Source organism: Gambusia affinis, linkage group LG05 (genome assembly GCF_019740435.1).
Source record: "Gambusia affinis linkage group LG05, SWU_Gaff_1.0, whole genome shotgun sequence".
Lineage (NCBI taxonomy): Eukaryota > Metazoa > Chordata > Actinopteri > Cyprinodontiformes > Poeciliidae > Gambusia > Gambusia affinis.
Window position 1 is genome coordinate 11,179,171 of NC_057872.1, and position 144,179 is coordinate 11,323,349.

The 144,179-nt window shown below is 37.0% G+C and overlaps 5 protein-coding genes across 5 annotated transcripts in view; 4 read left to right on the forward strand and 1 right to left on the reverse strand.

The window, feature by feature from the left end:
• Nucleotides 1-5,491, forward strand: part of irx4a (iroquois homeobox 4a) — a 6,209-nt gene extending 718 nt beyond the window's left edge. The window contains exons 2-5 of the mRNA XM_044117226.1: nucleotides 509-760; nucleotides 1,730-1,836; nucleotides 3,312-3,622; nucleotides 4,560-5,491. Coding sequence (XP_043973161.1) covers nucleotides 509-760; nucleotides 1,730-1,836; nucleotides 3,312-3,622; nucleotides 4,560-5,269 — 1,380 coding nt within the window. The 3' untranslated portion in view covers nucleotides 5,270-5,491. The remainder of the gene's footprint in view (nucleotides 1-508; nucleotides 761-1,729; nucleotides 1,837-3,311; nucleotides 3,623-4,559) is intronic.
• Nucleotides 5,492-54,210: 48,719 nt separating this feature from the next.
• Nucleotides 54,211-74,917, forward strand: LOC122831141 (lysophosphatidylcholine acyltransferase 1). Its single transcript, XM_044117094.1, has 14 exons — nucleotides 54,211-54,697; nucleotides 61,052-61,191; nucleotides 61,922-62,136; nucleotides 65,364-65,476; nucleotides 65,822-65,882; nucleotides 66,607-66,665; nucleotides 66,834-66,868; nucleotides 67,321-67,375; nucleotides 67,561-67,643; nucleotides 67,911-68,036; nucleotides 68,532-68,685; nucleotides 69,571-69,669; nucleotides 70,025-70,166; nucleotides 70,320-74,917. The coding sequence occupies exons 1-14, from the start codon at nucleotides 54,575-54,577 to the stop codon at nucleotides 70,550-70,552; spliced, it is 1,638 nt and encodes a 545-aa protein (XP_043973029.1). The 5' UTR covers nucleotides 54,211-54,574; the 3' UTR covers nucleotides 70,553-74,917.
• Nucleotides 74,918-78,494: 3,577 nt separating this feature from the next.
• On the forward strand, nucleotides 78,495-95,199 carry slc6a3 (solute carrier family 6 member 3). The gene is made up of 16 exons (XM_044117075.1): nucleotides 78,495-78,806; nucleotides 79,549-79,666; nucleotides 80,123-80,327; nucleotides 81,704-81,835; nucleotides 84,430-84,646; nucleotides 85,867-86,005; nucleotides 86,200-86,334; nucleotides 88,171-88,274; nucleotides 88,992-89,116; nucleotides 89,734-89,846; nucleotides 90,573-90,701; nucleotides 90,911-91,010; nucleotides 93,187-93,287; nucleotides 93,496-93,663; nucleotides 93,800-93,871; nucleotides 94,037-95,199. Exons 2-16 carry the CDS (start codon nucleotides 79,610-79,612, stop codon nucleotides 94,058-94,060), a joined length of 1,821 nt encoding a protein of 606 aa, XP_043973010.1. The 5' UTR covers nucleotides 78,495-78,806; nucleotides 79,549-79,609; the 3' UTR covers nucleotides 94,061-95,199.
• A 4,018-nt stretch (nucleotides 95,200-99,217) lies between these two features.
• LOC122831124 (doublecortin domain-containing protein 2-like) lies at nucleotides 99,218-117,853 on the forward strand. The gene is made up of 9 exons (XM_044117076.1): nucleotides 99,218-100,335; nucleotides 102,234-102,288; nucleotides 105,516-105,592; nucleotides 105,702-105,836; nucleotides 106,009-106,158; nucleotides 107,003-107,057; nucleotides 107,243-107,426; nucleotides 116,244-116,314; nucleotides 116,528-117,853. Exons 1-9 carry the CDS (start codon nucleotides 100,049-100,051, stop codon nucleotides 117,320-117,322), a joined length of 1,809 nt encoding a protein of 602 aa, XP_043973011.1. The 5' UTR covers nucleotides 99,218-100,048; the 3' UTR covers nucleotides 117,323-117,853.
• Nucleotides 117,854-120,338: 2,485 nt separating this feature from the next.
• nrsn1 (neurensin 1) lies at nucleotides 120,339-126,758 on the reverse strand. The gene is made up of 6 exons (XM_044117077.1): nucleotides 126,636-126,758; nucleotides 124,361-124,472; nucleotides 124,106-124,198; nucleotides 123,868-123,986; nucleotides 122,573-122,760; nucleotides 120,339-122,485 (listed from the first exon to the last, which is right to left on the reverse strand). Exons 2-6 carry the CDS (start codon nucleotides 124,457-124,459, stop codon nucleotides 122,382-122,384), a joined length of 603 nt encoding a protein of 200 aa, XP_043973012.1. The 5' UTR covers nucleotides 124,460-124,472; nucleotides 126,636-126,758; the 3' UTR covers nucleotides 120,339-122,381.
• Between the last annotated feature and the right edge of the window lie 17,421 nt (nucleotides 126,759-144,179).

The following is a 144,179-nucleotide window of genomic DNA, read 5'->3' on the forward strand; positions in this document are numbered from 1 at the left end:
CGCATGCCAACTTGTTCGGCACACGCCACACCACAAGCCAGCTGCTGTTTGCCTTTGGCTCAGAGCCATAAAAATCATTTTGCTATTACTTTTTTTTTTTTTTTTTTTTTTTTTTTTTTTGTACTACGGAACGGTGATTGGAAAAAAAAAAATAAAAACATGATGTGTTTGCTAAGCACGTGTTTTATTTGAATCAAGGCGAACAATTTTGCTCCTTTAGGGCACTTTTACGCGAAGATTTTCGCCCCAATTTCCTGTGTTGTGTTGCTTATTGTCTGATATGCATAAATTATGAGTTATGTAATCATTTCTAAAGAAGCAATGTGCCTAAATGAACGAAAAACACGTTTATTGTAAGAAAGCTGAAGCATGTAATGCTGAGTTTTATATAAAAAAAAAATCAGTTCATACTAACTTCAAGCTCAGTTTTGTAAAAGAGTGTTCAGACCTGACAAACATGTATTTTTGTTTGTTTGTTCTTTTTTATTTCCTTTTTGTTCCCTCGTAGTTCCTGATGACAACCAACTCTCTTACCACTTGCTGCGAGTCCACGGGTAGATCCATAGCGGACTCCGGGGTAGCGGCGTCTGGACAGACACCTGTCTACTGTCCCGTGTATGAGAGCCGGCTGCTGGCCACGGCAAGGCATGAACTGAGCTCCGCGGCCGCGCTAGGGGTGTACGGCAGCCCCTACACCGGCGGTCAGGGCTATGGAAATTATGTTACATACGGGACAGACGCGTCGGCTTTCTACTCGCTGGTAAACCTTTCTTCTGTTTCCCTCTTGGCATTGATTAATGGAGCCACGGGGTGCTGAGAGACTTAAATAAGGCTCTCTCTTCCCTTCGTTAATGACCTGCACCCACAAAATGTCACTACGATTGCCCTCTTAAGACTTTCCTCCAAGTAATTAAAACCAGACATGTTAATAACTTTGCATGTCTCGCCAGTTTGTTTCTTCAGCGTTTTCTTTTAGGCAGAGAAAACAGTTTAATTGTAAGTCACATGAAGAACTGGAGATGAGAAGAGCAGAAAAATCTGAGTGATTTTATTTAAATTGTCAAACTTATTCTTAAGTGAAGTAAAATACAGATAAAGTGCATGGATCTAAAATATAAACAAAATGATTTAGATTAGGATTTTTTTTTTTTTTTTGAGTAAGGAACTAACAGTTTAAGTATTCTTGCAGGAACAAAAGAAAAGACAGACAGGTTTTCTGAGAAATAATGAACTGTTGCAAAGTAGAAAGCAAATACTTTAAAGTGCTCTGCCTTTCTGTTTTGTTTGTCAGAAAATGTTTCTAAAAGTTTACGTCTAAGCAGTTAAAAGGAAAACTTTTTTCGATTTGGATTTGAACCTTTATTATTTTGTTTTTCTGTGTCTCAAGGTCCAAAATGCAGCCACAGTATGTCCAAAAGTAAAAACTAAGTGTAAATTCATAAAGTTCAGATTGTCCTGAAAAAAAATCATACCACATAAGGCAATATTTTACATAATATAATGGTTTCTATTAGGGTAAAATCAAAATTGGTCAAAAACAACCATATGTACCTGGACATATGTTAATCATAATGCTGAATTGTATTTGTTTCTCTAGTTTTGTCCACCTGCAATCAGTGGTCACAGTCTTGATCAGATGCTTTAAAGTAGCATAACGTTCTCAATCATTTGAGCCTTCTTAATGTTGAACTGAGATACTATACTCATTGAATCACACGTATGTTCACAGGGTACTTTTGATACTAAAGATGCTGCAGCTTCTGCGCATGCGGGAATCACACAGACAACTGCTTACTACCCTTATGATCCTACCTTGGGACAGTACCAATATGACAGGTATGTCATTTGTTTTACTATTTATTTGTTTATTTTTTTTAAGTTTGCATCGTGATGAGCAATACCATGTTTCCATAGAGAGTAGTGCGGTCCTGTGACATTTATGTCAGGGCCATAAATGGCAAACTCCTGATTTTAATAAAACAAAACAAAACAAAAAAAAAACTGATTGCAAGTGAGGCTTAGAGAAAAGCCAACTCTCAATGTGTTACCTAAGAAGCGAGGTTGAGTGCTTAAGACACTAAATTAAATCTGAGCTTCTTTTTGTTTTCTGATCAGAAATTTTACTGGAAAGTAACAAATACTCCTTACAGCATGGAAGAGTGAGTCACCTTGAAAAGGTTTTACCAAAACACGGCTGACATGCAAACTCAAGTCATTCACTAGTTCGCTTTGAGAATTACCATTGAAGCTGAAGAAAGTGAAGCATGAACAGAACTTCACGTTGCAGGCAACCGTTTTTAATATTGTGTGCTGCTTAATGAGAAAGGACCATTTAATGCTACAGTGAGTTCTTAGAGTTCTGCAGAAGAATTACACTCGACTTTAGCAAAAAACATCTCGACACGCAGCTTCTTTGAATCATTCTTATTGGAAGGGGGACCAAAAAAAAGAAAATAAAAACATCTGCATGAATCTTTATAGATCTGCATGCAAGAAATAAAGCCCATACAATCTGTGTATAGCACAGGGAGAGACAAGCAGGCCTACAGGAGTAGCACAATGTCTGCACCCGCCTTTTACCTGAGGGCTCATCATTACACTCAATAAAGCAATTTTTACAGTCTATTTTATCTGAGAGGGTACAACATGGGATTGGGGAAGGTGAACGCTTGCCCTCTTTTCCTGATTCCCTCAGCAGTGCTTGACCTGCACTAAGCCAGACGGAGCAATAAATGCCTCATAAAAAGGTTCCCATGAGGGGAGTTTTTACAGCTCGCTGCTGACTGAAAATCAACACCATGCATTTTAAATGGAGGTTCGCATGAGGTTTGCATTTGTGGACGAGGTGAAATTAGGAAAAAAAAAGGTCCACACGCGCCCCTTAGTGTGGCTTCAAGGGGAAATACCGTGAAGGATGTGGCGATTGAGTGAGGCAGCCTTCAGATGGCAACGTTAATTGAACAGTTGAGCCACACTTTAGTGCTGATGTTTTTAAATAAGTTCTGTTGAAAATCTTTGTCTTTACATGTTTGGCTTAGCAATGTAAAGTTCAAGTGATTGTAGCAGACAGATTTAAAAAATAAACAAATTCAGTTACATTTGCAATACTGGAAAGCTATTTTATGAGGGAAAAAAAAGGGCTTGCATTACTCTGTTTACATTTTGGCTCTATTTCCCTTTGTATCAAATGTGAGACAACATAGTTCATTGGGATGAGCGTCGGTCCTCCAAGTAGTGCCCACTTTCTGAAAAACTGAAGTCACATCCACCCCCCTTAATCCAAGTTTGCTTTTTATTCCTCTTATTCTCAGATATGGTTCTATGGATGGGGGGACAAGGCGAAAGAACGCTACCCGTGAGACCACCAGCACCCTGAAGGCCTGGCTGCAAGAACACAGGAAGAACCCGTACCCGACCAAAGGGGAGAAGATCATGTTGGCCATCATCACCAAGATGACCCTGACACAGGTCTCCACCTGGTTCGCGAATGCCCGCAGGAGGCTGAAGAAGGAGAACAAGATGACGTGGCCGCCCAGAAACAAGGGCTCAGAGGAGAAGAGATATGATGAGGATGAGGAGGGGTCTCAGGAGGGGCAGATAAAAAGCGAGAATACTGATGATGGTTAGTGTCAAGATGTCTTGCTGCTTGGCAGAATGTAAAATAAAAGACGGATGATTTAGGAAAAGCATGTGAAAATGCGTTTCCTTTTAGCGTCAGCAGAAGTATGCAGTGAAGCTCAAATGATAAAGCTTAATTATCTAAGCAGGAAGAAAAAGATCAAATTAAGCTTTTTGTCACGAGGATGTGATTTTTGTTGTTGATGTCGCTTTATTTTGTTAAACTACACATTCAGTGTACTAACCATTACAATAACATATATTATTTCTAATGTTTGCCACTTCACCAAGGTGATTAGAACATATACAAGGAAATTGTAAAAACTGTTTATTTCTTTTTCATTATTAAGCAGGACAGCCATAACTTTTTAAAGAGCTCCAGACATAACTTCTGTTGAAGGACAATTTTTATCTTTCTCAATTCAACTTCCATTAGAAAGGACATTTTTGTTCATAGTGATGGTGTTCTGTTTTGGTAAAACTCACTAAAACAGTGTTACGGTAACACAGTAAACTAAGTTACAGGGTTTCATCATTGTTCATATTAATAAAGTTCTAAAAATAAAAAGTCTGTGACACTTTTAATGCTCATTTCCAAAAGTTGTCATCCAAAAAATTATTTTAAAAAGTTGGCTAAAATTGTTATTAGCATATAATATGCAGTAGAGTTTTGGTACATAGACTTTTGCAAGCAGTTTGTATACAGGGACACGTCTTGATACCATCTTGGTAAGGATTTTTATTTTTGTTTTCTTTTGTTATAGACTTTTAAAATTATTTTTAAGTTATAGGCTCAGTGAATGTGGTAGGTTCAAATAATGATTGTGTGAAATCAAACATTCTCGGGTTCGTTGTTGTGCTCCTTTCCCGACGTGCATTTAACCCTTTTTTTTTTTTTTTTTTTTTTTTTTAAATAACTCCTTTCCTCCCTTTCCTCGCAGACACCAGAAGTCGAGCCGACAAGGAACTGCAGCTGAGCGACCTGGACGATTTTGACACGCTCGAGTCTGAAAGCTCTGAGTGTGAGATGAAGCATCGGTACCACATGAACACGCACATGTCGACGACAAGCGACTGCTCCGCCGAGCACCTCATTAAGAACGCGTCTCTGAAGATCTCCGTTCCGGTGCCTCTCGGCGGGGAGCAGGACTTGGGTAAAACCTGCATCAAAACGAGTCCGGAGGACTTCCAGCCGGACAGCATGCAGCATCAGGCAAAGTCGTGCTACACTCAGCAGCAGCAGGGTCACCAATTATTAGACGGGAAGCCTCGAATCTGGTCTTTGGCACAGACAGCAACGTCCCTGAACCAGACTGAATATCCGTCCTGCATGCTGAGGTGCCAGGCGCCTCCCTCCTCACTCACCCAGTCCCCCGCCGCCACTTCCCCCGTAACCGTCCTGGACAACCGGCAGGACTCGCCGGTCACCACGCTGAGGAACTGGGTGGACGGGGTTTTCCACGACCCCCTGTTCAGGCACAGCACTTTGAGCCAGGCTCTGACCAACACGACCGTCTCCTGGACCACGAACACCAAAGGCAGCGTGCTGGAGGCGGAGAGGAGTGCGGCGGCCTTGCAGCAGCACCAAGACCCGCCCAAAGACAGTGCCATGAGTTTCCCAAAAACTATCAACAAACTTTTTTGCTCCTAACGTAACTAACTCACAGATAAAGACTTCTTTTGGGACAAAAAAAAAAGAAAAAAAAAACCCGAGGTGGATAAACCTGTTAAGTCTCCACGATTCCTTTATGTTTTATTATTTTTTTTACCTGTATTCATAAACTGTTACAGTCGTAAAACATCCGGATCAGTTTGATTCATTTTAATCAACGCACGCACAGAATTAAATAATAATTTATAAAAAAATTTTAAAAAAATGTATAAATAACAGTTTACAACTCGAAGGGGAAACAAAAATGTAGGCCTGCGATTTTTATAATTATTTATTTATTTATTTATTTATTTATTTATTTATTTATTTATTTATTTATTTATTTATTATTCCAAGATTTCTTTTACTATGAGCATGCAAATGTTATTAATTAAGCATAATTTAAATCTCAGCAGATGAGAATCACTATTAAAATTAAGAAGAAGAAGACAATGTCTCACATATGCACTGCTCTCTCTGAAGAAGTGAATGAGAGTGTTTCGACTTTGTTCACTGAAAATAAAAGCAGTCGCTTTCTGAAGAAGAGCTTGTCATGTCGGGTTAATGCTAAGAGTTGCTGTCCAGGGTGCTGAAGACGCCCTTTACTGTAGAAAACTACTTCTTCTAAATGCGTGTCGCTTAAAAATACATTTTACAAGCCATTCAATTTCTAATCATTTCAATTCAGACGCCTTTCTTTTACTGTCACTTTTAAGGAAAACATCAATTTCTATTTAATGACAGCTTGTAAATAAAGCAGCTCAAAGCACAAGACAGGTCAATGTCTGTATCTAAGATCTGCTTCATTAATTCGCTCTAAACAGCCTGTAATTGGGATGTTTGCAGTCATATTTCATGTCAAGCTATTGATTTCCTCCCTCACCTCTCTTCCCTCTCTGATAATATTATCGAAACAGTTCAGCATATCATCCACCGCGGGGCTGTCAAAAGGATGAGGTCTTCTACCAACAGCTTCAAACGGAAGAGGAAATCATTTTAAGAGATGAATTTTTGTTCAGGTTCTGAAGAGTCTGTATGGGGCCCTAAACACAATTTGATTTGATTTCTCCAACTACAACCACTCTCCACAATCAAGTAATAACCCCTGATTGGATTTTTTTTTTTTTCCAAGTACATCTTATTCATCAAATTATAGCTAACTTTGTGATTATTTCCTGGCAAGGCCGGAGAAACCGTGTGGACTGTGTCAGAGCTTAACTCGATTATTCCAAACCGAACAGAATAATAAAAAAAAAACATATACATATATACATCAGAGTCGTGGTTTGTGTGTTTTGGTCGTTAGGGGAGATCAGAAGATTGGTTCCCAGGGCATCGTTTGTGCAACAACCGCCACTGTCATACTTTGAGCTGAACACTTTGACCTCACTAATTTCCACATGAACATTTTAAACAACATGAGCATGTCCACATCAAACATCGGAGGGAAAAAAATAATACATTTGTTAACATTATTCATGCAACAATTTTAGTGCCTGTAATGCCATCCCTGATGGTTTTGGAGCCTTTAAGCAGGTTTTTCTTTGGCTTTGAGATGAGGTTCTGTCATGTCCGCACTTCCATTTATCAAAAGAAAGGACCCCATAAAGAAAAACAAACAAACAAAAAAAAATAAAAATAAGAATAAAATAAAAATGAAAACTGGATGCTGACTCCCCTTCTGAGTAAAAGGATTTTTTCCTCTCTTTTTTTTTTTTTATGTGAGAGGCTCTCACGTCGTCTAAAAGTGAAAAGGGCAAAGGAACTCAAATTAGTTGTTGTAGATAAAAGGGCAAAAAGAAAAGGAGTCAAGGGTACTTGACAGTAATGGCAAAAGCGGAGCTCTCGGGGGACTCTGTCTGTCCTGTGAGAGAAAGAGGAGGAGGGCTTTAGTGATGAATTTTAATAGGAAAAGAGCCAACAACTGAGATCTGCTTTTTTTTTTCTTTTTTTGGAGGGTGAAATAAACATTTATACATAATATCCTTTATTAGGATTCTATTATTTCTCTCTCTCTCTTCTCTTAACACTATTTGTCTTGCACATGAAGTCGCTCATGATGGAAATTAGCAAAAAATAAACCACCGCCTTCTAATAAATTCAGCATGAAGATCAGGCCTCGAAACCAAACGGCCTTTCCGACCAGAGAAAGAGAAATAAGGAAACTCGAGAGGAGGGAGAGGAAGGGACAAATCCTGTGTGCAGAAAGGCAGGGCTGGTATAACCAAATCAGTCAGCCGTGGCAAATATGAACGCACAGAGGGAGCATGATGGTAAATTAACAGGAGCTTTTTACATAGAGGCCAAATAAAACTGCAATCAGTGACGCGTTACTTTTCATTAAGCCGCTTTGACAGCAGCATATTCTGCCACTCCGACACAGGGAGCAGGGGGCCCAGGTTAGAAATAAACTGCTCTCGAACCGAGAGTCATAAGATAATTCCTTAAGCTCCATTAACAACTCTTAGCCGCAGGAAATGGGCTCCCCCTGAAAACATCTCCAAATCTAAAAGCTTTATCGACCTGGCAAACCTCAGCTGATGGCTTCTCTCTCTTTTTTTTTCTAACCCCCCCATCTCTCCTCCGCCCCCCATTCACCCCATCTTACCTCTCACTCTCTACACCCTCACACTCACCCCCTCCCTTTTTCTTTTTTTTTTTCTTTTTTCAACTTAAGGGACAGAAACGTCCAACTGAGGTAATAGACTTTGACACAACACATTAAATGGGAAATGAGAAAAGGGAGAGGAAAGGGCACTCTTAAACGCCTTTTAAACGTTACCAATTAGAGGTTTTAAACTTGAATAAGATGTAGGCCTTTGGCACATGCCAGGGTGATGGGACATTTAGCTGATGGGCCAGGCCAACTTGATAAAACCAACACCTATCTAAGGGCATCAGTCCTCCTGTGACGGAAGAATCATATGATTGTAAACTTGGTTTCACTTCTATAGGAAAACAAAAAAGCAAAACATGGACATTTGCCATCTAAAAAAAATCTTAATATCATAAAAGCAACACAACCTGTTTCTAGTATTTCGTAAATAATCTTTTGGTTCGTTTATTAAAGGCCCACAAACAAGAGCGACCAAAGATGCCAAACAATCACCAGTGTGGCGTTTTGCCCCAGAGGGAAAGGCAGCCTGGGTCAGGTTAATACCTCTGTGACCCTGAGCCATAAATATATTTACACATCATTACACATCAACAGACACACACTTGAACTCTCTCTGCCTCCCACGCGCACACGCACGCAGACAGTAGCCGCACCATAAAATGCGATGTCACAGTTGTATGCATGAGGCCCTAATTCAATATTTAATCTGTCCGGCTAATATTAATATCATGAGAATGCCGCTAATGTGATCAAGTCTTAAATGAAATGGTGTAAAGCATGATCACACACAAAAGGCAGTGTGTAAAAAGTGCACATCAAGACAAACAGACACACACACACGCACACACATGCATACACACACAAAAAATAATGTTCTCACGGCCCCTTTTAGAATCAATGACATGAATGCTTTTCCCAATTAAAATGAAGAGGATTCATCTTTTAGAAAGTATTTGCTCTACTAAAACTTTCTACAATGTTGTTACATAAAAATAACACTAAATTTTATTTAATTTTTTTTGGATTCTATGTAATCGACCAATGAAATGTGGCATATAACTGGTAAGTCTGTGGGAAATAATACATAACTTTTACATGATTTTTACATATAAATGTCTGAAGATACTATTTACCACCCTCTAACCCTGATGTCCCTTTATAATATGTACTGCGATCACTTGCCTTCAGACATCACCGTATTCATAAACATAGGCCAGATTTATATAATTTGAATATGAATATCAACACTCCCGTCCTGTCAAGGCTTCAGAGGTTAATTTAAAAAAAATACTATTGAACAAACAGCATCATGAGGCCAGGGTTTGGAAAGGCAGAGTTAGCATTATTATAAATAATATATAGCATTATATTAGTATTCTTTGTACATCTTACAAAGTATAGTTTAACCCATCTTTTAAAAATCGAAAGAGTTTGGCATAACTTCCCACTTAGCAATACATTGGAGAATTAGCCAAGATGTCCATGGTAACTTTTAGCTTATACTTTTGCTAAAAGTATTGGCAAAAGTCTTTGCTTTTTGATGTGCTATGTTGAGAGAAACATAAAATAGAACACTTCGCCTGAAATTGCTGCAAAAGATGGTTCTACAAAATATTTACTCAAGATTGGCTCCATAGATCTGCATGCCAAACTTTTGAGATTTATTTTATAAAAAAATGTTCAAAGCTATGTCTCCTTTGCCTTACAATTGTGCATTTTTGTGACCGTCTATCAGAAAATGTCAATAAAATTCAGAAAATCTGGTGACGTTATTGATCATTGTTGCAAAGCAGCTACAACAGACAGGACTTGATTTTCTAAAACATAAATCATATAACACCAAGATATGGTCATTTCTGCAAATTAAACAGAACCGCTTAGCTTAGAGAGGACGAGCGTGTTGTTTCGGGTTGTTTGTGCTTGAAATCACTCACCATTCCCACGACATTTCGCTTTGTGGTGAACAGCAGATTTAGCTGCTGTCGTCGTTCTGCTGCCACACTGAGGTGTGGACATTTTATCCCGCTGCTTTAAGATCTGAAGTGCCTCCTGTTATCCTTCCTCCAGTGTTTGGAGATAGGGTCTGTGTGCTTGTGTGGACTGGTGTTTGTGTGTGATCACTTGCATTTTTGTGGCCAGAGCTCTGCTGCCGAAAGAACATGTCCAGGATGCACCTTCAGCCCCTTGCGACTGGCCTTTATCAGCCCCCTGCTGCCGTCACCTCCCTGCAGTCTTTCCGCAGGTCAAGAAGTGTCAGTCTGCGGTGCAGTTGCTTTTCATCATCCCCGTCACCTTAAGCTGATCGGACAAATCCTTGATCCTTCTCCAAATTCTGAATCACGAACATTGAGAGTAAAGAAAGTAAATAAAACAACAACAACAAAAACAATTATTTGCAAATGCATTGCTTTTTGCTAATGCTAATTTCTAGTCAGACTTGGCTATCTTAATGTGCTCACCAATAGTTCAAGCACCCTAAATAAAGTCTGGCATTGCAATCTGCAGCTGGGTTTGAGCTCGTTGGAAGGGTCAAGAGGATGTAATCACGGGTCATGATGACACATTTCAACTTTGGCACTTGGTTAAGCCCCTCACCAGATAACTTAGGCAGCTCAATCCCCCCAACTGTCTGTTTAAAATTAGCCTAAACCTTTTTCAGCCTGGTTTAGTAAAACAAATATTTTCCAACACACAAGACTACAGCCACAGCAATGTAAATGTATGTAAATTATTGGAAGTTTACTAAAGGCTCAAGAATGTGCTTGATCAAATAAAAAAAATTTTGTAAAACACGGTTATATTTGAGCTCTTGTTGAATAATAGACGTCATCATACCTTGCGCTCGCTGTCCTTTTACAGGGAATAGAGGACTCTGTTGAATAAAACCAAAGTTTGTAAAACTGAACCTTGGTGTTGTCATATAACCTCAAAAAGAATCAACAGAAGAAAGTAAGTCTGGTATTTTTTTTTCCCTTCTCTGCAGAAACAATAAAGCCATGTAAAAGTAATTGCTAAAGGTCAAAAGAGACTGTGTTTTACCAAGACATTTGTGTTTATCATTCAGGACAGATCAATACAGTACTGTTGTTTTAAAGAACAAAAGCCAGGGAGACTTAACACTGACCTTTGTTTCCATTTTCCATTGTGTTTAGGAGGTTCAACGAATCATACAAATAAGGCCCTCAGGTTAGTTGGGGATTCAAAAAACAATTTTCAAAGTTTGAAGTGAATGTTTAACCCTGTAAATACTGGGATGTACTTCTTATATAACTAAACTCATATTTGAACATAAATAAACATAATGACATCAATTCCGTTTTTAGAACATATCTGTTTTTCAGTCAAAATAAACTCTATGTATACATCTAATGAAAAGTTTAAATGTTTTAATGTTTCTGTGTACCAAAGTTTAAACTCATTACATTTTGTTTGAACTATATATATATATATATATATATATATATATATATATATATATATATATATATATAGATATATATATATATATATATATATATATATATATATATATATAGTTTAAACTGAACAATAACCTTAAGCATAAAAAAGTGTAAACATCCTTGTATAACCCATTCACTATTAGCATTTCCTGTTGTATTTTCCTAAAACATATAGCTTATCGATTTTATTTGACAACACCTATACAGTACTTCATAGACCCTTTATGTGTCCAAATATAAATCTTACATCCATCTTGCATTAATAAGCGCATTAAATACATATGTTGTTTGTCACTGGTTTCTCAGCCCTCCGTTCTGTTGTTGTTTTTTTCTCTCTTTGTGCATGTGCAGAAGCAATATCTACTTCTTACATCCTCTCTCTTCCTTCGTTTCATTTTTAAATCCTTTTTGGTTCTTAAGGAATTCTGAACAGGTTCTTCAAGTTAATATTCATGACGGATCGGGATATCAAACCGGACTTGCTGTGCATATCAGTGACAACAGTCTGTACGACATTAAAAGGTGCTAATTTACTTTCAGCTTTCTTTGTTGGATTTAACCGCAAACCTTGAATTTTAAAACATTTGTGGAACATTTTCACTGTTTTGCAGCAAAGAAAATGAAAGCAGAAAGACTCCAAAATAGCACCTCTAACAAGTCCCGCTGAGAGAGAGAGAGAGAAAAAGAGACACCTTTGCAGGCCCATTGCTCCTGGGCTACAACATGTTGTGTGACGACTCAGTAACTCCAACAGGTCCACTTTAGACTATTTGGAGAGTTTTGAAAGACAGCCCGGCCAACTGTGAGTGTGTGGTCTGACTCGCTGTATGATTCTCCGCCTGCCATGCGTCTCAATCAAGCCAAACGTCTGTTTCCTAGCTGCTCTGTCTTTACTTCGCCCTCCTTTCTCTCTCTCTGTCTCTTTTTCTTTTTTTTTATCTTGTCTTCTCCCGCCAAGCTCTACTTCGGAGCAAGAAGTGGGACTTTACATTCTCGAATCAAATTATGATGAGTCAGCCAAGCGATGTGTTTTCCATCTTTCTCCGAAATAACAACCTGAATCTGTACTTTCTCCTGACAATCCAGAGGGAGAAGAGCAAGACAGTGTCTTTGTTCACAAGCTTGTAACTGTGCTGGGCCGGTTGCGACCGAGTTTATCAGATCCACTGGCTGCAGGGTTAACTGGGATTTCACAGTGGTCAGACCTCTTAGTTTGCCTTTCAGCAAAGCATTTTACAAGATTTCCCAATTTCTGCTTTTGTGACCTACTTGACAGGTGATATTTTCTAACTTTAAATTCACTTCTACCCAACAATGCAGGTAAATCTACCTTAAATAAAAGTTTTTTTTATGTGAAGAACTGCTGACTTCTGCAAACACTGAAGGAGAACGAAATTGATTCATGCTGTATTATTATTATTATTATTATTATTATTATTATTATTATTATTATTATTATTATTATTATTATTATTATTATTATGTACATATATTTAATATAAATATGTGACAATCATATGTTTTAGACCCCTATACCGTAATTGCATCAAATTTGGACTTAACTGTTAGATGCTCAAGTCAGCTACTTATGCGGTTTTGAAGAAATCTTTGTAAAAGTTTAACAAGATGTCATTGGAGACACAAAACAGTTGAAGTCTCCTGGTGTGATGACCACGCCGATGAATCTGTGAGCAGACTTTTGCCACATTTGTTTTCCAACCGACATCACTATTTATGCAAACTCCAAGATATATTTGTATGAATCCACCAGCATAATGTTGGGACCATGTATGGCCACAGGAGTCCATTCACCAACTAACCTGGGGTCCATAATCACCTCCTTTGTCTTTTTGTTTTGTTAATGTGCAGTAGTTGAGCATCAAACCAAACCACAAATTTGTCCCCAGTGGCTATATGCCTGCATAAAATAGAGCAGGTTATCAGCAAGCTAAGAACTACAGTGTCTGTCATCTGCAAAGTGTAATCACAAAGACTCATGACTATTTCAATCAATGTAAACAACTTATAGATCCCTGAGGTGCTCCGGAAAATGTCTGCCTAATTGAAAGAAACAAACGGTACTATTTGATCCAAAAGGGATTCACATTCAAGTGGAATAGTTGTGTTAAATTAATAAGTACAAAGAGTGGGGCTTTGTTTTCAAACAGTTTTATAAGATCTTCAAACTTTTAGAACTTTCAGGTCAGTAATTTATCACAAAGATTAAAAAAAAAACAAGAGTAAAGGTGTTTTTCAGACATCAGAAGACAGTTTTCTCTCCTCCCTTCTGGTCAGTGGTGCTGAGGTCCGTCCCTGCATAAGCAGTGTGCAGGACTAGTACAGTGGCTGCGGCTGACTGATCTCCCGGCTCATTAAGGCACTGGCGAGCCCATTTGGCCCGGTCCTGTAATGGGAGCCTGTACTGTGTCAGAAACACTTATTTGCTCCACAGCCATCACAGGACATTAACATTCACGACAGCCTATCACACGAGAGGAGGTGAGAGGAGGTCATTGGGGCATCTCAGAGGGCTTACTCACCCCCCTAGCCCATTTGAGTGTGAGCGCACACACACACGCACACACACAGTAGACTCCCATTTCTTATGTAAACATAAAGACAAATAGAATATACGCTAAACATTGGTCTCAGTCTGAAACTCTTAAGCCCCTGCATGTCCCCTGTATACATGGACTGCTTTTGTTCATGCATCTGAAAAAAGCATGCCGTGATATAGTTTCAATTTCCTAACACACTTTTTTGTTGATTGCATGCACACACACTCGCAAACCTTGCGATCTCTTACACACTCAAGGAAACATGCAATCAGCCCTCTAAGTAAAGGTCACATTTGCAATGCAGGTGACTCGAGCAGAAGGCACAAGGTAATTGGCTGACGGGACGGGGAGTGCTAATACCTTGTCTCCAAAAGATTATGTGATGGATGAGAATAGCTTGGCATTGGGGTAATTAGATGTGTTTTGAGAAGACGGGACTGGGCCAAGCCCTTCTCTTATAGTGAGTGGAAGTAAATTGGTAAAATGGAAGAAAGTCACTGAAGGGGAGGCATCTTAAGAGCTTGGGGTCACATAAGGCCTTACTTCAAATTTCTAGATCAGTAGAAGGCTATTTCAATCAATGAAATCAAAACGAACACCAACTTAAAGGTGAATCCTACTAAAACGTCAATATTATGGATTGTTGGGAAACTAGAAAGCAGATAAACAGAGGTAGCATTTATCTAGTACTATTTCTTAGTACAATAAAAAGTGATTACTGTCAGAATTCTACAATCAGATGAATACAAAATATATAATTAGCATTTCAGTGAGGCTCGTTTGTCAGATTAAAAGTGCATTTTGAATTTAATAAAATTTCAAATAATTTTATTTATATTCCACCAATTCACATTAAATGACATCTTTATTCACTTTACAAACAAGTAATTTAAATAGGGGAAATTATGTGCACTAAATGTTTTTAAAGTTAGCAAAGCACTAAAACAAATAAAAAAAAAAAACACAGCTTCAATCTTGATGAATTATCAGAAATGAGTCCATCACTGGATCTTAGGTACCAAAGAATGCATTAAATTTTGTTCATTATTCAAATTCGAGTAAAGTTTGCGTGTGGACATACCTGCCCAATGCAGTCTACTGTTTGATCCAGTCTGCTAGATCAAACAGCTGTCTATTTGGGAGGGGCTGTCTATGTGGTGTGCTGATGTATTTGCCTTCTGTCAATTGCATCCTCTTTCTCCCATCAGTTTGTCTAAAAATGTATCATCAATACCAAGAGTTTTGTATTGGGTTTCCATGTAACGTGCATCCTCCCGGATGAGCACACAACCCATATAAAGATGCACTAGTCCTCGACACAGCCTTCACAACTTGACTCCCATCCCGTTGACTTTTGCTGCTTGTCTTCCCCCTCTATCACAGCCAGCTTTACTGTCTGACCACTGTCAAATAAAGGCTACGAGCCAGGAAAAAAAGACTTTAAAAAACAAGTATAAAGTTAAAAGAAGAAAAAGAACGTTGATTTGTTGGCAATAATATCTTAGCTGATGCCTCCCTCCAGGAAGGGACCACAGCCAAACAGAACACCAGATGTAGCTCCTATGGAGAGGAAAAACAAAATGAGAGAACATAAAGTTAACAATTAAAATAGCAGCAAATGTTGCAACCTGGAGAGCAGCAGAAGAATAAAGCATCAGAGTGAGGAAATGTGGTAAGTTTGTCCTCCAGCAGCCTAAGCCTATAACTTCATAACTACAGAAATCGCTCAGGATAACCGAAACTCTTAAAATGAGGCACGAGAGAGACAAAGCAACGGAAAACCGTCTTTCCAGGCGGTACTCCCCTCATCGAGTCGGGCTGTAGAAACTTTGAGGTTTTAAACGTACTATTCATTAAGCCAACAATTCAGAAGTAAAAATCTTTTTTTTTTCATACTCTTATGTAATATTCTACTTCTACATGTCATATTTTCATCGACTGCAAGCAGAAAATTATCAACATTAAAAGAAACAAAAGCTTGTGTTTTATGAAAGTTCAGTAATATTCTAATTTATTGTATTCGTCTGTAAACAGTGCAAGCAAAAATAATAATAAAAAAAATAACAAAATGTTGAGTAGTCACTATAGGGATTAAAATTCCCCATAAATTAAGGCAGTTAAATTTGATTTTTTTTTTTCTTTCATTGGAGGATCATACAAAAAAAACTTTTTTGAAAGTTGGAATAAAGTGGCAAAGTTTGGATTCATAATGCCTTTTGTCTATTTCAAACAAAGCTAAAATAGTGCATAGATGCTCAAATATTTTGATAAGGAATCAAGACTTATATTTACGTGAAACTCCATGTTACAAATATATTCCTTTTCCATAGCTAAGTTGCACTTTTATTGAGTTTCTATACCTTGTATGTAACAAATTCAATAAGAAAAATTTGAGGAGAAAGAAGTGGCAATTGAATGTGATTGTTCTGTAAAAAAAAATGCATAAGAATTGCACAATGCAAGGCTTCTACAGAAAATGACTTGTATTGTCATTTAAATTTACCACATGAACTAAAAAAATGATGGAAAATGTAGGACACATTGAAGAAGCAGACATGAGAAAAGAGAGTGAAGGTGGGTGCAAAGCACTCTAATTGAAGTGGGCCAGTTGCAGTGGGGTGAAACCCTTTAAGACACATGCATTATTTACATAGTGTATGTGCGTTTGTGTGTGTGTGGATTCTGTGTGACACCCTGTCTGCATTGCACCTCCTTTGGAGAATGAATATATGCTATCATTGGGCATTCATGTGGAAACAAAGACTCTGCAGTTCTCCATATAGTGTGCTCAAAATGGAAATATTGTCACCAACGCATTACTTAACTGCCACTGTCGAGAAAGGAATCTCAAGTGTTCTTCCGATGTAAATGTAGTTTGCAATAGATAAAAGGTGAACTTAGTGGTTGAATCACTATTCCAACATAGCATAAAAATCAACTAAAGGCAGAGTCTGGTCAACGTGGGATATGAACAGTTTACGTCAAAATATATATCTAGTACTTTAGCTAATTTTGTAGAAGTGGACACATGAATGCCTTCAATAAAGATGGGAGATCCTATGTGAATATGTAGAGGATATGTGTTACTTATTGCAAAAAAATTGGATTGTTGAACAAATCAAGAAGTAATTTTATGTTGCAACTTATATATTACTCAGTCACTGATTCATGTAAATTCAACTTTGGCTTTAGTCAGAAATCTTCAGTCCGATTGAATAAATCAGAATATGCATTTAAATTCCAGCAAATAAGATCTGAGACTTGAGCAGCAGTAAAAATAAAGCAATAAAGCATCTACTGAGATCATTAGATGCTTTGTTGAACAACCTTTTCCTGCAGAGTCACAAGAGCATGTTCATCATTCATGTTCAGTTCACTAGCAAATAGAGAATATCATCTGATGTTGCTTTAAAAAGATTTTCTTACCCCAAGCCCCAACTATAATCCTTACTACACTTAACTAATTGTAATATTTGAGAAATAGCTGCAGTTGTATATTTTACTTTTATGTCTCTCTCTCTCTCATAAACACGTTGGGAAATCCCATGACAGTAACATGGTCAACTGACACACCTGAAAATGAATTTTGCGGCGATACTTCCAACACAATGCTTTTTGACATCATGAAAAAATAAATAGAAGTCAGGAAAGACATGAATAAAAAAAATTGTGGACCTTCACAGATCTGGTTCATCATTGCCCACAACTTTCCGGTGTCTGAAGGTGCCATGCTCATCAGTTCAAACTAATATGCACAATTTAAAACAAAAAGGGAATGTCCAGCCGTCATGCTTTTCAGGAAGTCGACACAATCTGTCTTTCAGTGATAAAAGTGGTTTGGTGCAAACAAAAAGAAGAAAAAAGACACCTTTGTGAAGATGCTGACTGAAGCTGGTAAGATTGTTAATATTATTATCTTTAGTAAAACAAGCCCTGTGCTGAAGGAAACTCAACAAGGAAGAAACCATTACTCCAAAATCATGATTACAAAAGCCAGATTGCAGGTAGCAGACACAGAGTGGGATTTCTTGAGACAACTATTGGCACTAAAATTGAAGCGTTTGACCATAACCTTGACTATTACATTAGGAGGAAAAATGGGGAACCTGCAGGTTTGCAAGACTCACAACTCCAACCCAGCTGGGAAGTATGGGGAGTGGGAACATCTTGTGTGGGGGATTTGCTGCAGGATGGACTGGTCAAATTCACAAAATGGCACAACGAGAAAACACGGAATGTGGAAGGAAAAGAGGAGAAAATAAAACAGGAAATGTTCCATGTTACATATTTGGTTTTAATAGTATCCCTCTACCTAAAGTCAAAACAAACACTTGCTGACCTAAAATACCCATGAAAACAAGGCAATGACTGCTTCGTGGAGGGCTGCATATTGCATGAAGCGAAATTCAGCTGTAACGTTAAGCAACGTCACTTTTTAATCCGTACCAGAGTCAAAATGAGAGTATGGGAAATGTCACATGAGAATTTATAATGACTCTTGCCCACCAGGTTATTGTTGTTGTGTGCAAATAAGATTAGCAGCTTGTATTTTCTCAGGTCTGTGCTTTGAAACAGTAAGCCTGGCTGTGTATATAATTAGAGAGAGATTATGGCGAGGCCACTGCCAGCGACCACAGCCAACTGACATACTGCATGTGCATGTGTGTGTCGACGTGAGCTGGCTGCGGATGTTTTGCTGTTAGCCTCTCTATAATCTCTGTGTGTGGATGCATATGAGGTTACAAGACCACAGGTGATGTTTGTAGTGCAAAAAAAAAAAAAAAAAAGAGAGAGAGAGAGGGGAAAAAAAAACTCCCAGGTCATCAGACGAAACTGAAAAATATATTTTAATAAACTACAGTGTGGTAAGAAAAATGCATACACGTGTCAGACAGGGCTACTACAAATCTCATTCCATGAAAGACTAACGTTAATTTGATTGTCAGTGGTTGCCCTTTGTTACTCCAGGCTTCAGACTCAATCTGAGAGTAAACATGCCACACTGTGAACTTGGCAGACGTCTGCAGCTGCTATCTATCCTGCTGATGCTCCTGAGTGTTTAATTGTGGGGCCATCAATATCCTGTTTATTCAGTCTGCATAGGAATAATCACTTCAGTAAACGTGGGATATTTTGACAGGACATTTAGGGGTTTGTAGGTCAGAAACCTTTCCACATATAACCCAGGAAGGAAGTTTTGAAAATGAATTCAAACCTTTATTCTTTTTTTTTTCAAACAAACTCAAAAATATCCCAATATGCATCAAGAAAACCAAATTTTGGTTTTTAATAAGTATACCAATGTCCACTTATGATTAAAAGCCTTCTCTAGAACTTTTGTACATTTATGATTAAAAGCCTTCTCTAGAACTTTTGTACATGTATTTATTGCAAACGGAATTACAGCTCTTAATAAACAAAACGCTTCCTTTTATACCTCAGCATCGTCCGTCGTACCAACTATACAATGCCTCTCCTTCCGTTACATTACCGTCAATTTCCCATCACTCCATGTAGCCTGAAAGTTACTAAATAATAGAAGAATTATGGGTATTTTATTCAGCCACTTTTCACGCGCAGTTTCACACAAATTTGCGCTCAGAGCGTTTTTCTAACTGACTGCAGAATCACAGTGGTTTACTGCAGCCTCTACTAATAGACATCTCCCCCCTTGCAATTAGTTTTCATTGAATGCTATTGATTTTTAACCCCTTTCAATTACATACACAAAAAGTCAGCCACCTAGATGTTTGTAGTCATTAGGTGCAACTCTTTTGTGTCTTTCTCGATACTAATTATGTGTGGCTGTTGGTGGCAGCATCTTCCCTTCTTGGAAGAAGCAGAGAGAGAAAGAGAGAGAGAGAAAAAAAACAGTACATGCACCAGTGAAGATCTGGGGTCCTGTCGCATATGTGTGTGCATGGGTGTATGTGATCGAGTGTCTGAGCGCATGGCTATCCTTCCACCGTGAAACCTATGGAGAATACACCTAATAAAATAAATATGACTTGGATAAAGGGGAAAAGAATAACGTGGAAAGTGTTTGTCCCATGGCACGTCTTTCACTGAGTCGGTAATGTATTGCATTGTCTGTGTGGCCTGGTATTTCTCCTGCATTGTTAAAGGAATGCTCTCAGAAATGTCCTTGCTGTACTTAAGTCTAAATAAATCCTGACATTAAACTTTTGTATCCTTTGAACAGGATTTGAAGATTTATATTAAAATGCTTTAGGGATTGAAAGGACTGCTAGAAAAACAAAGGAAACGATAAAAGGAAGAAAACAGATTTATAGATACGAGTCTTTGAACAGACAAATACTTTCCCGCGAAGGTATACATTACATAATCCAAAAAAAAAATGTTTATATCATTATGATTAAAAATTACGATTTTAAGTCATGAAGAGAAAAAAAGCTATCATAGCCAAAAATTAAACACTGTTGATCTTACTTGAGGTCAGTGTCCCCAGTTCAGCCATAGGAAAGAAACTGGGCAAAAAACAACAAGAGTGCCAAGGTAAATAAAACACACACAAAAAACAAACAAAAGAAACCCTCAATGCTAACCAAGAAGAACATTAAGGTACATCTAGATGTTCCTAAAACATTTGAAAAAATATTCAATGAGCCATCAAGAAAAAAATTTAACTTTTTTGTGACCAATTGTGACATTGGTGTAAAACTACAAAACAATTTCAGAAAAAAACCCTATCAAATATTATGGCAGTGGTATGATAATATGTGTCCATTTTTTTGATTAATTAAGAAAGTAAAAAAACGGGCATGTCCCACGATTTGATTTTGAATGTCAGCTCAAGCAGGGGCATGCCACATGTCTATGATCCAAAGCACACTAGCCAATCAACCTCCAAATAGCTAAAAAAGAAACAAAAATGTGGTGCTCTGGATATAAACTTGATCTAAATCCCTTGACGTGACTTTAAAAATATCAACAATTCAGTTTTGCTGCAAACAAACAGAAAAGTTTTGGCTAGGTTGGTCTGGATACCTACTTTTTCCTTAATTTATGAAATAATTACTTGCGGACTGTATTTAGTACTTACTCAAATTTTCTTTCTCTGAAATTAATCTCAACCATCTACGTGAGGCAAAAGAACAAAAACAAAAACAGAAATAATCTGTATGTAATTTGGATTTCTATGTCTCTGCTTACTTTAAATACTGCAGATAAGCTTAAAAAGTAGCACAGGTCTGTGTTTGTGCCAGCGTCACACATATTTGCTCACCCTCTAAACAAGGATGCCATGCATATGTACAGAACAGATTTGGCTACCTCCTCAGAGTTGAATCATTCAACCTATTCCTGCTGCATGGCAACAATTCAATGACTATGAGAGGACATGTATATATGGTAATACAATAAAGCAGGAACTGACTTGTGCTATTATTTTAGATGTTTGATCTCAGAAACAAACATTACTTCACACTAATATGAAAAGTGACTAAGTGGCAGAGATTTGTAATAAATTGATATTAGATAAATATTAAAATATTACAGATACAACAGATATTCCACATTACAAAACCAACCATCAGTTGTTGTAGAGCCAAAGCTGATGTGCTCAGTATGTTCAGCTCATTTTTCATACATTTCAAAAAGAATATTCACACCGACAATGTAAATTAGTTTGCTCTTACTGAAGATAAGAATATTTTACGGAGGATCAAAACTAACAAAAATAAAATAAAAAATATATAAATGGCCTTTAAATAAATAAATAAGCATAAAATGCTCCATTGGGTGTGTTCTCATTGATCTTTGCTCTCACTGAAGAAAGGATCTCATGGGGTGAAGGCGAGATCCGAAGCAATGTCAGTACAGAAAGTCATAAAGTCTCGGTCATAATGGTTTGAGGTCGACAGGTAGTTATGAATAGCGGCTTAATAATGGTTACATTTGATTTATTTTCTTCCAGAGGATGTGCTTAAGGAAAGGGGGCGTGTTGGGAGGTAGACAGGTACAGGTAAGGGAATGTTACGTTGCGGGTGCGATCCAGACAGACAATCACAGAAGGGCAGTCAGAGGAGCAGTGATGAGATCCTTGAGAGGATCAAAGGGAAAGAGGAAGCACAGCGCTGGACTGTAGGAATGCAGGAGCAGTTCCTGTACAAAAGGAGCGCAGCGCCTATCAGCATCAGAACTTGAAGAAAGAACCAATGCAAAAGGTAGGTGTGATTACCATGGTGGTGAGCTAAACAATTTGGCTTCTGCCTCAGGGGATCTGCTCTTCTTTAAGCTCCTCCTGATTGGTCTTGATGAGCTGCAGCTGCGGGAGGACGCCTGTCCATCACATCCTATACACGAAGAAGGAGGTAAGGAGAGAAAAATACACACACCAACTTACACACAGCTCTTTGGATATGACATGCATGTGTGTGTCTGATTGCTTCAGCATGACTGTAAGAATAACAGACAGACTATCAGGGTGTTACAGAGTTTGTGTGAGTGAACAGTTCTTTAAAAAATCTTTAATCGTCCTCTATCTGTTTTCTAAACCCCTTACGTCTTTACAAACCTAGAGTGCTGGTCCTTATAGCCTGCTCCTAATTGGAGAAAGATACACCCTGAACAAGTCAGGAGTTAATCACAAAGCAACATGGAGCAAGCATCTATGCCTGCAGACACTCACATCTGAAGGGAATTTAGAGAAACAAATTAATACAAAATATGTAAAGTGTTTCTGGACTCTTCTTGATGCAAGCAGAATGTGAACAGAACATCCAACCAACACAGAAGGCCCAAGCTGGGATTAGATCCCAGGGCTTTCTTGTCACAGTGCCCAACACATTGCAATCTGTAAGGCAAGGCAAGGGAAGTCAGTTTCTACAGCACCATTCAGACACAAGGAAATTCAAATTGCTTCATAGAACATCAAATGAAAGACCGCTCCCGGTCAGAAACAACCAATCACAGCCAGGAGGAATGTCTTAGCACTGCCAATCACACTTGTGTATGTGCTGTGCTACAGCTCCTCTTCCACAGCAGAGCCTATCATAAATCCACAGGTTAGTAAGCGTGGCCACCAATGATGGCAGACAAATAGTTAGCCTGTTTCTCCTTCCTATTAGCACAGCTGCAGCAAACCAACAATCTTGCATGTTTTGTACTTCAGAGGGTTTAAGCAGTGAGTACACTAGCTTAATTGACAGTGAAACGTCATTCCTCCTGTCTGTGATTGGTTGTTTCTGACGCAGAGCTTTGATATTTTCACAGATTATCTGTGAAAACTATGTTGTCAGGACACAGTGACAGTTTAACAAATATTCAAAAATATATTGTTATAAGTTACCTAGTGTGGTTTTAAAGTAATAAAAAAAGTCATTTTTTTTAATCAAAATTTGCCATAAACAAAAAGGTTTCCAGTTTTGATTTACAAGAAACTAAAAGTTTCTGCAAATTTCAAGTTTTCAGGAAGTTTTTTTTCTAGACCTGAGGTGATGTAGGTAATAATCACAATAGAAGAAATTTAAAAACTTTTTGTTGGGTTGAGTACATGGTATAACCTATCTGTAAACTATTATTTGTTCCACATTAACATCACTTAAAGGGGTACACACATATTGTAGATAACACCAAATTCACACAGCATGTCTGCGAATCTGAATTGTTTACATAGCAGATATAACCATTGAAATAAAACAGAAAGGTTCTTCACTTATTGACTCAGAGATCCCATTTTCTTTTCAACTCCTTGCTTGTGATTGAGCTGATAAACATGGTAATAGACAGCAACTCTGATATGTTTAAATTAATGCTTGCATTTGTATAAAGAGCACCTTGACATCACGAAGAATCACATTTTTTCCAGATACTTTGACATCAGCGTTCTATTATTTGTTCACCAAAGGTCAACGTTCAGTTTTTACTCCCCCCCCCTCCCCTTTGGCACCTAATTAAAATTGTTTGTTTGACAGCTTCACAGGGATGTCTTGACTATTCTCATGTCTCGTGTTTCAACAGTTTAAAGGGTTTTTAAGGAAAGTTTTTAGCCCTTGGATCAAAGTCAGAAAGATCCTCTCTAATTATGACGAGGCTCAGACTGGGTGTCTCACTCTCTCTTTCCCACCTGCTCTCCTGATCTCTCTGTCATTGACTTGGCTATCTATCACAAAGTGTTCCTTTGATAATTACATGCCAAAATGACTTAAAACCCCTCCACTAGGTGTAAGGGTTTCAGCCTGAATGACGTGCCAACTCACCCTGAGGACTTTTAAACAAGGTAAGTCAGGGGAACGGCATGCACCTCCTCCTCCCCCTTTTCCCATAACTGTTCAGCAAGAGCTAATTACAGTCTTTCATAATACTCTGACTCGTTATTTTTGACTAAACAAGATCACTGTGAGTCTTCCCTTTCGTGCACGCGTCTGCGGGATCGAGAGAGGAACAAGTTGGCAGAAGATGAGGTGAAGACAGGCTGCAATTCAGCAAAACAGATAATTAACTAGTGTTTGGCGGAGTGGAGGCTTCTTTGTTTATTTTAACAGGTTCACCAAGCGACTCCTCTGAGTTTTCCAGGCGATGGAAATGAGACTTCAGGAAAGAGGGGCAGCAAAAAAAATAGAATGTTGATGGGCAAAATGCCAAGCCACAGAGTCTCTGGTGGGTTCTTCCATGACACAACTGTGTATGTGTGTTTGCATGTGGGCTTGCACAGGTGTGTATGGAGGAGCAAAACCCCATAACAAGCCAGCAGAGCCTGAACACTTGGCACTTGCAGTTCATGTGTTAAATGTGGGCATGGTTGTCAGCGTGTAAGGAGGTGTGTTGAACTTGCTTAGCATGTCTGTTGGACACTTGCACACTTTGTATACTTTTACACACCATGGCAGAGTCATGGAGCCACAGAGGTGCGCTTGAGTGTCTGGTTGCTTCAGTGTGACTGTAAGTGTAACAGACTAACCTGCAGCTGAGTTTGTGTGAGAGAGACAAAAAAGAAGTATTTTATCATCCTGAAGTAGATTTTTATAGCATTACATATTTGTCTTTGCGTTTTCCGTTCTTTGTAATTATATGGACAAATCTTCTCTGAGAATAAGGTGAAGATGTGCTATAAGTTAGTGCGCATGCAAAAACATGAAGTCAACTGTTTCTTGGAAAATATTAGATTAGACACGAGTTACCTCTTTTTAAAAGTAGAAAACATTTTTTTATTGAAAGAGATGTGGGTGCCTCGGGTTTGTATGTTATTTTTTTATTAAGTCAAAAGGTTTGCTGTGTTTATACACTGCTTAAAAATTTATAAAAGTCATTGAACTTTTTCACAGTTTACCATATTCCACAAACTCCTGTGTATTTTATCGAAAGTGTATGCAAAAGACCAAGAGTAGTGTACATTTGTGAATTTGAATGTAAAGGATGTTGTTTTTTTTTATGACATAAAATCAGATGAATGCAAAGGGCATTTATCATTTTGCTGCCCTGAGTTAAAATGTTGTGGAACTGCCTTTTCCTTCAAAGAAGCTGCTAATCTGAGGGAGTATGTCTCTAGTAGCTTTGCACATCAAGAGACAGATTTTTCTTTAAATAGCTGAAGTTCATAAAATTTATATGTGGAGAAAATTTTAAATATACCTCTATTTATTTTTTATTTTATTCACTTTGTGCCTTTCCAACATATGACGATACCGGGATCTAAACCTTTTAGACCATCCTAAAGCAGTTTTTCATCAGGCATTGACCAGTTTGTAGCTCAGTTGAACATCCTATTAAACTTGACCTTCTTTCCTATCTCTGATGAAGAAAACCCTTGCCTTTCCTTTCACTGTTCTTTTTATATTTCACAAGAGGGATTGTGTTTCCACAAGGTGGATGTGCAGGGCTAGTTTTTTTCCAAACACAGGGGTTTGCATGTGTGCAAAAAAAAAAAAGAAAAAATCAATGTTTTGTTCTAATTTTTGCAAAGCATGTATACTCTTTCTCACTTGGTTTGTGGCAATCTGGATTATTTTGGCTTTTTGGTCAACAGCTTTTTTTCACCTGTGGTTTGAATTTCTGCAGCTCAACCAGAGTTTATTGGGCCTTTTGGCCACTTCTCTGGTAAATTCTCTCCCTGCAGGCCTGTTGGCATCAGTGGAAGGCCATGTCTTGGAGAGTTAGCTGTTGCATCATGCTCTTAATTTTTAGATGATGAACTTGTGAGATGTTTAACAACTGGGATATTGCTCCATATGGCACTGCTTTAAACTTTTTTTCCATACCTGTATTGATATTTATCAGCAACCTATTTGTAGACAAAATTTATGTTGTTTTCCATCATAATTTATAAAGTCATTGAACTTTTCCATCATATATTCCACAAACTCCTGTGTATTTTATCGAAAAGTGTATGTAAAGACCAAGAGTAGTGTACATTTGTGAATTTGAATGTAAAGGATGTTGTTTTTTTGCTTAAAAAAAAGAAAATACTCTCCAACTGTAATTACAGAAGTTCAGGACTTGTCAAAGTCTATTTAGTTTGGAGGTTTGAAAGGCCAGTTTCAGTTTTTAATACTCGATGCAGGTTTGAGGTTGATTCTGTGAGCAGTCTACTTGTTTTGCCTTTTTAATTATGAGACTCTCCTGTAGCCAGCAGCCAGAGTCAAAACCCAAAACACACTGTACACTTGCGGCAGAACAAAGATGGGGTTTACATTGTGCCCCGCTCAGTTTAGGCAGTATCTAAAGCAACAGTGACCTCTGTGGTTTAAAATTAGAACTGCAAAAGAAAAGGAGCATCAAGTTGGACATGTTGAATACATGATCTCAGAGTTTGCATTGAAATTTGCTTTGTACCCTATTAATTGTAATTTTATCAGCCTGCTCTGATGACTTCATCTCTATTTCTACCGATTAAGAAGACAATGAGGTTCAAGATTAATATAGCTGAAATACTACCACGGGGACATAATTCCTGTTAAATGATATGAATTGAAACATGAATGAAGACTGAATTAAAGATCGGCGACATGCATCTAATTAAAACCGGTTTCTCTTTAGCTGTGAAGAACGTGTCTCTTTGTCTGTCAATCTTGTTTGTCCATCTCTGTGCAAGTCACTACGCCTTTGTGTGTGTGCATGTCTGTGTGAGAGAGGGAAGAACCTGACTGTCAGACTGTCTGTCTATCACCACTGATACTAGCAGTTTGCTGGAGGGGAAACATCTAGATATTTCTGCTTGACCGTACAGCTGCCCAGCCTGAGACGGCCTCTCTCCCTGTGTTGGCCCCTCTGCGGACAGCTGTGCCGGGCGTGGATGTGTCTGTGCCTGTCTTGGTGTGTGTGCCTGTGTGTTTATGCACATCAGACAACTCGAGACAATGTGGGGGCCAGTTGGACAGTGATTTTGGAATCTGTTTCACCCTCAGGTGACTGTCAAGCTGTCAGAAAAGCAGGTTTGTTCCAGCTCAAGATGTATCTCACCATGTTTATATTTGCAGCTATTTTCCCCTTTGAGTGCTAACATCTTGTTGACAATGCTGTACACAGAGAGCCCGGACAGGTAAATAAGTCACACGGTGCTCCTGGCCTGTCGATGCAGCTGTATCTCGGGAAGCAGGACTTGGAAGATAAAGAAACTGCAGACTAATATTTTTAAATCTTAACAATTTTTTTTTAGCCTAATATAAAGGTTTATGTTTATCTGTAATACAATTTCAAGTGATTGTGATGCTGTAAGTTAGAGTTAAAATGTACAAAGGTTTAAGCAATTATCCTCCTGCATGTGTTAATGAGGCATTACATAGATAAGTTAAAAATGTCAAGCTACAGTGTTTATTTAGGTCCTAGTCATGTTTTAAAATAACTCTTTTTCTCTAAGGGAGACCTGACCAAGAGCATAACATGAGCTACGACTGGAAAACTTATATCATTAAAAGTGACAAAAAAATGAACAAAATATGATGAAAAAATGAAATCAGCCTCAAATACTCATGATTTGGATTTAAATCCACTCAATAAAAAGTTCTGTCATTTTCAAGTCAATCAGTTGCTTGTAAGGACCAAACAATTTCTGTTTTGATTTAGCATGTTGAAGACATACTGAAATTAAGACAAATGTTTTCTTCTGATAGCCCAGCTGGTTGTGATTTAAAATGTATTGCTAATTTAAAGACGTTGTGATGACATGTAGTTTAGCTAAACCCGCCATCTTTAGTCAGTGAAAGACTGATAGTACCCGGCTTTTCAACAGGACTTATGGAGAATGTTTTTGAGTTTTTACAGTTTTTCCCCTTCATTCTGGATTGATTAAAGTGGTCTTCATTCAAGCCTTGTCATAATGGCTGAAATAAATGGCCATTTGAGTCATTTCACATCCAAATCCCAACAGAAAGAGAGCCGATGGGTAACACTTTAGACACTTTTAGAAAATGTTGTCAACTTAAAAAGCTAAACAAAAATTAAAAATGCTTCAGGTAGTTATATTAAAATGAATGTTACAAATCATTGTGCCACCAATGAATTTATTATAAAACTCTTAACATAGATTGTTTTCCTCCTCAATGAATAAAACTACAGGCTGCATTTTATTTTCTAAAATCCCTGAGCAATGAATAAAGACGTCAATAAGAGTCCATGTTGGGGGTTTTTTTGGATTTGCATCGGAAAAGCCTTACTTAAGACTGTTGTTAAATATAGTTAATTTGATTACAATCGGAAAACATTGTTTCTCTGAAAACTATCTGAACTTCATGTTTTGTTCCTCCTTAATCCCGTCAGCATGAGAATTTAGACTGAAACAAAACTGGAGAAGTATAAGCGTTATATCTGCTGCATCCATGTGCTTTATCACTTGGCAGATAATAACGAGCCTCTTAGTTTATCGTCGAACACAAGGCAGTCTACTCTGTTCATCGTCTGCTGTCCCTGGGTAAGCGTGCCCTAAGCGTTCCCTTGATCCCTGCAGTATTGAGAAAACAAAGTGAGAAAAGGCCTATTTATTATAACACCTATTACCTTTTGTACGGCAACAACCGTACATTAGGATTTATTTTTTATATTTAACAAAGCAGCACACAATAATTGAACCCCCCTTTGGACATGAACAATAGAAGGAGGTTGGCTGCCATATATCCAAAAACAAAGATTTTTTTATTTTTTTTTTTTCCCCCGCAATTCAGGATGATAATAAATGCATAAATGCAAGCATTAGTGATTACTGTTGGATTTCTGTTCAAGCCTGTTATCAAAGAGTAACAATGGTTGAGACAGATAGCACTGGCTTTCATGAAACTAAAACTTTTTCTTTTTTTCCTGTCAAAGCCATCATGCACTGAGGGAAATAATCTCCCATATATGAGTCCATTGTATGAGGGCCAATATAACCATCAGCAGGCTGATGTGTCTGTTGTTTGTGATTGCATGCTTGCATCACTTCCCAGAAGATAGGTGATCAAATACAAAGACAGCAGGATGCCAAACACATGTCGCAGCAAATGCGAGGATTTACACGGACCTCTGACGGGCCCTAAAGGACAGGACGGAAATCCTTGTTTCTGGTTGCACTGTATGTTGCTGCTTCAAACAAATTTCTTTTATTATATTTTCTTCAAGAAACACCGATGGGAACATCAACCGAAGAGGAAATTCCGACGTGTTTACGAAAAACAAAACCAAATTATGATTTCAACATCCTTTGTGTTCGACTGAAACGAACGCAGAGCGGCCTACAGACGATTCAGCATAAGCTCACATGCAAACAACTGCACAAACACACAAGATGCAGCGATGTGCAAATATGCTGTCGCAGAGCACGGAAGGGGATTACAATATTTCCCCCCTTTATCCAGATTAGACAAGATCAAATTATTTCCCTTCCCCGATGCCAGTTTTCTGCTGTCTAATGCCGGCTTTTCAAACAACACAAGGTTTATTGTGAGCGGCGCATAAAGCAGCAGATTTCAAATTCCTGTCAAATGTGCTGTGACAGAATGCTGCAGCTACGCTCGCATTCAGTGGAAAGAGGCCCGTGCAGGCCACTTACACTGGGTGCAGCTAAGCTGTTTATGTCCCCCATTCATCAGTTACACAGGCCGGCGAGTGTAAACACAACAGTATCTTTTTAATTGTGCTGTTTCGAGCCTTGCTTCTCGGCCGAATTAGAGAGCAGACCACTCTCTGTTTCTCCCAGAGTTTAGCAGATTAGCAGCCTTCCTGTAAGGGTGGCTCGGTTTTGAGTTGTCACCGAATCAGCTTAAACTTCCCTCAGTGAGCGTGGAGCGGAGCGATAACAACCCTACGGTACGTTTGTAGGGCAGAGTTGCTGCGGGACCTGGAGGGGTGGCTGGACGAGAGCGCGTGTTTGCATGTGTTTGTGTGTCAAGCAGGCTTTTTGGTTTGTTGTCCCTTCATTTGTTAGTTGGTCAAAGATAATACGAAACAAGACTTCGATATTGTGATGCCCGTGTCTACTTATTCTTGCGTCAGGGTTTGATAGAAAGGAAATGGGAGAAATACAACTGAGAAATTGGATGAACGCAGATGCTGCCTTTAACGCTGAGGGTATTTAAGGCCAAAGATGAAGGCGGATAAACAGTTTTCCCTTCGTTTCTCCATCATTGGCACATTTAGAAGCATGTACACAATGTTGATTGACAGCACTAAGACACTGCTCCTGTCTCTGATTGGTAGTTTTTGACCAGGAGCGGTGCATTTCTTCAGACAGCAACAGTAGCATAGAGGGGAGCTTGACCTTTTCACAGATCATCTGTCTCATATTACACTACCACAACATAGTGACAGTTTTAACAAGTATGTACAAAAACATTTTTTTAAATAAAAGTTACATACTATGGCTTACTGCAGAATAAAAATGTAATAAAATATAAAATCTACCTTTAGAACACAAATTTGTAAATTTTTTTTTTATTCAATCCAAACCATTAAAAATCGCTTATACTGCATTTTTCATTACATTGTCTCCTTTTGTAGCTCAGATATTACTGTTTCTGACAATGACTTGTGACATTTAGGAAAAAATAAAGTGAGAAGAGTACAAAAAAGAATGACAATGAATCAGAAATTATGTTTAGTCCAGTTTTGTTTTATTTTACAGCTAATTAAAATCTCAGGTTAGACAAAATAATATGTCATAAAATAAGAATATTGTTTCCAATTTGACATTATTCTCATGTATTTGCCTTAAAAAACTTTACATGTTCAGCAGTCCAGATTGTCAATTATTTGGAAGGAAAGGCTTAGTAGAAGATGATTTATGAGCAGCCATTCTCCTGAATAAAATAGTAACGGATATATCTGTTGTATCTGATACATGAGGATAAGCTGGTGTGGATAAAACAAAAACTTTTCTGAATCACACACATGAAGATCTTAAGAGAACCCTTTGGTAGCTCTGTTGTTAAATCTCATAGATTCACTGTCAATTTGAAGGGATATTTTAAAAATACATATATTCAACAGACAATTGAATTTCTCGTAATCATTTCAAAGGCAAAGGGAGAAATTCTCAGGTCCAAGGAGCACTGAGGTGATGCCTATTAATGCCCTTCCATCCGACAGCAACGCTGAAAAGGTAGAAACGTGAAATGACAAGCCCCTAAAAAAAGTGAATGAGCACACTTGAACGATTTCAACTACAGCTCCCCTCAACCATGGCTGTGGTTTTGAAAAGGAGGCGAATATAGTGAATACTGTCTGAAGACTGATGCAAAGCCAAGTGGACAGGCAGGTAATGGGAGGCTGAAGCAGGGAGGGAAAGACAGCTATGGAGCAATCATGAAAATGAATGCAAATGGAAGCAAGAGCCATAGGAGGTCCGGGAGCATAAAGAAGGATGTACCTATTAGGAAATATATTCAAGTAGCACCAAAAGTCTACATGTTTCACATTAATGTATTGGACTTACCAGACTCCTTGGAAGATGCACTCTAATGTGCTAGCAGTTTAAAGTCATAAGTTGGCAACGTACACATGAAAATGCAGTTTATTCAGTGAATCTGGAGCTCTTTAAATAAGCAAATAGCATCTTTAAAGAATTACCCTGGCAGCTACGTTTAGCAAAGTCACTCCAAATTGTTAATGCTTAAAGTAAGAGTGGAAATTTAAGTTAAGTGTGTGTGTGTTTCCACTTTTTGTAGATTAGGTTGACGCCCATAGATGTTACCGTTATTCCATAATACACTCAATAATTGGAAGAAAATATACATCAGACCCGTGAAAGTTCAATCCCCTCAAATGTATGTTAATAAAAATGGTAGGTAAAAAAGAAAGATAATACTTGTGCTGTTGAAATGCAGCTACAAAAATATGATAAAAATAGGTTTAAATTTAAATTAAAAGCTGGTGCTTCCAATGGTCCAACAGGCTTGTGTTGACTATATATATAATCAATATATATAATCAATATATATATATATGTGTGTGTGTGCGTGCGTGTGTGTGTGTGTGTGTATTAAGGAAAGCTTGAATGAATTACCACCATTTATTTATCTATGGTTATGTCTTATGGAAAACCATTAACATTTAGAAATTGTTTCCTAACTTTTTTGTTATGTAAAGAAAGAAAAAGAGTCTTGTGACCTTCTAACTTTGTAAATAGCAATAATAGTGGCTCCTGATGAAGTGTTGGCCAGCAGTTCATAACTCTTCTCTCTCACTCTTCCTCTGTTTCTGCTTTTTATATGCCTTCCTTCCATGCACCACAGGTTCTTGACGTCCTGCAGTTTTGAACATCTCAGCTTGTGGTTACCAGATTAATAAAACAGGGAATTAATGAATTTTGGATGGAATACTCACAGCTGGGAGCAGGCTGTACTTCATTAGAGCCTGTATTATTAATCAGACTGAAGACCTCGTGTTCCTCTGGAGCTGAACTGTTAAAACCAGACACCAGCTCCCCTGTTCACTGCAAAGAATGCTAATTATGCGAAGGTAAAGAATTGATATGAAATTGGAAGCAATTTCCAGATGAATCATCATCACAGCTTGGCACTAAGAGGATTGACTCTAATATGCATCCGACACGTCACAAGCGGTTAAGCTGATAATATGAATAAGGGTGAGGAGGTTTACAAGTTAGACATATTTAAACCCTGTACTGCTCGGGACCTGCACGGTGGCACAGTTGGTAGAAGTATTGCCTTGCAGCAAGAAGCCCTGCGTTCATATCCCAGCCTCAGGTCTTTCAGCATAGAGTTTCCATGTTCTCATCATGTATGTGTGAATTCTCTCTGGGTACTCCAGCTTCTTCCCACATTCTAAAAACATGACCGTCAGGTTAATTGATCCAGCTAGGAGTGTGTGTTTGTACATGATTGTTTGTCCTCTTTATTTCTATGGTGACCTGTGATGGACTGGTGACCTGTCCTGGATGCCTCTTGCTCAATAACCTCTGGAGATATGCACCAGTACTGCTCTATATGGGTATATCTTTATGAGCAGTAAAACATATCTCGCTATGCAAAAGAATAACATTTTACAATAAAGAATAAAACACAGAAAAGTACAAATTAGCCTTCATAACTTTACAGTCAACATGAGCCCGCATTATGAGATAAACGCAGCTTAAAAGTCAGGGAAAATATTCATTCGGTTCTCATTTTTTGTGGAGATACTAGAATGTAAATGCATAAAGAAGTTTCAGTTTGTTTGTGCTTCGCTCCTCTTTAGTGACTATAGTTTGTGCTCTGGAGTAACTTGTCATAAAAATTTAACGGGATGCTAAGTGAATAATGCACTTTCTAGTTGTGCGCAGACACAATAAAAAATTAACACCAGAAATAATTAATCTTGATTGGTGCCTGCACTACTTAGGAACTGCTGTTGTGACCTTATGAGTAATTTATCTCTGATGCAAACTCTGCTCTTCACTTACGGAGAAAATAATGTCACTTCCATGTTACATGGATTCTGAAAGACTCCTAACTTATGTTCTACCGTGTCATAATTACAATGAGCACTTGAGCACCTCTGCTTGACTTTGAAATTTTATTTTGCTTTATTTTGAAACTCCTCCCACTCATTTAACATGCATTTAACCAGAGGTAAACATGCATCCTGAGCAAGATTTCAATTTGTAGCGATTAATTCTTACCTTTCTTCCCTGGCACGGCTCACTGCGAACAACTTTTGTTTTGTCTTGTTGTCTACCACTTGGCATTTTGCTACTAGCACTGCACACTCCTTGGATTTAACTGTCATTTAGCCTAATGTAGCATCCAGTTCTTCGTGTTTACATGATGTTAGCCCGACTACTACCACTGCGGATATGTTAGTTTGCCTGTTTTCTAAAGCGAGTCAACAAATATGTCCAGTGTTACATGAATACCTACAGGACCAGGGCGAGTCAGCGTCAACTTCTGGATCAGAATAGCAAAGTCCTTATTGTTTATTTACTTTGTCATTAAAACATGATTTTTCTATTGAGCTGTGGCCCTATGCTTAATGGCATATTTATCCACATTTTGTGCTTTTTACACTGCAGGTCACAAGATTGCTGTGTTTGATTCAACCAGTTTGATTTGTTACATATGCATTCCTTACCAAAAAGACCTGAAAAGAAATCACAAAAGTTTAGCTGCTAATAATTTGTTTGCATGTATATTTCAGCCAATTACAATGAAAAGTTCATGAATTTCTGTAGATTAATTTAAAAGGTAAAACTAATATTTTGTAGCTTTATTAAACACAGAAATAAATGTTTGAAATATGTCACTGTGTGTGATAAGTCTAAAGTATGGGCTTAATTTTGTGAACTCATTTCACAAAATAAAAGAACTCCTTCAGACATGTACAGCTAATTTCACTTGTGGACGCGCTGAAGGTTGGCGCAATATTTGTTGAGAATTTTTCCAGAGTACAGCCTAAAATTATACGTGTGCAGTCCCTTTATGAGTTTCAATTAGCACATTTAGATATACAATGTTCTCATTTATAGGATACAACTGATAAATGCATCCGCTTAAGTCCTGATTTAACCCAACCGATACTCTAAAACTCACAAGTAAAGTTCTAGCCACAAAACCAAGTGTGTAGTCTCGATCGGACACCTCCTCCCCCTCCACACAGACAGAGATTACTCTCAGCCCCTCGTGATCCTCTTGTTATTCCCGAACGGCATCTCGCTGAATGAGTGAATCCATCCTGACAACAAATGGGGTATAAGACACAGAATATGTTTCCCTTCACTTCTCTGTATTACTAATAGATAGACTGTTGGGTTGCATGGCATAAATACTTTAACTACGTCGCCTCCATTTGTAGTTGCGCGGCCCAAACAGATTCAAACAGGAATGTATGAAATATGAATTGGCATTTTATAATGGCTTATTGTGTGTGAGTAACCGTCTGCCTGAGTGCGTTGTGCATTATCGTCACGTTCTACGGGGACGGTCCAACCCATGTACAAAAAATAAATTGAGGAGGATGAGAACTCGAGCTTTTCGCTGGGGACTCAGCTTGCAATGGTGGGCAACATTGTATGGGAATCATCCTAAGACGTCTTAATAATATAAACACCCTGAAGCATCGTTTTCTTGTGGGGATTCTGTGTGAGTGATTCAAAAATATTGGTAATTTTTCGAGACAATACTGCTCGAATGTCTTTTTGGTACACATCTAACCATATGTGATACAAGTTAAGGAAAACAGCAGAACACAAATTCAGAATATGAATTTGACTGGTAAATAATAAAAAAAGAAACTTCCTGAGGAATCAGGGAATCAACATGTTGAATAGCAACGTGGCAGCAAAGAGAGTTGGGACGGGCACCAGCAGACTGGAGTGGATGCAGGCTTGACACTTGTCAGCACAGAGTTGTCATGTTAAGAACAAGGGTTTCTATTTTATACATGTCAAACTCTCACAAAATCGTCAAAGTAGTTTAGTTGCTTTCTTGCGGATGTGTATAATTTTTGGTGGATGATCTGAGTAGAGGACTTGGTATAGGCCAAGAGAAATCCTATTTACAAAAATCTTCACCTCCTTGGAAGTCTTAGCCTTTTTATTGCTTTCACAAATTAGTCATGGACAACAAAATTTAGATTTTTTTCTTAAAAAAAAAAAAGGACACTGCAGTTTTTCTTCATACTTCTTTGATTCTCTGTTGATTAGACTTAGATTAGTCTCATCCACTCCAGAACATCCACCTTGTTCTACTGGATGCTGCTTATATACTATATAGTTAACCAATTATATATATGTACTTAATAATAATAATAATCATCATCATCATCATCATCATCATCATCATTATTATTAGTAGTAATAGTAATGGTAGTTGTATTATTAAGTATGAAATTAAATACATTTTAGACCAAGAGATTAAGTCAAAAGAATACTTTCTCTCAGTGGCCGGTTTTATGTTTAACATGCTGAATGCTTACCACAAGAGAAAACATAGTTAGAAGAGCAAATGGACAGGGCATGTAGACAAGCTACACGGTTTCTTTGAGGTTGTACTACACTCTTGTTGGACATCATGTCAACCTAGGGCTGATCCATCACACTCAGCAACGCAAAATGCACTCTAGTTGTGGAGCTCCGACCACAGATCTGTCATTGTAAGGGCTGCAGAACATCTTGTCTGTCTTGAGCTCACACTACAGTTAAACTGTTGTACTACATATAAAATCAGAGGGCCCTCGTTTAACAGGGAAAGGAACATAAAGTCTGTCTTGTTAAAAGCCCAAGACTGCAAATAGAACCAATTATGACTTCAAAGATTCTGCACTATAAGGATACAGATAAAAGCATGTGGACAAAATAAATGTTCTTTAAATTACCACAATGCTCTTACAATAAAGACCAGTGAAAGCATCATCTTCACATTGGTTTTGCCCTTTTAGACAAATAAATACAAAAATATTATAACATCCTATTTCAAAATAGGTGGTTTTGTTTTGTTTTTTACTAAAAGAGCAATGTGAATTGCCCTTAGCAACCTCACACTTCAGAACTGGATACTTGTAAAATTCAGATAGATTTTCTCCTGTATTTAAAATTTTTATTTATTTATTTATTTATTTATTTATTTATTTATTTTATGAATGTACACAGCCCTTCAAGCATTGTGTTCCCTAGCTCTGAGCTGACTGAAAGAAAGAAAAAACACATGAAGTAAACATGAAGTTAGGGTTGTAAGGTGATTTGGAATTAGTGTTATCTGATCTATTTAAACCAAAGTCTGACCTTTTTCTCAGCACTGAAGTGAAATTTGACCATACAGCACACATTTAGAAACCTTGTCCTCAGTTTTCATTTTATATTAACAAAGACCACATCTTTACTTTAGTTAAGAAAATGAGCTGTGTCACATTTAGACATCTAAGGACCAGGCATATTGGTTGTCTTCATGTATTTCTATTCCATGGCTCCAGTGGAAGAGAGGCAGATTCTGCAGTCAGCTCTCCTAATGGTTTGTAAGACAAATGGACCATAAAAAGAGAAAGCTGCTTCACAGGAGTGTGTCCTCCAGAGATAATTACATGACAGATTATTTGTCTGTTTATTTTATCATATGTCATTTTATGAACTTGTCTGAAAGAAACATATTCAGCCACTAGTAAAGCAATGTATCACATTATGATAGGTTGAAATATTTGGTCATAAGTAGAGCCCCAAAAACTTTTCATCATTGTGACCAGATAGGGCCAGTGAGCATTTTTATATACATATGCTATATATTTCCTACGATTTATTTAGTTATTATTTATGCATTTATTTAATGGGATTTGCATTTATATCTTGATTAAAGATGACTGTATGGTTTCTTGACCTGAATATAATTTACTGGGAGGGGGCCTTTTGTGGGGTGGCCAGGAATTTTCCAGGATCTACATTAAAGAATCTTCTGAGTTTATTGAAAAGATCTGAACTTTCCCTGATCTGTCAGACGATGTCATTTTCCTTAGCCTTGATCCCCAGAGTTTGTCTGCAAATGTACACTCGAAACCAGATATTTACATACACAAAATAAAAAGACACAGGCACATTTGTGTCTTTTAAAATGTATGATTTGGGTCAAACCCTTTGAGCTTCTCACAATAGTTCAGTTTAAAGGACAGTTATCCTTGATACTGACCAAATATCTTAAAAACTTTTGAATTTGAGGAATGTTTTCTGGCATTTGTGGAAACAATTTGGGTAATTCTAACTGACCTAAAACAAGAGTGGTTTTGTCGCATTTCAGACAGTGGGAAAAAAATGTGTATGTCTTTTTATTTGGTAAATATCTGGTTTAAAATGTAACAATGTCCAAACATTTTGGCCTTGGCTTTATCTAAAACCGGCCAAATTCCATTGGAAAGTTGAAACATTAACAATAAAAGAAGCATCGGCAGCATTTTTTTTTTTTTTTAGGATGGGGGCACAAGGAAGAGAAAGAGAACTGAGTCAAAAGTTATTAATGACTCATCCATATGCATGTTCTGGACAATTATCCATTCACAGGTGAATGTAACCGATAGACCACTTGCCTTTTCTACAACAAATCAAATCAACCTTGATAACATCAATTGCATCCCTCTCTTTACTGCATCCATTCACTCTAGTCATCCATTCTAGTGCGTCCACTTGTCTGTGTGTGTGTCTCCTTGTTTTTGATAAACTATAAGGACCATTTTGCTAACGAATCCTACGTTGTGGGGACATACTGCTCTTTATGGGGCCCAAAGTGTGGGCCTCTAAAAAAAGGCACTGCTTATGGCTTAGGGGTAAGGTTTAGGACCATGGTGTGAATCGAGTTCATGTTAGGTTTAGGGTTCAGCATGTATTGGTAATCGTTAGATTATGCTATAGAAAAGAACAAAAAGGGAACGTAAGTCAATGTAAACTCCCTGTGAATATAGAAAGACATGCTGTATGTGTGATTTTGTAACACAGAGGATGTTGGGGTGCCTTTGGTTATCAAACTATTACCAAAATTTGCTTGTCCATCCACTGAGGGGACCAACAAAGAGAAAAAAAAAAGAGAAAGGAAAGGTCCTAATTACTTTAGCCTATTCCACTGTCAGGTCATTAATAAACCGAGTTATCTTCCTCTGATTCCCAGCTTGGAGCTGCCCTTACCCATATCTGCAGCTTATCTACAGTAAAATATTTGGAACATTTTTTTTCACTCAGAAAATAATTCAAGATTTTTGTCTTTTTGGGGGGGTATGAAGAGAAAAAAAATAAAGCATCGACTACACAAGAGATATTTATGGCATGATGTGAAAAGTCAACTAACTGCATGTGCTCATGTTAGTGTGATTCGATGTGCTTGTCTACATGCATGTGTGTGTTCTAGGCGGATAAATGTTGCAGACCAGGGCTAGCCACGGCTTCATAAACATTGATGGATCTCAGCAACCTGCAAATGCAGATAAGGGAGGTGGAAAAATCACCCGGGCAGTTTTCTTACTTCTCGGCCAATGTATATTTAAAAAGACTGTATATGTTGTAGGCTACATATGCATTGCTTACCTCTTCCCTCACATACATCAATGACAAGCAAGGAAAAATGAATAGTCAATAATAGCATGGCTGGGTTGTCCCACCAAGTCTAGTTGTGCATATTTTACACTCACCCCTATCAAAAAGAAATAGTAATGTGATATGGAGTTCATTTCCTGTAGAGTAACCTTTGGCCTATTTGCCTGGAAAGATAAAATGGTACAGAGTTGGTAATTTAGGCATGCTACAGCCTGCTATGAATTATCAAGCTACAAGCCATGAAAATCCAGATATTTTTTTTTTCTCAACTAGCATCCAGCTGTATTAAATCTCATAAAATGCTGACAGTATACACATTCATGAGGGAAGAAGTCTATATATGGATATTACACTTGGTCAAATCTTTCTATTTGTTTTATGCGACAGATGCAATGTGCATGACTTACGCTTAGCTAGAGGAGTACCTTATTTGGATGGGCTGTCTATTTATGTCTTAGAGTTCTGTTTTGGGAGTTCCATCACTTCCGTTTCTCTCTTGGCTGGAGATAGTTATCTTTGACTCCAACAGTGGTTCTGTCTGCCACAAGAAAGTCTAATGGCTTTGTCACCAATATCTTTCACCTTACTAAGCTATATTTGGACTTGGATTAACCCACTCCAACACATGAACCATGTTCTTCCGTTGTAGCTCTGGTTAATTGGCTTGTTGTCCTGCTGGAAGAAGCTTGGATCAAGCGTTGTCTATATCACAGCCTCTTCCAGCACTGCCTTGTATCTGGTTCAACTCTGAACAGCTCTCCTTAATCTGTTGAAAAAAGCCTATCCAAAGCATGACACTGAGTGGTAGCTCCAATGGGAAGCTACCACATGGGAGGCCAAGATAAAAGTCCAAAGATAGTGAATAAAGACAGTGTAGAATAAAAATAATAAAGACAAAATACCACTAGGTTCAGACTATATAAATATCAATTGTGCAGTAGTTTACATATGTTTTTGACTTTGCATTTTTATCTTGTAATTGTTAATATATTGAATTCTTTTAATGTTGAATATTGAGCAATATTTTTTTTTTCTAATGGAGATAGTAGTTTTGGTACATAGTCATCATATTATCAGAATGACCACTTAAACCACGGATTTATTATTAACACAAAAGGATACAGTCTGGTCAGGAAATTACTGAGTTCTTCTCAGATTTTTTATTTTTTATTTACTAACCTCTTGAAATGTTTCAAGAGGTTATTCCCAGTGAATCTTAATACAGACAACTTGAAAACTCGTTCTTTTTATCTTTATTTTTTCCATCAACTTTTGAGTTTATTGGAATGACAAAACAAAATCTTCCTCTAACTCAAATTTGCATTAGCACTAAGATATTGTTGTCAATGAAGTCAGACTCTCTACTGGTGATGTTGGTTGGTGATTCAATCACTCCACTACCCAGTTTTTTACGCAGCACACATACACACCCGCACATGCGAGTAACCCACCCCCTTCGATATTCAGGGTCAGCCATGCCCATCTCCTCTGCTCTACATTTAGGATTCATGAATAAGTAATGGCGTCTCTCATCACCTCAGAGCACTGACAGTCAAGCCAAGAGCTTCATCTGCTCCAGCCCATGTTCAATGTTAATGTTTTCTTTCCCTCCTGATCATATGACAGACAAGCAGCTGACCCGAAACCACCACAAACAGTGGCACTATGTAAGTGCACCGCTATGAGGAAATGGAAATCCGGTTAAATTATTTGATTTATTCAAAGGTTGTTATTATGGCACAGTCATGCTTAAGTTTGCAAACTTTTTTGAGGTTCTAGCACTATAACTTAAACTTACTAAAATGAATTAAAAGTTAACACAAAACACATTTTAAGGTGAAATTGATTAAATGTTTATGACTTTAAAGCACTAAAGTTGCTCAAAAGCGGTTTTTATGACCATCTTTGTAATAACATAAATCAATTTAGGATAGCCTTGCTTGTGAAGAACTTGCTTCTTTTGAACAGGATTCGTCAGCGAGAGTGGGATGCTGTGAAAATAAATGCAAACATTAATCAACCAGCTTAACAATGTGCCATCTCATAATAGTCATAAATTCTAACCAAATGGCATCACATATTACAGTGTTTTTGAAAATCTGTCTTTTGAGTCAAGCTTGTAAGACAACTTTGAAGAAAATGACAGAGACAGATCCTCTTCTATGTTGTAGATACTCTTCAATATTTCTAGCTAATTCAGATCGACTGAAAATTTATCAACTTGATTATTTACCTTCACATTAATAAATAGAGCACACTTGCTTTTACACCTTTCAAAAAAGAAGAGAAGATGTAGTAGATTATCCAGTTAGCTGAAGCAAATGTTTCTCTGACACCTCACCTGTAGTTTCTCTTATTACTTCAGATCTTTAGTATAGGAAAAATAGACTGAATTTTCCCAAACTACAAGCAGTCCGAATTAAATCTATCTTCTTTGCTGCTGACCCTGGACTTAGTACTAACCTCAACAAGTTTCAAGGCCTTCTACAAAACTTTGATAGAGAATTTCTCTCTGAATATATTTATGGTAATTTCTGTCAGGGTGTCTTACAGAAATGACTAATACAACCTAAAAAGTTGTTAATTTCTAAAGGTTCTTTCAATCTGGTGTGCACCTTTTCTAACTTGTTGAATATGAATCTAAAACTCCAATATCTCCAATACATCCTTAAACTTAGCTGGGAAATATTTTAATTTTGTGATGAAACAGGGAGTTGTTCTTTCAAAGTATTTAAAAACTTGCATTTATATTTCCAGCCACATATTAAAAAGCAACAGAAACTTAAAATGAAATCCAGAGAAAAGGTGCCACTGCTGCTGCACCTGAGTAGTTTAATCCTTAGGGACTTTGCTGATGTCAGAATGCTGACATCAGCAAAATCGATTTCAAATTTGCACCAATTACTGACTTTGCTGTGATTTTATTTAAAGATTAAAGTATAGTCTCTAGTATTTCTTTATGGGGAAAGAAAAATAAACCTGAGTTGTTAAAACTTGTATGCTTATCATCCTCCTGTATGACCCTAGAACAAAAGTCACTTTCCTACTGAATTTATTGTTAATTAAATTAAGTAGTGGTTACACAAGGTAGACAGGTTCACATCATTCGATGTATTAAAACTATAGAGAAAACTACATTAATGTTATGTTTCACATTAAGGAGAGGATTATGATGTAAAACACTGCAGGTAGCAGAGTAACTGAGGGAATTATGGATGTTATGCTCCTAGTTTGTCACTCTCTTCTTTGGAGAGGTATAGCCAGTTGTTGAACTTCGTTTTACATTTAACACTTGATTTTAACTTTGTTTCCATTGATAATCTTTGTTTATAGATGAGAGTTTGTGTTCTCTTCTGTTCAGATTTCTGTTCATTATCCATTTTCTGGCTCTTACTTTCATTTTGTCTTTGACACCTACTTTTGAGTATTCAGTTAATGCTAAGTTGATGGATTAAGTTATCCCTGGCTCCAAATCAATCGCGACATTTTTTTTTCCCTCCTCCTTGTTCCTTTACGCTGGACTGAGATGCGAAAGAAAGGGAGAGAGAATGCATTGAGCCACTGATAAGGCTCTCACCCATTATGTGTCATTTTAAACAAAGAAGCAAGGCAGCCTGTGGAGACTCCCTATCAGCTATTAAACAGAGACGTAGCACGCAGCCTGAGATTAATGATTAGCATTTTCTCCTGGTAGAATAAAGATGCTGGCTTGGACTGGCGATAACAAGCCGGAGCATAAAAAAAAAAAACACTTCCTATTCCACACTTCTCTCATTTCTTTCAGTATTCTTTTCTCTAGATATTTTCGACCTCATAAATATCTATATCCAAACATTATCGTCTCATACATTTTCCTCCCTTTTTTTTTTACTCTTTCATTTTTCTTTTGCCATTATTTTTCATTCTCGCTCCCTTCATAGAGGTAAATAAATGCACTGGCTGCGTCGCTGTCCTTTTGTCTTGCATCCTCGTGTAATCTGTTAGGAGTGGACAACTTGGAATCCCTTATGTCACAGTCAGAGACTTGTAAGTCCCGGCCAGATACAAGGCAGAAGGACACAGAATGAAAAGGGGGGATTTAAGTAAGGGTTTGATAGGAGCATGTAGGGCCATTGTTTTCTTTGCTGCAAGACCAATGTCAGCCATTGTGCTGAGACAGTTTCAACTGCATGTAAGGGGTTGGAAGATGGCTAGGTTTTAAATGTGCCAAAAGGATCTGCATGAAAAATGCTGTGATGCTTAGTTACTTTGCTATGGGTGCAGTTCAAATTATGTAGCATATTTTACATGAGCTCTAAATTACAGTGAAGATAACTTAACTTAGATTAATTGAACAAAAGTAATTAATAATGCTTTAATTAAAAAAATATGTAAATAAATTGAACAGTGAAGTCAAAGAGGAAGTCATTCTGACTGGGCTTGAGATGTATTACAGTTACAGTGAGTGTGACCAGCTGGTGAGATCATGCCATTCATTTACCATAGTTATGAGGGAGGCATCATTTTTACTAAAATCTTGGCTCAATTCATTTTCATTAGGCTTCAATCAATAAAAATAAATAAAACATGTGATTTTATGATTTTCCTTTTTCACTTTAGTCACCAAAAAAAAGAGGTAATTTTAAGTTCTGCAATTTGTTCAAATTTAAGTTCAAAAACTTCAGAAAGTGGAATCTTTAGAACAAAGATAAGTAAAAATATATACATTTGTTACAATTTCCTACTGAAAGAAAGGGGAAAAATCTACCGTTTATCACCAAATATGCAGTATATTCTGAATTGTCAAAATATAACTCATGAATGCAAAACTGTCACAGTGCTGCAAGTTTGTTTTCCTCTTTGACTTTATCATAGCTGAGGAACCAAACACTAAAAACCTTGGAAAACTGTTATTTTTGTAAAATAGATAAGGTGCTAAAAGTAAAAAATATATTTCGAAATAGCTTTTAAGATTTTTGATGACTGACAGAACCTAATGACTTTACGCTCTTAATTTGTCAAACAAAAAAAAAAGGACATTCCAATGGAGAAACAAACATCACACCTTTGACCACAGCACTATTCTCATAAATATGCTGATCTTGTGTTTTTCCACAAGAAGAGCTAGAAATAAATGCAACAAAAAACACCCAAAATTGAATCTTGTACAAAGGCGTGCTAATTTTTCAAGGATGGATATGAACACATGCTGCACATCTGGCACCATACAAACAAAAGGAAATTTACACAGAATGTAGCATGCATGCATGCATACACACTTGCAGATGTGAACAGTCACAGATGAAGACATGGTCCACACAAGCACTTTAGAGATGGTCAAAGGAACATCACAAGAGCTCCACCATTTGCTGGCAGCTAGTACTGCAACAAGCCACACACCATATCCTACATGTGAGATGCTTCTATATAAATCACACAGACACCTTTTTACCTGTTTAGTCATATAAAACTAATAACATGTTTTTCCACTGTGGTTTTATTGTATTGGCAGTCAAATTGCGAGGTTGTAAGCAAGTCCTCAGAAAAAGTCATATTTCCTGGGTCAAATACATATTAAACTAGTTAACAAACAAGCTCAGAGTCAGACCTCTTGGTTGTCATTACCACACAAAAGAACAAGAAATGATGGGGAAAGCCCAACAGTAAAAGAGTGTGAAATCAAAATCCTTTTGCTTTGATACAGTTGTCATCACCACAGGTGCTCAATTAGACTAAACACTATCACCCTTTCAAGGGGAAAAAAAAGGACAACAGAGGCAGCCAGAGGAAGAGGAAATAAGGTTGTATTTGTTGCAGTGTTAGCAGATGTGGAGACATGGAAGGACATTTCTTCAACAAAAGAATATAAACAAGTCGCAAGAAATGTGCCATCAACCCTGTTCTACTTTTAGGTTAGATTTATTTTTCTAAGCTTTCAGCCTGTTTTCCATTCCAGCATGTCTTGACCAATTACATCCATTAAAGTAAAGAATTTCTGGTTTTGTTTAATTTTTCCAGCCTGCTTGTCAAAACAAGAACTGACTCTCAAATCTTGACAATTTGCAGTGCAGTGAAAAAGTATTTGCCTCTACAAGATTTTGGGGGTTTTCGCTTTTGTTGTCACGGTTGATGTATCTGATGAAGAAAGAGACAACCTATGAAAATACCTGAAAGGATTCTTTCAGCTATTAACAATACAAAGTATAGACTACCCAAATCAGCCTTGTCCCCTTTTTATTAAGCATGAACTAACTGTGATTAACTGCAACTTTGGGGAAAAACAAAGTTCAAATTCACAAGTCACACACAAGCCTGGTTAACGTTCGGACATGTTCAGTCAAGAAATCACTTAAACATGTTTTATAACATAAAGAAGGCTAAAAAATCTCCAGAAGCAACACATTATGTCCCAATAGGTTGCTTTCATGTGATGTCACATAGCTGTATCGTCAGAGCATGGAAAACAGATGGAGGGTAGGTGGTGAAAAAGCTGAGAATATGCCATTTTAAAAATTCTTATGTTTTCTGCAGTTTACAGCTGCTCCAATTGTCCTAATAAACAAAAGGGGAAGCGTTATTACAGAGCACCAAAGGTTGTTGTTTATGAATGTAAAACATGTATAAAGCTCACCGAACAACGCTGTAAAAAGTGGATTTTGAATCTACGTAAGCTGTCAGAATGATTGGCGTTTGCTAATGCCATGGTCTGCATCAACCACTTCACTGGCAGTAGGTTAGCTGGCTCTTTTTAGGTTGTTTTTAAATAGTTGTTTACATAATATCAATTGTTAAGCTAGCATTAGTCTAATATGTACTTTATCTATACCTAGGCTACACAATCCCTTGATCAGCGGTGATCAGTGGACATTGAATGGTCGAGGTAGAAGGTGTAACCAACAGTATTCCTAAATATAACAAGTTATATTGCCTGAAACAAACAACTATCAGGCTATTGCCATGTTTGTTGCCATGACAGCTCTACTACTAGCTGCTAGCATGTTAAGTTGTAAACGAGTAAATACAATAGAACTCACCATGATGTAGACCAGGGGTGGACAACTCCAGGCCTCAAGGGTTGGTCTCCTGCAACATTTAGGTGTATCTCTACTTCAACACACCAGAGTCAAATAATGAGGTCATTAGCAGGACTCTGGAGAACCTGACTGCACTTAGGAGGTGATTCAGCTGTTGGATTCAAGTGTGTTGGACCAGGGAGACATCTGAGAATTGCAGAACACTGGCCCTTGAGGACCAGGACTGCCCACCCCTGACCAAACCATATTTATTGTGGAGCCATTTGGTACCAGGGTTCTGAACCCACTCACTGACAAAAAAGTTGCTGCTGTATGGGGTTGTGTGTTGTTTAAAGAACCAGGTAGTTTGCAATATCAACATCTTCTATTGCTGCAAATTCTTTAGGTTCTTTCCAACTCATGATGAGATATGGGTCATGTCCAACATATTTATTAATTTGCTTTTTTGTATCTTTGCATTGAAATTGCATGTAAAGCGCTACAATATGGAATCTGTACAACAGTTACCTACATTGACATTTTATTGACTGCCTTCCTTCCTGCCATGATCATGTGTCATGAAGATTGCGTGACTGAAACCTAGCTATTTGGAAATCTAAATGAGAAATTTAAGAACAGATGAGAAATAACGTTACTAATATCTATTAGTCTAAAAGGACATTGGTACCAAGTGGTTTTTGGAATTTCAGCAACTCACAGTGGGATGGAATATCCAAGAATGGAGAAAACACGAAAGTGGTGCACATTTTAGGCTGACCAACCAAAATTAGTCCAAGAAGCACTTGCAATTTTTCCAGGATGTAACAATAGAAAGGAGAATAGCATCTAAAGTGCTCTTGAAGTTACATGTTTCAGAGAAGACAAGAATATTTAATTTTGATTTTTATTTTTTTTCCCTGACACTTGCATTTAACTAGAAAGCCATACAATTAAAAAGATGTGTGTGCCCCTCAATATAATTCATATCAAATTATATGAATAATGAATTACGGCTTCTGAATTATGCAGTGAAACACCTGCCACTACATGTTTAGAGTGTAATCGCATGATTCAGAAGCCAGCTTGTTTTTAATCATAGTGCACTAAAAGCCTGATATGAACACACAGAAACAAAAAGTAATGGCCACGAACTTTGACCCTTGCCTTGACATCCATTGTAAAGTTCAAGAATTTCACAGGCATCTCATTGTCTAGAACAGACACTAATACCTACTCAGACATTAGTAACTCCTTAGTGGTTTTCAGCTGACACACTTCGCATGGTGAGAGCACAACAGAGTAAGTGTATTTGGAATGACTGTGTGTTCATCTACTTCAGTACTTTGTCTGTTTTTGTCTTCCTGCCGTCTATATTTTAATCACATTCCAAAGCCTTGAGCTCCCACTTCAGTTCTACATTTTATCTGTTGTTGTCTGCAGTCATATTCAATAATTTAGAATTTATGTCCCAGTGAGTCTCATTTGTTAGACTAAATCTGATAAATGATCTTTTTCTTTTGGAATTGACAGAGGCAACTATATTAAGTCTACATTTTTGTTTTTAAAAAAAATTTAATTCATCTGATTCTGATGATTATACAACTGCTGGGAGATATTATTTGTTGAAGTAGCATAACCACATTTCCTTACTGTGGCCTGTGAGTAGAATATAAAACTAAATTTGGTGGTTTAAATTAGGGTATTAAATGCATTTCTTATAAGTCTGAATTTAGGCAAAGTTAGAATGAAACAGTTGCTCCATTTTTTTCTACCCAAAAAAGTCCATCATAAAACAATCAAAATTACAAAGGTGTTAATGGCCAGAAGGATATTCACAACTTGTGAAAAAGGGGTTTAATGTGTTTACATTATTCTACCTAACGCTCACCTTCTTAGAAAAGGTCTTTTGAAATGGAAGATGTCTATTTCCCTACTATACACAAACATATACAAAAAGAAACTTTGACAAACATTTTCCTGCATAATCCCTCCTTGTACCTTCTTTCCTTTTTGTATTTGAGAAATTACAGTTGTACAGGTGTCTTACCAAAAGAATAATGCTGAAAGACAGGCATGCAAAAGGACAGCCAAGCACTTGTGTTCACCACAAAGATCTTGCTTGTCTTACAACTGCCTGCCCTGCCCAACAAGTGGCTTTAGTTACAAAAAACCTGCTCCTCTACCCGGAACCCCTTCATCTCCATGAGGAGCAAAGAGGACGATGGAAGGTGCTTTCCGAGATGAGCCGAAAAGTGGCTTCCATTTTCAAAGGGCCGTGGATGTACATGGCTTGCGGATTCCTGTGTTAGCTATGAGATAACGTGACACCTGGAGGGGCCCAACAGGAAGAAAAGACAAGAAAACAGAGATGAGGAAAAAAAGAAACGAGAGAAGCCGCTTAGATGTCATGCCAGGGAGGGGATCTGCAGCTCTCTCAGATTTCAAATGTCCGTTCTGTGAAATTGTGGTTTCAAACATTTCCAATCTCGCTGCCATCCCATCTCTACCCCTTTCATCCCAGACCTGTCGTCAGCACATCATGAAATGTGAAGATTAGTGCTTTGCACAGAAATGACTGGTGTGAATTCCTTTTTACCACAGGCTTTTGAGAAAACTGTTGCCTGTGTTTTATGTTTTATCGCTTATGGTGCCAAAAGATGACAAAATGCATGATTCTATGTTACATAAAGAGAAAGGCTCTTTGTGGCAGGAGTAAAACAAAGGACCTTTTTCTTGAATGACTCATCCAGAGAGTCCCCTGTCAATCTCAGGCACAAGCCATTTCCTGAAGCCAAACTGTTCTCTTTGTGTGTTGAATATGTTTTGGAACATGCTGACCATTGATTGACATGGGCGCAAGGGCTGGTAAAACATTTCTGCGGTATGAAGCAAACAACAGTTCGTCTGTCACTCTGTTTCAGATGTTTTGCCTGAGGGGTTGTACTGATATAATAGTGGTGCAAAAATCTGAACATTTCCTCTTCATGTTCTTGTTCTCCCTCATCCTTTGCCTTTCACTCACTCACTCCAGCTGCTTTGAAACAATGCCTCTGGTAAAAAAAAAAATCCTTTGTATTGTTCTTAACCTGATTACAGGTTGTGATTTTTCTTCTCAATTTGACCCTTTATCTTCTTTGGTTTTAGACGTGCATAATTTGTGTTCACAACCAGCAATGGACGAAAGACAATTGCAACCAAACTACCACCAATCCTTCAGCTGATTGATACAAGATAAGCAGGAATCAGAATAAGCTTACAAAGAATGTTGTAGCATGGAAAAAGATAGCATGGAGTTTCTCAATGCTAAATTCTCTACCCTCTTTATTTCATATCTATATGCTCTGTCTAGCTCTGTGGTCATTCGCTGCTTCGTTCAATGCTTCAGAAACGCAGTGCTGTGTGGCTTTGTGTTCCAAATAAGTGGAGAAAACTCGGATCAATTCGGCTCTGATCACTAAAAGGGCTTCAACTGAGAAGAACAATGTAAAATCATAACGGAGTTGTTTTGAAGCCTCTTGATCTAAATCTGAAAACTGGGGAAAAGTTACAATTTCACATTTCATATAACTGGATCGTTGTAAAGCTTCACAGCACAGAGGGAAGAGCTGGAGTAGCCACATTATTAACTGTATTTAAATTAGGGCAGTCAACGTGATTAATCTAAAATGTTCTGTGTGTTAACATTAATCTCATTAACTATTGTGATATAAAAGCCTCTCTCTCGCAGCAGCATGTTACCCAGTCAGATACTCCAGTCAACACTGAGTAGTAAACGTAAGTAAAAAAATGAACAAAGAGAGTCAAACTGGTGTGTTCAGCAGCAACTTTTGCTTTAAAAAACACTTTGAAGGAAGTCTGGATAAAACCATAATAATTTGCAACAATGAATTATCCTTCCAGCAAATCACAAAGAGTTTATAGTTAACATTTTGAAATTACTGTTTCATACAAAATGACTTATTTTAAAACTTCATGAATAAGTATGAAAACATGGAAAACTGAGAATATTAAACCATGTTTGGTTTGGGACAATGAAACACTTTTTCAAACATTTTTTTGAAAACATGTGTATTTACATTTCAATCTTAAGCGTAGATTAATTGTGATTAGCGCTAGAGCATGGATTAAAATAATAATTTTGTTTTTTGATTGACAGCACTAATTTAAATTCAGGCAGGCTGTTATCCAGCTGATCAAAAACAATAAAATGTTCAAATACGGAAAGAAATATGGCTTCACGTGATTCCGTAGCAAGCATTTAACAATCCCAAAACCCTTAATGGCAACGTGAGAAAGGTTATCTTTGACAACATTTCTGTAAAGCAGACGAAGGATGGGACATTGGGAGGTGGAAGAAAATTATATTCTTCAACAAGAAAATAAATCTTGATGGTCCTGTTGGCTTACAAGATTAGAAGGACAAGTAGATTCTACTCAAGATGTTTTCCATATAGTGACGGAGATTCCATCATAACCTCAGAGCTTCAGATTATTCAGGGTTATCAAAATACAGCAGACTAGGTAGAAATGTTTCAGTGAGCCTTGAATGAAGCTCTTTGTAAATGAGACAATGTCTTGGTCTTTCAACAAGACAAGGTTGCAGTTCAAACCTCTCATCTGACAAAAAAGCTCTTCAAGAAGTACTGAGAGATTGACCGAGATTATACTTTAAATCTTAAAATTACCTTAGACCATAGATCATATCTTTAGATGTTTTTTTTGTTTGTTTGTTTGTTTGTTTGAGGTAAATGGTTATTGTACATTGTATTTCTTCTTGCTTATGAGTTAACACAACGTACAATAACTACGGCGTATTTATACTTTTTGAGATGTTTAAGCTTTACTTTTACCCCTTCAAATAGTTGGAAGGCATAGTTGTGGCACTTTCGATTTCCAAATGAAAACAACAGGGGAAAAAAACGCTATTTATATATATATAAATATATAAAATGTCCTGATAGTTGTGTATTTTCCAAAATGTCATATGGATTGATTCAACAGCAGCATTACAATTTTAATCAGTGGTGTAGAACCAGGTGTTAAAACCCATGCGGCAGCCCTCCAGGCCATAAGAAATTGGACAAGGCACTAGGAAATTGTCTCTCCTCTAGAAACAAGTGTTTTGTGATTGTTTACCCCATGTCTTTAAATTGCATTTCTTCCTTTTTAATTTAAGCACCTCAGCTATGGGACTGGAGAAGGGAAAAGGAACGTGAAAGGAGAGTGGGAGAAATGAGGAGGGTGGGGGGGCACCTTTTTCTTTTTTTTCCCTTTCTCTCTATCTCTCCATTTTCTCCAGCATTAACCCTGTCTGGTGTCATTGTTGTCAAATGCAAATGTCACGACCTGATATGGTCAGCCCACGGGGCACTTTGGCTACATATTGTTGCACACCGGAATTAAAATATGAAGTAGACTGGTCCTTTTTTTGTGTGTGTGTAGGCGTGTGTGCGTATCCCTACAAATGTGCGTGTGTGTGTGCGTGTGTGTGTGGATGTTTTCACAGATGTCTGCATTCAACTGCCTGTCCTTGACATTCTTAGAAAAAGCATAAGCAGAAACATGATTGCACAAAAGAACAAGGGGGAGATTTGGTGTCATAGATGAAATGTTGCCTTCAACACGCAAACCAATTTTTCCTACTATGCTTGAGCACATATGTGAACAAACATGCCCTTCAATCAATGGGCTCATAAAAGGAAAACTTTCAAAACTGCTGTGTACATGCAATTCAGCTTAACACCAACAGAGTTTAATACTTGGTTTATACTTAAACGATGGGGTATTAAAAATATTCTACTTTTTGGAGCTAAAAATACCTTGAGTGTCACTTTGATTCTTTCATGCATGTTTGAGGAATCCTCGGATTTCCTGTAGCAGCTATTCGTGGATCCCTACACATTCACTCTCAACAAAACCACCTATTTCCACAAAGCTGCTCCTTGGAGCTGCAGTCTCCAGCTGAGTTTCCGCCTCACAGAGCACCTGTCCCTCCACGCCTGCCACACTCAGCTCCCTCAGACTAGCAGCAGAAAAAACCTGGTGGAACTGCAGGTCTGCTAAACTTACACAAATTACTTCTCAGTCCAGTTCTGCAAAGAAACATTGTATTGGCATAATAAGAAGCACTGATATGATGAGGTGCAGAATTCAGTGTCAAAAAGAGCAGGAGTTTCTTAAAAAACAGAAGCCCAATTTCAAGATATCAAATCACAAAGTCAAATTTCTTGTATTTAAATAATGATCCATATACGCAGCATTTTAATAAAAAGGCTTAAGGTAACACAGTTGCTAGATTGTGCTTCAAAACGACACCACTCCTTTAACACTTAATTTTGAGTAATGTTATTGCATTAATCTTAATTCACATTATCTCTAGTTAAAAGTACTAATTTCATAAGACCCTGTTTTATATTTTCGAAGGGTCTGATGAAAATTTAAGTGAGAAAGAAATGATTGAGACTTTATGACTCATATTGAGCATCTGACTCTGACATAATTTGTACTTCTACCTTGTGTTTTTACATCAGAAAGAAACTTTTTAAATGTTGGTTCCAGCTGGTGTTGTCAAGCATAATTTTAAATTAGTAAAGATAAACATAAAACAGTGATGAACATAAAGTCATATTAAGGGTTTCAATACTTGGAACAAAATAATATATTTTTGTAGAATCTTCCTGAATATTTCACACCAACGGTTTCAATAGTATTGTTTCCATATTTTGTCATTTTAGCACTACATCATGATACATGTTTTAAATATATTACAATGCAAAGAGCTACATAGAAAATTCACTGTTTAAAAAAAAGACATTTCTAAAATAATGTGTGCTTTTCCATCCACTGTTTTTAAAGACCCCTAAAAACATATTCTCATATTTACTTGTGAAGTGGTAAAAATGTGGAAATTGTAACTAAATACTTGCAAGGCAGAGCACAATCCATATTTGTTGCATACATAAATAAATCCTTAATGGTAAAGTTAATTACCAAGTTAGTTTTTTTTTTTTTTTTTTTTTTTTTTTTACAATAAAACATTGCAAAAATTATTTCAAGGCGTGGAAATGGAAACAGCATTACCTTTTTGTATAGCAACTGAGAGGGCCTTTAAAAGGTTAAGTTTACTCCGAATGGTAGTATTTCTCAGAACATTACAAAGATTTTGCCACAAGAGGGCAGCACATAACTATTTTTACAACACCAAAGTCAATCCACAGTGCCAACATTGCTGAATAACATCACACTTTGTTAGAAATAAATTGTCAAATATTACACATCAGTAAACACAAATCATGCAAAGATCAAAGCTAACAGGCATATGTATTTTAATATTTGAATACTGATAGGTGCTATAGCCTACAACTATCAGGGATTTTTAAATGCATTATCAGTCAAATGTTCTACTTTGACCATAGACTACTGTAAATTACCAACCTCAGTTTACTCCCAAAAACACAAGAGTTCATCCAGTAGAAATGTACCATAAAATGTGAAAGTTAGAAAAGATCAAAGGTGCATAATGGGATTCAATGACTAAATTACTGAATCCCATAATGTTTTCACCACATGAGAAGACTGTTCTTAAATTTAAATCAAAAACAAAAATACTTCAATGACCACAAGAAAAAGATATGAGCAGCAGCACTAAAACAGTTAAGAAAATATAGGATTACATAATCCTACTATTTGAACATAGGATCTCTGGTATTACTTATTATTACGATGAGTACGGTTTGAACTTTATATAACCCACTAACTACAAGCTATATGTTTGTATTTTATATATTTAATTTAGCTGTATTCATTACACAGTTTTACGTAAAGTTTTTAAATTACGACATGTGAGGGGATTTTGAAAGCAGCATTGGGTCGTGCTTGGATAATACCGTTGTGGACGGGCGCAGGCGCCCTGCTGTAAGAAAGGTATCGCCCTTCCGTTAGCATTGAGAGCTAACTGGCAGGTCTGGTTGGGGAAGAGGCTGTGCAGGAAGGAGACCTGCGCAGCCAGACAGATATTGGTGACTTCAGATATCCCCAGTTAATCCTTGAGCTAACAATTATCCCTCCATGCTGACCAGGAAAGGGAGATAACGTTAATAGCTTGGCACTGCCTCCATCTAAATTAGCAACCGACCAAGCCAGTTAAGGGGAGACCGCGTTTTGCTTTGAGGGGCTTCTTCTTTTTCTGGCAGTTTTCTGTTTAGGACATAAAAAGTACCAACTGCAGCCTCACCTTACGATCTTTCTAAGTATGAGGTTGCCGAGTAGCAAACATTTTCCGACTGAAGGAGATGGAAAGAAAATGGACCAACCTCCTCCGTTCAGAAACCCTTTTGTGCACGTCTTGAAATTCACTCCACTGGAAAAGGCAAAGGTATGAACGGCTTATCTACACAGTAACACGATGCTTTGCTTGTTGGACATGGAACAGTTGAGTGCGTTACAGTGATTGTGTTGTCACCATTATGTAGCAAGGTAGTTTTTCTTGTTTGCTTTTAATCAGCTGTGCTAGTCTTAGCTAACCGGCTAACATTAGCAGAGTACATGTCACTTTTATCTTGTGGCTTTATTCAGCTTTTACTTCAAACACGTTTTGGTTTTCATATCGTTTAGAGCACATTAAATATTGGGAGTTGCGACCACGTTGTTTACTTTTAATATCAGGCGTTATGTAAAATAAGTTTGTTTCACTCATGAAACCCTTAAAATAGAATACAGTTGACTGAAGCCTGGCCCACTGTCAAGGCGGGGCCTAGCTTGTTGCTCTGAACTGCATGCTTTTCTAGTGCCTTTGCCAAAAAGACATTTCAGTAGGCAATATCAAAGAGAAAATATATGTATTTTTCAAACACTGCAGTTTAGCAACTTGTTTTGGGATGTCCTCTTGCATTGTTGGATTTGACGATAAGCACAATTCACAGCAGCAAGAAACATTCGTGAAAGAAGAGTGTAGAAAGACAGACAACTCTTTTTTATTAAAAGTTTCTCACTTAAATGTCGTTTTTATTATTGTTTTTGCTATGATCCATTACTTTTATTTATTTTGTTTAGGATTGGTTACTTGGAACAAAAATATGGCTATAGTCTTGAAGAACTATAGAGATTAAAAATATATTAAAACATTTAGAAACGTGTGTGAGACTCATTGTCATTTGAGCTGTATCAAAGTCATAAATATGCTCAAAAGACAGGTTGTATCAGAATATGCTACCAAAACTATCCATCAACAAAATGTTAAAATATTAACAAAAAGCTTTTCCCACAATTAGTAAGTTTTCTTGGAATTGACAAATATTGAATGTGATTTTACAGTATACAGAAAGAAGCTTATTTTATTGATACAATATTTAAACACATGTGTCATCCAGAATTTGTTTGTGTCCTTCTGTTTAAAACACATTTTTGTGCAATATTTACCTGGGTTACAAATAAGAGAAAATAACATATGTAGGTATATAAAAATTGTTTCACAAACGAAACAGGCCACCATATGTAAATTTGAGATGCATGTAATGAGTTGTAATTTTTCTGAATCTTGTTTTTTTTTTTTCCCCAGACTCTGCTTTATTCCATTTTAAAATTTAACACATTTTCAAAGTTAACACATTATATTACCTAATAGCTTTCTGAAGTCACATGGCTAATGTAAAGAAAAAAAAAACAAACAAACAATAAAACCAATAGTTCATTATGGAGTAATCCAAGTTTCATGAGATTAAGTTGATTAGTTGATGTTTTTGTAAAGCTCATTGGAGGAAATGTCACAGATGCTATTACCGTAAAAATCAATGTATATTATTTTGGTCACTACAGTGTAATAATGGTTGCTTTTTAATTTTAAATAAAAAAAATTTAGATCATGTTTAACATTTTTGGTTTAAAATGTTTGTGGAAAAAGAGGAGTATTTTCCAGGTGCATTGTGCCATTTCTTAACACAGTCAAGTAAGTTGTTGTGTATACCATCAAGTGTAATTTTAAATAAATTTGACTTAACAGTTTGCTTTCTTGAAATTGGCCTCTGTCTCTTTAAGAATCTCCTACACTTTCAGATATTCCTCATTCACCCTGTCATGACAACAGTGCTTCTCCATGATGCTGTTTTAAACAGTTCTTAGGAGAGCATTGGTCTGAGGAATAGTTTGTATGATGAGCTCAGCAGATGCTCAGTTCCACCAGGTATTTATTCATTGCTGCCACTGCTGGCCTAGAGGAGCAGCATGGTGAGGTGTGGTGGAGGGGTGCTCTATGAGGTGGAAGCTTGGTTGGAGATTGTAGTTCTCTGGAAGAGCTATGGGTAAATAGGAGCCGCATTGTATAAGCAAAAGTTTAGGCACCCCGGAATGGCTGCCATGATTCAAAGCAGCACTCCAGATATGTTTTTGAGGAGGGATTAACAGTATAACATGATAAAAGGCTTAGTCAATTTGACATAATTTAGCATGATTTACCTAATTTTTCTGTAGAAACTTTTCATCTGTGCTAACTTACATTCTTGTTATTCAAATTCAATTCAAAAATTTAATAAAACTAGCCCTTTGTTCCATGCTTCATCCAGAGTGTCTGGACTCTGTAGGAAGGCAATGGCCAGGCTAGGTACTTCATGTCAAACAAGGTAGAAACGTATATAAAAGGTCAGTGTTGAGTCCTGGGATTGCTGCCACTGTTGGGTCAGTGTTAGGATATTGAAATTTCAAAATCCAATCAAATGCTTGATTGCAACAAGATGCACTTTGGAGAACATTTAAATCTTGCAACTGCTGATCATAGAGATTTAACTATATGAAACATTTTTGTCAAGTTTAATTTTTGCAAATATATTATAATAAAAATTATCACAGTTTTGGCAATCATGTTGAACATTTGCAAAAAGTACTACAAGTTACTACTAATGTGAATCACAAGATTTTGATGGAGAAATACTGTCACATGCTGCATTATGCACGGATGATGGAGATTCTTCTAATGACATTTGTTCCTTAAAAACTAACGGTTGTCTAATCATTAAGAATACCCCTTGGCGCCCTTGTTGAATTCACACGAGTTAAAATGGGGAAGTATTTGCATCTACTTGAGGTCATGAGTTTGTTGTTGAAAACAGTGATTAGAAATCCAGCATGTGGTTTAAAACTTCTGACTGCAGACGTGTCTACTCACAATTGAGGTTCAGAAAAGCGCAGTACTCTTCAAAGTGATGTTATTGCATGTTTCCTGTCAAGATGGTTTGCATAAAGAAAAGTTTAGCACAACTAAGCTGCATGTGGCATGAATTTGCACAAAATGTTTGCTTAGCATTATAATAAATTGTCTTTTATGAAAGGAACTGCTCTTGCATATCAGGTAGGAGGGGAGTATCTTGTTACAAGTTACAAATAGTAATCTAGGGAGGGTCAGACACAGATCACATCATGTTTTCATGGATTATGTGAAAAGTTAGATGGTTAGATGAATAAAATCCAGAAAAAAGTCAGTACTTTAAGTCTTTAACAGTTTTTCTTATTGCAATATGTAATCACAATTTCTGTGAGAATAGACATTAACTACAATTAAAAAGACATAGAAATTAATGAGGAAATAAATGTGAAGAAATGTTGCTTGTTAGCCAGAAAGCAGAGGAAAAGAGTGACCTCAGCTTTATCTTTTAACTAAATCATAAAAAAAAAATTCCTATCTGAGAATCATCTCTTATCTGGTACAAATGAACTACTGCTGAGATGTGGGATTTCCCCCACTGGTGCGAAGCGAGATGAGGAAAATCCCTTTGCTCAGAAACTCTTGTGGAGTTGTGGTCACTTCAATTGGGGAAATGTTCCGATTTCAAAACTTTGGCTGAAGCACAGATTGATCCTTCAGATAAACATCAAAGCCATGACATTTGATGATGCACATCGATTACACAATTCAAGTCCATGCAGACCAGGTAGTTTGCAAACGCGTTTGTTTCTTCAACACCTTTTGTCATAATGGCCTTCTTAACAAATGATCACCCAGTAAACTGAACTTATGGGTGTAAGGAATATGTGAACTCTAACACTAATCCCTTCTCTTTTCACTCAAAAGTTTTCAATTTCAGAAATGGGGAGAAAGCAAAGCCAATCCACGTCTGATCTGTGTGATCGTCGCAGAGCCGAATTGACGTGATTAGTCCAAGTTGTACTTAGTCTTTTACCATAAGGCTCTTACGTGTAAAGGACAAACTAAAGACCACTGAACTAATAGGCTGAAGCAGAATTATAACCTACTGTGTTTTCAGCATGTCTCTCTTGTCCTTGCCTAAGTAGACTTACTATATATACAGTGATGAACAAGTCAAACTTATCTCCTTGTGAAATATGTTAAAATCTTTTCTATCAAAGAAAGAAACCATTCATCAAAACCGAATGTATATAATTATGGATGCTTCTATTGGTTTTCCACATAAATCAGTTATTTAAGATTAAGAAACTTAATTTAGCAGTGGGATAATTTGCGCTTATTGTCTTAAATCTGTTTCATCTTTTATATTGCCTGAATTGGATAGTGAATTCTGGTCAATTCTGCAATGCATGGACTTGTCTTTGTACTAGCCATCATTCTAAAGACAAAGCAGCCTATACAATAGTTCTAGTTTTTTTTTTCTGTTTTTACTTTATAAAACAAATACTCATTGTTTAGAAACCCCAATAACTCACCCCAGACTCCACAATGTAGTTACTGTTTTGAACAAGAATGAATCTAAACGGGGAAAAAAGAGAAATGAACCCAGAATGCCTCGATGCTTGCAACATACGTTCAAGACTGGACTTTAAATGGCTTATCTTTATTTCATGGTTATATGATGGTTGCATTTTAATTTAGGAACAGCAATCACAAAGTGACACTCATTTCATAAGTATCTTGTCCGATTAATTGAATTGATTTTTAATCATGTTCATCACTTTTGAACCATTTATCCTGCATCGTAGCACTGCACAATTTCACAGAAATGATTATTTGCGATACAGTTGCTTAAAATTTTAACTATCACTACTACAGTTAACCCTCTTTTGAAGGAGTGATTTTAAATTCTGTACCTTTGCATAATGTTGCCATCACTTTCCCTGTGTTGTAGGATCTTGGCAACTGAGGAAATAGACCTGGTGTAGGCATTAAGGGAATTTAGAGTTCATCAAAGTGCAGAAAACCACTATTATAGTCTACCCAGCATGCGTCGAAGGATTTGGTGTTTTGTGACGCTACTTGCATTGCTTAACACCAATCAAATGTGCAGTGATAATTATGACCAAGTAACCAAGCCACTGGGTGAATTCTATGAATGCTCTGCAGTAGCCCCCGTCTGAACAAGTAAATTTGAGGGTTTGTTTAGTAGCATAGTTTTGAAAAAAGGAAACCTTTAAAAGACTATGCAATTCAGACTTCCATATATATATATATATATTTTATTTATTTATTTTTTTTCTGTTACTACTGCTTCCTCTTTCACCATATGTTTGCTTGTTGTTCACAAGAAAGATTTAACCTGAAACTGCTTTGCGTTTAAAGCCCAGGATACCAGAATAAAATATGCACATTTACTTGATTTAAGCAAAAGCAGAACAATAACTAACTGTGCAGCTGTTCACTAAAACAGTGTGACATTAGTGAAACACTTGTCATTAAAGCTGGTATTTAAATTCACCTTCTGGGTCTATTCATTGAACAGTAATTATTCAAGAAACTAAATGATGTTCATTAGGGCAGTGATAAATGACAGCTAGGAAAATCTATTCCACTTGTAATTTTTTTCGTAGTGTCAACAATGTCTGTTTTTGTTCCCCTTTCAAGAGTGAGAACAGATTTTGTGAAATTGTATGTGGTGCACTTTAAAATCCTTATGCAATTCAGGGTTTGCTTTAGAAATATTGCATATTTGTTGCAATAAATTAGGTGCTTGCTGCTGTTCTTAAGAGTCAGTTTTCTTAAAGCACATGGCTGAAAGTTTCTTTTTATGTGGATGCTCAAGATTTTAAGGACCCAGAGGGCAGCAAAGTAAGAAGATTTTAGCTGTGTACCTATGACACAGTATGTAGAGAAAATAAACATTTGATACACCAATGATTTACTTTTTTTCCCCCCAAGTTTTCTGACTTGCAAAAATGAAGATGGCATATTGTTTAAAAAACAAGGATCCACACAATCGCGTTGTTTATTTTTTAAATAATTAAATGTTTATTTTATTCCATGTAATAAGTATGATATAAAATAGAGCTTAATGTTTGGTGCAGAAGTCTGTTTCTTGTAGTTTTTGACCAGGTTTGCATATATTGCAGCAGGGATTTTAGCCCATACAGATCTCCAGATCTTTCCAACTTTGGGGCTGTTGCTGGGCAACACAGAGTTTCAGCTCGTCCCTAAGATTTTCTAGTGAGATCAGGTCTCAAGACTGGCTCAGCCATGCTAGGATCTTGAAATTATTTTTACAGAGCTACTACTTGATTGCCCTGTGTGTGTGTTTGGGTCATTGTAATGCTAGAAAAGCCAGCCACAACCCATCTTCATTCTCTTACTGATGGGATCAGGTTCTTATTTCCCCATCCATCCTTAAAATCTAACATTTTTCGAACATCCCATGGTTATGCATTGGTGCACCACCGAAATGTTCTCATTTTAGAATAGTTTTGATTCCATTATCTGAATTTCTATTGAGAAGACATGATGTAATGATTGTCATTTGATCAACACTTCTTTCCCCCTCCTCTTAATCTTTAACAGATTGGATTAATGACGGTGACGCTATTCCCTATTCGTCTGCTCATAGCAGCATTTATGATGCTACTGGCTTGGCCTTTTGCCTTCCTTGCTTCAGTGGGGCGCTCTGAGACCACTGTTGAACCCCAGTGCCTCTGGAGAAGGTAGGTGCTCTGCTGCTCAAATGTGTCTCTGAAAAGATGTTTGCACCGATGTAAGAAAAGCTGAAACAACTCTTTTAATTGTAGAGATTTACTCTGTCTTCCTTTTTCTTTTTTGCTTTATTACATGTCATATCAGCAAAAACTATTGCATTACTAGTCGATGTTTCTATTTGTTTCAAAATTTTTAAAAAGGATTTTTTGGTGTTCAACCAAAAAAGTCACCACTGTTCTTTGTATCATTTAATCTTTGCTGTTTTATTAAGACCTTGAGGGTTTATTAGATAACTTTATTTAACTAATGGCAATCAGACAAGTCAATAAATAAGTTTTGGAAAGACTTGTCTGGAGTTGGGTTATAAAACAATATGCCAAGTTTAAAACTTCTAGATTTTTCACTTTTAAATCTGTGATCCAAAAACAAAATTAAAAGAAAACATGGCACAATTTAAAAATGCAGACATGGTGAAGACATACCCCAAAAGACTTTCAGCTGGTATTATGTCGATGAACTTGTTCAAATGCACACCAAGTTTGGGTTTTCATTCAGAACACACGTTATCAGAACCAGTGTATTTATTTTTTTAACATTAAACTATTTCTCTATGTCAACTCATCTCACAAACCTCTCATATTACCAGCACTGCTATTTAAGTAAAATGTACCATACTTAGTGTTTGTGATCCAAAGTTGAATGAAAAGACCACTAAGTCATGCTAAATTTTGTTTGCAGACTGGTGGACATCATCCTAAGAGTGATCATGCGGCTCATGTGGTTTGCGGGAGGCTTTCACTGGATAACTGTGAAAGGACAAAGAGCTCTGCCTACAGAAGCACCCATCATCACCCTGGCACCCCACTCCTCTTACTTTGATGCCATCCCCGTCACAATGACAATGTCCTCGATAGTCATGAAGGCTGAGAGCAAGGATATACCCGTTTGGGGAAGTAAGTAAAACGTGCTAAAATGTTTATTGTTACCATTAAACAAAACAATCATTCAGTACACATGTAGCATATGATATTGTTTGGTTTGATGCCCAAATGAGAGGTATTGCTTTAAAATTGTAATAGAGCTAAAGCTTTTACTTTGTCAGTTATTTAAATAAGCTGATATGGATTGCCTGCACTATCAGTGACTATGCTTTTCTGATAAGATAATGTGGACTTTATGCTGAGTAGTAGTTGCTACAATCAAAACAAATATTGACAGTCGATAAGGACTGCTACTAGAAAGTCATAAAAGAAACAATCCAAATTGGTTGAACACAATGACCAACTAAACAATCTTGGTGCATTTATTAAAAATGACACAGTACACATTTCACCTCATTTAGACAAAGGTCACTATTGACCTACACCGTAGTTAGGATTGAAAAATTTTCCCACATTTTAGCATTGTGTAAGAGAACGTGCGCGTGTATAGGAACAGGCTTGAAATTGAGCTGTAAAATTGTCAAAATGTTCAGCATCCCCAAAAGCTACTTTGGTAAACTGTTAATTTAAACATGTATATACCTATATAATTTTATGCTCTCAAATACAGTGAGTTGCTAAGGCAACACTCAAATGTCCTCAGTTATTCTAAAACTCTTAATTTCAAATAAACATTGATTTATTTAGAATTTCTGTTAACCTTAGTTTCAAAGTTTCAGTTTGCTAAATAAATTGTGCTGATTGATTGCTAAATATTTGACAAGGAGCCACTTCTCTAATGACTTCTACAAAACACCCTCAGCCTTATTTGAAGTAAACATATTATGTTCTCCTGCTATTATTCGTTTAATTTTATCCAAACCTAGACCAGGAGCTTACACAGACCCAATGCAGACATCAGGTAGACCTTAGTCGCAGACTGTAGTCACACCACATTGACAACATATCCTATTAAGTGGCTTGCATGTGAAGTTACCCTTCTAGCTGCCAGTGAAGACATTGGATCATGTATACCTCTAAGCAGAACACAGTCAAGGTTTGTGTCTTATTTTAGCCTCTCTTTCACCTCATCCTGCCCTGTCAACTAAGTCAGCAATTTGCCACATTGTTAGCTCCAGGCTGAGTGGAGCTCAGCCAAGTTAAAACGCTCTTACTTGCTTGCATTGCAAGATTGAAACTGCATACTATTGGTGCATGATATTTCTGGCAGTGTGTGTCAGAATCGACAGTCTGCAATATGCTGGGATGGTGTGTTGTAGTATTCCAAGGTATCAAATATGTGAAATACTAGATTCATTTGTTTATTTATTTATTTATTTATTTTTTGCACAGTTTTTGTTTGACTCTGTAAAAATTGACAATGTAAAAATAATAAGGCTTGCCAATCTTAAATTTCAGTCCCATTGCCTTTGTAAAAGGAGCCAGGAAGCAGAGTCTGCCAAGCATGTGGAACCCATAATGAGCATTAAGACATGATCAGCTGCAGTCACGTGTGCAGAATGTCTTTTGGAAGGAGCTACCATTAATCCCTTCCTGTCAGTGGGAAACTCAATCACAAGCAGCTTTTTCTTCATGTAGTTCCACCTCGTTTCTTTTCCAAATACATTATCTTTTTTTGTTTTTCATGCCCTTTGTTGTATTTTTAATTTTTTTCTCTAACATGTCTGGAAGATTTGGTTTCCAACTGTGTCTTAGTTAATCTTGAGCATTCAAAAATATCAAGAAATATACAACTGCCATGTGAATCTTTTACCCACCGTCGTATTCATTGTACTTTTTCGTGTGCAGTATGCCTCTGTTAGTGCCAATAGCTAATGTTTACCTTTTATAATGTTATGAAAGCTTCCTTTTCGTTTTAAGGAGTGAAGGAGTTTAGATCCAGGAAGTAATATTGAAAACTGCATTGTGTAATCATTTTTTAGTTTAAACTTTTTATCTTCCTGATGAAAATACGTCTTCCTTAACCTTAAGTTGGATTTATCACATTACACATCTTTCACTTTCCCACATGTATAGAGTGGGAAACTTGCTAAAGCATATAGCCTTACTTTTAGTAATTGTGAAAGTACTAAACCAGTGTAACCTGTGATGCTTTGTGTTGGTTGGGTTTTGTTTTGGTGGAAGTTAGTTTGCATAAAAACGAGGAAGACAGATACAGCTAGTACGAGGAAAAGCACTGACGGCTTCACTGGGAGATTATCTGGATGGCCAACAGCAGCATCAACATACACCATGTTTTGTCTGTTTAAAGAAATTAGTTTTGCATCAAACAAGATTAGGCATAAAAGTAGGCAGAGTGTCTACTTCCACAACAAAATAGTGTTTAAAACAGAGTGCAGTGATTATATTCAAATATTTTCAGTCCATTTTTGCACCAATGGCTCCTTTAACATAATTTATAGACTGATTGTCAGTTTTGTAAATGTTATTACTCCTTTTAATAATTTGTATTTTAATATTTTATATTCATTTACATATTTTTATTTATTTTAATGTGTTTAAATTCAAATACTATAAGCTCAGCTATAGACTCAGATTATGTAAACTTGCTTATTATTTTGACTAGCCACAATTACTAACTGGAGTGCTTGTATAGTAGCAGCCACAGTACATGGCCGCTACTGTACAACTACCAGTTAAACCAGAAACTGAACTCTGCGTTCCTATCATGTGTCATTGTATATAAAAATAGCAATGCAAATACCAGGAAGAAACAATGCAGTTTGTTAATGTGGAACAAAGACATTGTGGAGCTTGATTAAACCAAGATGAGGTTAAAAGATCGCTTGTGTTCTTGTAGCCTAATATTTACTGACTGTTTATAAAAAGAAGCGAGTCCTATCTTACATTTACGATCAGAAGATGAATCTATTCTGACTCATGTTTCTGTCTTTGAGGAACGTGTGTTACTAACATTCACAGCTGTGTTTAAAATAGCAGACTAATTGTGGTCAAACATGACATGGATGGGTTTGCTGATTAATGCTGCGATCAGTCAAATATAACTGTTTTCTAAAGTTTCCACAATGAGTGGTTATACTACCCCAAGCTTCTGCTTTTTATCTAATTGTACTGCAGACTTGTAAAAATGTCTGCCGATAAGCTTGTTTGACATGTCAGGAGTGATTTGGCGTTAGCTTATTTGATCAACTGTGTTTTACTTTGTTGAAATAACACAAATGTTTTCTTGACTAACTGTGTTTATATATTCATTTTTTGACTCTGTGCGTCTCTTCCAGCTTTGATAAAATACATTCGGCCGGTGTTCGTATCCCGATCAGACCAGAACTCAAGAAAGAAGACAGTGGAGGAGATCAAGCGGAGAGCTCATTATGGGGGAGATTGGCCTCAAGTGAGTTGATTTACAAAACTGCAATTTTGTTGTGGTCTAATAATCCCCAAAAAAAGCATGTTTTAACAGAAACATTTTATTTATTTATTTATTTTTTGCATGTCTAATTTACCAAGGTGGTTGCAGTTCTGCTAAATCTTTTTGACTTTTCCAAAAATGAAGATATTAAAACAAGTTCACTTAGAGTCACACAAATGATTCATAGTAACATTTGGTGGATCGTTTTGGGATGAGTTGCCGTGTTACATATTGTAGTTAAGACAAACACTGTATTGTTCCTAGTAGCATGAGCTATGATAGAAAATATTGTTTAGTCAGTGATTAATTTTCTGCTCTTACTTTTAGGTCATGATTTTTCCAGAGGGGACCTGCACCAATAGATCCTGTCTAATTACCTTTAAGCCAGGTAACATGTTTCCAGGCATTCAGTCGAAACTTTGTTCACTAAACTACAGCTGATTTCAAGGCTTTCTTGAAAAACGAAGAGTTTTGTTTGCCACTAGTAAACCACACTCTTCCTCATTTGAAAGAATATTATACAACATTAAACAAAGTGGGTCCAAATGTGAAAATTGGGCTATTTTAGGCCTAGTTATCCATTGTCTTTTATTCTGGTCTCTTTCAAATAATCTACACTAATAAAATCAAATATTTTTGATAACCACTGACATAAGTAAATAACTGATTATTGCTGGTGAAGCAGCGACATAGTGATTGGTAATAAGATATATATAGATATATATATATATTTTTTTTTTTTTGATGCACGTTGGAATCAAAGGCTTTAAGTCGTCTATCCAAAAGATGTGCCATCATAGCAGAAATTCCTAAAGTGTAACTCTTCAGAAAAACAAAACAAAAAAACTTTCCTGTAGATATTAATTTACACTGTGCTCAAAATAACTAGATACTTTTTACAAGATTTCTTGAACCACAGAGACATGTGAAGGATGATCAGCAAAATAGACAAAGTTTAAGTCGTTATTAAACTCCCAAATGTAGATTAATGACATATAAACTAGAGAAATCTGGCTTTGGCCGTTATATTTTAATGGTTCTGTTTATATGTTTCCAGGTTTTTAGCTATGATGATTTATCTAGCTAAACTTTGTTTCCTGTTTTTCTTTTAGGAGCTTTTATCCCTGGTGTTCCAGTACAGCCTGTTGTGATTCGCTACCCCAATAAACTGGTAAGATTGCCGCTATATTGTGTAGTAGACTATTAGTCTGGTAAATACTAATAGATATTTACCAGATTCTGGTAAATACATCAGCTGTACATAAAGTCCAAAGAAAATGCACAATAATAATATGTTTTAAAGCAAATTTAGCTTAATAGTTTTATGTGTTTTTAACAGGACACAATCACATGGACGTGGCAAGGACCAGGAGCGTACGTACTGTTTTTTGTTTATTCATTAATCATTATATGGTCCATGGTGTGCTTGTCTGCTAGCAATGTTGAAAAAATTTGCATTTCGTAAACAATTAAATAAATGTGTAACAAAATTTCATAAGGTCTCAGATTCATTCAAAATGCACAAGTCGTTTTTGATATACCTAAAATAATTGCAACCCATTTTAGAAATTAGATGTCATAAAATTGACATTTGCAGGAGTAAAAGAAAGAAACCCGGTGCTTATAGTTTTCATCTCAGCATTATTATTATTACAACTTAGATCTGTGCTGCGTTGAATGCTGTGATTACTTGTTAGTTGGCTTCATTGAGCCATTTGACAGATAGTCATTTGACTGAATGTTGCACAACATTAAACAAAGTGTTGCTGTCATAGAAACTGCTGTCTTTATTGGTCACTTATGATTTTTATCTTTCTGCTTTTCAGTTTTAAGATCTTGTGGCTGACTCTCTGCCAGTTGCACAATGAATTTGTGATAGAGGTAAGTATTAAAGCAGGATTATGTGTGCATTCTTCTCTCATTGTCAAAGGTGTTAATCATTAAAAGCAAGAATTTGACCTTTGAAGCCCTCAGGTTCTTTTGTCATTTTAATTTTTGTTAAATTTAGACTTATTTTTCCTTTTAAATGATGTACAGCTCACATTTTATTTTTGCATTTTGTGCAGTTCCTTCCCATTTACACCCCTTCGGAGGAGGAGAAAAGGAATCCTGCTCTCTTTGCTGTCAATGTGAGACGAGTCATGGCCAAGTAGGTGAAATATATTAATTGTTTTGGCAGATGTGAAATTATACCGTCCTGTACTCTGCACTTTGGTGTGCACATCACCACATGTAACAAAAAGGAAGCTCAGATGGCCACAGATTTGTAAAATCCCTCTATCTAATCATAAGGGTTTGATCTAAAAGTTTCATACGTTTGAGATGTAAGCATAAATCTTTTACATAATAAGAACATATATCTAAAGCAAAGTATTGATTTGTCCTGTCGTTGTCCCGTTATCTCTGCTGCGTTCAGAGCCCTTGGGGTACCTATCACAGATTATTCATTTGAAGACTGCCAGCTGGCGATGGCAGAGGGCCAGCTGAGGCTGCCGGTCGACACCTGTCTGTTGGAGTTTGCCAAGCTTGTCAGGAGACTGGGGTGAGTCAAGTTTTCCAATGCATAGCACTCATTTAAGAGAACTAAGTAAAGGGCAAGAATGGGAGACGATGAAAATCACAGCAGGAAATCAGCAGGGATTTGCTTTTTGGCCGCAGTATTGTAAACAAGTGTTGCATATTCAAACTTAATTATCTGATTTTTGTTTAGGATAGATTCTTGACACTGCAAGATGCAGCAGTTAATTGTTTGCAGTGGATTGGTGCTTTTTATGACAAGCAGCTACCGGAAAACAGTTCCAGTTCCTCTCTAGCTACTGCACATTTGACTGAACTTCTTCTTTTAAAAGTATTGTAAAATTCAGTGGTTATCTACTCTAAATGTCATCCAAAATTGTCCTTGCAGTTGAGAGAAAATTATCCTTTCTCAATGCATCAGTTGTCCTTTTTTCTCTTTTTAAATAATTAGAAAATGTTTTCTTGCTCACTGTAATAGTTTACAGATCCTAAACAAGTGTTTCCTCCCATGCTGTCACAGGCTGAAACCCCAGAACACCGAGAAGGTTTTGCAGGAATACGGGAACAGAGCCAGAAAGCTGGAAGGGCAGAAACTTGCCTTGGAAGACTTTGCTCACTTCCTCGATGTCCCAGTTTCAGATATGCTGCGCGACATGTTTGCTCTTTTCGATGAGGTAACGACCTTCCTCACACAGCTACAGCTCGACAAGTATGTATTTTGTGAGAATAAAATAAAATAAAAATGTAGTCAATGTCAATGCAGTTGAGTTGTAGTTGTAGTTTTGCAGTTGATGAAGATGGGTAAAATAAATAGATTTGTAATTATCAAACAGTCCTCTATGTGCTCAGAACTTTGTGGTTAGTGTATCTGTACACATTAAAAACAAAATACAATGTCTCAAACTATGCATTTAGTATTCAACCGTCTATACCTTCTTAGGAAACATATCGCTATGGCAACACGTCGCATTTCAAGAGATTTATTTTTCATCTAGACGTGCATTAATGGTTTCTCAGGATTTTGTTCTAATAGGAGTCAGAATGCTACAGAAAATCCTCCCAAACACATTATCAAGGGCTGTTAATCAATTTCTGGTCTGACCTCTTTGGGGGTCAGACCCAATATATATTTGAAAAAACAAAAAAATCCTCAGAGACAACTTGACTGTGATGAATCCTGGAAATGTGATCGTGGGATATGCTGGTAGAGGTGTTGAGAGTAGAAAACTGATGGAAAAATTTGTCACTCTGTGAAACCAGGTAGCAAGATGGCCATTTTTTTTTTTTACATGGCCACATTATTCTGCTAAAATTAAACCCCATGTAATGTTACTCTTGTGAGCTCATACAGGATTTGCAGCTTGTGACAAATTAATTTAATTTAGCACACGCTACTTCAACAAATTCCATTGTAAATGTAATTTATCCTTTTGTTTCATTTACTGATGCTCAATCAGGTTGCTGATAGTGACAGGGCCAAACGTATTTTTGACTACTTTTTTTTGGTGGCAGCAAACTTCTTTTTTGTATTATAGCTCGTTTTCATTCTTTTTTTACAGCATGATGATAACAGCATGGATATCAGAGAGTATGTGATAGCCTTATCCGTCGTATGCAGACCTTCCAAAACTCTGGAAACAATGAAATTGGCTTTCAAGGTAGGTTTTGATTCTTTCTGTGCTTAATTATTTATTTGCAAAATAATGGATTGAAAACAAATAGAACAAGATCAAACTGTGTGCTGATCTTGTCGTCAGACAAAATGACGCACTGTGTTTGTTGACTTGGCCTGAGTTTAGCTACTTGGTGATTTGAGTGTGGAAGTAGTATGATGTTTTTTTTTGGTGTTTTTGTTTCTCAGTGCAAGCTGTCAGTTTATTAAACATTACTTTTCAGGTTCATTGTGCAGCTGTTCAGAGCTCTGTTTCACAGAAATGAAATGTGAATGTGTAGACTTATACATTTTTACAATCTTTTAAATTAACTGTTCGATATGCATTTCCTCTTTTGCAGATGTTTGAGGCAGAGGAAGACAGTGCCATCACAGAGAGCGAGCTGGCGGTTGTGCTGAAGACTGCTTTAGGAGTGACTCACCTCAACGTGTCCCGTCTGTTTACGGCTATCGACGTCGATGACACGGGCAAGATTACATTTGGTAAAACAATCCTCCAAGCACTTCAGCGCTCTTCTCTGTTATAAACTTAGCAGTCAAAGTGGAGATGGTCTTCTTTCACAGTCTAAACATTTAAAGTTCAGCCAGCATGTTAACGTTGTTTTTGTCTCTGGCTCCCCCTTGTGGTCTTTTCAGATAAGTTCCGAGGTTTTGTGGAGGAGAACCCAGACTTTGCTGATGACTATCTTCACACTGGAAGTGTAGGTCCTCGGAGTGGACCTTGTCAGGAACACCACACCCAGACCAACCCATCGACTATAAACCTGCAAGGCACTGCCAACAGCAAAACAGCCAATGGTATCTGTCCCGACTTCAGCCCTAAAGACCATGACAGCTTAGTAGATGCACTCATAAAGAAACACAACTGATAGAGTAGAGGGAGCAGGGCCTCTCCTGGTGAGATGGAATTCTGTAAGGGGCAATATTGGTTACCTTGTCGTACCTTTTTCACACAGTAAGGGACAACATTTCATTAAACACAAACATAAAATGAAGTTTACCCTTTCTTATTGGTGTTGTATCCATGAGGTTCTTTTCATTTCAGTCTGTAAACGACCTTTTTTTCCCCCCCAAAGGAAGAATTGTCGTAATGCCAAATACTGGCTTTTTTTGGGATACAGTGCTCAAATACTTGAAGGGCAAGCACTTATTAGGATTCTTGGGGTCAATTTTAATTTATTTTTACTTGTTCTCCCCTGCCGCTGCATGTTTTTAACACAAATTTACCGAGACGCAAACAATCTCTGGATTGTATAGAGAACACAACTTTTTGTGAAATCTATTTTTTTGTTTTGTTCTTGTAATGTTTTATCCATTTCCTCTCTTTAATGGTAGCTGCCTTTTGAACTTTTAAATGAAAATACAGAATAAATGGGCTCATGTTATTTCTGTGAAGGAGGAAGGCCCGGGGGAACCGGTGAGGAATGGCTGGAAGCTCCAAGCTTCAGCAGCCGTATTTGAGGTTATCTCGGGTCTCTGAACTTCGACAATTATAACTGCTATGAGTGTGTGTGTGTGCGCGGGCGCGTGAATGTGTGTGTGTAAACACAGTGATATGATTTAGCTCAGGGTTCAGTGACAAAAATGGAAAAATTAACAATGATGTCATGGTTTTTGACAATTTTTAGGTTACATACATGTAAACTGTTTTTCGCAACTGATCTCTTGTGCTTGTCGCTTCATAGTTTCATACAGTTTTGGTTATTTCAATGTTTTGCTTCATTTGATAATACACAACTTGGACCAAAATGCATTGGGTGAAAAAATTAAGCACCTTTTTTTTTGTGTGTGTGTGTTTTTGTTTGCCTTTCATGTAGGCATGGGCCGGTATAGGATTCTCAAAATATACCAAAGCGACCACCCTTTCACTGTATCACCATATTGAAAAAAAACAAAAAACTCATCAAATAGTTTTTTTGTTTTGTTCTGAAAGCATTTTGAGGAGCGGCAGCACTATATTATTCTTTCTGCCCCACAAAGCTGGAGGAAACTAAGGCTAACTAAACAAGTTTGAATGCTAAGAGATTTTTTTTCCTTCTCATTCCAAAGCCATAATATTTTAAGCATTGGTATATGTTGATACTAGTAACCGGCACATGCCTACCCAGTCTTGCAACTGGTTAAAAGGGATCAAATTATGGCATCCAACCAGTGAAAGCAAACAATCACCAACATTTTTGGTACTTTCTTCTCAGTGTTGCATTGTTGAAAGAAAATTATTATTGATACAGTCACAATTTTCTGAGTTCTTATACATTTTTTTTTAATTTCCAGTCAATTTTGAAATATTTAACCTTTCAGAATATCCACCATGTTTCTGATCTTCACAAAAGGAAATATTTTCAGATATTTCAAATATTCCCGAGAACTTGTACCTGTGACCAGAATAAAGAAGAGCCCACCTCTGTTAGCATTTAAACCTCATTCTGAAAATGTATTTGTAGGTTGAGCAGCAAACTGTCGTGCTAAAATGCGTCAGTGAGCAGAGTTTAGTTTGAGGGACTCTGTACTCTTAGGAGTCCTGTACATGTATGAAATATATTCAGAATTAACCAGAAGTAAAGTGGAGCTACTTTTAATATTAAAACTAAAAAGAAGGAAGATTTCAGACTTTTTTTTTTTTTTTCCATCACAATTTTAAGGAAGTTGTCGATCTCTAAGATTAGGTGGTCATCTTTTTAGGGGTGCACTGATTGCAGTGTTTTGGCCGATTGCCAATCTTTTAAAAGCCTGGCCTGCAGAATCCAATTTTGATTGATACCAATTTTTCGTCAGAAATGTTGCTAGATATAGCAAGAAAGCCGCTGAGTTGGAGACGGTGCATATATGTCTGTCTGTCAAACCGATCTCACTGCAGAGCAGTGACTGATTTTTAGACCTTTGCCGAGGTTGATAAAATTGGTGGATAAGATTGGCTTCACACGAAAATATCAGACGATCACCAAGCTCTCAAAATTAAGGAAATCTGCACCAATAAATCATATGGCCGATAAATCAGTGCACCCCTACGTATTTGCGTTGTTTTTTTTTAAGACTTAAAATCTAAATATTGGTTTAATGAAGGTTTGTCTTAGTAACATTAACAAATGTTTGAATTTCAATTATGCTAGTATTTTATGAAAAAACTTTAAATATACACGGCTGCCACCTACATTTTTATCAAACTTTATTTACCTCCTTCAGATTATGCCAATGATGTTCACTTTTTAGTCATTTTCTCACAAATTTGTTTTTCTTTGTTCTACAGAAACTTTCAGTATAACAACTTGTGTTTCTACTTCTCTTAAATTTTACCCTTCTTTACACTCTGCCATCTATCATCTAATGGATCATATTTAAAGGGAAAACCTTTAAATAAAAAGCAAAGTAAATCAAGTGATTCACTTTGCTCTCCGTGTTCACCATCATTTCCAAAACTCTGTAAATTTGTCATGTTTCCATTTCGTTCGTGACCTTGTATCCTTTATATATCCTCCTTCATGACTTTGAATAAAGCAATATTCCTCATATGTTTAGCCTTCTCCAGATGAATGCTTTTTAAAAGTTCTAATATGTATTTTGAATATTCCAGATGCGGGACATTTTGTGAATTTTTGATATACGTATATGAATGATTATTATTCTTTTCACTGCCATGACAAAGATCTGTGATCTCCTCTGCTCTGCAGTTTGTATTGATCATGACAAATGAGCCACATTTTTTTGTTCTCCTTTTTTTTTAAATAGTCTTAGTTACTTTGTGCTTTATTGCTCCTACACAGTATAACATTTTATTGCTATATTATTACTGGTGTCGCCAAGTCGACTGCTTAAGAACAAAATGCAGATTTCATATGGAAACCTATAGCCTTGATAGCTTCTACAGAATTTTTATGCTAAAAAGAGAATGTACAGACAATCTTGTCACAATCAGAAGCTCTCAATAGCGCTGATCTCCAGTGGACATTTTCCTGAGACGTCATGGTTTTCCAGGATTTGCTTTTAGTTTTTTTGTTTGTTTGTTTTGTTTGAGACGTGCAGGTTGAACTAAGTGCGAGTGCATTGAGTGGTAGAGCCCTGAGGTGATGCGCCACCACATGACGGGCCGGGGTCACACAAACACTCCAGACTGCACACGCATACAAACTATCATTTCCTATGATTTATGACAATCTTAAAGCATTGTCCTGCTGTTACTTTTTTTTTTCAGAATTGTATGAATTTGTGCTTGCACTTTACAGTGCTTTTATTTGTGTAAACATAAGGTCAGGAAGCTCTGAAGCGCAGTAAGGTCATAGTTTACAGTATTTCAATTCACTGTTAACTTCTTTCCATTGTAAAGGGAGCGCAGAGAAAATTGAGGATTGTATTTAGTTCAGTTTAAGTTCTTCCCCTAACTCACCCTACTGTTCTTTGTCAGGATTGTGAAAATTAGTTGCCCAAAATAATTGTGTAAACTCATTGGAGTTGGCAGTCAGGAAAAGGATTTGAAGGACTTGATTGTTTACACCCATTAAATGTTTCCATAAATAATGCAGTTTAAAAGAACTCTGCTATTGATACAGATGCTGCATTTTAGGAAGATATTATTGTATTTGTATACAAGCTGAAAATCAGTGAAATACATTTAAGCAGAACAAATTCTCAAAGTTTTGTCCCAGAAGAAATATGCTGTTTTTTTAATTATTATTATTATTTCAACAGAATATATGATTATACATCCTCAGATATTCAAAACTAAACGTTTTTTATTTCCTTTTTTTTTTTTTTTACATTACTATTTAAAAAGAGTAATGTTTTGGGTTCAATTTGTTTTTTATTTAGTTTCCCTTGTTATAAATACCTCTGTAGAAATGTATCTTTTTTCTTTTTTTTTTTTCAAACATGAACTCTTTGTGTGAGGAAAATGTTCAACCTACAAGAGACAAACTTGTATTTATGCTATTGCTGCCTGTCACAGTTTGTTCTGCAGTGAGCCTAAGATGAAAGACTGGTGTACTCTTACAGAGTGATATTGTCTTTCTGATGGCTTATTGTAAGTGAATCACCTGAAATATTTTGAGGTTCTTTTTTTTTTCTTCGTCTAGTTTTATTTCCAGTCTTTTTCTATATCAAACAAGTTTTATTTTATTACTGCATTTTGATGCTAAAGAGTCATTACAAAAAAAGCTATTTTGAATCTGTTCATGATGGCTATTATGTAACTTGTCAATGTGACTCTTGGATGAAATTAAAGACAAAGTGTTAATATGCAACCGTGTATGTCATTATTAGAACATTATATGTATCTCTGATTAAATCAATGCATGAAAGTGGTGTTCTATGTAAAGGTGCTGGGCAGTATTAAAATTAGGAGTGTAAACAAAACGTTTCCAAATATCGGTTAGCATAACTTATTAATTGAAAGTATTTTGTGATGTCTTTTTTTCAGTTTCATTCTATCAAGAAAAATCAGAAATGCTCATTTGAACCAATGTAGTTTAAGGGAAAGGAAAATACTCGACAGTTGTTTAATGTCTCCCTCTTGTGAGGACTTGATGAACTGCTGTTCATTTCTGAAGGCACTAGCTTTATGCTACAGACTTAAGTTTTACCCTTTCTTGTAGGTGTAAATAGTGGAGGGAGTTTCTAGACACTTCATCTACTTTAAAATCTGCTTGTCTTTACAACACACCCAGAGCCTTTGCACATTAAAATTGGATGACTTCAGTTGCCATGTCTTGCTGTTATCTTCCACTTTTACTATAAAATCCCAAACGAGGTTTGTGAAAAGGAAAGATTTATTGGGAATTTTGTTGTATTGCAACAAATGTTAACATGTAGTGAGGCGGAAAAATATCAAGTATTTTTTTTTTCGTCAGTTGATTTTATCAGAAAACTTGCAAATGACTAATTTGAATGTTGTTGGTGCTAAATTTATTGACTTTTTTATTATTATTATTTTGACTAATTCATTGCCTCCTTAGGTTATTTTTTTATTTATTTACTTTTTATGCTCTCTGATGCAGAACTACTTTATTATTCTGCATCCTTGTATTTTTTTTTATTTCTTACGTTTTATGTCCATAAACAAAAATCAGATTTTGGACAAATTTAGCTGAATTGGTGGATGGCATTCACTGAAGCTATTATCAAATTGGCTTGTATGTAACTTAATTTTATCTGTTGAAATGATTTAATGGAGCATAAGTATTTTTTTTAAACAAGCCAGGGTTGTTTGACTTGTAAAGCGCTTTAGGATAATATTTGAGATGAGTTTGTGCAGTCGAAAACTGAATTGTGAAATGAGACCTGCAGTGTGTTTTTCTGTACCTGACATGGTTGTCTGGGCTTGAGAAGCAAAGTTTTAATTGTCTCAAATAAGTGCCAGCCATGTCATGTACATAACTGTCCTTGTTAATCTTTTGTTCCTTTTGTCTTCTTTTGTTGTAAAACCAGACACTAGTCAGAAAAAAGGAATGTTCTGAACTGTTTTCCAAGCAGAACAAAAGTAAGAATGGAGAAAAAAAATACATAAAGGGTGTGTTGCTCTCCAGCTATTTATTTGCCTATGTTTTCCTTTCATTCCTAGCTATGCATCCTTCCCCATTTCACCTTTCCACTTCATTTGTCTTCACCTCCTTTGCTCCCTCCTTGCTCTGGCTCTCTTTCTCACTGGGTCTCAGCTGTTGCATATATAAAAACAAGACACTCGATTAAGCTCCATTCGAAATCTCATATTTCCAGCACGACTTGCATTGACCCAACAATTTCTGCTATAAGGCCTGAGGATTGATTGATGGTTGCACTTTAAAGGTGCACACATTGTGGAGGCAGCAGATTTAGGGATTAGTGGCCAATTGATCAACTTGATTGGCTTGCATACAAGAGCCTGTCATTGTGGATACGACGGGTCTTAAATCCTTCCGTGGCGCGAGAGCTGATTGTGTTATTTGATGTCCTGATCCTGTTTTGGTTGAGCTGGAAACGGGAAAGGCCCGGATGTTGGGAATTATTGTGTTTAAGCCGCTGAACATGACACATAATGAGATTTATGGTTCTGCAAGGCATGTTGGTTGGTCACTGAGTTGGAGGAAGTGGAGACCAGGGCAAAGAGGGGAAATGGGTTTATAGCAGGTAGCGTTATGTTGACGGTTACTTTTTCCATTGTTTAAATTTGCGAAGTCAAATTCCTTAAAATGCTTTTATTTGTTCTGAGTATTGAGATGATGAGCCTCTTAAACACAAACCTTTTTGAAGGTGTGCATTTTAAGTCTTACATGGTAAATGTAAGTGCCCTGTACTTGTATAGCACTTTATCAAGCCAATAAGACCTCAGTGTGCTTAACACTACATTCAGCCATTCAAGAATATGAAATGAAATACAACTCAGAAAATTATTTCAGTGATTTAATTTAAAGTGAAACTTAGATTCATTATAGAAAATTAAGTAATTGGAGATTTTTTTTAACTATCTTTTTCCCGTTCATGTTAATAATTAGTTCAATATCCCAGGAAATGATCTTATCATGGTCCACTGTGTTTTATTAAATCCACACTCAGCTCAGCCATTTGCACATTCTTCCATCTACTAACAAACTGTATTTGGCACGTGTCCACACTCCCAAAAGTGCCAATACCAAGTTTAATTATCTTGATATAAATGAATCTGATTTACTAGCAGACTGCCAACAGGAAGACAAGAAAAATCAGACCCACCAATGCAGACAGTCTGAATTCCCCTGTAGCTTGGAGAATAGACATTAAGATATTATTTTTAGTTTATAATTTTCTGGGTGGTTTGGCACCAAAACACATCAAACATTTCTTGCCATTCTATCAACTCTCCAGGTCACTCAGGTCTTCAAATCTACTCTGCATTAACTAGAATCAAAAGAGCAGCAGCATCCCATTTTTAAAAGTTTGAATCAAACTTTTAATTTGATTCAAAAATACCTTTTTAAAACTTCCAAGAAAACTGCAAAACTATGTTTTATTTATAAAAGATTGAAATAAATCTTGGCTGCTTCAGCATACCTGCTGTTTTTCAGCAGGTCTGTGGATCTGAAGGACATAAAAATACACAAATATCTGACATATCAGTGGAAACTATAAATATCAGACATCAAATCAAGGCTAAAAGTCCATTTGTTTAGAGCTGCTTTCTGTTAAAAACAACTAGAACATATTTGCCACTGCGTTGCCACAGCAAAGTAATGTTTGTTTTTGCTCATTTGGTTGTTCTATTTTCCTCCTGATCATATTAACACTTTAAATGGCTTATTGTCAAAAATGTGTCATGCATATAAAATTGCTTTGTTCAGCTTTTCTTACATCTTATCTAACATTTCAACAGAATTTGGGTTTTTTATTAGTTGCGATACTTGTCAAAACGAAGAGAAACAGCACATATTTCTGTTTGACAAATTTAAAAAATAAAAGTTTCACTTATTGAAACTAACTTAACCAAATTAAGTTTTTGATGGCATTTACAGCAACTGTTGGCCCTCGACTTGAGTTTTGCTCTTGCTCTTCTTCCCATTAGGCCAAAAAAGAATGAACCACGATCCTCACGGATCACTTATGTTGAAGCCTTGTGTTAATGTCTGCGCACAAGTCTTATAGCTTTTACCAGACAGATGTACGTAATACAGATAAGAGACGGGTAAATTTTCACATCAGGTAAGAAGATGCAGTGATGGGCGAGAGAGCAGCAGGAACGAATGAAGCTCATGTGAGGGCAGAGGGAGGGAGCAGAGTGACGGTGATGGGGGAGTGTTGTTGATTGTTCCTCATATTTCAAGAGAGGTCCTGCAGACAGATCTCCATATAAGACCACAGGGTGCTCTGATCTCTGTGTCTTGCCACCAGCGACCAGGAGGGTGGGAGATATTTCCACAGCTCATCAGATTGCCAGTTCCTGTCATCTTTTTTTTTTATATATATGCATATATATTCTCTGTCTTAATCCTCTTCGCATTTCTTTCAGCCAATGTTGATTTGTGTTTTTGCTTAAATTTTGAAATCCTTGGTCCTGGTGTAACTTATTGGAGAAGGTCTGCACAAAGATGGTCACCATCAATCTGCACCAGACTGAATAGCATAAACACCGGAATTAAATCATCCAGGTTTGGCGACTGGTGGAGATTTGTCATTTTAGAAAAGGTAAGTGATTTGCTTTAGTAAAGTTATTCGTTTTGAAAATGTGTTTTGTCTTTTGGTTGTAATATGCAGCTGTAATCGACATAGTTTTGAAAGAAAAGTTAAGGTACACCTCACTGTATTTTGCAATTTTGACGAATCCTAATTAATTAAACTTCAAGAAAAATTACATAAGCATTTTTAAAAGCAGATTTCATTTTTTAAAAACACTAGTTGAAAACAATATCTTGATTCCTGATTTACTCCTTTTTTTATTTAAAAAAAAAAAAAAAGAAAAAACACTGTATGTTGGGATATTTCTGGTACACATCATGCTGAGAGACTGTGGTCCAGACATGTGCACAAAATGGCCATCATGAAGTGATAACCTTTTCAAAAAGCTCTTCTATCTCCTCTTGTCACTCTCAGTCCAGACCCCTTCAGTCCATGTTGTTTTTCTCCATGCTCTGTTCACTCTACGTTCAATTCAAACCATGTGCTTCATAAGTTGGATTAATGCTATGGATTTGCCCACCGGTGACTTTTTAAATGTTGGAAATTTTACTAACATTCATACTTAGACGTGATGTTATTTCAAACCAGTGAAACGCTTATCTTTCAATTTCATTCATTGTGACTTGATGGCAGCAGTGTGCTGCGTCTCAGGGGAAGCTGTCTAAGTTGGTATCATTAACCTGATTTCTTGTAAAGGGAATAATTAATCTCTCTTTTTTGTGTGTATTTTCTGTGTCACTCTGCGTTCAAGACTCATCGGCTACACCTGTACTTCCTTTTGCTCGTCCTACTGGCACCTCGCAGCTGAAGTGATGTCCTCTCTTGCAGCATCAGAAAAATCCTCTCCGAACGCCATGGGTCCCAAAGAGGTAAGGGCATAACTGAGGGATAGTTTTAATAAAGGTAAATGGGAAATATTTTGTGAAACTACTGATAAATTTTAGAAGTTTTATCCATTAATTCCTGTTATTATTTTTTAGTCTGTATCAGTGTTTGTAAGTTGCGGGTGAAATGACTAAAACCTTTGGCTGGTGCATGCACTGGAGGTGAGAGGCACCATCTGTTATGCTTGAGAAATCCAGGGAGGAGATTGAAACTGGTTCAGCGAACTCATTTCCATGTGTCAGTGTACGTCTGCATGATCTCGTCTCATGTAGATCTACATTGAACATAGATGTTGCATTTGAGAAGTACACGCCAGGAAGAAGGGGATGGGGGGATGTTTTAGAGCTGTTTCTTTGCTCACTTTTTGAAAAATCTACTTCATGTTGTTTTTTGTTTTTTTTTTGTAAAATGTAAACTTATGACAAAGCCTGGTCCCTCAGGTGGAGCTGATCCTTGTAAAGGAGCAGAACGGGGTCCAGTTCACCTCCACCACCTTAGTAGCTCCGGCCCAGACTAACTCCTCTGGGGAGGAGGAAAGAGAGACCTGGGGAAAGAAGATCGACTTCCTCCTGTCTGTGATCGGATTTGCCGTGGATCTTGCAAATGTCTGGAGATTTCCCTACCTTTGCTACAAAAACGGAGGAGGTGAGGAGAAAAAGGCTAAAGGCTGCTTTTGGTGCAAGGACGGAAGTTAAACAGATGCAGAGTTGTATTATTTATTTTACCTTGCACAAGTCCTATGGGCTTGTCCATGATGACAGGCGGACTGGCGTTTGTGTATATATATATTCATTTATATACACTTTTTTTTTATTCAAGCGTTAGCTGAGATCAAACTAGGAGGAAAAACACCACAGCTGCTCTGCATAGATTAGCTCTAACAATCAGTGTCACTAATTATGGCTGTTTAACATAGAGCTGTCATTATGCTTAGAGGCTGTACATGGTGCTTTGGCTAAAAATGAAATGGTATTCTAGCCATGTTAAGGGCTGACATATAGCATGTGCCATAGGCTAGCTGCACATTGAGAACCGAACTGTTATATTTGATTTTAACCAAGCTGACCAAGTAAGAAAAATACAAACACTTTTTTAAAATAATATTCAGATTTTAAGCATTTAGTCCCATACTTTGGCAATGCAGCAGGCATATTCAGGCATTAATTAATGGTTTTACTGTCAATCAAATGGACAAAAAAGAAATAAATATAAAACAGTCTTGTCAACAAAATGAATTACATTTTCTTTCTTATGTAGAAATGAGTATGAATCATTTATTTAAGTCTCAACTATTTTGCATGTTGTCAAAATATGACATTTTTCTTTGTCATGTGTCATGATATTGATGTAATTTTACCCTAATTGATAGAACCTTATGTACAGAATATTTATGAACTGCTGCATAAACAAATTGGTTGGATTTATTTTGGTATAAATAGATCCAACCAATTTGCAGTTGTACGTTTTTCCAGCATACCTTCCAACCAGATCATATTCATATTTTTAAAAAAGTTATTTTTAAATCTTTTTGATAGTTTAGTGAGATTCTTGTGAGATTTTTAAAATGCCAAGACACAAACATACATTTATTACACAAGCATCAGTTGAAGAACAAACTTTATAAACTCTTAGTATTGTGATTTATTTAGGTGCTCTTTAAGAGGGTAAAGAGGTAAATGCCTATCTATCTATCTATCTATCTATCTATCTATCTATCTATCTATCTATCTATCTATCTATCTATCTATCTATCTATCTATCTATCTATCTATTCATTCATCTATTCATCTATCTATTCATTCATTCATCTATTCATTCATTCATCTATCTATCTATCTATCTATCTGATTGATTGATTGATTGATTGATTGATTGATTGATTGATTGATTGATTGATTGATTGATTGATTGATTGATTGATTGATTGATTGATTGATTGATTGATTGATTGATTGATTGATTGATTGATTGATTGATTGATTGATTGATTGATTATTTATTGAGTTATTGATTTTGTGCAGGAGCCTTCCTGGTCCCGTACCTGTTCTTTATGGTGATAGCAGGGATGCCTCTTTTCTACATGGAACTGGCTCTTGGGCAGTACAACAGAGAGGGGGCAGCAGGCGTCTGGAAGATTTGTCCCATCTTTAAAGGTAATCTTCAGTGCAGATTTTTAAAAAAAGACATGGATAGCATCACTTTAAGAATGTTAGATGGTGATGGTAATATTTAAAAAAACAGGACTTCTGTGTTTGGTCACTCTCCTCAGAATTAAATGGTGATTACTTAAACTTCAGATTAAATTACCCAGACCCCATAATGTCCTCAGCTGAACTATCCTCCACTTGTTAGTCTAAGTGATCTCTTCCAAGATTTTCTATTCAAAACCTTGGTCTTAAAGTAAAAGTAAAAAATAAACACTGATTTAAATTTCAAATCCTTTTCTCACTCTTGCTGGTGCAGGAACATTTGCACTTGCACAATAAAAATGTTTGTAATTATGTTTTCTTTTTCATCTTTCTGTATGTCCATTTGCCTGCATTCTTATTTGACAGCCCCCCTCCCGAAATCTGCATGTTTTGCTTTCCGTGTGTCTGCCCACATGCCTGCCTGTCCACATGCCAGTCTCTTTTGTCCGCCTGTCTCCTCGTTGAGCAGCGACAGGCATTATTTATCCCCCAGAACATCAGGTTCTGTTGCCACTCAGATGGAAAGCAAATGAAAATTGGGCTTTTAGCCTCCTTCCATGATTGTCCAATCGGGGTGATTCTGGCTGACACGCTCTCTCGCTGAGTACCTTTCAACACATCGTTAAGCAAAGCACGGTTTTAGGAGAATGCCAATTCAAACATACGCTAATGGAGACGCAAACATTTGGACCCATTTTTGTTTTTGATCCCAGTCATAGGTTGAAAAAAAATATATAATGTTTGTGGTTTTATCTTTGTTCAGTCTCTTGTAGTTTCAATCTTATTCATTTTCAGGAAGATTTCTTTGGTAATTTGAAGAAAATGATCTAAATTTATGTTTCAGTTCTTTGCTTTGTACTCAGATGTGCTTGGGAAATAAAATACTAGTGGAGCATTTGTTGCTTCACGGTGTTCGGTTTTGTTTCGTATTACTACATTGTGCATGCTTCTGTCTACAGTATGATTGTCTAAGAGTGTGGGCCCCCTGTCAGGGACCACACTGTGTATGTTGACGTTCTAATAACACGCTTCTCTCGCTGCAGGGGGATAACAGTAATTATTCAAATGCACGTACGCATGCCCGTATTGACAGTAATTATTCTGATCAGCAAGCTGGTTTCCTCTCAGGATCAATGCGTTTGAAGAAAAGAAGTGAAAACCGGTGATTGAGAGATAGCATGGCATCACGCGGCGCTAATAAGAGGATTCGCTCTGTGGACAAATATCACATCCACGTTACAAAGATATCAATAAACTCCAGTTGTGGTCAGGCTTCTTAGCAAAGGTCAACAATTAACTGCAGCCTTAGAAGACTGGACACTGCTTCAGATTTAGGAAAAGGGCAGATGTGCTGATAATTAAGGCATAAAGCGTTTGTCTTTAAAAGTTCAGTTTTTGGTTTTTGTTCTAGACCGCAGGCGTACTTTACAGATGAATATATGCTCACAGAAAGGCAAAAGTTGCTGTTTTTTGCCGTGAAATCTTTTTTCAAGCATTAGTGTAAGATATAACAAGGAAAAAAAACTTAAAATGTCAAAAGTTTTTGGAAAGGCAAATATAATGCTAGTTTAATTTGTTGTAGTGGATATGCTTTGTCCTCCATCACACATTAATGGAAGCAGAGTGTATTTTCTGCACATGGTAGAAATTGCAGCTCAGAAATATATAGACAGTCTATAAAACAGCCTGATTTAAAATACTATGCAGGTTCAGTGGGATGGCAGTTTTTTTGTTTTGTTTTTTCTCTCCCAAGACGTTAAAAGCTGTTATTTAAGTATCCATCCATCACATTCAAAAATAGTCCAAAAAGCGGTCCTGATTTGTGAATACAATAGAGATACAAACAAAACACACACACGATTCCTGTCTTTTTGTGTCCATTACACCCAAAAAGCCTTATTTGTGGGCTCCCTTGGAGATATTTGTACATCTGTAAGGTTCATTCCTCTACACACAACTCTAAATTACGTTCATTAACATTTTAGAGTTGGTTACAATTGTGACTGAACCTTTTTATCAACAAGTAATCCGTTTGTCTGAACCCTGCTAGTAATGCCTTTCTGTAATTCTAATTCCTAATTTAATATCTTATACTTAACTCTACTTATTATAAAACGATCTACAAAACATTTATGAACTTTCTAGAATAAATTTCAAGAATCTTACCACTACTTGGATGTCTAAAATAAACTTTATAGGAACATTTAAGAACTTATATTTCTTTTGGCTACTGTGAGATCTTTAAAGAGAGAATTAGTCATACAACATTATATTTAACTGGATCAGAGTAAAGGGGCTCAATATAAATAGTAATGTTGTAAATTTTTTATTAATCCCAAATTGGATTACATTTGGTTTGCTAGCCCTGAGAGGTTGAGCAGATAAAGCCTTTCTTCTGTCAACATCTCCCAGAATGCTATGCGGTTCTGGATTGTAATTCAGTGAATATTATCTGTTGATATTGATCATGCGTTTATTGCAATATGTTTTTAAATTAATGATTTGTTGTCTAGCCATATTCAATATAATGAGTGTGATATCATTTCTGTCCCCTCCAGGTGTTGGCTTCACAGTGATTCTCATTTCCCTTTATGTTGGTTTCTACTATAATGTCATCATCTCCTGGGCGCTGTTTTACCTCTTCTCCTCATTCACCCACGAGCTGCCATGGGTCCACTGTAACAACACCTGGAACAGCCCAAACTGCTCAGACTGGGCCGACAACAGCTCCGTCGGCGACATTTACAAAGCCACACCTGCTCAAGAGTACTTTGAGTAAGTTTAGTTGACCTCCGGTTCTAATTTGTTGGATTCAAATATATTTTGCCTCCCTTAAACCTAACTAAACTTAAGAGTTTACTGACAGTCAGTATCTGCGATGGATTGGAGACCCTGTCCAGAGTGTCCACCTCTTGCCCATTGGCTGCTGGAGATAGTCACCAGCAGCCCTTGCGACCCTATAGGGATATAAATAAACGTGTTGGACAATGGATGGACAATAGTTAGCCTACTCAGAGGACAATGTCATGTGCTTATATCCTGAAGTTTTAGTTGGCTGATATCACCTCCATTATAAAGCTGAGCAGGTGTCCTCTGTTCCAGCATGTAGGGGGTCGTTCTGTTGTGACAGTCAAAGCTCTTCATCCCTGATAGCTCTGTGTGAAGTGGCAGTGTGCTATTTTCACTGAGCCACCTGCAAACAATTTGACCACAACAGCTCAATAAATGATACTGGTCTCTCTTTTAACGTTTATGTTGATTGAAGACTTAAACCAAATTATAAAAAAATATGATGTTAAAATGCGTACTTTCAGGTGATGTGTTTAACACAGGCGTGTACAATCAAGTGTGAATGTACACCACAAAATCTGTTACTTTCACAAGTAATCCATTGATGTTTCAGCATGCATTATTTATAAAATGCCAGATTTTTTTTACAACTGGTCAATTCATGCTGTCTGCACAAATATCCTTTAGTCTTATGTGATCTATTGTTCAGCAATGAAGTGAGCACTTAGTGAGCTACCAAATCCAGACATTGGTTTGTTTAGGTATTGGTATTCTCCACTGTTGCATTGAATTTCTCTCAGCACATGTTGTCAGAAAATAAATTCTCTGGGGAGTTCTCAACACATTCAAGAATTTACTCAAAATCTAAATTTAATTAAACTTGACTTTGTTAGAAAACAACAGTCAGTTTTACTCACACCTGTTGTATTAGTTAGTGGATGGTGATAATTTCCAATACTTTGATTGCTGCTTAACATTTTAGTAAAAAAAAAAAAAAAAAAGCCTTCCCCACAAAATCAGGTTATATGTTGGGCAGTAGCCCTTCACATTTGTCATTTTAGCAGAAGATAAAACCTTTTCAGTTTAGAGACATTTAGGATTTCTGCATTTGGCACAGTGGAAAAAGCAGTGTCAACTATTTTCAAGATATGACATACAGCTGGTGTCTCTGGTCATGTTCCTAAACTGGACGTTCCGTTTCCCAGACGAGGGGTCCTCCATATTCAAGACAGTAATGGTATTGATGACCTTGGACGTCCACGCTGGCAGTTGACTTCCTGTTTGGCTGTTGTGATTATTCTGCTCTACTTTAGCCTCTGGAAGGGAGTCAAGACCTCTGGCAAGGTAGGACATACAGCACACATTGGTAAAATAAAAGAAACATGGAAATGATCACAACTATCTTGAGTCTAGAATTCATAAAATTGTGAAGCTAAAAGCTTTATTACTCTTAGTTAAATGTTTGTCTGCCAGCTTTTATTTGTAAAGGTTTGGGTTATCCGCAAGTGGTGAGCATGTATGTCGTGTGACTCTTTAAGGTTGTGTGGATCACGGCCACCATGCCCTATCTGGTCCTGACCGTGCTCCTGTTCCGTGGAGTAACTCTGCCTGGAGCCATCGACGGCATTAAAGCATACCTCTCTGTCGACTTCCTGAGACTTTGCGATGCCAAGGTGAGTCCAGACAGATCAGCAGACGGATACAAGGGAGATTAGAAGGGGAAGCTACGTGGGGAGGACAGTGGTGGCTGAGAGCTCCACTGAAGGAATGCTTTGACATTTTCATGTTTTGTCTGTTTATTTTTGTTTTCTCTGGCACAAACCTACAACTTGACAAGAAGTTTGAAATCTGAGAAAGTATTACATGTTCTTTAAACACCAGCTTGAACCTTCTAAGATAGAGTGCCAACTCACTTTTGGTACAGATGAGTTAAACACTTGAAAGCTAATTAAGCTATTTTTCACAAACAATCACAGAAAATCTTAGAAATGTCAAACCTTTTTGGTGAGAATTTATTGGAGTGGAAATTGGGTCGATAAAATCCCAATTGGCACATGTAAAAGTTTCATACTTTTTATTCTTCATGTTGGTCAGAGTATCTAGGAACTTTTAATTAGTAGTTATTACCAGTAATGCTAAAAAAGAAAAAAAAAAAACAGCCTTATCTGTCCTATCATTGCAAATGCAAACATGTGGACTTTGTAAACCTTTACTGGGACTGTAACAGTAACCAGGTGCTTCGATCGAATCAAGTCTTTTGGCCAAATGTCCTAGCGGTGAAAGGCATCTTCACCGCTTTGTATGGTGACAAATCTGACATTGTGGGCCTGTACTTCTCTAAATGCTCTTTTAACCTTTGTTAGAGTCAGTGGCATCATGGATTCTTTAAAGCAATCTCTTAAAATCTGGTGACGTCTGCTAGACAAGTGAAAATTGTTAGCGTACGGTCATCTGGATCCCCATACCTTAATACTAGAGTAAGAAAGAAACAGTGGAAGGAGAACTAGTCTAAGGTCAGTCTTTCCTCATACTTTATGCTGAAAAAGCCACAGGCAGCAAGAGAATGTACAAACTACTGGCAGCAGTGGTACAAATAATTGCACCACCTCTGACTTGGATCAAAACATTTATTTATTTACATGGAATCCCCCTCCCACTTAAAAAAGGCACTTAAAGATTGATATTTCTCTTTTTTTTTACTGAGATTTTGTTCCCTTAATAAAAAATTTACTTATTTTCTTACTTTAAACACAACTTTATAGAGGTGCCAAGAGATGGATCAGCTCTCTATTAGGTTGCCTTATGCACTGCATTATAGAAAGTAGGTGTACAGACTAATATTGTAGCTATTTGAAATTACTTAAAGTGAAAGATGATGTTCAGTGCTAACAGATGCAAGGCACAGAGTATTTTACAACAATTAGACAATAATTCTACCTTTATATTAGTGTTGGTACATATATATTTTTACAATGACGAACTTCCTGCTAAACATTTTCAAGTTGTGTGCAAAAATATGCAGTTTCTTCTGGTAATTCACCTCTTTATTTTAGATATTATTTGAATATTTATTGGATATTCACAAAGTAGTTTTTTCCTTTCCTGCTCAGAACCAATATGAGAATTAAACTATGGTAGGCATTATATTGACTCACACAAGCAACCAATGAATGCCTTAATGGCATTACTAAATTTGTATTATTTTTGCTTTAACAGACTGGCTAGTCACTAATTTTAGGTGTCATGGAGCTTAAAAAGCAAACATGCAAGACCAAGATTGAGGAACCTTGATGGAGAGACACCGAGAAATTTATGGGAGCAATTGGCGAATTAGATTAAATAGATGCATGGAGCAGCAATTTGCAAAATTACCCCCTGTATTCACATGTGTCTTTCATCTACTGCTGTTGAATGAGTTTCCTGCAATTATCTCAAATAATGGCTTTTTTCCTCTCCTGCACCTTTTGTTTGCCGCTTCATACGAGTGTGCTTGTTCTTTTGCTCCCCAGGTCTGGATTGAGGCTGCAACACAGATCTGCTTCTCACTGGGTGTGGGGTTTGGTGTGCTAATTGCATTTTCCAGCTACAACAAATTCAGCAACAACTGTTACAGGTACACACACACCCACACACCCCCACACGCACACGCACACACACACACACACGCCTACACATACACGTATGCAGCGATAGGCAGGTGGGGATTCATCAAGGCAGACACGGGTGGAGAACTTGCCATGCGTTTCAAGCATGCTTGCTGCACAAGTAGGTAAAATAGAATCACCTTTGAAGCTACTTAAAAAGGAATGTTTGACAAGAAGCCATGCGGCTGAAAATTTAACAAGACAAAGTATTAAATTCTTGGAAAATCCGAAAGCAACCAGAAGAAAAGGTTCCATGTCCGCTTTTGCCTTTCTATTGTTTATGATAGCTGACAGACAATACAGTCCAGCCTTAGTATTTGATTGCACCAAAGAGCTAAAGATACAGCTAATTATACATACATTTTATTCAGAATCATTTTTGAGAATCTTTCTATTAATTTCTGTTCACTGCTTACCTTTCTCCAGACTTTACAAACACAACAAAATAGTAGTTTGTCATCTACCAACTTAACAGAATGACTGGAAAAACAATCAGATTTCTTTCTCTACATCATTTCTTCAGTTTCATTTTTAAAAGCCGTACGTAAAGGAAAAATCCCTGGACCCGCAGCTGGCATTTTCTTTAATGGATATGATCAGTTTGGTAGGATGTCATTGTGCTCTGGCTAAAAAACTGTTTTTATACTGTCATTCTGCATAAAATCATTGTGTTTTGTTTCATCCAGGGATGCTATCATAACCAGCTCCATCAACTCTTTGACAAGTTTTTTCTCTGGATTTGTTGTCTTCTCCTTTCTCGGGTACATGTCCCAGAAACACAACGTGGCTCTAGATAAAGTCGCTAGAGATGGTATGTTACTGTAAAGACCTTAACCTTTTAGTTTAATATGCTAATACGATTAGAACATAATTTCCAACAGTGCATGATCTGATTTAGTTTTTGGTTATCATTACTCAATCATGTTTGACATGGACATGTTGTACTGCTGAAATAGGCCACTGCCATAAAGGCATATTGTTTCCATCTTGACTATGTTATGGCTATGTATTCCCATATGCAAAAAAACAACAACAACAACAAACAAAACGTGATTTATTGTTTATTTTCACACCTTTCTATTAGACCAGACATTCCCCTTTCCAGCTATTTAAGCTTCAATTGGCGGTTCACTACAGTCTCTCCCTTTGCGCTTTTGAAATAAATTGATCACTGTAGAACTGGACATCCCCAAAAAAGATGCACTTTTGGTTATGTTGTGGTCCAGTTGCCTGGTCATCATTTTTTGCCGTTTGTCAAACTACATCAAATCTTCATGGTTGTCCTTTTTTTTTTCACTTGTTGCTAATATGTGTGCAATAAAAACATTATCATTGGTCTTCTTCTGTCAGTGGTCATAATGCTTTAGTGTTATGCTCTATCATTGTATGTGATGTTCTGTTCACTTTTTTGATTTTTCTCTTCGTCAGGTGCTGGTTTAGTGTTTGTAATTTATCCAGAAGCCATTGCAACCTTACCTGGGTCGTCAGTCTGGGCGGTGATTTTTTTCATTATGCTGCTGACACTTGGTCTTGACAGTGCAGTGAGTATGCATCCACACACAGACACACTCATCCGCATCTCTTATTTCACTTCGTCATTTGGGACCAACACTGTTTACGATTCACTGTGATATCATATTGGCAACATTGGTGGTAATTTATTTGCATATTGGTTGGAGATTTGACAATGAGAATTTTGTACCTGATTTCTAATATTTGTTTTTTTTGGTAAAGATTTGATCTAATAACAATTTGTCTTGAACAGTCTTTTATACAGTATAAAGATAAAAAATGTAAAAACATAGATATTTTGTTTCTTCTTGCCATAAGCAGAAGCAAAGTTACAATGTGTGTTTGTCTTACAAGTCATAGTAAAAAAATTTTTTATTATTATTATTAGTGCCATTAGACTAGAAAACACAGGTTCCAATTTAATAGCTTCTTGCACATTCATTGGAAACATATAACATTGCAGCATTGCAGAGTGTTTTTCTTTAACATGAATTGGTAATTTTACATTATAATATAATATTCAGAATTCAGGAGAAGATAAGATTCTTAAGTTTCTGTGCAGCTGTACGCTGATCAGAGCCAATTGAGCTTAATATTATCTAAGCTAATTTCTCATTTCTAAAAAACCTCACCCTACAATAAAGTAAAAAGGACCATTCTCAGTTTTTCTAATCTTTTTTTGGCTCTTAACATTCATGTGAACATCTGCTGTCTGATTCTCTCTCACTTTGTGTTTTGTTCTGATTCCTCTGTAGATGGGTGGGATGGAGTCTGTGATCACTGGGCTGATTGATGAATTCAAATTCCTTCACAAACACAGAGAGCTGTTCACCCTGTTTATTGTTGTTTCAACATTTCTCATATCCCTCTTCTGTGTCACAAATGTGAGTTTCTTACCAGGAAGACTTTTTGCATGGCATACTTGTTTGCTTGGTGGAAAATATTCCCCTCCGCAATGCTTAAACTCTTAATTACAATCAGTGTCCTTCCAAGAAACAAATATTTGCATATGCGGTTCACCTCGTAAAGAAATGTCTCACAGTGCCAAATAAAACCTACGTGGATTTAATTGTGTTTCTTTTTGCTCTTCCAGGGAGGGATGTATGTGTTTACTCTGCTGGATCACTTTGCAGCCGGAACATCGATTCTCTTTGGAGTGCTTATTGAAGCCATCGGCATTGCCTGGTTCTACGGTGAGAAAGATGAGCTAAAGTAACAAGGAGAGACGCCACTTGATTAATTTTTTTCATGACCAGCAAAGCTGATGCTTTATTAAGGGTCTGAAGAGAAATTGCTTGGTCTGGGTGTTGTGTGCCCCAATACAACATGCCTTTTATTAGATATAAAACAGCTTCAGGTAGAAGGTTATAGCATTGGCCTCTTCAGTTCTGTCCCCACGCTGTGCATATTGTTGGGAAACTGTTTGTGTGGTGCTTATGAAATGAACAGATGGAGAGATAGTCTGACCTGTGACTGTGTTACCTCTCAGCTCACTCAGCAGTGGTGAGTCAACAAACAATAAAAATCATTGCTCAGGAACAGGCACTTCCTTTTTTCTGTCACCTGCCATAGTCGCCTTAGTCATTGTGGTTATGGCTGAGGTTTGTCTAGTCATTTATTACACAAACATTTTTGCCACATTTCATTCAAGTGTTGCCAACAACATTTTGAAGAAATTATTCCCCAATAAATTCTAACATAAAATTAATGACATCTTTATTCTGGTCTATGCTGCGGCATTATTGTTAGCACAGCTGCATTATACAAATTTGCTGTTCAAATAATTTCCAGGGTATTATTTATTTTTGTGTGTGTGTGTGTGTGTGACATTTGTATGTTCTTCCTTTGCATTTATAGGTTCTACCAGCAGACACAGATTTTCCACTCATTCTAAAACTATTCAACTTCTCTCTTTAAACTGCCTTGGATGGATGGATAGTAGAATATTAAAATTTGTCTGTGATATCATTATGAGTGAATTTTTTTCTTTCAAAAATATGATTCAATGGCAGTATGATTTAGATTTATGGAGTTCACGGTATCATGGTATGTACACTCACATTTTATATCAAATTGTACCACTTCCTACTTCTAAGGACAATTTTAAGAGACCAAATAGCCTAGCATCATTTTGAAGTGTGGGAAGAAGGCAGGATACGCAGAGAACAGCCACAATGTTCAGCTTTTTTCCAAAAACTTTTTAAAATCTAAATTCTTTGTTTAAACAGTATACAAAAAGATATATATTTACATTATATTTTTTCCTAAAGGTCTCAAATTATTATGTTTTTTTTTCCCCCAATTTTATTTGTTTTCTGTAAATTGAAAAAATATGAACAGCCAGAAAATATTGCAAAAATGTGAAATAATAAGATAAAGATCTGGCAGAACTACTGACGTGAGCCGACTTTCCTCCCCTGTGGCTTCTAACCTAGAAAATGGAGGGGTGAATAAAGACCTGAGTAGTACCAAGGCCCCAGGCAAAGGAGGTCAGCATATTACCCCAGTTTGCCGGATCTTGACCTTGGCATGCCCAATAAATCATGCCCGAGGCTTCAATGGGCTTTTGCTGGTCTTTTTTATATCCTTATAACTACTGACAGAAACCCTTGACCCTCTGGCTACTGTGGTCTTTCATTCTGCTATCCACTATTTCAGAATTATTTGTTGAACTGAATACCTGGTCGTCAGACTGGTTATATTGTTCTACACTGAGGAATGTTATTCAACAGAGAGAAAATAAAAAAAACATTAAATGGAATGAGAGAAGAGAATTTGTCTGCCTTTGCACAATTACTTTAAGCATCGCTCAATTAGTGTTCTCCTATAACTCTCATTCCAGATGTAATACTGGGAATTTCCATAATGCTTTTTTTTTTTTTTGCACTATTCTACTTATACTGTGCTTTGAATGTCTTCAACTACTAGAGAGATAAAATGGGGGAGGATGCTCTAAACACCCTCTTATAAAAGACACTTTTCATTTGGTATTAAGGTAACTGAGGCCGTTCAAAGCAAAATTTTTGTAACCCATCAATCTAAAAAAATTTAAATAAGCCATAATCTTACATTTACACAGATTATCATGTCTAAAATCTATATTTACATGTTGATATATGAAACCACCTTTATATGCATCAACATCAGTTTTTCAGTCTTTGATGATTTTGAGGTTATTATTATTGAGTGAACTTAAATATCAGCACATATGTTGTGGTTTGTTTTGTTCTGTTTTGTGGAAATTGCTATTCTGCTCCTGCATAAATTTGTTCCTCCCACCTTGTTTAACCCGCAGCCTTATCTCACTCCAAGTTCCACCCAAAAGTTTGCATCTTTGTGTGGTGCATCAAGCATCTTTGTGTGTTTTAGGAGTGGATCGTTTCAGTGATGACATTAAGGAGATGATTGGTCACAGACCAGGAAGGTACTGGAGACTGTGCTGGAAGTTTGTTAGCCCATGCTTCCTCTTGGTGAGTCCTATCCACTGTAGAGTTGTGATTTATAACATAAACATGGATGATGCTTACATTAAATTCTACTGGCTTGTACAAAGACATGCATACAAACTTGTGTTTCTGTTTTTGACCAACAATGCTATTTAGCCCTTTGGTAAATTTTGTTTTTTGGAAAGATTCTCCAAAGTCGGGATTTTGTGTTTACACTTTTCTTCACTTATAGTTCATGGTTGTGGTTAGCTTCGCCACGTTCAACCCACCAAATTACGGCTCCTACATATTTCCTCAATGGGCTAACCTGGTAGGGTGGTGCCTGGCCATGTCATCAATGACCATGGTTCCACTGTATGCCATCTACAAGCTCTGCTCACTTCCAGGAAGGTTTTGCGATGTAAGCCTCCATAATCAACTTTATCCACAGCAAGCAAAAGATTTCTTTATCTTTTGCTTGCTTTGGTACTGTGATACGTTTTTGTTTGTGAGGCTTACTGGCGTAAGAACAGGTACTAATCAGTCTTCCCTAACAGCGCCTGGCTTATGCCATCACCCCGGAGACAGAGCATCATCTGGTAGACAACGGAGAGGTTCGGCAGTTCACTGTGAGTGTAACCTTGAGCCTAATATTTTTTTTTAGCACATAGTTAGATCTCCAAAATGTATCCCTTGTACTTCTCGGATGATAAGCTAGTTTACTGTTAGATCTCTGTCATAATTATGGAGTGTTTAACTTTAAGGGCATGCTGCACTTTTCCCCCCCCCCACAGCTGCATCACTGGTTGGTCGTTTGAGAGCTGCAGAAAGAGAAATGGAAGGAGTGAAAGAGGAAGAATGTCAGAGTGGATGCTGGATGCATGCAAAAATAGAAGCCTAAAGAGCTAAAGAGTGAAGACAGCCATGTAAACTGATCACAGGGATTAGGATGCAGGGCTTAAAAGTGCCAAGAAAAAAAAAAAAGAGAAAAAAAAATCCACATAAATTGTAGTGTTGTTACATTTTAATAGTGGATGTGTAAAACTGTGCATTGGCCCCTATCTACTGTTTCTCCACAAGCTCGTGAATGGGATTCAGTAAAATAGTTAATTTGATGTTCAGCCTGCTATTTCTGTAAAATGCAAAAAGCCCATGAATGAATAGCATGGAAGTCTTAGCCTGCTGGATATTAGTGTGCTAAATCCTCCCCGTGCTTTATAACAGTAGAACATTGTTACTGCTGATGAATGAACACAGGAAGATATTGTGAACATTGTATGATATGTTGAGTGGCACAATTTAGGACACAATATTTTAAAATTGATAATGTTGTAGAGGTGCTACAAAAAGCATTAATTCTCTTAAAAATAAAGTGCATTTTATTTTTGATTATTCCTATTCCTGATCGAGATTTAGGACTAAAATCATTAATCTGAAGAATTCTAACTTATTCTATGTTCCTATCAGGACTATGTAATTATTATTTGTAATTTAAAGACTGTTATGATTGCTATAGCCTTACAGAATTTAACTTGCTTACATCAGAATTGCTTACTTACAAACAATGCTTAATTTTTTTCAAATACTTATTTTTGAACATTTTCAGTCAATATTCCTTTAGGTGACGCAAAACCCAAATTATGCTATAGCATCTGCAACTTTTTTCTTAGTGGGTTTTTTTTAGCATAATTTTAAAATATAGACATGGACATATTGAAAATATTATAAAAGGAAACCCTAGAGCCCCCAAAAGGAAACTTTTAATTACATCCAATTCATTTTTACCTGCCTGACAATGACGTTAGCATTTTATTTGAAATGTAAAGAAAGACTCACACAGTAATCCATACTGTACAAGGCTTCAATATTACACAGTAATCTATGGCTTCTTCTCCTTCTTTTTCACAAAAAGGTGTGTCTTTACATCTAGTTGTTTCAGAAATGAGAAGCTTTTTATTGCATTCGAATAGGTAGCTCAGACCTATTTGCTCAGTGGCTCAGACCTATTTGCTCAGTTACATTCAGGTGGTGACTTATTAGGGGGGGAGGCAGGAGAGTGCTTAGAGAGTAATAGACAAAGACATGTTCTTCATCACTGTTTATTACAAAAAGTTTCCATTGCTTGCATCTCTGGAAGTGAAGATCAGAACCTGAAGTCACATCTGGTCTAAAGTCATACTCAAAAGTAAAAAAAAAAAAAGCCAAATCAAAAAAAGTGTTTCAATGAGCTTTTTCAAGTTTTTCAGAATATCTAAAAGGTGAATCTCTGTTTTGTCCTCATTTATTTGTTAATAAGTAGTCGGACAACCAACCATCCATGTTAACAAATGGATGTTAGCAAAAACTGCTAACATTTTTGCTAACAAAAATGTTAGCAAAAACGATCTTTATAGCTCTGTGTCATCAGCATAGCAGTGGTAAAATATTTGTGCTGTCTCAGGGCAGATCCTTCCAGAACACAATGAGCAATGCTAACTCTTATATCTTAAAAATTACTAACAGAACAGAAAACTAGTAAGATAATTGAATCCTTACCACAGACGTCACCTCGCGCACCAAACTGGCAAAACCCACTTTGACCTGTTGAGGGCTCTCTACTCACAGATGATTAATCCTTGATCAACCAAAGAACAGATATTGCTTCCTTAAATGAGATTATTTTTTACTTAGAGATTTTTCTCGAAGAGTCAACTGTTACCAAATCACTGCCACTAAATCTGTGTTTGTCCTCCGAGGACGTTATGTGAAAGTACTGACGGTCACACTTACTTTGAAAGGCATTTAGCTTTAATTTTACAATTTACACGAGACTATTCTGTATTCTAAGACTGTTTTCAATAGTGTTTCTTTTAATGACATTGCAAATTATCACTGTATCATATAATAAATAAAATTGTTCAAAAGAATATATATGTTTAAGCAAAGTAAATGTAAAACTTGGGGACTTGCATTGTACTATAAGAAAGTGACAAAGACGAAGAATATATATATATATATATATATATATATAAATATATATATATATATATATATATATATATATATATATATATATATATATATATATATATTAAAGAGAAATCTAAGAACATTCAAATTTGTTTTTCTTTTTGAGTTCTTTGGTTCCATTAGAAACCCATTCCCCCCAATAGGTAAGCAATCATTTATTTTTCCCACTTGTGGTACATGTAACACACTGAAGGGTTATTTTTGTCCCAAGTTGTATGCATGTGCTGCTGTACTGTGCCCGGTGATGTTTCTGACTGTATGATTTTGTTTTGTACTGTCAAATTGAAGTATAACAATAAAATTGTTACTTTAAAACGTAACCTTGATGCCTTCACTTGATTGTTTAAATAAAATATGTAGTCTTTGTGACCTATGTATGTCACATTCTAGTGGCTTCCTAAAAGTTTATAAAGACGCCCATGTAAACAACTAAAGCTAAATGATTATTATTGAACTGTAAAGCCTGATTACAGTGAAAGAATTGATTGCACCAGCTTTTAGCATACAGCGTGTATATGTTTTAGGATCATAGATTCATGCTGAAACTGTCTCTAGCTCTCTGAATTGAAACAGTGTAAATTTTTTCTAAGCATGACCAAGAATCTTCAGTGTTCATTACAATGGTATGAAGCGCAAGCACTCAAAATTCTTAGCCGGGAATGGATTCCTAGCAGATAACATTTAGGATGATTACTGTCTACAATAGATTAACAAGATTCAATATCTGCTGACGATCAGCCATGATAAATATGTGGACCAGCCATACATCACATTAACAAACACAAAACAAACATATAATATGGCATTTATATGTTTGTTATATAACAAACCAAACATATATATACAAAGGAGTTCGTAATCTGTAACCTTGGGACTTTTCTCAGTAAAAATGATTCTGATCAAATATTTACAATCATGCCATCACTCCCTGTCGTCTTTGTCTTCCGCAGGAATAATTCACTGTGACCTGTTTCTAGTTTCAGCTCTCGAAGAGTGCAACCTGCACAATCAAATGTGTTGAAAGTAGGTTTTGTTTTAGTCGACATTGTAACACCTGCTATACTACAGTACACTTTCTGTAGTGCATGATGTAGGAGGATGTGCTCAATAGGACTTGTGTGACTCGACCTTGGCTCTGCTTGTTGACAATGTTAAAACACAGTGAGAATTGCACAGTGAGTTGCTGTGAGAATTTTCCAAATGTTGTCAGCCCAGAGCAATTGCAAGGCAATTTAGCCCATCCAAGGATATGGTTTAAAAGGTGCCATTATCGCACCCAATAAACAAAACGATTATGTATAATTTCATGTCTTGCCATTGATGTTGAAACTGAAAATATACTCAGAAGGAGTGGCAGAAGGAAATGCAACTTTGTTTTCAGTCGCTGCGTAGGTTATTCTTTTTGTCTTGAGATTGTGTCAAGGAGGACAGACACTTTCAGCAACCAGCAAATTGGGGCACATTGTTACCAATGAAGTATTAGCAATGATATATACCAGGGTTTTGAAACTGCTATTGCCAAAATCTAGTGATTGGACTACTGTTTGCACTGGAATGTATATGGTTTATAATTGAGAGAACAGTGATAAATTAATACATTAAATTACGTATTTAATTATTTTTGTGCTTCACAAAACACACTTATAATAATTGGAACCTCAAACATTGCTTCCTTATGCTTACTTTATCTTTTACTTGTTGTACACCTCCCTCTACTGGTCAATTTGCTCAAAGTCAGAACTTTAAATAGATTATGCCTTTAAAAACTTCAGGAATGCCCAGTGTCTCATGTCACTGCTTTATAAGCATATGATTGATTCATTAATTTCCCTCCTCTGAGTTAGGTTGGGACAAACGTGTGGCTCTATTATAAGGCGCATCTTAAACAATATGTGCTTGGGTGGCATCAATCAAAAGAAAACCACAAGAGGAATGTAGACTTTCTTTGGTCCAATTTCTCAATTCCACAGAAAATGTCTGAGTAGAGCTGAAAAGATACTTGTGAACTAAGACGCATACAGACCTAATTCAGCTACATCATTTCTCTCAGGACGAGTGGGACAAAATTTCAGCGAGCTACTGAGAGGAGGAAAACATGCTCATAAAATCTGATAAAAGACATGTTGCTTAACAGGCCATGATCCCAAATGCTAAGGAAAGGTATGTAGATTTTTGACTATTTGTATTAAAAAGGTTCTGTGATCACGGCCTAATATTTTCATTTTTGCGAGTACTTCATACCTTTGAGAGATTTTTGGTAATTGTTTTTATTTTTCAGTCAGGTAAATCTTTTTATATCTATTTGAAGAAAAGAAAAGAAGCTGCCTAATAATTATGCAAACCTCGATGTAGTGTGTTGACCTCCTAAAGCCTCACCTTCCCTCATTACACAGATACACAATATTTGCTTAAATCCATTAAGCATTCAAATTTATCCAGCTTGCGGTAAGAAAATAATATGCCCAAGAATAAGGATGTACTTAAAATACCCACTTACCTAATAATTATGCACACAGTATACCTGCAACTTTCACTAGATTTAGCATGCATGGCAGTCATATTGCACTTGGTGACCTCTGACCTTCGCAGTCAGATTTCTGACTGGAGAGGTCGTTTTGTTGCTTTTCTGGCTCAGGGTCACAGAAGATCTGACTTCAGAGTGCAAATTCAGTGCACCATCACAATTCTTCATATTATCTCATTATCTGCATTCCATCTGCTCACTTTAAACAATTTTTGGAGGCTTAAAAACTAATCCTCATAGCTCACTCTGTTGTGTTAAAGTGAACCTGGAGATGGATTGATATGTCACTTTCAAACCGTTACTTTCTTTTTTTTTTCTCAATACAGCAGCATTTAGGTCACATAATTGGAAGCTACTATCCATGCAAAAATATCAATGTGAGACCTTTGGATAAAACCAACAACCAAGGCATTTAATGTTCCTTATACATTTTGCTGACTTTTGAAGGTCTCCATATTCCTTTTGACAATGAGGAGAAGCCAAAGGACATAATGTCCTTCCTGTTGTTGCACAACACAATTAAAGTTCACAAAACAAACATGTTTTTTCTCCCACTTTCAAGATGTCACTGGGAACCCTCTGGTTTCAAGTCCCTTGGTGTCCAATTATCTTCTCACATGGCTGCTAGGGACATACTCACGTCTTGCACATCCGCTTGGATCCCAGATCATCCCTCTTACCCCACCAACTGCACCTTTACTTATTTACAGGAGCACACACCAATGTTTAATAGTTGAGTCTTTTGCCCATTGGTTCATAATTGGCCACTTGATGATAAGAAAATCCCATCCAATCTGTGACAGAACAACGTGTCCCCGAAGACAAGTCCCAACAGATGAGCTCCCAAGACACCTGGGTCACAGAGCAGAGGAAGCTGCAGCAGGACACCTGCTGTACATCCACCTGTAGCGCAGCACGGTGAATCAGTCCTCTGCAGTGAACAAGAAGCCGTGAAAATTGTGGATTTTTGATATTTTCAACTTTGAAGCACTATTTCGAACGCTTGACGTCACTTTTGAGGAAGTAAACTCTCCCTGACTGACCGTTCAAAGCGCTGTTTGGATCCCTGCGCGCTGCGTTTTCCTGCTCGACCGCTCACCTCCACCAAACCGTAAAGATTTGGCAAGGATGGATCAGCTCTGATTACATTGTCATGGCACACAGACATGCGATTCACCGCGGGGAGCAGAGGATTGTGACTCTATCTTAACGGGTTTCTTTCTCAGTCGCGCTTTTGTTGTTGTTGTTGTTGTTTTGTTTCCCCGGCGCAGAAATGGGTTCGGAGAAGCCAAACTTTCTCTCGCAGCCCGTGGTGAAAAACGTCTTCATGTTCCGGAACGGAGACCCTTACTACGAGGCAAGACGGATAGTTATCAACGAGAAGAGAGTGTGTAACTTCGAGACGCTGCTGCGAGAGGTGACCGGCGGGATACAGGCTCCGTTCGGGGCGGTGAGGAACATCTACACGCCTAGAGGGGGACACAAGGTGGACTGCATGGAGAGCCTGCAGAGCGGGGAGCAGTACGTCGCTGCGGGAAAGGAGAGATTCAAAAAGATCGAGTAAGAAAGATACAAAGAATCAAATGTCTCGTGCATGTTGTAGTGGGTAACCCGGTGTGACGTATCCGCTATGCTGCGAAGCGCGCGCCCTTTAAATTACAGCTAAATATCAGCACTTGAGATCCTTGATTATAATAACTGGGTTTCACAGTCATTGTCAATGCATCCATGACAGACGCTCAGCATTCAGACCTGCTGACTGAATCCAGGTATTAAAGTTTACTGTGACTCAACAGTTTTGCTGAGTGCTGAGTCACAGCTTGATGAGATCAGGCCTGAAGAGAAGCATTGGCCTAAAAATAAGTGGGCTTATGGACAAGACAATTAGATCCACACATTCAAGTAGCCTGTAGAATTTAATATGGAAGCATAAGGAGTTATGCGATTAGACACCAGCACTGACTGTATGCAGGGCATTCTACACGTAAGGCATACAGGATTTTAATGTACATTTTCTTTTTGTATTATTGCAATCTGTTTCTTGCAAACGTTTGCTCATGTTTGTTAATGTTGTACTCCAAACACATAAAAACCTAGAGCACAGGACAAAGTTAACAGATGAGAGCAACTCTATAAAAACAAGAGCATGCTCTTTGAATTCATGGACTAAATCACAGGGTTTAAATCATCATGAGCACTACATAATATGAAATTATATTGTCATTTTAGAGTTGTAAGTTAAATGTTGTGAAAAGATTTATTCCTTTAATGCTCAGAGATATGTTGTGATTTTTAAAGATAATTTTAACTGGTGACAAAGTTGTTAGCACTGTTGTCTTACTCTAAGAAGGTCTTGGGTGTGATTCCTGACACCCTGTCACACGGGCCTTAATGTGTGGAGTTTTTAATGCACTCAGGCATGAATATATCTTTTATTTAACTCTATTAGCTTTTTATCTCTCCATTCATCTTGCATAATGTTCAAAGTTACCACAACTTTTTTAATTTATATTTTTAATTATCTGAATAGTTGCAAGTGTATCAGAACCCCATAACCAGAGTGACTTACTCTTGGCACAGCCAAGCGCAGAATATGCTTTGCATTGTATATTTTTCTATATTATTTAATTTATACTTTAAGATATGGGTATTCTCTGCTGCAGAACTACACTTTGGCTGACACTGTGTAATGCCATTGATGTTTTGTTATTTGGGGAAACTAAGATATGTGTACAAAAGATTGCACTATGAGACAGAACTACAATACAAAAATACAAACAAACACAAACATTTGATGTGGGCCACTACATTTGAGCATCTTTAGGAGCAATCATATTTAATCATTACTGTCTACAGTGAGTTTCATCTCGGTGGCATCTGGGCATTGCTATAAATACTCAATTTGCGTATCAATGTATTAGCTTGTAAGCTGCTGCCTTTAAATGTCCAGATTGTCCCGTAAGGTCAATAGACAAACAATGTCCAAGGTATTTAACCAGATTTCACACTTTCAAAACAATACGGAACAGATAAAAGACAAAAAATTCTTCCTCTTTCATAATCTGAATTTAATTTCGTTGACATTTTCTACTTTGAAATATACTTAAAGTCAAACTATAAGCTGTATAATGTGCATTTACTCATATAGTCCATCTCTACATGGATAGAAACAATCTCTGGATCTACTGCTGTTAAGCTGTTACTTGAAGTACCAACAGATGCCTACCGACTGTAAATATTCTTACCACGAATATCTTTATGCTGTTTTTATACCGTAGATACAAGCTATAGTTGCAAGACCTGGAAAGATATGATAGATATTGGCATCTTCCACTCCATGTTGCAGTTTTCAGTAATGTCTGACGACTCACTGAGTATTTGTGACATACATTCACTAATTCATCACAATGGGGTGTGCAATTAACTTTTCTTCACTTCTCTACATGCTGTCTCCCAAGTTATCTAGATATTGGGACCCGAAAGAAGAGGATGATGCAGACACTGCCAGCTCAGGTAAGGCAGCACTTTCTAATTCCTGCCAGCTGAATTACAACAGTGTACCTATACTGCATGATTAGAACCTCCTCATCCATCAATGAATTATGTTTTCATTTGACCTTTTTGTATTGTAAGAACAATTACTTCAAAGGGCCGTTTGCCGATCGAGTGATCAAAACCTCTCTGGAGGTTCCCGCGATACAGTAACCCTGTTTTACAGCATGTGCATCTCAGTGTTATTGTTTATGTTACTGTAGGCGTGAGGCACCAATCATCTCCTCGTGTTTCTAGCAGTAAGTAAACAGATCTGGTCATAAGACACTGTTCAGCTTCTGCAATGGTAGAGCTGCATATCTAGACCGTTCAAGGGTAAAAAAATAAAGAAATATTCTGTGCTTCTAAAGAAACAGTTTCTGTAACTTGTGTTTTAAACCTTTAAATCCTATGATTAAATGTGAGATACACAAAGAGGGTTTCTAAGCGTTTGATGAAGATATTTTAGTCAAGGTGTGATGAAAAGCATTCCTCCCTCTGTTGTTCATGGAGAAACACTTTGCTGTTGTCTCAGTAGCCATGCATTATTGATTTATGTATCATAATCATCTGTCTTTTAATGCATCTTTAATCACCTGCTATAAAGTCACAGGCTAAACTGGAGCAGCTAAAAGTCACGCTGCTCTCAGGTTCGTGTATTTTAATTGTTCACCTGATGACCCTCTATCCGAGTAGCAGAGACCTTGAAAAAGTTTCTAAAATGACTTTTATTCAGGAAAGGACATGCAGTTTATGTCACAGCAAACCCATATCTTCATATTAGGTTCTGTTTTCTTTCAGGTTCTGTTCAAACTAACTGCAGTCCAACACCATTTTGTTCAGATTAATCACTATTTTTTGATAGACTTTATATTTTTATCTGGCAAATGATTCACCAGTAGGCATGGTAGAGTAATAGAAACCCAACAGTGATAGCATGATTCCACATAAGTAAATCATTCATTAAACGTATCATGTCCAAAAACTAAGAAGGGTCAAGTTCAATCAGTGGTGTCATACATTGTGTGACAAAACAGGTGTCAAACACAAGGGCATGTGTTCAAGATAAAGGTCCTATTGCATTTTTTAAATATACGAGTAAATCAGGTTGTTTCAGAAATTGTTCAGAATAACCACAAATTTTCATTAAAAACTTTATTGAAAAGGGGGAAGCATATAAGGTATGCAGAAAATATTATGGTGCTAGGACACAATTAAAAAATAAAATAAAACCAAAGTCAAACAGACAGAGAAACCGAAAACTTTAATAGATGACAATATGAAGCTGAGCCCATGCCAAAGAGTCCCAGCAAAACTTCCATTTTTAAACGAACATGATGCTGGAGATGCGGAAAAGCATATTAGCCCCTTTCAGATTATAGTTCTGCAATAAACACGCAACCCTGAATCTACCACCACAAATCACTTTGTCACCTCATGTGACACAGGTCAGCCTGCTGATATGACAGGCCAGGAATGCTCACACAGCATGCGCTGCGATTGGAAAAACCTTAAGAGACGTTGTTTACACCTCAGAGCAATTTGTAAGAGTTTATGTCACAATCCTCCTGCCGACTTCAATCCATTCAATGCTTGAAACACATGTACACCTTCACCCACATTTTCCTATCAGCAGCAGATTGTGGGGAGCGACATATTGCTCAGATCAAACGGACTCTGGAGAATCATGCGACTCATCCATTATCCCTGCACACCGCAGACCCCAGCTGCTTCTGTCTTCGCTTGCTATCGTAGCTATCATCACCTCACACTCACTCCGCAATCCGCTGTGACTCCTCACACTTCGTAGTGGATAAAGGTTGGTGGCTACATCACAAAGGTGGATCAGAGGTGTAAAGTCGGTGGAGTGACTTCCACCCCCATTTCATGTTGGGACATTACAATTGATCGGGAGTCGTAGAGATCACAGAACTATCTGAAAGGGGTCATTGACTGACCCAAAGAGACATGGTGAAACTTTTTATGAACTAATGAAAGCAAGCTTGTTCTGTTTGGGTCTAGAAGCTCCAGGGAGTTTGTCATTTACACTCAAAACACTCATTTGAAACTACAGTACACTGTGGCTCAGGCACAATGCCTTAAGGATGTTTGTCATAGTGTCAGGCCGATTTAGTATTGTTTGAGTACAGGTACTGCTCTCCTGTGCTGAATAAGACTATGCCCTTGAAATAGGTGTTTCCAAAAGACCACATTAATTTTGTTTGACTGTAAATAATAAGATGCAAAATTGTAAATTTGCTTATTGCAGAAAATGCTGAGGCTTTAAGATTTTATTAGCATTCTGTAAAATTTACTTTTTATGGACCAAAGATGTGCACATAAAGATAAAAACTTAATAATTCTATCTAGATACTGTAAAAGCTGAGATTTTTTGGTATGTGAGAAACAAAACCCTCTGGTGAAAAATAAAAGTGTGGCCTTTTTTTAAAGCTGTTCTCAGATAGCAACACAATCTGGCCTCTGCATGGATTTTATCTCTGAACTTCTAAGATGGCAGGTACATTACAACAAACAGGATCATCTTACAGAACCTCGCTTTGTTTGTTGCTGGCTAAAATTACGTGGGTGCTGACTGTTTCTCAAGTTTTTTATTAATCTTATTATTTATTTATATTTATACAGAAAATACTAAAAGTGGCTTGTGTGGGGATTTATTTGCATTATCCTCCAAACTGTTTTGTCTGAAACAATTTGTCAGCTTTGCAGTATCTTTTTTTTTTAAGTTTTATTTTTTGCTATGCAATCTCATAGGATCTCAAAGGACTTATTTATTTGGTGCCAAATAAATCCAAGACAGATAATTATTAGTGTGTTTTTTTTTCTTTTTCTTTTAGCAGTTTGTCTTCTTTAGTCCTGCCATTTGGCGTTAATTTACTGTTTTTGTTCATATGACTATTGTCTTAAGTATAGAGTACAGTTCCACCTTTAATTGCAAACCTTTCCCAGTTGTGGCTTCATCTCCCTGTAGTTTTAAACAAACAAGTTTGTACATTGCAGTAAAGCCACTGGACAATACTGTCCTCACTGTACTCATTAGTTTTTAGAGTCTTTATAGGGATATTATTCTAAACCCCTGGCTATTTTTATACTAGCTCAGATGGGGTTATGCTGTAACACACAGCATAAAATGTTTTAGTATTTATACTTAAACATTTAAAGGGAATATTTTTCTCTCTCTCTCTGCTCAGGCCAGACCACTCCCACAAAATCGAATCATTGTGTCGGCACGATTTCTAAAACCCATCAAAGAACCATGTACAATATTGTAAGTAGAGCACTACCACTCGCTGAATGTTTTTGGACTTTTTTGCCCTTGACATTACATGGAAGCACAGAATGTCTCTGTTGCATTGTGTGTGTGTTCGTTTGGATAGTGTCGTAGCAAACGGTGATGTGTTGAACCCTGCAATGAGACTGCTGGTCCACCAGAGGATGATGGACCAGTTTGAACGAATACTAGAAATGGTTACAGAAAAGATGGGCTTGCGAGTCCTGGGAGGTGTACGAAGGTAAACAAAGATTGCATAAATGGATTTTCTGTCTCTCCATATTGTCTTGTGTGCATGCATGTCTATCATCTCTGTTGCAGCAAACAAACATTTCATGGGAATATGGAAACTTAAAAAAATATTGAGTAGCTGTTGAAACAAAAAGGGGTTGTCCTCCATTTTTGCTCCGTAGTCTATACACCTATGAAGGCCATCAGGTGACTGATGGGAGTAAGCTGGAGTGCGGGCAGCTTTACGTGGCTGTGGGCAGAGAAAGATTTAAGAAGCTTCCATACAGTGACCTTCTCTTCACCAGGCCCAAAGGAACAAGAAGGATCAGAGGGTAAGCTGTGTGCTGCAGAAAATCCATGGAAATTACTTGATCAAATGTTCAATCTGAGCAGTTTCACAATTACATTTGAGTTAAGTTGGACATTTTTCTCCACTTAACGTTAGTTTAAACAACTTTTCTGAACACATTTTAATAATTCCTTATTAGAGATCACCTTCTTCTTCATAAAATTCTGCAATATGCAATATATCCTAGGGCTGCGTTAACGGATTTTTTTCTTGTATTTGTTAGGTTATAGTCATGCAGCTCTAAAAATGTTGAGACACAAAAATAAAAAGATATATTTTGCATGGGAGTTTGAGAAATTCAGAGCAGTTTATAAAATGTTCCTGATTTCAAGAAAAAACAATACTTTCTCCATACTTGCACCATATATTCTTGGTATACATTAAAATCTTTAAACAACTGGAAAATGATTAGATACTCCAGATATATATTTTTTTTTTATGACATTGAATTGATATTTTATGTTAATGCTTATGTTTTATGCTTATGATCATAAAAATAAGTTATTGTAGCAGAAATGTATTATGTTATTTATTTCACATGTACAAACAATAAACATAATGTCAATGTTTTTTTGTCTGTTTGACATGTCATCAAACTTTATTTTGAGGATAAAAGGAGTGCCATACATGCACTCTTTTTCTAAAATGCCCGTATGGCAGCGGAACAAACTAAGTCATTTCCAAACATTAGAGTGTTTATCATACTAATGCAATGGTATTAGGCTCCCATTTGATTTTGATTTTTTTGTACAAACAAACAAATTCAACTAAATGTGATTGTAGATTAATTAAAATGGATTATTTGTGTCATTTTTTTTATTTTTCAGAATGAAGGTTCATTCTTTACCACCCATCTATCGATTCTCAAAACAGAGTGGAAATGTAAGAGCTGACAACTATCAGGTTTTATGTTTTAGGATACCATGTTTTGTGGAAACATCTCCATTTTACAAAAGCAGTTCAAAATCCTAAAGTCTTTACATGTATTGTGGAAAACTATGTAGGATTTTAAATCTAGCCCTGAGTTTTCCCTAGTTATTAATCAGTTTGATTTTCCTGTGCCTCAGAGTAAATCCACAGGTCGTTCCAGTGACAGTGGGGATGGGGATTCCAAAGCCTCTCCTCCAAACCACTGCGGCAACAGCAAGGAAGACCTGACCTCTACTGTAAGAGAGATCTCTCAGGCGAGGCTGCTCACCCTCAGGAAGAAGAAAAGTGGACAAAGCATCATGGCCGACTCGCCTGATAACGGTAACGGACATGGTGACTATAGAAAAAAAGGATACATTAGTCTAAGTAAGGATTGAATGTATTAATACTCGCTAGCCTAAAGGTGGTCTTGTGCTTATTATGGTTTTGAAGCAGCAGCAGGTGCATCAGGTCAATCTGACAGCAGCTGTGTTGTGTCAGCAAATCTGCAACTATTGAAAAAAAATCTTGATTGTTTGTGTCTACAGAAATACCTTCTGTAGGTGCTCACATTGTTAAATCAAATTACTGACCATATTTAGCATTTATCGGAGACATTAATAATTTTTTTATTAACACCAAATTTATATAATAGTAATACATTAATGCAAGGAAGGCTGCTGAAGTGAGATATATTGAAGACAGTATGATGTAATTTGTCTTTCTTTTAGAACTTATGCAACTTGCTGCATGCCTGCATGGCCACTAAGTGGCACTGTTGCTCTGCAAAACACGGACTTTAAAATTGATCTGGCTTGCATGGTGACTTTGACCAAGAAACACATTACATCATTCTTCAGGCTTGTGAGCAACATGGTGTAAAGTCCTGGACAAAGAAGGAAGGAAAGACAGACAGATAGAAAGAAACTAAGGAAAAAAATAAAAGAAGAATGCATTTTTGTTTTTAATTTTGTTCTCAGGAGTGACTTATAACAATTAAAATCATTTGTTCTTGCTGAACAGATGTTTTTGGTTAATGAAATGTGACAGATCACAAGGATGTTTCTTTGCACAATGCAGGGAACCAACAATTAAACTCCTGCTGCTTGAAGCATTACATCATCTATTACCTGATGGTGTTTTATTTTTTTTTTTCCTCTCTTGTCGGCTGACACCAGAAGTACAGAGAAGGGTGGAGAATTTGTGTCTGGGGAACTGGCATTTTGCATCAAAAGAGAGGACTCAGAAACATCTGTCTGCCGTTTGCTCACTTCGGTCCGCACACACATCATTTTTTCCTACTGCCCCACAATAATGTCACCCTGAAAATCCATCTTTCGGGACATCGAACTAGAGCAACAGACAATCATGTTACATTATTGGTCACATTGGATGACATTGAGCAAAATCCTATTTAGAAAACAGAGCATGAAAACAAGATCAGGCATGTGACAGGATGGCTTGACTCATTTGGAAACATTTTGCTTCCTCAGACACACATACACACACACACACACTCTATTGTTTAACCTTTTAAATCTCTTACAATGGCTGTCATGTTAACAAGATACAATGGTTTGCTTTTATTTGTTTAGTTTTGTAGCAAGATCGCGGCGTCTTTGAGGAATTTTTTTCTGTCTCTGTCCATGGTTCTGATTGACTTTTTATTAGAACTGTAGGTTAAGATTCTCTTTTTAAATGACTGTCACGGTAAAGAAATTTTACAGTGATGTTTACGCAGTTTTATAAATTACTACAGTCTATTTTTGTTTTGATATAGGGCTGCACCTCAAATCATAAATAAGGTCATTTCTTTGAGTGGTATAGAGTTGACACTAGACACACAACCTTTTTTCTCCCTTCCTCACATTCACTCAGACTATTTTATTTTGCACTTTTAGTTTAGTAGCGGAGATAAATGTCTCCAATATGCCACTTCACGTGCAATAAATGTAAAATGTATGAAGTTTCCCTTTAGAGTTTATTATCATTGCTAATATTTCATTAGATGGACTTTTGAAAACTTGCTTACAATGAGAGAAGACAGAGTCTAAACTATGAAGTTAAACAGATGATATCTGTCTAATAAAGTTCCTGGTAATAAAAAGCATAGTGGTTGTTATTTGTTTGTTACAGAGAGCACAAGTAAAGTGACACCAAACCAAGAATTAAGAAATCAGTTTAATCCCTTTTATTGCTCTTTACTCCTTTCCAAACCCAAATTCATTCTTTCCCAGGACAGGCAGGAAATGGTTAATTTATATTCACTTTTTTCAGTGCTAACTTTATTTTAGTTATTCAAAACAGATCATCTTTAGTGATGACTTCCCTTTACGTAGTCGTGCCCCGACAGGATGCGAGACGAACACATTTCACCAAAGGACGCCACAAATAACAGGGTTATAAAGTTGGCGCATTGCTTGGAAAGAACACGTTATGAAGAAGCACACTTCAGATCTGAAACGGTCACATGAGATCATCACAAATCATCGTGAATTTGCTTCTGAGTGGGCGTAGATCAAGTGAGAGATATTAACCTCCTGTTCTTACGTGACCGTGTGATCTCTGCGTGTGCATGTGTGTGTTTGTGCACTGTTTCCAATTAGTCACTGTCTGTCACCTGCTGGCGAGTATGACTCCAGCAGTCTCGGTACGCTGCGCCGCAAAGGCTTTAACTTTTTCTGCTTCGTTGGAGTGACGGCGCTGGAGAGTGACAGCGAGGACAAGGGGCGTAGCGGCGATGCGAGAACTCAATCAGTAAAGGTCATAGACTGAATGTGAACTGACTGTAACAAACAAGAGGCTTTACCAACACACTGTGTGTGTGTGTGTGTGGGTCTGTGCCAACACAGGTGTAAAAGCCTCGTCCAAATGAGGCAAATTATTGATCCAACTTGGCCCGTGTTTGCCGTTTTGTTTTCAAAAAAACACATTCATGCTCAATTTGGACAGAGGCAATTAGCAGTTGTTTCTGACCCTGGAATAGAAATGGGATGTTTATCAGTGTTCCCTTACTTAAGGGCCCCTGTGACCAATTCAGTTAATGGCTCCCTTGAGAAGCGGGAAGAAGTGAAAGGATGAGGAGTGAGCTTGGAGAGAGTAGCCTAAAAAGAGAAAAGGATGTATCTGAAAAAGGTGAAGAGGGGGAGATAAAAGAGAGGGTTGAAGTAGAGGGACTAATAGGACAAGATTATAGAAGCAGAAAGGAAGAAAGCAGAACATAGATGAAATCGAATAGCAAATATGATGAATAGCCTGGGTTCATGGAGAGCGAGTGCCGAGGAAAAAGGGCACGAAGCGATATTGAAGGGTTGAGGTGATGGGTGGAGTGTGGGGAATTGCCTTTCATTTGGATAATCTTTCCATTTAGAGTCATCAAAGCAGAGTTTTACTTGCTTATACCCCTTGCTGGGGCCAAATTGCTTCTCTAGGAATCAACAAAAGAGTGTTGGGCTTTGGTTGGGATGGACTGGCAAACAGGTCTGCAGATGTGGAGAGATGGGAAATGCAAAAAATACAAAGAGATGAAGAACTGTTCTGATAGTTACTTTTCCCCCCCCTGTGCTTTTATGCATGCAATAGCTAATTAAAACCAAAGGTGGATGATGACAAGTTAAATCCTCGGTCTGTTATGTTTCACTAAGCACAGAAGTAGCATGTTGTATAGACATTACTTAATTTTTCTTTTGCCTTAAATTAATAAAAAATCAAGATACTTTAAAAGGCTAAAATACCACAGTGTCAAAGTACTTACACAAAATGTTTATACTAATGAAGAAAATGTTTTAGAAAATCTGGCTTGAATTTATTAAAATCAAAAAAGCAACAAATATTCATTCTGCTGTAAAATACTGATTGCATATTGATGTTAGTTAGCCGCTGACATGCTACTTGAAACATGTCATACATTCAGTTTGGTTTTTAATTGAATTTACCCCAAATCAAACCTCTAAGGGACTTTACGAGACACATACAGTAGATTCAGTTCATACTGAGAAACATGCCCTCAGATGCCCTGCAACAAAAAGCAGTCACATAAACATAATTCAATTCCACGCATTCCAATTCAAATCTGTTTAGCTAGTTTAGCTGGTTTGGAATGGAAATGCTTTGTGAAAGAGATCCATAACTTTATTGGAGACTCGGTGTGCCTTGATTCACTGCAGCCTGAAGTAAAACAACGTGTCATGGCCTCATAGAAATTCACATTTATTGTGTTTTGTACAACTGTAAAGGTATTATGTCCTCACAGTGTTGCTGTAGTGTACATAAGCCTCTCAGAACAGTTTCGATGCCTATCGAGTAATCCTTGTGGGTATTCTTCTTTATGACTTTCATTTCACAAATGTAAGACATTGGCTCTCTACTCAGGTCTTGAGTAACCTGCTGTAAATGCCTCAGCTGAACCCTCGAGGTTTCTGAGTTTGCACAAAACCTCACGCTGTGAATAGCCTGTTGCCTCCCTTTCAGGCAGCAGGCCTCCTCCATCTTTAGAGTGCAGCGGTTCAGTTTCAGCAACGATGCACGTTACTCCTGTCTTCCACTAACCAATCCTTGTCATTTCTGAAGTCATTTTGTATTGTTCGCAGGTCTAATGGGAGAGAGAGATGAAGATTGCCGCATGTAGGTCTGTGCTGGTTTGATGGATCTGTATAAGAAAAAGGAAGTCCGGTACTGGCAGATCAAACTTTTTTCTCTTACGTTATAAAGCGTGATTCTGTCTTGTTGGGGAATTGTTCCTGTCGGCATACAATATGTGTTTACTCGACTACATATTTTTCAGTCCTTTTGTTTTTAACACAACCAAAGAATAGGCTCTTCATTATCTTTTGATACAGGATTACCAAATTAAAAAGCAGGGTAGCTGTACTAATCTCTGAAATGTGTTAGATTTTTCAGCTCTGACATAACATTGCTGGTTGTGGCATACATAATACTTATATATATATATATCTTCTCTTATCTGTTGTCTCTAATCTAGTTTGCATGGCCCATTTTTTCGGTGGGGCCCAACTGAGCGGTTGTGATGGAAGCATTAGGTTATGTGACTCTTGAATCAGCACAAGACATCAAAAACACTTTGACATACAGTCTGCATTACATAAGTAAAAAGCTGACATTTGGGGGGATCTGTTGGTTGTGTCGAATCTTCAGAAGTCATTTGAAAACGCTTTGGTTTGAGGATTTGTGTTCAGTGTTGTGAGTTGAAATGACATGCAAAGAATATCAATACCTCTCCAGCATTTACAGATATGATCATTTTGCAACAAAAGAAGAAGAAAATGGTTCGCGGTTTTCACATGAAATCGTAAAAAGCGTTCCATTTATATGTGTTAAACCCCCTTTACGACTCCTAAAAGTTTTATTTTATTTTATTTTATTTTTTTCAAAACGTTACTCAAGTAAATGTATCTGAATAAAAGCAATTAGTTGCTACACTTATACCTTGAGCCCACAATTCCCTTCTGAAACACAGTGAAGGCAGCAGCATCCTGTGGGGATCCTTTCTGTGTTCAGGGTGAACAAAAACAGCTTAGAGCTGCAAAAGTCCTGAGACTGAGTGAAACTTCAGGAACAATGACCTTTGCATATTCTTGTGTTAGAATGGCCTAGTCAAAGTTTTGACTTGAATTAATGTAGAATGTTTTAGCACAGTTTGCATGTGCAATCCACTGTGTTGCACTCATTCTTGGCCTTTCAAATATGCATCCGATTTTACTAATGTTTTTTTTTACCCAATCAAATCTCTCACAGTCAGAGGAAAACAGCATCAAAATAACTAGTTATTGATCAACCAATGATTACAAGTACAAAATGTTGTGTTGTTTCAAACCATGTTTTAAACATCGGTTATGCTTGCTTATTTCCTTTGAGGCAGTTAAACACATGGCAATGCATAAGTATTTCATACTTGAGTATCCGAAAGCAAGCAGACCATTCAGGTGAAAACCTTTGAGTAATAAAGACACCCAGTGTTGAGAGTACGCTGAAGAAAAAGAAAAAGAAAACGGCGAGAGAGAGAGAGAGAGAGAGAACATCCTGAATGAATTATTTAAGCTGAAGCCATGACCTTTACAAATACGACTCTGCCTGTCTGCCTGCAACATTGTTAGGCTTTGATTTAATGTCAAAGCTATCTCAACACAAGACTGCACATTACTATCGATATTACACTAAATAACAGAAATACCTCCTTCTAGAGAGGCATGTGTGTATTTATTCAGATTCATGCTGGAAAAAAACCCATGAGTGCAGTTGAAACATTTATTTATTAATTGTATTGTGTTGTATATGTATATGTATGTATGACGTGTACATACATATGTACATCAAGCTCCAGAGCAGCTGCTTGGATTCAAATTGGCTGTTTTAAAGTCAAACAAACAGGATGTTTAAAAGAGCTTGTCCAAAGCCCCAGGAGGTTTTCTGCAACCTTTTCTCTGAAGTGAATGAGCTTTGGGACCAGGGAACTGAACTATGCAAGGAGAGATGGATGTGCGTGTGTGTGTGTGTGTGTGGGCGTGCACACACAGGCGTGTGTGTGTGTTTGATTAGGGTTTGTTATCATTATTTCAAAGTTTGGAAAAGGGAAAAATAATGTAAAATATGGTTTTGAAAACCACCTTTTATGTCCACACTCTATTACCTGTCTCACACTTATCTTAGTTTACTCAGGTTTATAATTTGTCATATTTCATAAAAGTCAAAAGCACAATTAATGGGAGAGACTGTAACATACAGTATAAAATCTTTAAAAAGTAAAATTTTTTCATTATGCCATTTCTGCTATTATTTATCTTCATAATTAAATAACTTTACTATCCAGATAAATAATCTGACATGCAATACCCACATTTTTATGTGTCGGTTTGTACAGGGCTGGATTGAAGCTGTTGTGTTTTGTGTGTTTCTTGGATTTTGAAGGAATCTTTCAGGCTCTTGCGCTTTACATTTTGAATCCAACAGATCACTGGAGTCTTGTCTTAAAACAAAGTAAAGTCTCATTTGGTTTGCTGTATTTGTCTTTGTGCCACTTCTTTCATAAACGTTGCATCCCCTGGCAAGGTTTTCAGATTTTATCATAATGATATCAATAATTACAACCCATTGAACTGAAGGTAAATTTAATCAACAACAAAACCAGATGCAGTGATCTAAAAAAAACATAACATGTCTGTAAGCAAAGATGGAGTCTCCTCCTTAAGCGATGAGAGGATTTCTTCCAACTCTGTCATTTCATCTCCAGTTGTGCTTTACTGTGATTCTTTTAAACAACAAACATTTACAACTTTCCCTTCTAGGATAATGGCTGCAAGAGCCATTTGTGCACGCAATTACACCCACTTACAGCTCCATCCTTGCTGATGGATGAGCTTTGGCTTTAATCCTGAATTGTGGGTGCGATCTGTTTTTGAGCCAGTTGTGTGTAAATTAAACATATGCATGCGTTTGGATGATGAGGGAATAAAAAAAGAAAAAGTTTCACAGTCTCATACGTTACCTTAAACGTGACGCGGTCTGAATATTTGCAGCACCAGATCCCAGGCGTTCTTACACTCAATCGAGAGCAAGACGCTGATATTTTAAATGTTGTTTTCAATGTGATTTAGCATTTTCATGAGCCAGAGCCTCTTCCTTCTCAAATTACGTTAAGTTGTTTAGAGTCGTGGCAGCTCATCCTCTGCTTACAGCTCCTCTCTCAGCCGCCTGGCCCTCGCTCCTAATGAATGCAAGTAATTTCCATAAAATATTCTTAAAAAGGATCCACTATTATTACCATAACGTTTCATCTTCCACCATGGCTAAACTTCAATCAGTTTTGCATTTTAAATGCATTAAATGTCTCCATAAACCCTTCTAATCTCTACCCGAGTCATTTTTCTTCCTTAACAGCTTTGTGTAGAACGGAAAACTAATATTAAAGACATTAATTACTCTCTTCTGTTTTGTTTTGGCCTTTTTTTTTTTCAGCTTATTTCTCTTTGGAAAGTTTAGTCTCATCCAGTGTTTAAGAACAAGTGTGTAATTATGTTGTTTATCAGAGCGTAGAGTTGAGTTCGTCCTATGATATTCAGCAGCAACAATTCCAGAGCCTTTGATGAGCGCGCTCACATGCAAGCTGAAAAGCAATATATTAATTTTGCACATCAGCAAACCTTCTTTGCTGGGCTGACTGGCTTAATAGAAATGAGACGTTATTGAGCTGCTGCATATGATCTTCATTTAATTGACAGGACTTACACTGCGGTGTTGATTTTGAATGTTTTTATTTATTTATTTTTTTATAGTTGTGTAAATGTGTCCTCTTCACATTATATGGCAAGAGCTAACATAACATCTAATGCAATGTACTGTATGCCAATATGTAAAGAGATAACACTTTAATTAAATGAGAGAATATGACTGAATATGCACTCACTCTTTTTTGATTCTTGTAGTGAGATCATCTTTAATGTTTTCGTTGTTTTTTTTGTTTTTTTTGTTGTTTGTTTTTTTCATTGTCCACAAGGTGTCAGCGTTGTGCTGTTTGCTCAAGTTTAACGGCACAGCAGTGAAATGAAAGGATAACAAGTGTAACAATTATCTCACTGGAGGGTGAACAAAAGCTTTCTTATTTTTGGATTTTATGGATGCATGAAAATAATTAATGTGGGGAAACTTGGGAAATGTATTTACTTGGTTTTAAAATTCCGAGCAGAGAGCATAAAAACAAGCTTGAACTTGGATCAGAATAATAAGCTTCGGTTTTGACAACTGACATGGCTCTAGTTATCCACATGCAAAATATTATTGGCATTGCATTTTACTTTTAAAAAGCTCTTGATTTCTTAGAAGCTTTATGTAGTTAATTTTTTTCAGTGTCCATCAACTTATCTGGTACCGTTAGTTAAAATATCTGCAAATCCTTAAAAATCAACCCATCGTTTATCACAGTAGCCTAATTTCACACTATAGATAATATCAACCGATGTGAAAAGTGACTCATTATCTGAGATTCATGGTCAGTCCGAATGAAACAAGATATATTTTTAGATTTTTTCTGTGTGAGAGATGTAAGACACAGGAATATATGCTTTTAAGTCCATGTAAGGGTCCTTTAATTAAGCTTTTTATTCTTACAGTTAGACTCACAACTTTGGTCTTTCTTTCTGTTTCCAGGTGACAGAGAACCACAGGCTGACAGTGAAAACACAGAGCACAAAACCTTCCAAGATCAGAGAGCTGAAGAGGTATGAATGGAAAAAATCTATTCTATTGATCTAGTGAAAATGGATGTGTTGGTAAATTTATTTGGCTCGTTGGTTTTGCTAAATTAGAGTCATCTTACATTGTTTTCTCAAATTATTTTAAACGTATATCTGCAACCCTTGTACTCCCACCGTCTTTTAATAGAAATGTCGGTAACAAAATTCTAACAAAATTCTCTTATTTCTGTGTTTCAGAAATCTGATGCATCTGATGGTCAAAGGGCTTCAAAGGAGGACAGTGAAAATACCGAAGATGATCCCTGTTCTGAAAACGCCACCGAAACAGATGGACGCACAAGCAAAGATGACAAGGAACAGATCCAAGACACAAATGTTGCAAAAGACGAAGAGGAGAAGAAGGAAGCTGATGAGCAAAATGATGAAAAAGAAGGGGGAGGTACTGCAATCAATGAGCAGAAAGTGGAGGAAGTTAAAGAAGTGAAGGAAGAAGTCAGAGAAGAGAGTAGGAATGAGGTTAATATCGAGGATCAGGCGTCCACTAGCAGTCCTGTTGATGATAAGCCGCAGGACAATAAAGAGCTAAAGGAAGGTCTAACTACATCCTCTGAGGCTAAGAAAGAGCAAGTCGATGATACAGAAGAAGATAAGCAAGAGAGAGCTGGTGGTAATGGGCAGGAAAGTAGCAATGACCACAGTAATGATGCAGACATGGGGGAGGCACGAAAGGAGACAGAAAACGGCGACATGCCTGGTGAGACTCAGTCGGATGACGAGAAAAAAGGAAGCGGAGCTACTAGAAGCAGCAGCAGGACCAGCAACCAGGAGGAAGATGTCATCAAATCAAAGGATGAGGCTCCCATTGAGTCAGGAAAGGAAGATAAGATTAACAGAGAGGGGAATGGAAAGGTAGAAACTCAAGTAGAGCCGGAAACAAAGAACTCAGCCAGTTCTGAATTCTTTGTTTCAGAGCTAGCCACAGCAGCAAGAGAGCAAGAAGACGATGTTGCTAAAAACAGTCAAGACAACTAAAGTAGCATAGAGAGAGATTAGTAGAGAAAGAGAAAAGGAAACCCTAAAACTAAAATGAGCATTTGCAGAGGAGAATAATAAAAAAGAGAAACAATACTGCAATTAATGGAACTGTGCTTTGAGGTTTCCATTGATTTTAAAAAAAGAAATGTTCATAACTATAAGCAGATAGTCTTTCAATGCCTTTGACTAACTTCTACAGACACAGCTAAACCAATGAAAGCTACTGTATTGTGATAAATATTTATTTTGCATATTAATGAATATGGTTAACTCCTAAGGTGCTTTGTTTAATGAAACAATCTGTGAGCTCTATAGTTTTGAGAAAGATCCTGTTAACATTATAGTGAACATAAACCTTGTGAACTCCTGTAGGCATCTAAACAGCCAACATGGTCTGACAATCTTGTATTAATGCTACATCCTTACTGTATAGTCAAAGTGTAAAATCTATTTATTTACTTATTAATTTATATTTGTCAGATATCTGAAGAATAAAGCTGTATAAATCGAGAAAATATATATATTTTTTTGAGTCATGTTAATGATTCATTTTCATATTTCAGGGCCAGTGTGTGACTGCTGATTTTCACTAAAGTTGACACTTTTTTGGAGGAGTCCTATTTCTTTATTGTAGCATGTGCTTTTTTCCAAGTACCAGAATTAGCAAATATGATTCCCTGCATGATGCTGCCACCACTATGCCACAAAAAAGATGTACAGGTGCATGACAAATGGTGTTCTCCTGTGTGTTTGGGGTCTGTGCTTTTAGTTGCTGCCTAAACACATAATTTTTGTGCTGCCCTTCTGTTCCTTCTTGGGAGTTTCTTTTTGGTACTGTGGGGTCTTTAAATTTGAAAACTCTCTGGGTTTTAAACACATTTTTGTTACTAGGGTAAAGAAGATTATGGAGAACAAATTGGGTCCAGAATTGGTTTTTTTTTTTTGTTTGTTTGGGGGTTTTTTCTGATTCATTTTCCAAAGTGGTATAGAGGGTGGTACTACCAACTGAAAAGTAAATAAAAGAAAATGACTGACAAGAGAATGCAAAATTTGGTCAATATCAGTTTCTGCAATGAATAAGAATAATAAAAATATTCAAATGGTTTAAAATTCTTATTGGACATCTTTCAACAAGTCTCAAAACTAAGATTCAGTTACTCACAGTTACCACACGCTAAATAGTAATAATAGAAAAAAATATATATTTATACATTAAAGAAATAAAACTTTTTGTACAGTTGTGCAAATTTGTATTTCACAAAAAATGTTAAAAAGGAAAAGAAAAAGAAACTCAAGTCAAGCTAAGTTTCCTTAGTAGTGCCATAGTGTGTTATCTATAATTGGAATTCAATCAAGTACCTGATTTGTTAACCCGTCTTCTAAAAATTGCTTACAATAATCTCAAAAGTATCTTCATTTTAATACCCCATTGCCAGCAAGCCATTTAATGTCATTAAAAAAATGAAGGTGATATGAAGAATGTAGAAAGATTGCAGCAGAAACAAATGGCAACTGTATTCTGACTATACAACATCTTAGAAAAGCATCCACATGTCCTCCACATGACCTGAACAGACGCATACAGACAGTTGCTATATCACCAATTAGGTGTGATTCAGAGCACTTGGCATTTGAGTAAAAACTACTCCACTGCATATTTCATTCACCATTTTCTTTCACAGTTTCACCCCAAAGGGACGTTATGTTAAGCCACAAATAAAATTCTCCTACGGGGGAAAAAAATACACTAATGTAAAGAATGATCTAATTGGATTTCTTTCATAGCCTCGCTACACTCTTGCTCCTACAGCTGTTCAAATTGAGATTTATGCAGTCACTGTGTCTGTGAGTCACCATCCCATGGGACAAGAGGAGATCGTGTGTGTGAAAATGAGGGTGAGAAAGAAATGGGCAGCAAAGGGGAAAAGACACACAGCATAAAGCAAAGGAGGCGGAGGAGGGAGAGGGTGTGAGTTATAAGACCCGACTGGTGGAAGGTGATGATGCACAAGTTGCTATTTCTGGAGTCCCCATCAATTCAGTGTTATCGCCTCTCCTGGCCACTTGCTGTTTTTGTATGTGTGGGCGTGTTCGCGTGAGTGTGTGTGGCCGTGTTAATAGGGCTCTGTAAAGCACTCTGCCTGATTGATTATAATTCTGCAGGATATAATGAAAGCTATGAAAAACACCCTTGAAATGTAGGTTTGTTTTGACAGGTAACATGTCTTTAAAGATTTTTTTGTTTTTGTTTGTTTAATGGAGTATTTAAATGAAATAAGCTGTGTAGTTACAAACAAATACACCTGAATTAGGAAAATTTAATTAAACTATATTTATAAACATTCCTTATGTTCCTTATTGATTGGCACCCTATTTTGATCGTAAATATGCATTAAGGAAATAATTTTTTACTGTATACCCCATTGACACATACATGGGTGCCACTTCGTTAGCCAAAGTATAAAGCTTGAGCATTTGCCATAACACATTCTCACCTGAAGCCCGTTTTTTAGTTCTTACAAGAATATGACAGCTGGCCATGTGCTGGAAGAGGCTGTTTGTTATGACATGGCTAGAAAATGTGTTCAGCACTCTTGAATGGACTTTGTTTATTATCCTCCAAACACTCCCTTGATCACTGTTGCTTAGTCACTTTCACTGCCACTTTTTTTCCTTCCACTCAACTTTTTGTTGACATTCTAGGATACAGCATTGAGTGAAAAGGCAGCTTCTAGCAGTGGTTACCCACCTAGTGTATGGTGTGAATCTCTGATTCAAATCCATTTTGCTTTATCGCTGTAATCTTTACATTTTCTGAAGAACTAAATTTTAAGTTTGCATGAGCTGAGAAACGTGAAAATTATCACAAATACACATCTGACATGTATCAGTCTGTGTAGAAAGAATTTGCATCACTTTTAAAAAAAATTAACTACTGTAATAAGCAACCTTTTTGAGGATATTCTTGTTTGGTGAGACACACTTCCAGTTGCAAAGCGGAACATCAAATCACACTTTTTATGAGCTGCGAAAATGTGATTTTTATTGAGTCCTTTGAAAAAGAAGCATACTGTCGATACAGTGATATATCTTGTTTTAAGATGACACTCTTATTACTGGCTGGGATGAGGGACTCTTACATCTACATAGACATTTAAAAATAGAGTAAATCAGATAAAAGTAAATAGTTCAGAGTAAAATAAAATAAAAAAATAAAAAATAAAAAACACAAATTGTGGTTTTGAATACAGCAGTGCAGCAGTTCATAATCAGCACAATCACTGATCAGTTACTAAGATTTAGACCATACTGGAGGGTTCAGACCACATTTTTTTTAACAGCTCCGATTCTGCTCTGTGCTTCAGTACATATATTGTATTATCCCCAACATGTATGATTTGAACCAAATAGTTTAAAATTAATTTTGTTGCACTTTGTAGAAAGACTGCAGGTTGTATAAATGATCATCAGAGGTCAATTTACATGATTATATGTGGCCAACAAAGCAGTTTATCATTCGATGCTGATAATACCCTGAAGTGCTGCTGCATTTATTTTACAGCCTGACAGTGTAAATGAGCTTGATATGATGTTCTGTTCTAGCGTTGTTCTGATGAGGTGCAGTGCAAACAATCCGCCCTGTTAGTCATTTCCTCTGTAATTCAATAGATCAAACCAAAACAGAAACGACTTAAAAAGGGGAGGATTACAATTTGGGGATGTATTTACATTAACACACGATCGTGAGCAGCAAAGAAAAAGTTAATTTGCACTATCTGTGCTTGTAAAATCCAGTCAGGTATGAAGGTCTAACCTGAATGACCTAATAAAAACAAAAACACTCATAACATTGTCTCATATACAGCAAATAGATTAAAATCTGTCCTTACTTTCCTTGCATCGTAGATGATCAGGTTCAGCTGGACGTGACAGTATAATTTCAATTTTTGTAAGTGACAATATTATTGGGCATCTATGAATCACGGCCGCTCTTCCATTACAGCTGTCAAATGTGATGTTGTTGCTCATCAGCAAGATTAGCGCGTCCCTGTCAGCTATCTGCCTGTTATGTAACCTGTTTGTTGTGTTTGTCTCACTGCAAGTACGTGTTTTAATTTAGTCTTTAAAAACAGAACTGAATAGATAGATGAAAATTGGTGCATAATTGGTTATGAATTTCGTGGATACATGTTTTTATATGTTTATATCTCAAATAGTTAGAAAGAAAGGGAGGTAAGACAGGAGGGATGGACCAACAGTTCACAGTTTTAAGAAATGACAATGGGAGTTTTTATTTTATTATTTTTTTTTTTTTGTCAAGCCATTCTATTTGGTGTGTTTTCTTTTTGTGTGATATAGATTGTTTCTCTTCATCTAAGCTCAGTCTATTGATCCTGTCTGAAGGTTGATTGAAGAAACAAGGTTAGAGGAGTAACAAGCAATAAGAAAATGTCAATTTTCTGCCTGTGAATTTTATTTCAATGGGTCTTTTAGCCAAAAATAATATTTGCACTTTTTCTCTGGCGGTCTAAAATGGCAGATCTCTGGCTTGTTGACAAATAGCACCAAAAAGTATCACTCGCGATCTAAAATAGCGTTACAGTAATTACCATGTTAAAAATCTATTTGAGCTTTTTCATGTTGAGCGTCGGACTAACTGAGCTGCTCTGTTCAGCTCCTCTTTCTCATTGACATCCTCTGTCATTTCCAAAGATGTTTATCGCTGTCAAAAACAATGCTATGTGCTTCTTGACTGGATGCTGCTTTTTAATTTCCTCCTCAGATTCTTTTCCTGCAAAGTGTTGTCACTGCTCAGTAAGTTTTTATCGCAATGGTTCGAATGATGACATCATACGCTAGTCAGTTGTGTTAATGAAGCTATTTAAAATTGACAACCAAAAAGAAAAGACCTAGTAGCCACATAAGCTGGCCTTTTCTTTTTTTAAAAGATAAACTCCTCATTAAGATGAACACTCATGTGGGCCCTCAATTATACACATTTTACACACAATAAAATGCCTATTTCACTTTGTGTCTTTCTTTATTGGGGCGCCGATCAGGTCTCTGCTTTTGTGGCCACAGGTTGTATGTTCTGAACTTTGGAGAGCGTTACAGGCACCTTTCCCTCCCCAGGAGTTGGTGCTCTCATTATTGATGAACCTGTGACACAAACAGCTGTTTTATTCATATTCATTGACTTGAAAAATGTCATATTCATCAATCCTTTCACCACGTGAGCCAGCTTACCAACTGTTGCATGGAGATCTGCTAACCGCTCCTTGAACTTGTGCTGCAGGTACAGTTCGTCTTTGGAGTAGCTTTTGGCAAAGGCAGACAGCAGAAGACCCACAGCCATGGAGGTGCCGCCCACACAGAACAGCACCGCACCGGTCAGTTTGCAGACATCCAGTGCACGGTTGAAACGAACAGCGTAGCTGTTCCAAAACAAGTTTTTACCGTCAGTTCTCAAGTATAATCTGTCCATTTTTGCACACTGCAACAACAAATGTGAGATGCACAAACCAAACCAGATTGGAGATCAGTTTAGACAGGAAAATATCTCTGTTAAGTTGCTGCTTTATTGGTATGTCACACTGTGTAAAAATACCATGAATCTGGAAAATGTTATGGTCCTATCTGCAATTTTTAAAGTCAAAAACAATGACATAGATCCAAGTTGAATGCAAAGTTAATCTAGTTCCAACCTACATTTTATTTGTAGGGCAAGCTCAGCTGGGACTCAACTAAGGGACCACAAGAGCCCTGAGCTGTGCAGCATGCTGCTACGATACTTCTCATTAAGATTTATGACGATAAAAAGCAAAGCCCTCATTTAATGAATCATGAGAACAGCCCTTTCTGTAACTGATGTCCATGCATGATTAATTAGATCTGCAAAGGACGCATGTCATAGAAGAACTTAACAAGGCATATGAAACAGAGATGAAGCAAACCAATGTTAGCATCTCCATAAAACTCTCCCTATGCAAACGTTGCCAACTGGAGGGTTTTTTGCAGCTGTGCATGTAAAGTCAGACAGTCCTTTAGAAATAAATGATAAAGTTGTGGTTGAGGGGACTCCTACAAATATGAAAGAAGCTTGATAAAGCTTGTCCCAGAAATTCTAAGAGCGTAAAAAAAATATTGATCACTTTACAAAAAAACAAACAAACTTTGTAATCACACCAAATTATTGAACTGTTTGAGATTTACACATTATCCAAAAGAGTAGATATGTTAAAACAATGACAGAGATTCAAATTGAATGCAAAGTCAAAGAAGAATTTGTAAAAAATAAACACTAAAAAAAAACATGGCAAAAAAAAACTAAACTAAAAAAACATGTAAACAGTTGTAGATGAAGATCGTCATTTCTTTTGCCAACTTAATTCAAGGAATTTTGTCATTATTGGTCATTTTGGGTCTTTGACTATTGAGAGATCCTCTGAGCATTAATGTTAATGAAACCCTAATCTGTTTAGTTGGTATTAACTAAGGAACAGTTTTCTTCTCTGTGATACATCTTGGTATTGGTTTTATACCTGTCAACAAAGAGGAGATCATCTTCACCAAATGCTTCAGTCATAGTCGGTGTGGCGTAACCCACCAAAACAACAATAAGACCTGTGACAAGGATCAGTGTTCCAAACGTGAGACAGACCTGCAAGGTGGGAGAGAAGCCAGTTAATGATGCCAGAAGAAATTGTTACTTTTTTATTCAAGAAGCATTACATGACACAAGCTATGGATTTCTTTGCGCGAGCCAAAAGTTCATCTCACCTTCCAGAGTAAAGAGCTCCACCTGCTTGGCGATCTCTGAATCTGAAAATCTTCATCACGTTCCCAGATAGAACCTGTGCACTCCTCATAGAACTGAAAGGAAGCCGAGTTTATTATTTTCTTCTTTGCTGTGGAATAATAGAAACTGAAGCCCACATCACATTCGGATGATTCTAGCTCTGATGCAGATCTTATGTACAAATGACTTTTTTTGATATTGGGCTAGGATTATATATATTTTTTCCATTCAGTTACCTGGTGGAGGTAGGAGCGGACTCCGTACTGTTGGCCGTTTCCGCCGGATTGAGCCTGCTCGCTGTATTCCGACCCACTGATCTCTGAGCACGAAGTCATCCTTCACATCTGTCTGCAGAATGCACACGGACAGACATGGCATGAAGCCTTACAGCCATACTTCCAATACGATCCCCTTCTCCCATGTGCACAATACAATCTGAAGACAGATCAGACAGGGTTCTGCCATGCATGAATATACACATGAGAGTAAATGCCACCAAGTTATGTAACATACTGGAGGCACCTGATACAATGTGCCCCAGTCCACTGAGATCAACGAAGCATCCACCTTGTGTGACTTTGTGAAACAAACTGGGGCATCTTTGCCTTTATGTCCAGTAGTACTTCAACTGTACACAAAGAATTACTTTTTGTATTGTATCTCAAGAAAAAAAACCATGACGTCTAAATCCTTTCTACCTGCTTTAAAGACATTGATTCTGTGTGTAGTTATGTGTTATCATACTTCTTACTCGTACTCTGATGCAGCAGAAACAAAACATGAATGGCATTGCATACTTTATAACGTTCATAAAACTGATGGAGCAGTCAAACAATGTCAGGCAGCAATCAATAAATAAACGGAAATTTCTTATTTCCTCCTTTTCAGTAGATTCATCAAATGTCTATTTAATTCATCAACATGCTACTGACGAAGTGTTTTTTTTAACAGGGATTTCTGGGACATACTTTGATGGGCATCGTCTTACAATCTCTTTGTTTATGTTTTTTGGTGCATTCAAAACTACCACCGTCACAATAAAAAGAAAGTACACCCTTAATTGTAGGGTTTTAAAGTATAAATTTAAATAGATTTCTTAAGGTGCCCTAAACTCCCACTCAACGTTGTTTTTGTTTCCAAAATGGAAATGTTTGTGAAACGTCAGATGTTCTTTAAAAACTCATCACATACTAATCCACATACAAGCCTCGTAACCTTCAGGACATTTTGTCAGGTCAGTCATGATCAACTAAATTAAAACCCAAATAAATACAAATCAGTTTCAATGTGCTGGAGTCTTTAGAAAGAAAACCTGAATACTACTTGACCACTATCACTAGGTCAGGCCTCAAATGAAGCCTGAAACAGGGCCAACAAAAGCATCTTTGGTATAGACATTATTTTTCTGATTATCGTAAGCGCTCCAGCAGATGGTGAAAGTTAAGATTGACTTCTAAATGTTGAATATCTCATGTCCATAAACTAACAATGTAAATGTGTACATTCATCATACATTCCACTGTTAGTTGTGATGGAAGATCATAGCCATATGAAGACCATATGTTAACTACAATACTGTTTAACCTGTTTAACCTGGAACTAGTTAAAATAGATGTGAAGGATCAGAGAGTAATGATATATTACAAGAGAAGAATCTATTCTTATTTTCTTTTAGTCATTTTAAAGCTACACTTCAAATGAAAATGCGGGATTGGAAACATTATCAAGGGATTTATTTTATTTTATTTTTTTGTATTGTTTTGTACTTTGACACGTTTCTTGCTGTAGAAGTTAAGGTACAAAACGTACCGAAATCTATAGAAGCAAAACATAAAATAAAAATGGAAGAAAGAAGAAAACTGTTCCTCCAGACCAAGAAAGCAATAAAGGCTAAAACACACCAACAAATCGTAAACAATAATGTGACAACTACGTAAAAACGCCTGTTCCGACCGGCTGTGGTCGGAACAGGCTTCAACAAGCTGTGTGTACCACATAACCTGGAGCTGTCTGCGGTGCTGAACGCCATGATCATCAAGCGACCCTCAGCGCAGCACGTAACGTGTGTGTGTTTTCAGACTGAAAACAGAAACACAGCACGTTTTTTTTCTTTTCAATTCAACTCACAAAACGTGAAGTTTGCATTAAAGTAAGTCCGATCGTAAGTACCCCGGGAATCGTATGGTTTAAGCAATTAATTAGAACCGTGGCTAAATCTTTTAAATCGAAGTTTTAGTTCATTTGATTACAGACCAAAAGACTCGCAACCTTTCGAGGATAAATAGCACAAATCAACACAAAGTTTGAAGCAGCACTTGCTCTGCAATTTTGTTCAAAGTAAAGCCACTACCAGATGCGCGTGGAGATGTTACGATGTGCACTCGCGGACGGCACATTTGATTCCGATTTCAAAAAGCCAGTTATCCACCTCTACGTTTACGCTTCCATAAATACAAAACCAGACCATAAAAGAAAAAGAAAAAAAAAAACAAAAAACAACAATACATTTACCTTTCATTAGCAGCTCGGGGAGTGATCGCTCGCTGCTGTTTCCTCAGCCGGGTCCCATCACTCTACAGTCACCCCCCTTCTCTCCCTCCCTTACTTAACGTCGATGATTCAGATTTTCACGTCGTCTACTGCGCAGGCGTGACCTCCATGACAACATATGATTCATCAGTAAGTATAAATAACCAGGCCGGAGGGTTGGGAGGAAAGGATGAGAGTTTTATGAATGAATGAATGAATGAATGAATGAATGAATGAATGAATGAATGAATGAATGAATGAATGGATGGATGGATGGATGGATAGATAGATAGATAGATAGATAGATAGATAGACACTATTATTATTATTATTATTTTTATCTTGCGCATATTCATCGTCTCCAAAGGTGAGACCTGAACACTCAGAAACTACCATAATGACTCAAATATGATAACTCGGTACAATAAACAATCCCCCACAGAAAACCGTTTCATGATTCATGTATATTTGGGCTGACATTTCAAAGGAAAATTAGTTTTTAACATTTCAACCTTAAAGGTTTTTGAATCTTTCTGTGGATAGATATCTTAACAGACAGAAACATTCTGTAAAAATACAAACAATGTGGAAATTGCAAATAGTATTGAGAGACTCGCTTGACAATGATGCTGTTAGCAGGAAGGTCCTGGGTTTGAATCCTGGCCTGGATGTACTGGCGACCTGTCCAGGGTGTCCACTGTGCTTCAGTAGAGTATGGGGCAAGGGTTGTGTGGAAGGGACAGAAATTGGGAGAGATTGATTTTTATAGAGCAAATGTTTTACTTTTGTATTGCTTAGCCTACATCTTTTAAATTGCTTCACATTTTCATTAAATTATATGATTTCTATGCCCCCCTGGCCGTTTAACATAGTCAGTGGGTTATGCGGGTGGCCAGAGCGACAGCTTTAATTCAATTCAAATGGACAGGCCGTTGACTGCTCGTTCCTACGAGTCTGTTACTTGTTTGTGCTGTCGGATTCAGGTGTGTTGGACCAGGGAGACATCTAAGAGTTGCAGGATACCGGCCCTCGAGGACCAGCATTGCCCCTGGGCTAGACCAGTGTTTCCCAATTCCAGTCCTTGGGGCCCCCCTGCCTGCATGTTTTAGGTGTTTCCCTTCTGCCACACACCTGGATTGAATCTTTGGGTGATTAACAGGCTCCTGCAGTACTTGGTGGCTGCAGAAGATGTCATGCAATCATTTGAATCAGCTGTTCTGGTATAGAGGCACATCTAAAACATGCAGGCAGGGGGGCCCCAAGGACTGGAATTGGGAACCACTGGTCTAGACCATCATCAGTGTTTGAGAAACGATGTATTTCTGGAGGCGTGGACTCTGTTGAAGTTTTAAACCAGGGGTGTCAAACTCCAGTCCTCAAGGGTCGGTATCCTGCAGTTTTTAGATGTGCCACAGGTACAAAACACTGGAATGAAATGGCTCAATTACCTCCTTCTTGTGTAGATCAGTTCTCCAGAGCCTTGCTAATGACTTAATTATTCTATTCAGGTGTGGTGCAGCAGAGGCACATCTAAAAGTTGACAGATGCAAATCTAAAACAGTGCAGGAAGTCAACGTCACTGTTCAAAATTTCTTCTCTTCTACCGGAAGAATCCACTTCAGTCGGGAAAAGCCTAGATGGTGCAGTGAAAAGGGTTTTGATGAGTGGAAATGGGGAGGAAGGCAAGAGTCAGTCCTGGATTTCATTAAAACTGCTCCTGGTGTCTGATCCAATGACGAGGTAAATTTTATATTTGCTGAGACGCTTGATGTCACACAAGAAGACATTTGAAGCAATATATATTTTTCACATTGTATCACAATCTTTAATACAATGCATTGAAGTCCTATGTTGTACAACAATCCCAACTCAAAATAAGAAAAGTTGAAATAAACTATTCTGTCATTGTGAGTAAAATCAAATAAATGCACACACTGTGATTTTTTTTTCCAAAATATCAGACAGAACAGGCTGATGATTTAACATAATTTACTGAAAAACAGGAAATGTTCTATTGACAAACTTCAAAATATTTCCCAATACACAAATAACGCAAAAATGCAAATCAATGTTACTTTGATCATGTCTCTATGGTGAGAAGTGAATGACCACTGTTGAAAGATGCATACTATTTTTTAGCTTTTCGTAGGATGGGCTGAAGTTCCACTTTATGAAAATACATAATAAAAGTGCTTAAAATCAATCAATCAATCAATCAATCAAACTTTATTTGTATAGCACATTTCAGCAGCAAGGCATTTCAAAGTGCTTTACATCAAATCAAACACAAAAATACAATGCAACATAGAATCAACAATAAAAACACAACATAGTCAGATTCCGTTAATAAATTTGCTATTGATTATGTTTCGAATACAACTCTAAACAAGTGGGTTTTTAGTTGAGATTTAAAGGAAGTCAGTGTTTCAGCTGTTTTACAGTTTTCTGGAAGTTTGTTCCAGATTGGTGCATAGATGCTGAATGCCGCTTCTCCTCGTTTGGTTCTGGTTCTGGGGATGCAGAGCAGAACCAGAACCAGAAGACCTGAGAGGTCTGGAAGGTTGATACAACAGCAGCAAATCTTTAATGTATTGTGGTGCTAAACCATTCAGTGATTTATAAACTAACAACAGTATTTTAAACTCTATTCTTTGAGCGACAGGGAGCCAGTGGAGAGACTTTAAAACTGGTGTTATGTGCTCTATCTTCCTGGTTTTAGTGAGAACACGAGCAGCAGCATTCTGGATCAGCTGTAATGAGAGCAAATGCTTTCACAAAGGTTTACATTATATAAATAAATAAACATTTGCATCACAAACTTGTTTAAAATCGATGCACACAATGAACCCACAATGGATGTGTGAGTCATTCTCCTTATTTTAACATTTTCATTGTATTCAAAACCTAAACATTTACTGTCTAGAACCACGTGTTGTGGGCAACATGTTTACTGATGAAAATATTATTTGCTAACATCAATACACATGTCCCTACATTGTTACATCTCTCCAGATCAATGCTCTTTCCTTTGCAGAAAAGGTTCTGCTATCACTCTACTTCAGTGTCTCACTCTGTGAACAAGCTGAGCTACTCCATGCACAGAGAGGGGGTTTCTATGGTGACGCGAAAAGGTCACCTTCAGGAAGTTCTCTGTGAACGTGTGCAGAATGCCATTTGGATTATCTGGCTTCCTGTAATGACTGATAGCATACCACAGCTCATTAGAGAGAAAGACTGTGATGAGGTGGGGAGGTTGGAAAGGATATTAGTCATTGTGCAAGGAAACAATAAAACTTGTGATAATAGCATACCTTACTTATTCACTGTGCATACGTCTTTGCTCCAAATCTGATTGACTAAAACAGAGATATTAATCCTACATGCTCCAAAACTGCATCATTGTCCATTTTTAATGTTATCTAGTAGTGGTTACCATATTACAAAGAAGATGTTGGCAACTGCATCTGCTGAAGTTTTTAATTCAGATATTTCTCTTGGACAGAATATAACCAGGCCTGGCTCACAAATAAGGCAATTATAGCTGGCTGCATGGCAGGACGTTGTGATCTGCAGTAAGAGGAGCATACAACTATAACAACTGATAAGCACATTTATTCTCCTCATGGAAACCCCACTGCCACCATTTTCATAATATCAGGGGATAAGCAAATAGAAAATTTTAAGTGATGATTAGAATAAAGAACTATATGTATATATCACCTGAAGCCTTAAAGTGCACAGAGAAGCATTTTGCCATAATGTTAAATAGAGGGCAAATTCCTCATTTTTTTATTTTTTCAGTTTAATTATGTATACAATGACAAAACTTGTGACATTGGTTTACATATCCTGTGCTACAAATAAGTGCTTTTGTCTTTTGCAGATTTATTTTCTGTTTCTTTTTTGTCACAATTAGAGTAACTCCAAAACGGAGATTCCAAATTATGTTTTTGTTTTTTTTCCCTCATGTTTGGGAATAGCAGTAGCCATCCTTGTCCTTCTCTGCCCTGGGGGGCTGCTACTCCTATGCTCTGCTGTCAGCATCCTTGCATGTCTGGGGTATGCCACACATGGACTGCTGCAGCCTCCAGGACCCAAGGCTATCTGCCCCCTGTTTATCCTGGGGTTGAGTGCTGAGAGGCTACTACTCTTTTCCCCGTTTTTAACAACGTCGCAATTCCAGGTGACAAACTGGCACAAGCACACCGGCACTCATACTCTTATACCAATAATCCAAAAGGTTGAAGAACATGCAAACAGAGGTTCATATTTATTAGGGCAACTTCTTTCCTTAGATGTCAGATGCAATCTTCTTTTTTTTAAGTAAATCAAGCAACTAGGATGTCAGCCTTTGTTTTTCTTTTTTTTTCTTTTTTTTGTGGAAGTTGAAAGAAAGAAGGAAAGAATGTGCCGTTCACATTCTCAGCTAGATTTTACAGATCTGCATTTGGTGTAAACCTTAACCAAACTAAATATTGGCCAAATTCTGTATTTGCGCTTCTAAAACAATTCTCAGTTCATGATTAGGTCAATCAATCAATCGATTGTTGTAAAGCACATAAAATCAAATGTTACGCAAAGTAGTCAAAAGAGGTTAAATATGTATACAGATGCACTATAAATGATAAGTAAACACAATAATAGGAAAAAAAAAACAGAAAAAAAATTACAGAGTAGAAAAAACATAATTATGTAGTTTAGTGAGGAAACAGAAAATAAATCTAAGAATTTCTTAACACAAAGTTTAAAAAAACTAAAACATACATATAAAAGTGCAAAGTGAAAAATGTATGCAATAAAATCTAAAATGAATTGAATAGAAATAAATAATAATTGGAGACACTTAAATTAATAGACCTGTTTCTAATCACAAAACTTGATTTGATTTTAATGCATAACTCATAGTGTGTGCTACTCTAATGAAGAAGAATATTCATTAGGATCTTAAAGACAACTTAAAAATAGCCAAACTATTTGTAATTCACAGAGGTGCAATTAGATAAGTTTAACTTTCATACCACAAACTTCAAAAAAGAAGTGTATAACAAATTGTTAACAACCTTGACTAAACTTTAGCACACGCACACACACACACAAAAACAACACTTATTGTTTGGTGAATATAAAGTTCTCTCATTAATCGTGTATAGAGCTCACATAACAATAGACCTACTATGACTAAACCATTGTGCGAGCTTTCCTTAGTATTAACTCTGTGCTTGCAAGACTGACCTCTACTGGACGTAATGGGATCTACATGGAGATTAAATGCATTGAATTGTTTCAGCACCAGCCCAAATATTCTACTTCTACAGTAATTTAAAATACATTTGTCTGACATATGTACTTTAGGAGTATTCATTCTATATATTTTGTGCAACTATTATGTTCTATTTTGAAACTCAAGCATTTTTACCTTTACAAGTATTATTATTTTTTTACTCTTATCATGCCAGTTCTATATATATATATATATAATTTTATTTTTTATTAAAAACAGTATGCAAAGAGTACAGAAAAATAGCTTAACTCTTTCAAAAAGTCTATCTGAAACGGAATCCATAATACAATTTCCTTTCAAGATTTTTCAAACTGATATCAGTTTATTGTGACATTTCTCAAATGCCAAAGAAGGTTTGACAAATTATGTACCTTTAAAGGCACTTTGTGCCTTTAAGCAGGCACAAAGTGTGGCACCCTCCCCATCGTGGTTACATTTTATGAAGGATTAGAGGAAGGAACATCAGATCCATCCATCTTACCTTTAACATTGTTGATCATTTGTCATCCTATTGATTTCACACTCATTCTGTCAAACTAGAGTTGGGAGCTTGGACTTTCCACTTGGACTTACACCATTCCTTATTTCATTACTCACTGGGTGGCAGGATTGTAAATGTAGCTTGACCAATATATTTTGTGGTGTGAAACAAAGCTGTCACATGTGAGACAGCACATACACAGAGCAGAGACAACATTTTAAAGCATCTTGAAGAAGTGCTACTTGGAAAGAAGTGGGGAAATATGTTTTATTGATTTTCACATGTATTCTAGCAACATGTTTGCTAGAGTTAATTTGTTCAATTTGTGCAATTTCAATGTTAAATTTTCTCTCCTTAAATTTAACATTGCGAAACCACAACTTTAGCCAAAGTGTCATTACAGTACCAGATCTTCAGGAGACAGAATAATTTAAAGTTACTACACGACTGTGTCTTAAACACCTGCTTTGTTGGGTACGGTGTCCATCCTCTTCCTCTTCACAGTACTCCAGATTCTTTATAGCGTTTGGGTCAGGTGAGTACCCTGGCAGGTCAGGAACAGCCATTTGGAAATCATTAAACCAGATATTGGTTTAATGACTAGTTTAATGGTAGTTTTGGCAATCTTAGCAGATGCCAAGTCTTACTGGAAATGTAAAACTCCTCCACAAACTTTTTCAGCAAAGGAAAGCATGACATGCTGTACAGTTCTGTGGTAGACAGCAAGGCTGACTTTGTACTAAACGGTGAACCAAAAGCAACAGGTGCCCTGACTCCACAAAACATCAATGCCTGTCAAAGCCTTACATGTGATGTCTAGCGTCTTGGATTTTGTGCCTCTTCCTGTCAGATTTTGTCTACATGCTGCATGGGTGGGTTTTGAGGGAAATCCGGCCAAAACAAGAACTGTCTGCATTGTCAGCATAAAGTCGCGCTTGTTCCCATTTTGGTTCCCATTCTGCCAAGGCTTTCTCTCCTCACCACTCCTGCTTGTAGTGTTCATGGAAAAGACTTCAAGGCATAGCTGTAGGAAGGAGAATATCTGAACTTTAGGGTCCCGTCTTTGCTTTTAGCAGATCATGTGGTTCTGTTGGCTTCGTTAGACCATGACAGACGGTGTGAACTGCAGTGGTTTGTAGATCAGAATGAAATACAGATCCTGTATGTTCAAGTCCATGATTCTCAAAACTGAACCTGCTTCCTCTGTGTTGGGAATTGGTCTCGGCCTTCAATTGTCTAGGTTTTCTGCCACATATTTGTGGTTCCGCTCACACACTTTAGCCTCTCAAATAATTATCATAGTTTCTTTCTTTGTTTGCAAAAGTATCATTTCTCCTTACTGGGTTTTAAAAAATAAAAGTCTATTCAAAATGTTAAAGTTTTCATGTTATCATCAGATTTGAAAGCTAGCGTCACATATGTGCAGTGTAGTTATGGACACATATTTATGAATCCACAGCTACTCGTATATTTACGTTGCACTGCATCCAGTAGTTACGCTGAAAAGTCATTATTCATCACTCTATGGGGATTGATTTTAGTTGCTGTTAGTTCCTGTTTTGCTCTGCGGGCAAGACATCACGTATAGCAGGTTCACAGTTATTAATCAAAGGCGATCACACCTCACAGACTTTCTTTCACTCTGATTCTAAAGGCCTTTATCAAAGATTGTGGCTAAAGCTCATATGACTTTAGGATTAGACATATTTCCAGAGGGATACCAAGTAGTTCTGAAAACACAGCTAAATATAACAACAGATGGTTAAACTGTGCTGCTTTGTTTTTGTTTCCTATACTGAAGTCAAGGCCTTTGAAGTTGTTTTGGCTCGAGATTACTCACATAAATCAAGAGATGCATTCACATATAAAGCAGGGGCCTTCTTATGTAATATTGTTTTTCTTTGAAAACATCCTAAAACCCAGTCAACACATTTGTTTTTTTCATAGGGATCTTTATTTTTCAATGAAGAATATTATTTAGGAGTGTAGGAGGAAGCCACACATTCAGAATTTGTAAGTAACTCGAAACGTAGCAGGGAAAACACAATTCTGGTTTTGTTGTGGCCAATCTCATGTGTGTGAAGTACTGGACTTTTCCAATATCTTGACAGACACCTTTGTGCAGTGAGATAATTTGGATATTTTGAAACCATTTTTCCAGCTGTGGCTTTAAAAAAACGAGTCAAAATCCAACTTGGAGAGCTGAGTTTTACAAAGATTTTTTTTTCATTCTCTATACATTCAAGCAGGTTACAGAATTTTGTATATAATATAACCCTTTCAGATTTGTCTGTTTTTTTTTTGTTGTTGTTTTTTTTTGCTTTAAAGTACATGGTATATGACACATAAAAAAAAAAAGTCAATTATTTTCATTATATCACAAAAACCTGTCACTTTAGTCGGTGTGTTAACAGTCTAAATCTGCTGCATCTGTGTGTTTGTAGGGATAAAACCATGAATGTACAAGTGTGCAGACAGGGCAGCTGGTAAACAAATGTCACCACGTGGCAACAGCCAATCACATATCGCTTCTTGCCACACCAAGCTCTCCAATTACAGAAGCACGCTCTGCCAAAAGACTCCCTTTTCTTCCTACCAGCCGATGGGATCACTGGGTTGTATCCTGTGACAACACCCTCACTCCCCAACCTCATCCCTCCCACACACACACACACAAACACGCGCGCCCGTACACGCCCGCAACACAGGCACACACAGATGCCTCTCACCACGGCTCTCTTCTCATGGTGCACCTGCCTCCCTGCTCTCCAGGCCAGCTCAACTCCTATCAAAGGAGCTGAGCTCTTTTCTTCCCAAAAGCTAATCCAACACCTGTCCCCGGGCTTTATAGTAGGAATAGAGAGCTGTGCAGAGTGTGGGTGCGAATGCACTGGCTCAGTGTGAATATGGGAGACTGGAAAACTGAGTGTGTTTTTGAGAGACGTGGGCCGTTTGTGTCTTTGAGAGATCAGGAACAAAAGGAAATAGTCTGTGCATGAATCTTTTGTGCGAGGATTTGAGAGCAGACATATGGGGACTAGACGGCAAACTGCAACTTTTTCATTTTTTTTTATTTTTTTGCAGTAATGGAGTATCAAAAGACATTTGGGGAATAGTTGGTGTTATATTTTTTGGAATCAGATTAGAAGTAAGGCAAAGACCAAGTGAGCACTCCTTTTTTTGTGATTTTGCATTTGTTTTTTTTTCCCAAAAAAAAAAAAAATCAGCTAAGCAGAGAACATTTTTGTAAGCATTTATTATTGTACATAATGTAAAATGAAGCAGGTTGTAAATGTTGCAGCCTATCCTGTGATCCACAGTAAAGGGGCTTTGTTTTTCACATGGTTCAGTTCCTGTTAGGTTTTCTGTCTCATCTTGTGTTGGAGCCCCTTTCAGTCATGGTACTTCTTATATCATGTGGAAACTGAGCTGTAATGAGCCCTGACCCATAACTCTGACAAGCATGATGGTATAGCATATAAAACACGACCGATATTATGGTTCTTGTTGTTCTGTTTTTTAAAATAAAAAATCTTGTGCAATATTTTGCCATCTTTTATGGGCTTTAATTTAACAGGACGACTCACATCAGGACTTCAGAAGATTTGCCTCGAGCAGCAGGGTTCTCTCAAATTGGAAATTGGAGGTGGAATAAATCTAAGATTGCCTCTCCCTTCAGAGCTCAAAAAAAAGGCCTGAAGGGGAGATATTAGAGGAAAGGCTGGAGATGGGAGTTGCAGAGATGGGAGGCATGAGGATGGGGGAAGACTGGAAAAACCAGAAATGGATACAAATTCACCATATGGGAAAAGCTAACAAAAAAAGGAGGTCGATGTAATATTAATGGGGTTTTGATCACATCAGAAATTTAGGTTTGAAATAAATAGTCATCTTGCCACCAAATGGCAGTGCATCAGTGTAAAAACATGTGATAACTAGAATGAAGAATGACATTGATCTTGGTGCAAGAGGCATATGTTCAGGGATTTTAATTTTTAATTTTTTTAAATTGGTGTGTTTTGGTACAAAGGTTTTTCTTGTAAAAGATGCATTGGATTGAATTTTTGCATGTCCAGGTCTCATTAAGTTTTCTATAAATGGCAAAAAGTAAGTCCAGGTAAGCAGTGGTAGTTCAAACAGTATTGATAACTTTTTTCTTGCCTTCATGAAACATATAATGTACTTTCAAAAGTAGGGCAGATAGAGGTATAAGCTCAGTCAGGGCCTTCTCCTGGTCACCAAGAAAACACATGACAACAAAATGTCCCTCACATACTATCAAGAATCTTTGCTTGAAAGTAATGTTTAACAATTTGCTTTGCCTCTTTTTGGTTTCTCATGTTAAGGTCTGAGAACTCTTCTCAAATATGAAAACTCGCAACATGTTGTTTATTGTAGGCTATATAACAACATTACATCACCACAACACTGCATACTATTAGTAGAATATCAAAAGCTACTCTAAATTATCAGGCATCAAAATGAGTAGTAAAGATCCCCTTGATAAAGACGGACTGTCGCAAAACATCTCAGCTCATTTACTAATGAGCTGAGAAACACCTTTTTGATTTGACTTCACAGTCATTTTTATATTTCCTGACTGTAGCCATCAGATTATTGTGTGCCCAACTCTAAATGTCGTCATGTTTCAGCTTACCATCGACTCACTTATAGATTTATAGATTCACATGTACATTTCCATGTACACACTTGTTCTTAATTTGGTTTATTTATTTTATTTTATTTTATTTTATTTTAGATTTATGTCATGTTTAAATTGAAAGTTAGCTAATATCTATGGACACATGTGAATGGCTATAAAAAAGTTTTTAGTCGATTGAAGTCTTGAAACTTCACTTGATCTCGTTATCGTCTTAGTTTAAATAAATGAAATTTTAAAAATCATCAACCCGATCTAAATTGTGACAGTGATTAACTCCCCCCCTCTTTTTTTACAATACTTACACCTACTTAAATCAGACAAAGTGGAAACCCCATCGTTCCATTCCCTGCAGTCACGTTTCTTTGAGTGACTTGGAAAGAAATTTATATTCACTCTTTGGTCACAGTGAGATTGTAACTGTCATTTTGTTTGGTATACAATAGCTAGGGGAAGCTTGATGGAAAAAGGACAACTGAGTATCTTCTCACACTCATTCACAAGTTCTTCTACACCTCCCACTACCACACACACCACTACACACACCCACACACACAGAGTTACTCTAGGCAAGCTGTTAAAATCATATCAGCAGTCGCTCACTGGATTAGCATATCTGGGTGAGATAAAGAAGCAGACGATGGTTACTTAACTTTGACTTAGTGTTCCCCATCTGTCTCTTTCTATCACTTGCTCCTGCTGTCTGACTTCCTTTGTCATTCTTTTTCCTCCATGTATCGGAATAGCTTTTTATTCTTGCCCTTGCTGCGTCCGTTTCATTGCATGAATATCTGTTGATGTTTGTCTTTCCCTCTCTGCCTTTCTGTGCTTTTGTGTTTATCTCCACTCTATTTTTTGGCAGACAATGATCTCAGTAAATCGTATTTGATCAAAACTAAATTTCTTATCTTCGTATGCTTACCATGAGGCTTGTGGATAATCTGTTTGGGCATTATGACGTCCTGCCTGGCAGTGGACATCACTGACATTGAAAAGCAAGGACATATACCAGAAAGTAGATGCAAAATATCCACTTCCAAACATACACATACACACACGCACACACACAGACCAAAGTTACACACCTTGAAACTATATATGCAACAGACACAACTCATTTACAGACAAGTGAAACATAAAGTTTCAATTCCATTCTGTCATGGCTATGAACACAAGACAGAAAACCATGACATTTTATTTCCCTTTTAAAAAAATTAAAATATTGGCCTATCCAGACTGGATAAGGGAAAGACTTAAAAACACATTGGTGGAAAAAGGATTTAAATGGGGCATTCATCTGTGAAATTTCCATTACTTTCCTTAGGCTTTTAACCTGATTTTTTTTTTTTTTACATAATAGAACACTGGTTGCTGTTTTGAATGTAACCACTATTCAACAGAACCTCAACTCTGGAAAAGTGATTAAGCCATTATAAAACATGAATATATTCATCTAAAGCCTGTTTTTGTTTTACAGGAAGCAAAGCTGTGCAGCCTCCAACTGGTTTTATTTCAAGATTTGTTTGTATTTAGCTCAGTCCATTAATCAACTCTGATCATCTTGTTGGGGAAAAGGTGATTAGTGTTCTGGTCTCATTTGAGCAGGGTACCCAATATATATTATGTAGTTTGTGGCAAACTGCAACCATGCCTTCTCATATATATTTTTTTTTCAACAGTTTTCTTCTTGTCACTTTGTCATAAAAGACCAAATTTTTTTTTGTGAAACTAATAGCTGGCTTATCACAAACTTTCTATCATAGCTATGAATCTCTGCAGTTCCTGCAAAGTTATATCAGGGTAATTTTCTAAATAATCATTTTCTCGCCTGTCCCGGTATGTTTGGAGTTCTCCCATATTTGTTCTATTTGTGGATAGATTGCATAGCGTTCTGTAAAATAACCAAAACTATTGTTTTATAACATAACTCTATTTTAATCTTCTCCAGAACATAATACCTGACTTGTTTGCTATGTTCTTTGGTCTTCATTAGGGCTGCAAATTCTTTATTTTAGTCACTGAGTATTCTGTGAATGTTTTTGTCAATTATTCAAAAACAGATACATTCTGCAGGTTTTTCATTTAAAGACTGAAGCCTTTACATACAATATTAGAAATAAAATTAAGATTTTAAATAAAATTTCTGTTCATTTTTAAATAAGAAAATCCAAAATAATCTTATTCATTTTGGAGTAACCAATTAAACGTCGGATTACAAAAGAGACTCAAATAGGAGATTTTTTCTCTTACTTAAATCAGGTGAAGCCAAACCTGCATCACTTAAGGAGTTCTGGATAAAATATATTTAGACTATTCAAGATTTTTTTTTTTTTTAAACTCAAGTGCAAAATGTACACAAGTTTTTGTGCAGTTTTGGCATAATAACTGTTTTGAGGTTGTTGTTCTTTCCATACATGACTTTGTGTCTATATACTATACTATATAATCAATCAGTAAATTCGTTGATTATTTCGATTAATTGTTTCAGCCCATGAAGCACAGTTTTCATTATACTGTTTGTTGACTAATGTTCTCTTATATATTTCTAACTTCTTTATACATTTAATTTACACATCGACTTATACTGAGATTGAATTACACACAGGTGGATTGTTTGAGTGACTTTTGAAGGGAATCAGCTGCACTGTTTGGCAAGAATTGAATGCAAACGCAAGCCACTCTTTTCAGAGTTTTTAAAATGTTTTTGGTAAAGAATAATAAATAAATAAACTATGGATCATTTTCTATCACCTCACCATGTCTTTGTCACTTATGACTCCATAAAGCTTTGCTGTTTTAAAGCCTTTGTCTGTGTAGACGTAACCTTCTCTGATTGCTTGATTTTGTTCAGTATTCCAGCTGGACTCCAATTGCCAATGATAATGAAATCAGTCCACAATGCATTCCTCAATTTAATCTCTTGCACAATCTGAGTAACACTGATCCATGGACATGAATGTTCCATTTGAATAAATTGTGGTTCACAATGTCACAGAGATAGATAATCATAAGATTGACCCAGGAGTAATGGTTAAAAAGCCAAATGCACTGAAACATATAAATCTCCACTTTGAAGGAAGTTAATGTTTTCATTTGTCAGAGCCTAATGGTGCCATTAGTGCACTCATTGGCATTTGCTGTCCCACAGAATAAATTCATGCATATGGCTGCTCATCCCAAGATGTGAAACATGTGTACTAACACAAGTGTAGGTGGCATGCAGATAGCAATGCACTTGACCGGGCTCTTCTGTCACATTGATAATTTTTTAAGTCCACCATCACCTGTCAGTGTAATTGAGATCTGTTTGTAGCTGACCACCTAGTCTGTTTTATAATAGGGCCCCAGGGTATAACCGTGCAACTGTTGCTATGGATACCGCTTGTTTACAGTAATCCAAACAGATGGCTGTTTATTCAAATGGCTTATGGGCATGTTTCATACTAAAGTAAAAGATCATTTCCTGGCACACAAGTGACAGCGGATTTGCAATGATACAACATATTTATATGAAGGTAAGTAACTGAAATATGCACCATAGACAAAATGATAATAATAAGTGTGGACGTTTCAGCGTGCATACACAATTCATGCATACGGGAAACTGGATGAATATGTACACATTAACGTTTTCATAAAATGGCATGCTTTGCAGTAAAGTAAAACATATCATACAAATACATTCAGGAGATAGTAGTTAGGGGAAATCAGCGAGAATTAATCCTCATTGGTAATTTAATTCTCACACAAGTTTGCCAAAAAGATTAAAAAAACCCAAACAAAAATAAAACTATTAAGGGCAACTAATATGAGATGATTTCAGTGATAAGTGCAGTCATTACACAACAAATGAAACATGTGGTTTACCTATCTCCCTGAACTTCTCATGACCTGTGTAATCTTTTTGAATTATAGACACCTCACAAACCTCCAACTCTCTTCACTTTCTCTCTCTTACTTGTTCTTACCCCTATTTCTAATTTTCCTCAATGAGTGATCTCCCACCTGCCTCAAATAATAAGATACTCCCACAGGCCTGCGAGACTCATTCCCCTTACATCTATCACTCCTGAAGTCACATTACTGCCCTTTACAAGCACTAGGATGTTTTTCTCCCTAATTGTAGCCACATACATACCTCACCCACTCCAGCAATAATAAATGGCCTTGTCCTCCATTATGGCCATTAGGGAGCTCATACTGGGAGTAGCACACCGCCCACAGTGAGGAGTTGCCTGTTTTGTGCTGGATGTTGTTGCCAAAGCTTGGGAAGAATTTGAGCTGCATCCTCCGAAACACGTGTCTCCACTTTGGCAGATGCTCATGTCTTGCTCCATCTTTCTCCTCTGAATAAACACAAACAACAGGTTGAATAGGAGATGAGCAAAGAAAAGACTGACTCCTCAGGAGCTCGGTGTCTGCAAATCAGATGTGTTGGACAAGCTTGCCAAAATCTTAACCCAAAGAGACGGATGTACCGAGCCCGGACAGAAGATGGCACTGTACTTCTATCGCATTGCACGAGCCATTATTTGCACTGTATATGTCAGAGATGAGAAAATGTCTTTATCAAACGGGAACCATGGCAGAAAACATTGAGATTTAGATCCAAGATAGAGTTTCACTTTAAGGATAGGCCATGAATGACAAAATGTGAGAATTCTTTAAAAATAGGACCAAACCTGTTTGACTGTTTCTTTAGCAGAATGAATTTTATAGAGACTTGAGTAGTCCAGATGAAAACCCAATTCACTCTGTTGTGATAAGGTGTTGATGCCTAATCTGAAAATCTGTCCTGCTGATCTGGTAGTTCACTCTACTCACTATATGCCTGTTAAAACTGTATCAGTTCATGTAAATTAGCCGTGCAGCCTCACTTCTATCACACGTTCACGTTTCATTTAAAAAGTAATTTGCTAAATAAAAAAGGAAAGAAAAGAGAAAAACGATGTTCATTTGGGGTTTCAACATAACATTCGGCTGAATATGATCATTTAATTTCTAAGAATTGTGTGGTGTATTTAAACTTTACAAAACTGATCTTAAATGTAGCATTTGGATTTGGTTTAGGTGGAGTTCGGGTGAAGCTGTGTACTTATCATCTTTCATTTTGATATTGTATAAAACACTTTGGATTGCATGTGCTTGAAATGTGTAAGTAAGTTTACACTGCTTTGATTTACCTGTGGCAGAAAGATTATTATTATTTTTTTTAATAACTGGAGTTTGTAGAAAACATAAGAAATACACAAATGTGAAAAGCTAATCCCTAATGAGAAAGAAGCTCCCCGCTTTAGCAGAGTTTGATTCCTTAAAACAACTGAAAATGAAAATGTTCACAACATTGGCATAAAATGCAATCGGTAGATAATAATTGTCTGCACTTACTCTACCCGCTTGGCTGAGATAGTCTTTTGCATAGTCCGTGCGGCTTCACAAAACTGTCAGATTGATGATTGTTAGTCCACTGAGACAATTACCAAGCAGACAAGAACATACTATATTTTATTCCTTTGCACAAATAATAGCTTGATGTAAAATCTTAAGTTATTCCAATCTTACAACTTGGGGCAGACTCAGTCACCACAAATGAGGTGGCTCAATAAAGCAGCTGCCTTAAAAAAAAAAACATTAGCAGAAAACAGTGGGGAAAATTGTATCTTATCCCACAGATCTCTACATTTTTGTTTGGGTTTAAGTGGCTAAAATAAGCTAAAACTTGGGATGAAAAGTTGGTGCACAGCCCAGTGATTCTTTACTTTCATTTTTGTACAAACCTATGACCAAATAAAAAAATTTTTAGTAGTGTTAAAGGAACTAATACTCCTGCCAACTTTAAAGTACCTAACTTCAAAAAATCTGAATACTTTTAACAACAAAAAAGATACTTTAAAACACTTTTTTATTATTATTATTTCATGTTTTTATTTTATTTTAACTCTGCTACTGAAATAAAGGCAAACTGCAGGGCATTCCCCATTGTTATCTCCAGCGAATGGCCAATTTCCTTTATAGCTTTTGTGTGTTCATCTGTTACGTTAAATCATTTCATCTTCTGTTGTTCAAACGTTTTCCTTTGCAGCTCTCGCTACATGTTTCTAATACCAACAGGCCAGTTTACAGATGGCGACGTGTGAAAACAGCACAAACATTTTTTTCGACATATTCATAAATATCACCTGCTCTTTTAATGGTCAGGAGCCAGAAGTTAAAGGTATGAGAGTCCTGCAGCTAAAAGACTCAAGGATAGATCAATGTCAGTCGTCGGGGGGGACTGGAAGTCAGTCTGGTGGAAAAGCAGAAAAGAACTAAGAAGCTTCAGGCACTGGAAAGTCATATCATAGAGTCGTCAAGGTAGGCTGTGGTGGTTTCAAATCATGAATTCTTTAATGTACTAAGTCCAAATGGTCCCCTGTGCCCTGCAATGCCTTGCCTGGGAGTCTGAAAATAATTGAGAACTTGAGGTAAAGCAAAAGGAAGGGTGAGGAAACACAAGAAGTGAGGATGCAAGGACCGGGCAACGGGAGGGATGAAGAAATGACAGAGAGATATAGTCATTGCTGCTTTACAAAAAGAATTACCTTACCTTCACACAGTTATGGCTCTCTTGTGACTTTGAGGCAGTCATTTGTTCAGTCCTGCTCCTGTGCATTGGTCACATTCATGATAAAGCTTCGGTGGGAGGTAATCTAGGTGCATGTCAAGGAAAGAACCATAGAGGAACGTATATATATTTTTTTTCATTTCAGGTTATTAATCAGAATGCCTAATCACCTTTCTACCAGACCAATAAATAGTATAGTAAAAAATTAAGGCATGAAAAGTGATGCTAAACTGTAAAACATTTGCTCTTGGTTCCTTTTCAGCAGGTTTGCAGGTCACTGGGTCAGTAAGTTAGCTCTGAGTGACCTTTTAAAACATGATGAATGAGCTGATTTAGACGGTATGTGTTCAACACTACTTACAAAATGAAGTAAAAAAAAAAAAAAATAGAATTGGACAATTTTTATTGAATGGCATGTTTTTAAAAAAAACTGTCCCTAAAAGAGCCCAAAGACGCTTATATCATAATGACTGCTGCTGCACAGTTGCTGCATTAGAAGC

Excerpts from the sequence above, each read along its gene's own strand:
- nrsn1 (XM_044117077.1), bottom strand. The coding sequence starts at position 124,459 with ATGACTTCGTGCTCAGAGATCAGTGGGTCGGAATACAGCGAGCAGGCT. Across the intron at positions 124,199-124,360 it reads TCCGCTCCTACCTCCACCAG|TTCTATGAGGAGTGCACAGG; the intron begins GTAACTGAATGG and ends GCTTCCTTTCAG. Across the intron at positions 123,987-124,105 it reads GGAGCTCTTTACTCTGGAAG|GTCTGTCTCACGTTTGGAAC; the intron begins GTGAGATGAACT and ends CCCACCTTGCAG.
- LOC122831141 (XM_044117094.1), top strand. The coding sequence starts at position 54,575 with ATGAGGTTGCCGAGTAGCAAACATTTTCCGACTGAAGGAGATGGAAAG. Across the intron at positions 61,192-61,921 it reads CCCCAGTGCCTCTGGAGAAG|ACTGGTGGACATCATCCTAA; the intron begins GTAGGTGCTCTG and ends TTTTGTTTGCAG. Across the intron at positions 65,883-66,606 it reads TCTAATTACCTTTAAGCCAG|GAGCTTTTATCCCTGGTGTT; the intron begins GTAACATGTTTC and ends TTTTTCTTTTAG.
- slc6a3 (XM_044117075.1), top strand. The coding sequence starts at position 79,610 with ATGTCCTCTCTTGCAGCATCAGAAAAATCCTCTCCGAACGCCATGGGT. Across the intron at positions 80,328-81,703 it reads TTGCTACAAAAACGGAGGAG|GAGCCTTCCTGGTCCCGTAC; the intron begins GTGAGGAGAAAA and ends GATTTTGTGCAG. Across the intron at positions 89,117-89,733 it reads AGATAAAGTCGCTAGAGATG|GTGCTGGTTTAGTGTTTGTA; the intron begins GTATGTTACTGT and ends TCTCTTCGTCAG.
- LOC122831124 (XM_044117076.1), top strand. The coding sequence starts at position 100,049 with ATGGGTTCGGAGAAGCCAAACTTTCTCTCGCAGCCCGTGGTGAAAAAC. Across the intron at positions 102,289-105,515 it reads TGCAGACACTGCCAGCTCAG|GCCAGACCACTCCCACAAAA; the intron begins GTAAGGCAGCAC and ends CTCTCTGCTCAG. Across the intron at positions 107,427-116,243 it reads GGCCGACTCGCCTGATAACG|GTGACAGAGAACCACAGGCT; the intron begins GTAACGGACATG and ends TTCTGTTTCCAG.